This window comes from Rhinolophus sinicus, linkage group LG05, assembly GCF_036562045.2.
Source record: "Rhinolophus sinicus isolate RSC01 linkage group LG05, ASM3656204v1, whole genome shotgun sequence".
Taxonomy (NCBI): Eukaryota; Metazoa; Chordata; class Mammalia; order Chiroptera; family Rhinolophidae; genus Rhinolophus; species Rhinolophus sinicus.
The window spans coordinates 172020059-172138146 of NC_133755.1; the positions used below are offsets into that span (position 1 = coordinate 172020059).

At 36.6% G+C, this 118088-nt stretch overlaps 4 protein-coding genes and 3 long non-coding RNA genes across 7 annotated transcripts; 5 read left to right on the forward strand and 2 right to left on the reverse strand.

Moving 5' to 3' along the window:
* Positions 1-7696: 7696 nt before the first annotated feature.
* On the reverse strand, positions 7697-12158 carry LOC141571725 (uncharacterized). Its single transcript, XR_012496801.1, has 2 exons — positions 11627-12158; positions 7697-9296 (listed from the first exon to the last, which is right to left on the reverse strand). It is a non-coding gene; the product is annotated as an uncharacterized LOC141571725 (long non-coding RNA).
* Positions 12159-17330: 5172 nt separating this feature from the next.
* Positions 17331-21141, forward strand: LOC141571802 (VIP peptides-like). The gene is made up of 5 exons (XM_074333964.1): positions 17331-17434; positions 18257-18346; positions 19308-19412; positions 20157-20282; positions 21114-21141. Exons 1-5 carry the CDS (start codon positions 17331-17333, stop codon positions 21139-21141), a joined length of 453 nt encoding a protein of 150 aa, XP_074190065.1.
* Positions 21142-23795: 2654 nt separating this feature from the next.
* Positions 23796-28039, reverse strand: LOC141571726 (endogenous retrovirus group K member 113 Env polyprotein-like). The gene is made up of 2 exons (XM_074333720.1): positions 27508-28039; positions 23796-25179 (listed from the first exon to the last, which is right to left on the reverse strand). Exon 2 carries the CDS (start codon positions 25176-25178, stop codon positions 24249-24251), a length of 930 nt encoding a protein of 309 aa, XP_074189821.1. The 5' UTR covers position 25179; positions 27508-28039; the 3' UTR covers positions 23796-24248.
* A 5185-nt stretch (positions 28040-33224) lies between these two features.
* Positions 33225-41033, forward strand: LOC109439837 (VIP peptides). The gene is made up of 6 exons (XM_074333965.1): positions 33225-33328; positions 34154-34243; positions 35207-35311; positions 36058-36183; positions 39986-40058; positions 40890-41033. The coding sequence occupies exons 1-6, from the start codon at positions 33225-33227 to the stop codon at positions 41031-41033; spliced, it is 642 nt and encodes a 213-aa protein (XP_074190066.1).
* Positions 41034-53478: 12445 nt separating this feature from the next.
* LOC141571916 (uncharacterized) lies at positions 53479-56157 on the forward strand. Its single transcript, XR_012496960.1, has 3 exons — positions 53479-53608; positions 55180-55285; positions 56066-56157. It is a non-coding gene; the product is annotated as an uncharacterized LOC141571916 (long non-coding RNA).
* Positions 56158-70325: 14168 nt separating this feature from the next.
* Positions 70326-78125, forward strand: LOC141571803 (VIP peptides-like). Its single transcript, XM_074333966.1, has 6 exons — positions 70326-70429; positions 71256-71345; positions 72304-72408; positions 73154-73279; positions 77075-77147; positions 77982-78125. The coding sequence occupies exons 1-6, from the start codon at positions 70326-70328 to the stop codon at positions 78123-78125; spliced, it is 642 nt and encodes a 213-aa protein (XP_074190067.1).
* A 4138-nt stretch (positions 78126-82263) lies between these two features.
* LOC141571917 (uncharacterized) lies at positions 82264-113580 on the forward strand. Its single transcript, XR_012496961.1, has 4 exons — positions 82264-82427; positions 107991-108099; positions 111792-111859; positions 113474-113580. It is a non-coding gene; the product is annotated as an uncharacterized LOC141571917 (long non-coding RNA).
* Positions 113581-118088: the final 4508 nt, after the last annotated feature.

Genomic DNA, 118088 nt, shown 5'->3' on the forward strand with positions numbered 1-118088 from the left:
TGTAGTTGACATTCATTATTCTTCAGCTTCAGCTTCAGGTGTATAGTGCATGATCAGACAAGAACTAATTTAAATATGTTCTATTTCTCACACCAATATATTTCAGAGAAGGTTTACTTTGAAAGATTCTATCAGTGAGCTTTTACAATGAGGTATAACTCTAAAAAAGCTTATACTTTAATTCTAAAACATTTTGGGACAGAAATATGGAAAATGTTTTGATATAAATCACTAAAAAATCTATTTTTTTAGGAGTTTAAGAAATCCTTCTGGACTTAAGTTTTCACAAGAAACTTTCATAATAAGCTGGTGGTTAGTTTCTCTCTTATTCATTGAGCCAAAACAATATGGAGAAAAACATTTTTAAAATAATGGTTATTCTTTCTTCGTTTTTCTAGGAATGCCAGACACACTGACGAAATTTTAACTGGTGACTATGAAAGACTTTTGGGTCAGTTTCCTGGCAAAAGACACGTTGAGTCCTTTATTGGAAAACGAGATAGGTAAAGAGAATTTATTATCTTTACCAAATATGTTATGATTATTTAATCTGCAAATTATCTTTTCACTGTTCACAATTTACTTTCTTTGTTCCAAATTGCTAACTCTTGATAATATTCAATTTAGTTAAAAATAATGTATATTCTTCAATAAAATATACCAGGCCCCTGCATTAGAAAATCGGGCTTTCTAGTAATGTCATACTCACTGGTTCAGATACACTTATTTTTGTAAATAACAATCATTTGTGAATGTGCAATCAAATTGAAGTAGACACTGTAAAATAAGACATAGTATAAACTGAAGCAAATTTTAGGGTCGCTGTAATACTTGTTTTTTAACTTCTTGCTCAAACCAAGCTTTGGAAGAATCTCTTTACCTGGACAATAGCTGAATATTTACTAGATACAATTTAGGAGAAAAGCTTTTTTAAAAGCACTTATTTTTAAAGATATTTCCTCCTAATGGCAGAAAAGAACTTCAAATATTCACCCATTTCTAATAGTTTATTAAGTATTTGATCATGTACTACAGAATGTGATTTAACACATTCCCAGAGAATGCCAAAATGTGTTGGATTATTCCTGGTTCCTCTATTTTTAGGTTTACGTATATTTCCTTTACAATTGTTGTGAAAGAAAACAAGTTTGGTGTTGGAATTCCTTTTTATCTGACACCAAAATATTTGGAACTTTGTTATATTTACCGTTTCTTGTTCAAACTCACTGATTTCTGTTTTCTCACATTTCACAGCGATAACATCTCAGAGGACAAAGTTACAACCAAACGTCATGCAGATGATACGTTCACTGACCGAATTGAACTTATTGAAAAGCAAAAGGCTCTGAGGCCACTCTTGGAGAACATTCGTCGTGCTAGGTAAAAAAAGAGACAACTTGGTAAAACGAGAAATTATAAATGACTTTCAAAATAGAAGCTACATAATGGACACTTATCTGTCTCTCTGCCTCACTATCTATCTACACTCTGTGAGCGGTAATTTTCAACCTTGGCTGCCTTTAGACTCCCTGGAGAATTGTTAAAATACTGATGTCTGGCCAGGAAATTAGTGCCTCTAGTGGTATGGTTCTAGGCATTGGTATTTTCTAGGGCTCCCCAGCTGATTCTACTGTGACTTTAGAGTTAAAAATTATGAGTGTAGAGGTATCTAGTCTGAATTTGGAAACAGGTTTTGTCAAAAGTGCTGACATTTAAACATAGATATTGGAGAACAATAACAGGAAGTGGGGTGATCTCTCTTTTTATTCCAATTATTTTTGTTTAGATGATGAGTACTAAGCACAATCCTGGGTGGGTGAGTTCAGACAAGATGACTGTCTTCCCCCCACCCCCAATTATAATTGTGTCGAACTGTTATAGCTACTTTAAAGTTGAAGAACAATTGATAGATAAAAGCTAACCTCAAAGATCAATATTTAGCCCCCAGAGCACTTGACAGAGCACAGATAATAACATAGGTCACACATTATATCTTCTTTAGATGCTTTGTCTTCTAAGAGCCTTAACATGCACAATGTCTCTTTCTGGTTGGCAGGAATGAGCCAGACTATTCAGAAATGCACAGAAAGATAAATGGAAGAAAGATACATGGAAAAACTCCCCAGGGGTGGGTATATGTGTGTGTTCGTATTTTATTCTTACAGCAATCATTCAGTTATGTAAGTAGGGAAGAATCACTTAGAAAGAAATACTAGAGTTCTCACAATGAGACCTCATGTGAGAAGGATACTTCTGCCTGAAGAGAACCCCAAGCCAGTAGACAGCTTAAAAGGATTCATGCAGGCTGGTGATCACCTAAGAGAGAAAGCTAAGAAGGAGGAAACAGTTTGGTTTTGTTGAGTTTGCATGGATGTATTCCTATCCTTCTGTCAAGTTATAACTCAGAAGACACTGACTCACATTAATGAGAAACCCTTGCTTTCTTTGGGGAATCCAGCCATGCTGTTTTTATTATTGAAGATTTAGTCCCACAATTGACTGCTAGCACCTCACTGAAGTACAGGAAATATGACCAAATTACAGTATGACTCATTATTGTGAAAACACAAAGGTACTCTGGGTCTAATTGTATTCCTGAAATACGGTAAACTTCCTGCAGAAAAGTCCAATTTAGGTTGTTTTACTATAAAGTGAATGAAGGTACTATGACTCCAATAGCAGTTATTGTAAAATGTGTTTTGAGAAGAGAAAACACGAATAGTTCCTTTTTTTTCCATTTCTTAATTGATAAACTTGTTATCAGAGTGGTTTTAAGAGGTACAGGAATACAAGACATATTTCTAACCTGACCTGCTTTAAGGTTGACATTAGCCCATAAAAAAGGTTTACGAGACTTTGTAAGTGCTTAGTCATCACTGTATCAGAGGTTGGCAACACTTTTCTTTAAAGGCTATGCAGTAAATATTTTTGGCTTTGTGGACTATACAGTTTCCATTACAACTACAGAGCTCTGCTGTAACAGCGTGAGAGCTGCCAAAGATAGTACGTAAAATGAAAGGGAATGGGTGGGTTACATAAAAATTTTATTTGTAAAACATGAAGGTAGGCTAGACTCCAACTAGGTCTGACTTGGTCAAAGACATTAAACTGCATGACTGAGACTGAAGACAATTCATGGTCTTTCTTCAGTTCCTGGAGCAAATATCTCAGGTTTTCATGAGAGTGCTCAAGAGTGGACAGGGTGTCTGGAAAGACACCTGCACCATTGGTTGCTTCTGTCCACTGATTACTCAATCACCTCTAACAGAGATACAGGGTGAAGGACTCTGCACCTGCCCTCTCATTATTATAAAAGTATATTACAGAGAATCAAGTACCTTTGCTCAAAATAAAAAAAAGTTAATCTTACATAGCTTCTTGAAAAATTGTTTATAAGCAGAAATCTTCTCCATTAAATTAAGAAACACAATACACACTAAAATATAAAGGAAGATACATCACTCAGGTTTTTTAAAGTTATTTCATCATTTATGAGATTGCATCCTCCATTGTTTCTGTTTCTTTCTGAATGGGTAGCATTGGAGAAATTATTTTGACAGAAAAACTTGTGGGTCAACCATTTGTGAAAAGTACAAATGGGTAACTATTAATGACCAACCTTAGCGTCCCTTCACATTGAAGTTCCGTTTGTGACAAACAGTTTTAGAAGACACCTTTTTGATATTACAGAACACAGTCTCCTGTCACAGGCTATTGACAAGGGGCAAAAAGAAACTGGTGTGTATCGAGTGGAGAATGAATGAAACTAATGCGCTATAAAAAATATTTTTATACTTACATACCAATTCTTTCTTTTTCAGAATTTTTGAAGAAAAATGATTAGGTGAAGTAATGATACTTTGATTTCTACCTAAGTAATTCAAGAAATGCCCTCAAATCATAACAAATAAAGTGCTGTATGATTCATGTTGTGCCTCATTTTATTCCAAGGTGATAACTGTTGCTTACATTGCAAATATTGTTTAAGAGTTCTTAAAATTGACTTTAACTCATGAAAATCCTGGGATTCCAGAGACTGTGTATCTTTTCTAACAAAGATGTACTTAATGACAACTGAACACCAACTTAATTCCAATTATACGAGGCTTTATAGAAGGGTAGTCATAGAGCAACATTGATGTGTTTATTTATAAAGCGTACTTAACTATTCAGGAGTGGAGCACATAATCAGTGTCTCCAAATTTGAATATTAAGCACATGGAACGCTGTGTTAAATGAACCTCAAATTGTCTAAGAGAATATAAAAAAATAAAAACTCTTTCTACAAAAAAGATTTTAAAAAATGTATGCATTCCCATATCAGCAGGCAAACTTTATTTTGAATGGGATTAACAGTCTCTCAAATTTGGATCTCTAACTGCTAAAGGCTCTCTTCTGATGTAGTGTTGCAATGAAAGAGAATGGCCTCTGCTTCTGACACTGGACATTTCATTCATGATATGTTAAGAATGTGTAGAATGTAAACTCCTTGGAGCATTTGTTTTTCAGTAATATTTTGTGTTTTGCCATAATCAGCCAAAGAATGCTTTCAAATTACCATGAATGAAGGTCTATTTGGAGACACAACTGTTTTCCTAAAATGATTCCATGAAATTATATGTAGAAAATAAAGACCTTTGATTGTCATTGCACACACTTTCTATTGTATTCATTAATTTAAGGCTATGAAGGTACCTTGTTTTAGCACTAAAGGTGTAGGCACTAGATAGGTTTTGTAATATGTAAAGTAGGACTATTTGAATGTTTTATTATGTGCTCATTCTAAAAAAGAGAGACGTACATAAGAGAGAAATTGCTCTCTCAAACTGGGCAAAAGATAAAATGTCAAGGGATAGTATGATGGTTCAGTTCCATGAAGTCCTCAGAAATCAAAACCCCTTCCAGGTCACCTTTCATCTCCTAGGGCACGGCCCTTCCCCTCATGATCTAAAGTTGCAGCTGGAGTTCCAGCCATCATATCTGCATTTTTGGAGCAGGTGGAAGAAGACGCAGGGAAAAAAAGATAAGAAGAAGAAAGAAAGGAAGGAGTACATGGCTGCTGTACCGTTTTGGCTGATTGTCTCGTCCTGCGCGATGAGAGTTGTGGGGAGCGAGGAGGGCAGCGCAGGGTTAAGAAAAGGCAGTAGCCATGAATAGAGTTTAAGCTGGGCTAAGCTATGTGCAGCCTCAAGGACTGAGCACAGGCCAGCACTAGCTTTTATTAGTTAGGTGGGGAAGTAAAGGAGATAAAGCTTGTCAGTCTCAAGATCTGTGAATCCCACACATCATAATAGGGAACTGATTCAAGCCAATTATGCTTGCCTGCAGGCAGCTGAACCATAAGTCTCAGGATGTGTGTACTTCCCCAAGGGACAAAACCTACATGCATATGAATAGATGGAGAGCACACAATTGAATCACTTCCTTTGCAGGTTTTGGGAAGGAAAGCAGCCACAGAGGCTGAGGCTTTCCTTAGCCTGGGGAAGGTGGAGGTCTGTGCCCACCTCAGTGATCCCCTGGGGTTCTCCTGTTGGTTGCCACTTGACTGCACCTGGCTTGAGTTGTCCCCCGCCATGGGGAATTTTACTCGTCATTGGCTGACCAGCCATCTTTCTGTGGCCAAACAGGGAGACATAAGGTACAAGCACAAAAGGGATGCAAAGACCCTGAAAGGATCAGTCTCACAGACTCTCCTTTCTTTGGGGGCAGCAGGTACAAGGAGACAGATGGATAGGCTGCTGCATGGCAACACCTGATATCTTATGGTAACATCCCCTTGAGGAGAACAGTTTTATGGTGACAGTCATTTGTAAAGGAGGTTAGGGAATCTTTTGTTTAGTGTTTGTTTTATAGGCCCTGACAAAAATGGTGGTTCTATTAATATAAAAACAACAAAACATATTTTTATGTGGGGGTGTTTTCTTTTCAGAGCTCAAGCTATGCATCTTGAATTCTTACAAAGAAAGCTTAAAGAAATGATAGATTAGTGGGAATCAGAAAGATCCCAACCATTAATGAAGAATCAATATCATCACAAGGCAAAGCATTGCTTCTTTCCTTTTCTACAATTAGAAAAGATGTCTACTTAAGGAGAGTAGAACTACAAGTAATTGCAAAGTGGTGTACACATGTTGAGGTGAAGTAGACTAATAGTTTTTTAAATACCTGATTTATAAAATATTAAACATTTAAGTGAGCTTGCTATACAAAGTGTTGCAGTGAAAATAGAAAACCTCCAGATGTAATTTACACAAAGGAAATTTATAAAGATCCAATGGGGGCAGAGCAGTAGTGCAATTTGAGTGTCCATCTAAACGACTTTATCTGATTGTATTAATGTTAATGCTTTTCAACTTCTTTCCTATACTTTCAAGACCTGTACATTGAATGCCTCTGTAGTGCCATGTAGATATCTGAGAGTTGGGTTCTGGGCAGAGGGAACAGCAAGTTCCGGCAAGGAACGGTCCTGGTGTATCTAGACAGCAAGGAGGGCAGTGCGGCCGGAGCCGTGTGCACTGGAAAGGGCTGAGCAGGAGATGAGGTGACAGAGGTCACAGGACTAGACCTCGTGAGGCCTCAGAGGATATGGAAGGACTCGAGGACTGAGATGAGGAGATGGTACGGAGTTTGGGACAGGCTGTGACACTATCTGAATTCTATTTCATAGGGTCATTCAGGCTGCTACATTGGGAATAGTGTGAAGGGCTGGAGGGGTGCTAGGGATGGAAACACGAGAGGAACGTGGAGGCTACTACCACGAATCATAAAAGGAAATATTGAAAGGAAGACATGTTGATGGCATTCAGGACATCAAGGGTAATAAGATGAAAGCTCTGAAGGCCATTCCAGACAAGAGAGTTCCAAAATTTCTTTGAAGGGTGGACTAGGCTCTGGCAATGGTGCATAGCTTCCCAAGGGGAGTACTTGGAAGGTGACCATAGTGATATTCAGCAATGAGATATATGGCACTTTTACTGGGATGAGTTTGCAAACTTAATTGTCCTACCTCAAATGTCAAAGATCTCATTCTGAGGGAGAAAATCTGCTTTTACGTCCTCTGGAACTGGAATGCTAGTCTTTATCACATTAATATACTGTCTATCTGCACACAGTACTTAACCTGTACTCTGTGTAGTAGCCAGAGTGATCTTTTACAAACAGATACCAGTTCACCTCATGTCCCTGCTTACTGGCTTACCTTTTCCTTTGGATGAGGTCTGTATCAGTTTCTCATTTGGGCCACACCTCCAATGTTTTCTGAAATGATTTTTGTTGTTTTTATTGTTATAGTTTGATGTTCTTCCCTCCTTCCTCCTTTATTATATATTTTTTAAGCCAAAGTTCACCTGTTCAATAGATCTCACCTTGATATACCTTCCTCATGCATACCTCCTCTAGCTATCATAATACGTTGTAGGATTTCCTAAGTCATCTTACCTTGTAATCACTTATTCAAAGCCTGTAGTTTACATTGGTTTTTAGAGCTGAGGCAGTGTTTGGCCTTTAAAATCTGTATTCCTAATGAAATAAGAAATGAAATGAAGATTACATTTCCTCTAAGGTTAGAAGCAACTGGTAACAGTTTTACATTGAATTTGTCCACTGCGACGGGCCAGCCGTCACGAGTCGATGGGTTCCCGAATGGGGGAGTGGGAATGAATAAAAGACACTCTCACATATGATGGCGATCGCGGACTTCAGTGATCCTGAAGACACTAAGTTTATTTTACTGCACCCATATAAGCAGTTTGAGCACGTGCAAGTATGTATTAACATAACAAATGTAAATTCTTTAGCTTTCACATAGAGGATACAAAATTCACCGAAACTCACAAGTAATTATCTTATCAATTGCCCTGATAGGCATCAGCCTTCTGTGTCTGGGAACTGGCCGCTCCCACCAAATTCCTCAGCAGCTTACAAGCTCAAGCTCCCCTCAGGTGCAGGCAGAGACAATTGCCTCAGGGGGAGGAAACAGGTAGCATAAACCGAGCCATTCTGCAAAGCTCAGAGTTTCCTGTAACCATGGCTCCCCACATCTCCCCCTTTTTTATTTTATATGAACAAAATCCATCCAGTCAGGATGGTGAGGTGACGGCGCCTGTCTTAGGCATCCCAGGACGCCTGCCTCAACTTACCCGTCATTGGTACTCATATTTTATCATACAAGCCCTGTCTTAGGTGTTGAAGCGGCTCCCAAGTATTTGCCCGTCCTTGACTAACCCGTCCCTCATAAATGCACAGGGGTGAGAGTCTTAAGACTTGCCTTAAGCTCAAGCTGATGGATGTCTAATGAGGATGGGGAGTAGGCACAGAACCAAAGAGACACAGAAGCCCAATAAACCTACTCAAAGCATACTCAATTTCTTTAAAAACCTGCAAACTTCTTTCAGCATACCAAGGTCTAGAAATATTAACAGGAAGCATAACAAAAGATGGTTGTTTAAGTATCATAACATGAGTTCCTAATGGTACCCAAGAAATACAATTTGCTAAAGAACAATTACTACAGGATACACTAAATTGATTTCCTATAAAGTGTACATTAACATTTCCAATCAACAGTGCATAAGGGGAAGGAACACAAACAGATATATTAACAGTCTTAGCAACAGTCGTCCAATCTCTAGTCCCATCTTTCAAGACACTCACATGACTGCAGGGAGTGCCTGATTTACAGAACTCAACTATTTGAACAACTTCACCCATTACTCCCATAAGTCTCCATAATGAATTTTGCTGATATTGTGTATCAGAAGTCCAAAATCCAGAAGTCAGTTTTCGGGCCCATCCTGACTGGTTACTTCTTGACCAGTTAATGATGTATCTGCCTGTTCCAGGAATGTCATAACGAACAGGATCATTGCCAGGACAGTCTCTCCATGGGACAGTCTCAATATTTAATTTCAATCTTTTATTAAGACGAACAGTCCATCCAACTAAAGAGTCATTAATGTGCATAGTGACAGGAGAACTACGCAAGCACCAAGATGTTGACCTATTATTTGCAATACAAATAGGCAAACCTGTTCCTATACCATTATAAGTAAAATTCTTCTCTAGTTGTTGTTTTATGTGTCCATCAGAGGGCAATCCTAAACGCCTGAGTATCATTAACATAGACTGGAATCTCAGGACCGTCCCACACAGCGAGGTGGAGGATTGGTGGATCAGGTACATAGGCCCAATACGTCTGGTCAGGTTCCGCTTGGCAAAGCATCAGTAGCATCATCAATGGGCTGAGGGTCCACATGTCGCACCAATCTTTCTGGCAGCCACCGAGGGCCTTCTGCATCCTGTGGAAAAACACATACATGTCCTCGTCCCCATATGAGGACTGGATCTGGGCCTTGCCAAGAGCCCGTAAGTGGGTCTTTCCATTTGACCAAAGCCTGTGGGGCAGTAGAAGGATGCCAAAAGCGCTCTGCAGCACTCTTGCCATGGGCATCCAAGGTCAAAAAATTTTGAATAAAGAGAGAATGAGACAAATAATTATGAGGTGTCAGGGGGTATAACTCCCCCTTTTTTATTTTTTGTAAATTGATTTTTAACGTTCCATGAGTACGTTCAACAATCCCTTGTCCTTGGGGATTGTAAGGAATGCCAGTAACATGATTGATCGAAAATTGCTGGCAAAATAGAGCAAATTTTTTGCTGGTATAACCTGAGCCATTATCTGTTTTAAGTTTTTTAGGAGTTCCAATCATGGCAAATGCAGCAAGACAATGTCTAATAACAATAGAATCTGGCTCCTTTTCATAATATTTTCGAGCTTCCAAGCGGCTCTCCTGAATTAAACTGGCCACAAATTCATAATAAGGTGTAAGATTTTTTTGTGCAGCCACATGGAGGTGTATCCATCTAAGTGGCCCTTCTTGCCACAACACTGCTGTGGGTGTATGTTTGGTGTCTAAAACATACACATATAGAGGTTTAGAATAATCTAAAAGAAACATGCTGTTGCTGAATGGCTTAAGAGACCTTAGAAAGAGCCTTCCGTGCAGGCTCAGTAAGAGACCTGGGTGAGGTCGGATCAGAATCTCCTTTTAAAATTTCAAACAGTGGTTTAAGATCTCCAGTAGTTAGTCCCAAAGAAGGCGCAGCCAATTAATATCTCCCAACAGTTTTGAAAATCATTAAGAGATTTAAGATGATCTTTCCTAAGCTCTATTTTTTGTGGAGTGAAATACTGAGGCAAACAACTGAAATCCCAAGTAAGAATAAGGCTCACTTTTCTGTACTTTCTCAGGTGCAATAATAAGACCTGAGGCTAGAAGGTTTTTTTTTTTTATATCTGCAAAGCAAGCTAACAACATTCCTTCTTTCTTACAAGCCAATAAGATGTCATCCATATAATGAATGATATACACAGAAGGAAACTGTTTTCTGGTGTTATCAATTGCTTCACTAACAAACTTTTGACATAAAGTGGGGCTGTTTGCCATGCCTTGGGGAAAGGCAAGCATGAGCAATAAGCTTCCAATCCTCTGGAGGGGTGGCTTCAGTAGACAGACTATCCAAAATTGCCATGGTGAAAGGGGCAATAGGTCCATACTGCACACAAGCCTCTTTCAATTCTTTTATCTGCTTCCACTGGAAAGGCCTCCAATCCCTAACCCTACGTCCTGCCTGATCATATCTTTTAAAAATAGGATATACGCCAAACTGCTCTGTAGATTCCCCTTGCTTGTGAGCCTCTTCACAAGCTATTTGAAGAGGGGATAGTACAACAGAGTCCGACCCTGGCTTAACATAACTTGGCGAAGGCTCTGCAGGCATGTCCCAAACCGGGGACTGCAGCGGAGGTCTCCACCTACAGGACTCCTCAGGAGGTGGTGCAGAGGGATCAACTATGGGGGGATCTTTACCCCGAGGACAATTTCCTCCGTCTACAGCAACTTTAAGTTCTATCAACTGTCCCTGAATCTTTTTTATTTGATCTGCAAGAGAAAGTGCAGTATCTGCAAGTTGCTCGTCCTCCCGAGCCACAGCCACTAAAGGAGGGTTTTTGTCCCTATCATATTTGGCTCCCTCATCTTCTAATTTTTCCTGATCCTGAGGTTTTAAATCTTCCCGGTGCTCGACCGGAGTTTTCTGATAAACAGGCTCTTTATTAACCTTAAGAACTCCCTCTAACAACTTTGCGCTCTCTCCCTCCTCATCACCGGCTTGTTTTACTTTCTCTAATTTGCATTCCTCATGTTTAAGGTTCAAACAGTCTCGGATCAAAGTCCACAGTCCAAATGTTTCAATCGGAACCTGTTGAGGCCCGTGGTCAGTGTAAAAATCCTTTAATTGTTTTCCCACTTTCTGCCAGGTTCCCAGACTGACCGTTCCTTCTTCTGGAAACCACGGACAAACTTCTTTTGTAAATTCTAAAAACTTATCTAACTGTTCTCTGCTCACCCGACAGCCACGGGCGGCAAGCAATTTCTTAAGTCCTCTAACATACAGGTCCTTGCTGCTAGCGTGACCCATTCTTTTCCCTAACTCGGTCCTTCTTTCAAACAAAGAAACAATCAGGTGCCCTTCTGGATTGGGGCCCAATCAAGCTCCGTGACAAAAAGTCGTGGAACTATCAATCATTCACACATTCATTCAACCGAGGGGATCGTGTCTCACTCACCGTGCATCCACTGATTCAGCTCTAATACAAGCCGGGGCCCTTCCACGCGGTGTTCCTCACTGTTACCCCCGTATTCGAGCCCCACGTTGGGCGCCAAGTGTGACGGGCCAGCCGCCACGAGTCGATGGGTTCCCGAATGGGGGAGTGGGAATGAATAAAAGACACTCTCACATATGATGGCGATCGCGGACTTCAGTGATCCTGAAGACACTAAGTTTATTTTACTGCACCCATATAAGCAGTTTGAGCACGTGCAAGTATGTATTAACATAACAAATGTAAATTCTTTAGCTTTCACATAGAGGATACAAAATTCACCGAAACTCACAAGTAATTATCTTATCAATTGCCCTGATAGGCATCAGCCTTCTGTGTCCGGGAACTGGCCGCTCCCACCAAATTCCTCAGCAGCTTACAAGCTCAAGCTCCCCTCAGGTGCAGGCAGAGACAATTGCCTCAGGGGGAGGAAACAGGTAGCATAAACCGAGCCATTCTGCAAAGCTCAGAGTTTCCTGTAACCATGGCTCCCCACAGTCCACTAAATACATGTGATTTTCATTTTATTTATTCACTCATTCTTTACAAAAATATATTTTGAAATGTAAACCGTAAATGAAACACAGTGAGATGGTATTAAAAATTCAAGGGTATTCTGATCTATTTGGCCTCTATTTGAATGCCTCAAAGATGGAGCACATGGAAAAATTTTGAAATGAGAGGGCGGGGAAAGTATTTCAGAGTTACTGTCCAAGAGACAATTTCAGTAAATGCACTACACTGCATAACTAACTTCAGGATTTCTACTCAGAAACAGTAATAGATGTTAAAAAACCTTTTGTTTAATATAGAGCAGACTTTGAAAAGCTTTTCCCATAAAGGCCCAGATAGTATGTATTTGCAGCTTTGAGGATCATTCAGTCTCTGTCATAGTGATTCTACTCTGCCATGCAGCACGAAGCAACCATAGGCAATATTTTAACGATTGTGCATGGCTGAGCTTAAACAGAACTTTATTTATGGACATTAAAACTTAAATTTAATATCATTTTTATATGCCACTATATATACATATATATATGTGTGCCACTATATATACTCTGAAATAATGGTTTTTACAATATAACTGGTTATGTTATATTATATTGTAAAAAGCATTCTAATATTATAAAAACTATTGTTATCTTTCATATATAATATAATATAATATAATATAAAATAATATAATATAATATAATATAATATTATGACCAGTTATATTGTAAAAACCATTCTTATCTTTCAGAATATATGAGACAGATGATAGATTGGATTTGGTTCATGGGTTATAGTTTGCCAGCTGTTGATGCAGTTTAGGTATAACCACAAATTTGATGATATACTTCTCTTCAAAATCTGCAAACACCTTGTCCTATGAGTTCAATAAATACAACTCCAAAGACTTTATAAATTGAAACCAATGACTGGGAGTCTTTTATGTAAGACCATTCCATATTTTTTCTCCTTTTTTTGTTTCAGCCTTAGAAACACAGAAGATGCAACAATAGTATTAAATAATACCAAACGAAAGAAAAATAAAAACCTTTTCATTTTTCCCATACAAATCATTCATTTCATTCTGCTCAGCAAACATTAACAGGGACTTATAATGTACTAGGTGCTGGAGATATAATAATGCATAAGAGTTAGTTCCAGTAGGAGACACAGTTAGATCAATTGATCATTTGATTTCAGTGTAGAAAACACTATGAAAGAAAAATACAGAAAGAGAGCTAGAAACACAAGTTTAGACGGGTGAGAAAAGACATTCTAAAAGAGTGATGAATCATTTACTTTTTAGAAAACATTTCTTTTTCCTTTGTGAAAATATACTTTTACAAGGATCTCACTAGCTTGGACCAATGTTTAATGAGATTAAAATAGTCGCCAATATACTAATCAAACATTAGCCAGGGGATAATGTATGCCCATTATTTCTTTGAGGAACTAAAAAGCAGCTCATTTATTGTTTAGTGAGACTAACTCTAAAAAAAACAAACTATGGACATGGCAGATAATTTTTTTTAAAAGATAAAATTGGTAAAACTTGGAAAAATCATCCTATAAGAAAACTCAGATTTGAAGATTGGAAAGAAGTATTGGACATTACACCAAAAGAATTTTTTAAAAAATGTAGAAAGATTTGATGTCCAAAGCAAATACAGTTGAAAGGAGCACCATCCCAGTCTCATGCACCCACTTACCTAACACAGATCCTGAGCCCCTGGGATGTGTCAGGCACCAATAACATTTATAACAGAATTAGAAAATATAATCCTAAAATTTATATGGAACAATAAAAGACCCCAAATAGCTATGGCAATCTTGAGAACTAGAATAAAGTGGGAGGTACCATGCTACCCTACATCACATCATACTACAAAGGTATAGTAACCCAAAAAGCATGGTATTGACATAAAACCAGACACATAGATGAACGGAAGAGAATGGAGAGCTTAGGAATAAATCCATGCCTATATGGTCATTCAATATATACTAACGAAAGCAAGAACTGATGTGGGGTAAAGACATTCTATTTAATAAATGGTACTGGGAAAATTGGACAGACACAATGAAAAAAAAGAAGCTGGACCACCTTCTTACACCATATACAAAAGTAAGTTCAAAATGGAGTGAACCCTTAAATGGAAGACCTGAAACAATAAAAGTACTAGGAGAAAATATAGGGAGTAAATTTGTAGATATTACCCTTAGTGATATTCTAACTTACATATCCCCTTGACAAGGGAAGCAAAAGAAGAAATATACATGTGGGATTACATCAAACTAAAAAAGTTTTTTCATAGCAAAGGAAACCATCAAAAAAATGAAAAAGACACCAAAAAAACATCGTACAGAATGGGAAAGGATATTTGCCAATGGTACATCTGATAAGAGGTTAATATCAAATATCTATAGAGAAATCATACAACCCAACAATACAAAAACAAACAACCCAATTAAAAAATAGGGTGTGGACGCGAAGATAGATTTCTCTGAAGAGGACATACAGATGGCCTACAGACTTATGAAAAAACGCTCTACCTCACTAATCATTAGAGAAATGCAAATAAAAACCACAGTGGGATACCACCTCACCCTGGTCAGAATGGTCTCATCAATAATTCAACAAACAACCAGTGCTGGCAAGGATGTGGAGAAAAGGGATCCCGCGTGCACTGCTGGTGGGATTGCAGATTGGTGCAGCCACTATGGAATAAGTGTATCATTATTGCTGATTAAAGATTAAAACATTTCACATGAAACTTCGTACCTTTTTTAATTTAAAAAAGAGAAAGTCTCCTCTTTATCTGTTACATCTTAAGTCACTCACCATAAATATATAAATCAGATATAAGGACAATTGAACAAGAACCTCTAGTCCTATTCATCCCGTGGGAGCACAGCTGTGACGTATTTCAGAGAGCTTTGTGATTGCTCAGCCCAAGCACAACCCTATAAAATGAAGGGCCTTGAAATGCTGGTCAGGGTAGAGTGCAAAGCAGCTGCTGGCAATAATACCAACCCTTAGCCAGGACGAGGTTCTGGTTCAGCTCTGAGGGCAGAGAATTGGTGGAGCCAAAGACAATCTTCCCAGGTCAGAGAGTAAGTACAGAAATGTCTCACCCCCCACATGTAAAGGGCTTCTCTGAATTATTTCTGTTGGCAGATGCTTTCCCTGCTTGCTCTTTTACTCAATATTAACTTTTTTTTAAATTACGTTTTCATGTAGGATTTTATTTTTAGTTTTTGTGTGAATATAAATTTTTGACTGAAGGGACCCTTGGGTATACATATTTTTGAAGTTTTCAACTCATTTTTTAAGTTTTCTTCTTTCTATGTCAATTTTTGATTATGTGAACCTAAGGAACATTTATTTTTCACTTCAAGTTGAAATGCCATGATTTTTATAGACACAGAAAGAAACAGCCTTGAACATTTAACTGTCTACCTAGAAACTATTTGGAAATATAATGTACATGTGGATTAGGTTTAAAAACACATTCTATTTTAAATATAGTTGTCATGCAGTGTCATACGGGGCCTCAGCTTCCGCTCCCCACATAAGAAGTTAGGATATGGAGAGGCCAAAAAGGAACACCCTCAGAGCCATAGATAGGGGAGTCATTCCAGTATATTCTCACTGGCGGCTGGGTTGGAGACAGAGGAAGCAGGAGCCACACTATCCGCAACCTGCCATCCACTTCTGTCTGCCAACCAACCTCACTTGCTAGCTGCAATCCTCCATGCTAAATGCAATCGCTCTTGCTAGCTCGACCACCATCTTTTTGCTAGCCCCCATTTGCTGCTAGTGCAGCCATGGCAGTTATATTAGTGGCCAATGGCTCACTAGTTACAGCTGACGGCCAACTAGCCACAGCTGATGGCCATCCAATCACAGTTGATGGCCATTTACTACCCGAGTGAGAACCTTTCCACGTGAGGACACGAGCCTGGAAACTGCACTCCTGGCTCTGTCCCCACAATAGTTTTCTATCTGTGGCAAAAATTATTTCAATGGTAATATGTGGTTCAATGATTTTTTTTTTGGTATTAATATTCACTATTAATTGAGCTAAATTGTTCAAGCCCATATGTAAGGAAATGAGTTTCCAGTAAGATCTACAAAACATTGAAAAAGAAATATATATAAAATACAATTTTTATGCTAATAGACATACCTCACTTTTATATTAATCAGATGCAAAATTTACAGTAGAAGAACAATCCGTTTTTTTGAAACTATTTGAAAAGATACTAAACTTGAATGCCACAACTATGTAATAAGGATAAGTCCCCTGCGGATACTTCTAGCACCATATGAATATGGCATTTAGTATGTACTTGTGCCAACTATGTGCCTGGTGAGACATCACCAGCAGGTGAAAGGGATCCTAATTTTTATTCAAGCCTTTGTCACCGAGAGAAATCTTCTTGATTTTAAAAGGAATCATAATGCGTTTAACTCTTTCTAGCAGATGAAAATTATTTTCTAAACTCTGCAATAAGGTTTAGAAATTTCTGCTAGACACTCAGGATTCCTGTATATCTATCACCCCAAAATTGAAAACACTTATTTATAAATATATATGTACCTGTAATTTCATTGCTGCATTATTAATGGTGGCAAACATATAGAGACAACCTAAGTGTCTTGTGAGAGTTGATTGGATAAAGAAGTACTGGTACATATAAACAGTGGAATACTACTTTGCCATGACAAATGATTAAATATTTCCATTTTCGAGAACACGCACAGATCTTTAGAGTATCATGCTCAGTGAAAAGAGTCAGAGGAAAGGAGAAGAACCATAAGAGTTCACTCATATGTGGGACATAAAACAGAAAGCAATAAATGGACAAGAAAAAAAAAACAAAACAGTCATAGACGTAGGCAACAGTATGGTGGTTACCAGAGGATAAAGGGCATGGGAGGAGGATGAAGATGGGGCAAGGGTATCAAATATATGGTGACAGACTGAGACTAGACTTTGGGTGGTGAGCACAGAATATGTAAATGATGTGTTAGAGAATTGGGCACCTGAAACTAATATAATGTTATTAAAAAATGTTACCTCAATAAATTTAAAATAAAAAAGGAATTACCTGTCTGGGGACATTGTGGTTGGAAAATCTGATGTGACTCTCTCCCTTTCGTGGTGCAGAGATGGAAACCCGAAGGAAGCCCCAGCTCCTTGTGCGCCTGACAGTTTTCAGCGTGCTCTTCTCCCAAATGCTGGCTTGGCCTCTTTTCGAAGCACCTTTTCTGAAGTAAGTTCTCTTCCCATTCAGACAGTTGAAGATTCCATGTTTATCTAACTGAGAATTTTCTTTCTGTTAGTTTGAACAACTCAATTTTGCAAATTTGTATTATTTATTTAAATATTTTGTTGATATGTTTTGCAATATTTTCCCCACCATGTCAAGATGATTGTTCTTTTGTACATCTCTTACTAAAATCATATTAATACGTAAGATTAGAAACCCGAGGACCCCACAAAATTCATTGAACCTGAGTAACTATACAAACATAGAAAGATTCTTTGGACTTGATCAATACAAAGAAATATATCACATCAAAGAGAATTTTGAAGTAACTTTTTGACAATTAGAGGAAGAAAAGGAGTTAATACTCAGCTCTTGAGAAATATTTGAACCAAATGATGGTAAATATCAACAAATATACAAATTACTTCCAGTTTTCATGTTGAATATTAAAAATGCTTCAAAGTTTCTATTTTGCATAAAATCTTTCTTGTTGTGGAATATAACTTTGCAAAGCGAAGACATTACGAAGGAAGTGTACTTTGCTTAATGCTCAGGTAGGGCTGACCTGATTATCTCTTATGCTTAGGACACACGTCTTGTGAAAGTTGTATGGCATCTGTATTATGAGATAAACCTAAGTTTTACTATTAATATTCTCATAAACCATACAAGCCATTGTCAATTATGTTATCCATATTTTGTAAATGGGTATTACTTCCCGAGATTTTGCGTGCCTTACTTCAAATGATTGTAAAATCAAAGTGCCCCTCTGAGAAAGAAATGTATTCTACTTCTATTGTCTTTTCCTAACATACTGGGTGACAGAAAACCATTTGAAGGAGCAAATGTACTTGACCAAGCTATACTAACATTAGACACTGACACCTCGCCCAGCGCATTTGCTGAAAATGACAGGTGAGTTTATTTTATTGAGCTTCATTTTAGAAAATGTATCTCTATGAATCTTTCATTTTTGCGTCTCCATGAAGCTATTCCTGCAGCATAACACTGCAGGTTTCCACATGTCATGGCTTCCTCCAGCCTGACTTACTGCAGCTCTTGCAGCTGTCCATGATGTTCATGTACAGAGGTTGCAACAGGCCAGGATGAACCATCACTCACTTACATTCTGTTGCACAAAATTGAACATCAGAAATTATTCTAATTCTAGTAAAACTTCAGTATTTAGCATTCCATGATAGAGGAAGTTCTAAGGCAAGAGTTCCACATCTATGTAATGAAAAGATACCTAATAATAACAGCTACTCATTCACAGAACCACTTGTCAAAAGCAGCATTAAATTAGACACAGAGTAGCTCTATACTGAAGACAAAAACTGAACGCTGCCTCATTTGGACAGTAAAGTTGGTTAATAGGCCCTAAGATCCTCTCCAGTTTAAGATTTTATTTGCTAATATTTCTGGAGAAGAAAGAGCAAAAGGCATAAGAGTGTTTATCTTAAAATCAGGATAGTTTTTTCTTATATGTCCTTTCTCATGGTACATGAATAAAGCATTAGGAATCAATCAATCAATCAAAGATAAGAATTAATTTGAACATATTCCTTCCACTGATATTTCTCAGAGAAGATTTAGTTTGAAAGATTACATCAGTGAGCATTCATTATGAGGCATAATTCTAAAAGAGCCAGTTTCATTAATTTTTCAACATTTTGGGCTGCCAAAATAGAAAATATCTTTATATATATCACAAGAAAATATCTTTTCTTAGGTTATTAAGAAATCCTTCCGGACTTTAGCTTACACTAGAAACTTTCATAATAAGCTGATTAGTTTCTTTCTTATTCATTGATTCAAAATAATATTTTAGAAAACATTTTTAAAAATAATGGTGGTTCTTTCTTCTTTGTTTTAGGAATGCCAGACATGCTGAAGAAATTTTAACCAGTGACTATAAAAGACTCTTGGGTCAACTTCCCGCCAAAAGACATGTTGAGTCCTTTATTGGAAAACGAGATAGGTAAAGGGAATATATTATTTTTTTCAACAAGTGATATTTATTTAATCTGCAAATTATATTGTGAATGTTTACAATTTATTTCCTTTGTTCTAAATTCATAACTCTTGATAATATACAATTCAAAATTAATTTATATTCTCTAATAAAATATACCAGGCCCATGCATTAGAAAATCAGGCTTTCTTGTAATATCACACTCACTGGTTCAGAGACACCTATTTTAGTAAAAAGCAATCATTTGTGAATGTGCAATCCAACTAAAGCAGATGCACTAAAAATAAGACATAGTTTAAACTGAAGCAAATTTTAGCATTATCCATAGTACCTGTTTTTTAACTTCTTGCTCAAACCAAGCTTTGGAAGTTTCTTCTTTAACTGGACAATAGCTGGATATTTACTAGGTACTATTTAGGTTGAGTAGCTTTTTTAAAAGCACTTAGTTTTAAAGAAACTTCCTCCAAATGGCAGAACAAACTTCAAATATTTACCCAATTATGTTATTTTATATTTTTTTGCTCATTTACTACAGAAAGTGTTTTAACACACTCCCAGAAAATGCCAAAATGTGTTGGATTATTCCTATTCCTCTATTTTAGGTTTAGGTGTATTTTTCTTTCAGCATGTTCATGGAAGATAGATGGGTGTTGGAATTCGTTTTTATCTGACTCCAAAATATTTGGAACTTTGTTCTATTTACCATTTCTTGTTAAAATTCACTGATTTCTGTTTCCTCACATTTCATAGCAATAACATCTCAGAGGACAACGGCACAATGAAACGTCATTCGGATGGAATTTTCACTGACCTATACTCCCGCCACAGAAAAATAATAGCAATGAGAAATTATTTGAAGAAAGTTCTTGGTGATAGGTAAAGAAAGAGAAAACTTGGTAAAATTAGAAATTATAAATGACTTTCAAAAATAGGAGCTCTACATAATGGAGTCTTATCTGTCTCTCGGCCTCACTATCTATCTACACTCTGTAAAGCGGTGATTTTCCACCTTGGCTGCCATTAGGCTCCTTGGAGAAATGTTAAAATACTGATGTCTGGCCTTCCCCAAAACTCATGGCCAGAAGATTAGTGCCTCTAGGTGTATGGCCGTAGACATTGGTATTTTCTGGGTCCCCTCAGCAGATTCTATTGTGCCTCTAGAGTTAAAAATGATGAGTTAGAGGTATGTAGTCTGAATTTGGAAACAGGTTTTTATCAAAGTGCTGACATTTAAAACATGGAGCAAATCAATTAGCAATTTGGTATCACGTGGAACTCCCTTTTTGTGCATATTCAAACCTGATTTTACTAAATTCAGCCTTGAGTTCTTTTGACTGTTCAGATCCTGTAAAACCTGTGTCTCTCTGTGGTGATAGATATTGGAGAACAATAACAGGAAGTGGGGTGATCTCTCTTTTTATTCCAATTATTTTTGTTTAGATGGTGAGTACTAAGCACAATTCTGGTTGGGTGAGTTCAGACAAGATGACTACTTTTGCCTCCTGATTATAATTGTGTAACAATAGTTATAGCTGCTTTAAGGTTGAAGAACAATTCATAGATAATAACTAAAATCAAAGATCATCATTTAGCCCCCAGAGCACTTTACAGAGCACAGATAATACCATAGGTCACACATTATCTCTTCTTTAGATGCTTTGTCATCTAAGAGCCTTAACATGCACAATGTCTCTTTCTGATTGGCAGGTATAAGGAAAAACCTTCAGAGAGATGATGAAAAGTTCTTTGGAGCAAAGCTGATGACAACTCCCCAGTGGTGGGTATACCTGTGTTCTTCTTTTATTCTTACAAAAATCATTCAGTTATTTAAGTAGGTAAGAGTCACTTAATAACATACATCTTAGAGTTCTCACAATAAGACTTCATGTGAGAAGGATACTTCTGCCTGAAGAGAACCCCAAGCCAGTAGACAGCTTAAAAGGATTCCTGCAGGGTGGTGATCACCTAGCAGGGAAAGCTAAGAAGGAGGAAACAGTTTGGTATCTCCTAGTTTGCTCAGACATATTTCTATCCTGTCAAGATACAACACACAGAAGACTGTCTCACACTAATGAGAAACACTGGCTTTCTTTGGAGAATCCAGCCATGCTGCTTTTGCTAATTGAAGGTTTAGTCCCTCAGTCGACTATTAGTACCTCACTGACGTACAGGAAATATGACCATATTACAGCATGACTCGTTATTGTGAAAATAGCAAGGCACTCTGGGTCTAATTGTATTCCTAAATACAGCAAACTTCGTACAGCAAAAGTCCAATTTAGGTTATTTTACCTATAAAGTGAATACAGGTACTATGACTCCAATATCAGTCACTGTAAAATGTATTTTGTGAAGAGAAAACACAAATAGATTTCTTTCTGTTTATTAATTGACAAACTTGTTATCACAGTTGTTTTTATGTGTACATGGATACAAGACATATTTCTAACCTGAGTTACTTTAAGATGACACTATCCCATAAAAAATGTTTATGAGACTTTGCGAGTGCTTAGTCATCACTGTATCAGAGGTTGGCATAATTTTTTTAAAGGTTATCCAGTAAATATTTTTGGTTGTGGCTTATGATTTCCATTGCAACTACTCAGCTCTGCTGTAATATTGTGACAGTTGACACAGATAATATGTAAAATGAAAGGAGTGGGTGTGTGACAATAAAACTTTATTGCAAACATGAAGGTAAGCTAGACTCTACCTCTATCTAGGTCAAAAAGATTAAACTAGATGAGCTGAGGCTGAAGACAATTAATGGTCATTCTTCAGTTCCTGGAGCAAATGTCTAAAGTTTTCATTAGATTCTTCAAGAGTGGACAGGGTGTCTGGGAAGGCACCTGCACCATTGGTTGCTTCTGTCCACTGATTACTCAATCACCTCTAACAGAGATACAGGGTTGGGGGCTCTGCACCTGCCCATTCTTTCTTATAAAAGGATATTTCAGAGAAATGAGTGCCTTTGCTCAAAAAGCTACATAGTCTCACGTAGCTTCTTGAAAAAATGTGTATAAGAGGGAGTCTTCTCCAGTAAATTAAGAAATAAAATACACACTAGAACATTAAGGAAGATAAATCACTGGGTTTATTAGTTGTTTGGTCATTGATGAGATTCCACCCTCTGTTTCTTTTTTGAATGGGTAGCACTGAATAAATTATTTTGACAGAAAAACTTGTGGCTCCACCATTTGTGAAAATTACAAATGGGTGACTGTTAATCACTCACGAGAGAGCCCTTTCTCATTGTAGTTCCATTTGTGACAAACAATGCTTTGGAAGATGCCCTCTTGATAATACAGAACACGATCTCCTCTCACTGGCTGTTGACAGGGGAAAGAGAAACTGATGTGTATCAAGGGAGTGGAAAAGTGAATGAAACTAATACGCTAAAAAATTATATTTTTATACTTACATACCAATTCTTTCTTTTTCAGAATTTTTGAAGAGAAATGACTAGGTGAAGTAATTATACTTTGATTTTTGCATAAATAATTCAATAATCATCTTCAATATCAAAACCAAATAAAATACTGTGCTGGTCATGTTGTGAGTTATTTTATTCCAACATAACAACTGTTGCTTACATTGCAAATATTATTTAAGAGTTCTTAAATTTGTCTTTAACTCATGAAAATTCTCAAATACTCGAGGCTGTGTATCTTTTCTTACAAAATATGTTAATGTTACGTAAACATCAATTTAATTCCAATTATACGAGGCCTAATGGAAGGGTAGAGCAAAACTGACGTATTTATTTATAGAGTATACCATGTTTCCCCGAAAATAAGACCTACCCAGAAATAAGCCTTAGCATGATTTTTTAGGATGACATCCCTTGAACATAAGACCTAATGCATCTTTTGGAGCAAAATTAATAGCAGACCTGGTCTTATTTTTGGGGAAACATGGTGTTTCCCCAAACATGTTCTGCTCAGAAGAGTGGAGCACATAATCATTGTCTCCAAATTTGAATATTAAGCAGATGGAATGCTGTGTTACGTAAACCTCAAATTGTCTAAGAAATGAAATGAAGATTACATTTCCTCTAAGGTTAGAAGCAACTGGTAACAGTTTTACATTGAATTTGTCCACTGCGACGGGCCAGCCGTCACGAGTCGATGGGTTCCCGAATGGGGGAGTGGGAATGAATAAAAGACACTCTCACATATGATGGCGATCGCGGGACTTCAGTGATCCTGAAGACACTAAGTTTATTTTACTGCACCCATATAAGCAGTTTGAGCACGTGCAAGTATGTATTAACATAACAAATGTAAATTCTTTAGCTTTCACATAGAGGATACAAAATTCACCGAAACTCACAAGTAATTATCTTATCAATTGCCCTGATAGGCATCAGCCTTCTGTGTCACTGGCCGCTCCCACCAAATTCCTCAGCAGCTTACAAGCTCAAGCTCCCCTCAGGTGCAGGCAGAGACAATTGCCTCAGGGGGAGGAAACAGGTAGCATAAACCGAGCCATTCTGCAAAGCTCAGAGTTTCCTGTAACCATGGCTCCCCACATCTCCCCCTTTTTTATTTTATATGAACAAAATCCATCCAGTCAGGATGGTGAGGTGGCGGCGCCTGTCTTAGGCATCCCAGGACGCCTGCCTCAACTTACCCGTCATTGGTACTCATATTTTATCATACAAGCCCTGTCTTAGGTGTTGAAGCGGCTCCCAAGTATTTGCCCGTCCTTGACTAACCCGTCCCTCATAAATGCACAGGGGTGAGAGTCTTAAGACTTGCCTTAAGCTCAAGCTGATGGATGTCTAATGAGGATGGGGAGTAGGCACAGAACCAAACAGACACAGAAGCCCAATAAACCTACTCAAAGCATACTCAATTTCTTTAAAACCTGCAAACTTCTTTCAGCATACCAAGGTCCAGAAATATTAACAGGAAGCATAACAAAAGATGGTTGTTTAAGTATCATAACATGAGTTCCTAATGGTACCCAAGAAATACAATTTGCTAAAGAACAATTACTACAGGATACACTAAATTGATTTCCTATAAAGTGTACATTAACATTTCCAATCAACAGTGCATAAGGAGAAGGAACACAAGCAGATATATTAACAGTCTTAGCAACAGTAGTCCAATCTCTAGTCCCATCTTTCAAGACACTCACATGACTGCAGGGAGTGCCTGATTTACAGAACTCAACTATTTGAACAACTTCACCCATTACTCCCATAAGTCTCCATAATGAATTTTGCTGATATTGTGTATCAGAAGTCCAAAATCCAGAAGTCAGTTTTCGGGCCCATCCTGACTGGTTACTTCTTGACCAGTTAATGATGTATCTGCCTGTTCCAGGAATGTCATAACGAACAGGATCATTGCCAGGACAGTCTCTCCATGGGACAGTCTCAATATTTAATTTCAATCTTTTATTAAGACGAACAGTCCATCCAACTAAAGAGTCATTAATGTGCATAGTGACAGGAGAACTACGCAAGCACCAAGATGTTGACCTATTATTTGCAATACAAATAGGCAATCCCAAACCTATGCCATTGTAAGTGAAATTCTTTTCTAGTTGTTGTTTTATGTGTCCATCAGAGGGCAATCCTAAACGCCTGAGTATAATCTCAGGACCATCCCACACAGCGAGGTGGAGGATTGGTGGATCAGGTACATAAGCCCAATACGTCTGGTCAGGTTCCGCTTGGCAAAGCATCAGTAGCATCATCAATGGGCTGAGGGTCCACATGTCGCACCAATCTTTCTGGCAGCCACCGAGGGCCTTCTGCATCCTGTGGAAAAACACATACATGTCCTCGTCCCCATATGAGGACTGGATCTGGGCCTTGCCAAGAGCCCGTAAGTGGGTCTTTCCATTTGACCAAAGCCTGTGGGGCAGTAGAAGGATGCCAAAAGCGCTCTGCAGCACTCTTGCCATGGGCATCCAAGGTCAAAAATTTTGAATAAAGAGAGAATGAGACAAATAATTATGAGGTGTCAGGGGTATAACTCCCCTTTTTTATTTTTGTAAATTGATTTTTAACGTCCATGAGTACGCTCAACAATCCCTTGTCCTTGGGGATTGTAAGGAATGCCAGTAACATGATTGATTGAAAATTGCTGGCAAAATAGAGCAAATTTTTTGCTGGTATAACCTGAGCCATTATCTTTTTTAAGTTTTTTAGGAGTTCCAATCATGGCAAATGCAGCAAGACAATGTCTAATAACAATAGAATCTGGCTCCTTTTCATAATATTTTCGAGCTTCCAAGCGGCTCTCCTGAATTAAACTGGCCACAAATTCATAATAAGGTGTAAGATTTTTTTGTGCAGCCACATGGAGGTGTATCCATCTAAGTGGCCCTTCTTGCCACAACACTGCTGTGGGTGTATGTTTGGTGTCTAAAACATACACATATAGAGGTTTAGAATAATCTAAAAAAGAAACATGCTGTTGCTGAATGGCTTAAGAGACCTTAGAAAGAGCCTTCCGTGCAGGCTCAGTAAGAGACCTGGGTGAGGTCGGATCAGAATCTCCTTTTAAAATTTCAAACAGTGGTTTAAGATCTCCAGTAGTTAGTCCCAAAGAAGGGCGCAGCCAATTAATATCTCCCAACAGTTTTTGAAAATCATTAAGAGATTTAAGATGATCTTTCCTAAGCTCTATTTTTTGTGGAGTGAAATACTGAGGCAAACAACTGAAATCCCAAGTAAGAATAAGGCTCACTTTTCTGTACTTTCTCAGGTGCAATAATAAGACCTGAGGCTAGAAGGTTTTTTTTTTTATATCTGCAAAGCAAGCTAACAACATTCCTTCTTTCTTACAAGCCAATAAGATGTCATCCATATAATGAATGATATACACAGAAGGAAACTGTTTTCTGGTGTTATCAATTGCTTCACTAACAAACTTTTGACATAAAGTGGGGCTGTTTGCCATGCCTTGGGGAAAGGCAAGCATGAGCAATAAGCTTCCAATCCTCTGGAGGGGTGGCTTCAGTAGACAGACTATCCAAAATTGCCATGGTGAAAGGGGCAATAGGTCCATACTGCACACAAGCCTCTTTCAATTCTTTTATCTGCTTCCACTGGAAAGGCCTCCAATCCCTAACCCTACGTCCTGCCTGATCATATCTTTCAAAAATAGGATATACGCCAAACTGCTCTGTAGATTCCCCTTGCTTGTGAGCCTCTTCACAAGCTATTTGAAGAGGGGATAGTACAACAGAGTCCGATCCTGGCTTAACATAACTTGGCGAAGGCTCTGCAGGCATGTCCCAAACCGGGGACTGCAGCGGAGGTCTCCACCTACAGGACTCCTCAGGAGGTGGTGCAGAGGGATCAACTATGGGGGGATCTTTACCCCGAGGACAATTTCCTCCGTCTACAGCAACTTTAAGTTCTATCAACTGTCCCTGAATCTTTTTTATTTGATCTGCAAGAGAAAGTGCAGTATCTGCAAGTTGCTCGTCCTCCCGAGCCACAGCCACTAAAGGAGGGTTTTTGTCCCTATCATATTTGGCTGCCTCATCTTCTAATTTTTCCTGATCCTGAGGTTTTAAATCTTCCCGGTGCTCGACCGGAGTTTCCTGATAAACAGGCTCTTTATTAACCTTAAGAACTCCCTCTAACAACTTTGCGCTCTCTCCCTCCTCATCACCGGCTTGTTTTACTTTCTCTAATTTGCATTCCTCATGTTTAAGGTTCAAACAGTCTCGGATCAAAGTCCACAGTCCAAATGTTTCAATCGGAACCTGTTGAGGCCCGTGGTCAGTGTAAAAATCCTTTAATTGTTTTCCCACTTTCTGCCAGGTTCCCAGACTGACCGTTCCTTCTTCTGGAAACCACGGACAAACTTCTTTTGTAAATTCTAAAAACTTATCTAACTGTTCTCTGCTCACCCGACAGCCACGGGCGGCAAGCAATTTCTTAAGTCCTCTAACATACAGGTCCTTGCTGCTAGCGTGACCCATTCTTTTCCCTAACTCGGTCCTTCTTTCAAACAAAGAAACAATCAGGTGCCCTTCTGGATTGGGGCCCAATCAAGCTCCGTGACAAAAAGTCGTGGAACTATCAATCATTCACACATTCATTCAACCGAGGGGATCGTGTCTCACTCACCGTGCATCCACTGATTCAGCTCTTATACAAGCCGGGGCCCTTTCCACGCGGTGTTCCTCACTGTTACCCCCGTATTCGAGCCCCACGTTGGGCGCCAAGTGCGACGGGCCAGCAGTCACGAGTCGATGGGTTCCCGAATGGGGGAGTGGGAATGAATAAAAGACACTCTCACATATGATGGCGATCGCGGAACTTCAGTGATCCTGAAGACACTAAGTTTATTTTACTGCACCCATATAAGCAGTTTGAGCACGTGCAAGTATGTATTAACATAACAAATGTAAATTCTTTAGCTTTCACATAGAGGATACAAAATTCACCGAAACTCACAAGTAATTATCTTATCAATCGCCCTGATAGGCATCAGCCTTCTGTGTCCGGGAACTGGCCGCTCCCACCAAATTCCTCAGCAGCTTACAAGCTCAAGCTCCCCTCAGGTGCAGGCAGAGACAATTGCCTCAGCGGGAGGAAACAGGTAGCATAAACCGAGCCATTCTGCAAAGCTCAGAGTTTCCTGTAACCATGGCTCCCCACAGTCCACTAAATACATGTGATTTTCATTTTATTTATTCACTCATTCTTTACAAAAAGATATTTTGAAATGTAAACCGTAAATAAAACACAGTGAGATGGTATTAAAAATTCAAGGGTATTCTGATCTATTTGGCCTCTATTTGAATGCCTCAAAGATGGAGCACATGGAAAAATTTTGAAATGAGAGGGCGGGGAAAGTATTTCAGAGTTACTGTCCAAGAGACAATTTCAGTAAATGCACTACACTGCATAACTAACTTCAGGATTTCTACTCAGAAACAGTAATAGATGTTAAAAAACCTTTTGTTTAATATAGAGCAGACTTTGAAAAGCTTTTCCCATAAAGGCCCAGATAGTATGTATTTGCAGCTTTGAGGATCATTCAGTCTCTGTCATAGTGATTCTACTCTGCCATGCAGCACGAAGCAACCATAGGCAATATTTTAACGATTGTGCATGGCTGAGCTTAAACAGAACTTTATTTATGGACATTAAAACTTAAATTTAATATCATTTTTATATGCCACTATATATACATATATATATGTGTGCCACTATATATACTCTGAAATAATGGTTTTTACAATATAACTGGTTATGTTATATTATATTGTAAAAAGCATTCTAATATTATAAAAACTATTGTTATCTTTCATATATAATATAATATAATATAATATAATATAATATAATATAATATAATATAATATAATATATATGTATATATATTATGACCAGTTATATTGTAAAAACCATTCTTATCTTTCAGAATATATGAGACAGATGATAGATTGGATTTGGTTCATGGGTTATAGTTTGCCAGCTGTTGATGCAGTTTAGGTATAACCACAAATTTGATGATATACTTCTCTTCAAAGTCTGCAAACACCTTGTCCTATGAGTTCAATAAATACAACTCCAAAGACTTTATAAATTGAAACCAATGACTGGGAGTCTTTTATGTAAGACCATTCCATATTTTTTCTCCTTTTTTTGTTTCAGCCTTAGAAACACAGAAGATGCAACAATAGTATTAAATAATACCAAACGAAAGAAAAATAAAAACCTTTTCATTTTTCCCATACAAATCATTCATTTCATTCTGCTCAGCAAACATTAACAGGGACTTATAATGTACTAGGTGCTGGAGATATAATAATGCATAAGAGTTAGTTCCAGTAGGAGACACAGTTAGATCAATTGATCATTTCATTTCAGTGTAGAAAATACTATGAAAGAAAAATACAGAAAGAGAGCTAGAAACGCAAGTCTAGACGGGTGAGAAAAGACATTCTAAAAGAGTGATGAATCATTTACTTTTTAGAAAACATTTCTTTTTCCTTTGTGAAAATATACTTTTACAAGGATTTCACTAGCTTGGACCAATGTTTAATGAGATTAAAATAGTCGCCAATATACTAATCAAACATTAGCCAGGGGATAATGTATGCCCATTATTTCTTTGAGGAACTAAAAAGCAGTTCATTTATTGTTTAGTGAGACTAACTCTAAAAAAAACAAACTATGGACATGGCAGATAATTTTTTTAAAAAGATAAAATTGGTAAAACTTGGAAAAATCATCCTATAAGAAAACTCAGATTTGAAGATTGGAAAGAAGTATTGGACATTACACCAAAAGAATTTTTTAAAAAATGTAGAAAGATTTGATGTCCAAAGCAAATACAGTTGAAAGGAGCACCATCCCAGTCTCATGCACCCACTTACCTAACACAGATCCTGAGCCCCTGGGATGTGTCAGGCACCAATAACATTTATAACAGAATTAGAAAATATAATCCTAAAATTTATATGGAACAATAAAAGACCCCAAATAGCTATGGCAATCTTGAGAACTAGAATAAAGTGGGAGGTACCATGCTACCCTACATCACATCATACTACAAAGGAATAGTAACCCAAAAAGCATGGTATTGACATAAAACCAGACACATAGATCAACGGAAGAGAATGGAGAGCTTAGGAATAAATCCATGCCTATATGGTCATTCAATATATACTAACGAAAGCAAGAACTGATGTGGGGTAAAGACATTCTATTTAATAAATGGTACTGGGAAAATTGGACAGACACAATGAAAAAAAAGAAGCTGGACCACCTTCTTACACCATATACAAAAGTAAGTTCAAAATGGAGTGAACCCTTAAATGGAAGACCTGAAACAATAAAAGTACTAGGAGAAAATATAGGGAGTAAATTTGTAGATATTACCCTTAGTGATATTCTAACTTACATATCCCCTTGACAAGGGAAGCAAAAGAAGAAATATACATGTGGGATTACATCAAACTAAAAAAGTTTTTTCATAGCAAAGGAAACCATCAAAAAAATGAAAAAGACACCAAAAAAACATGGTACAGAATGGGAAAGGATATTTGCCAATGGTACATCTGATAAGAGGTTAATATCAAATATCTATAGAGAAATCATACAACCCAACAATACAAAAACAAACAACCCAATTAAAAAATAGGGTGTGGACGTGAAGATAGATTTCTCTGAAGAGGACATACAGATGGCCTACAGACTTATGAAAAAACGCTCTACCTCACTAATAATTAGAGAAATGCAAATAAAAACCACAGTGGGATACCACCTCACCCTGGTCAGAATGGTATCATCAATAATTCAACAAACAACCAGTGCTGGCAAGGATGTAGAGAAAAGGGATCCCGCATGCACTGCTGGTGGGATTGCAGATTGGTGCAGCCACTATGGAATAAGTGTATCATTATTGCTGATTAAAGATTAAAACATTTCACATGAAACTTCGTACCTTTTTTAATTTAAAAAAGAGAAAGTCTCCTCTTTATCTGTTACATCTTAAGTCACTCACCATAAATATATAAATCAGATATAAGGACAATTGAACAAGAACCTCTAGTCCTATTCATCCCGTGGGAGCACAGCTGTGACGTATTTCAGAGAGCTTTGTGATTGCTCAGCCCAAGCACAACCCTATAAAATGAAGGGCCTTGAAATGCTGGTCAGGGTAGAGTGCAAAGCAGCTGCTGGCAATAATACCAACCCTTAGCCAGGACGAGGTTCTGGTTCAGCTTTGAGGGCAGAGAACTGGTGGAGCCAAAGACAAGCTTCCCAGGTCAGAGAGTAAGTACAGAAATGTCTCACACTCCACATGTGAAGGGCTTCTCTGAATTATTTGTGTTGGCAGATGCTTTCCCTGCTTGCTCTTTTACTCAATACTAACTTTTTTTTAAATTACGTTTTCATGTAGGATTTTATTTTTAGTTTTTGTGTGAATATAAATTTTTGACTGAAGGGACCCTTGGGTATACATATTTTTGAAGTTTTCAACTCATTTTTTAAGTTTTCTTCTTTCTATGTCAATTTTTGATTATGTGAACCTAAGGAACATTTATTTTTCACTTCAAGTTGAAATGCCATGATTTTTATAGACACAGAAAGAAACAGCCTTGAACATTTAACTGTCTACCTAGAAACTATTTGGAAATATAATGTACATGTGGATTAGGTTTAAAAACACATTCTATTTTAAATATAGTTGTCATGCAGTGTCATACGGGGCCTCAGCTTCCGCTCCCCACATAAGAAGTTAGGATATGGAGAGGCCAAAAAAGGAACACACTCAGAGCCATAGATAGGGGAGTCATTCCAGTATATTCTCGCTGGCGGCTGGGTTGGAGACAGAGGAAGCAGGAGCCACACTATCCGCAACCTGCCATCCACTTCTGTCTGCCAACCAACCTCACTTGCTAGCTGCAATCCTCCGTGCTAAATGCAATCGCTCTTGCTAGCTCGACCACCATCTTTTTGCTAGCCCCCATTTGCTGCTAGTGCAGCCATGGCAGTTATATTAGTGGCCAATGGCTCACTAGTTACAGCTGACGGCCAACTAGCCACAGCTGATGGCCATCCAATCACAGTTGATGGCCATTTACTACCCGAGTGAGAACCTTTCCACGTGAGGACACGAGCCTGGAAACTGCACTCCTGGCTCTGTCCCCACAATAGTTTTCTATCTGTGGCAAAAATTATTTCAATGGTAATATGTGGTTCAATGATTTTTTTTTTGGTATTAATATTCACTATTAATTGAGCTAAATTGTTCAAGCCCATATGTAAGGAAATGAGTTTCCAGTAAGATCTACAAAACATTGAAAAAGAAATATATATAAAATACAATTTTTATGCTAATAGACATACCTCAGTTTTATATTAATCAGATGCAAAATTTACAGTAGAAGAACAATCCGTTTTTTTGAAACTATTTGAAAAGATACTAAACTTGAATGCCACAACTATGTAATAAGGATAAGTCCCCTGCGGATACTTCTAGCACCATATGAATATGGCATTTAGTATGTACTTGTGCCAACTATGTGCCTGGTGAGACATCACCAGCAGGTGAAAGGGATCCTAATTTTTATTCAAGCCTTTGTCACCGAGAGAAATCTTCTTGATTTTAAAAGGAATCATAATGCGTTTAACTCTTTCTAGCAGATGAAAATTATTTTCTAAACTCTGCAATAAAGTTTAGAAATTTCTGCTAGACACTCAGGATTCCTGTATATCTATCACCCCAAACTTGAAAACACTTATTTATAAATATATATGTACCTGTAATTTCATTGCTGCATTATTAATGGTGGCAAACATATAGAGACAACCTAAGTGTCTTGTGAGAGTTGATTGGATAAAGAAGCTGTGGTACATAGGTAAAATGGAATACTACTCTGTCATTAAAAATCATTCAATATTGCCATTTTCAAAAACATGGACAGATCTTTCGAGTATCATGCTCAGTGAAAAGAGTCAGAGAGGAAAGGACCAGAACCATAAGATTTCACTCATATGTGGGACATAAAACAGAAAGCAACAAATGGACAAGAATAAAAGGAAAGTCATAGACGTAGGCAACAGTATGGTGGTTACCAGAGACTAAAGGACATGGGGGAGGAAGAAGAAGGGTAAAGGGGTGAAATATATAGTGACAGACTGAGACTAGACTTTGGGTGGTGAGCACAGAATATGTAAATGATGTGTTAGAGAATTGGACACCTGAAACTCGCATAATGTTATTAGCAAATGTTACCTCAATAAATTTTAAAAAAAGAATGACCTGTCTGGAGACATAGTGGTTGAAAAATCTGATGTGACTCTCTCCCTTTCGTGGTGCAGAGATGGAAACCCAAAGGAAGCCCCAGCTCCTTGTGCACATGACTCTTTTCAGCGTGCTCTTCTCACAAATGCTGGCTTGGCCTCTTTTCGAAGCACCTTTTCTGAAGTAAGTTCTCTTTCAATTCAGACAGTTGACAATTGCATGTTTATCCACCTGAGAATTTCCTTTCTGTTAGTTTGAACAACTCAATTTTGCAAATTTGTATTATTTATTTAAATATTTTGTTGATATGTTTTGCAATATTTTCCCCACCATGTCAAGATGATTGTTCTTTTGTACATCTCTTACTAAAATCATATTAATACGTAAGATTAGAAACCCGAGGACCCCACAAAATTCATTGAACCTGAGTAACTATACAAACATAGAAAGATTCTTTGGACTTGATCAATACAAAGAAATATATCACATCAAAGAGAATTTTGAAGTAACTTTTTGACAATTAGAGGAAGAAAAGGAGTTAATACTCAGCTCTTGAGAAATATTTGAACCAAATGATGGTACATATCAACAAATATACAAATTACTTCCAGTTTTCATGTTGAATATTAAAAATGCTTCAAAGTTTCTATTTTGCATAAAATCTTTCTTGTTGTGGAATATAACTTTGCAAAGCGAAGACATTACGAAGGAAGTGTACTTTGCTTAATGCTCAGGTAGGGCTGACCTGATTATCTCTTATGCTTAGGACACACATCTTGTGAAAGTTGTATGGTATGTATATTATGGGAGTAACCAAAATTTTACTATTAATACTCTCATAAACCATACAAGCCATTGTCAATTATGCTATCCATATTTTTTAAATGGGTGATACTTCCCAAGATTTTGAGTGTTTTATTTCTAATGCTTGTAAAATCGAAAGTGCCCCCTCTGAGAAAGAAATGTATTCTACTTCTATTGTCTTTTTCCTAACATACTGGGTGACAGAAAACCATTTGAAGGAGCAAATGTACTTGACCAAGCTATACTAACATTAGACACTGACACCTCGCCCAGCGCATTTGCTGAAAATGACAGGTGAGTTTATTTTTATTGAGCTTCATTTTAGAAAATGTATCTCTATGAATCTTTCATTTCTGGGTCTCTATGAAGCTATTCCTGCAGCATAACACTGCAGGTTTCCACGTGTCATGGCTTCCTCCAGCCTGACTCACTGCAGCTCTTGCAGCTGTCCATGATGTTCATGTGCAGAGGTAGCAACAGGCCAGGATGAGCCAATCACTCACTTACATTCTGTTGCACAAAATTGAACATCAGAAATTATTCTAATTCTAGTAAAACTTCAGTATTTAGCATTCCATGATAGAGGAAGTTCTAAGGCAAGAGTTCCACATCTATGTAATGAAAAGATACCTAATAATAACAGCTACTCATTCACAGAACCACTTGTCAAAAGCAGCATTAAATTAGACACAGAGTAGCTCTATACTGAAGACAAAAACTGAACGCTGCCTCATTAGGACAGAAAAGTTGGTTAATAGGCCCTAAGATCCTCTCCAGTTTAAGATTTTATTTGCTAATATTTCTGGAGAAGAAAGAGCAAACGGCATAAGAGTGTTTATCTTAAAATCAGGATAGTTTTTTCTTATATGTCCTTTCTCATGGTACATGAATAAAGCATTAGGAATCAATCAATCAATCAAAGATAAGAATTAATTTGAACATATTCCTTCCACTGATATTTCTCAGAGAAGATTTAGTTTGAAAGATTACATCAGTGAGCATTCATTATGAGGCATAATTCTAAAAGAGCCAGTTTCATTAATTTTTCAACATTTTGGGCTGCCAAAATAGAAAATATCTTTATATATATCACAAGAAAATATCTTTTCTTAGGTTATTAAGAAATCCTTCCGGACTTTAGCTTACACTAGAAACTTTCATAATAAGCTGATTAGTTTCTTTCTTATTCATTGATTCAAAATAATATTTTAGAAAACATTTTTTAAAATAATGGTGGTTCTTTCTTCTTTGTTTTAGGAATGCCAGACATGCTGAAGAAATTTTAACCAGTGACTATAAAAGACTCTTGGGTCCACTTCCCGCCAAAAGACATGTTGAGTCCTTTATTGGAAAACGAGATAGGTAAAGGGAATATATTATTTTTTCCAACAAGTGATATTTATTTAATCTGCAAATTATATTGTGAATGTTTACAATTTATTTCCTTTGTTCTAAATTCATAACTCTTGATAATATACAATTCAAAATTAATTTATATTCTCTAATAAAATATACCAGGCCCATGCATTAGAAAATCAGGCTTTCTTGTAATATCACACTCACTGGTTCAGAGACACCTATTTTAGTAAAAAGCAATCATTTGTGAATGTGCAATCCAACTAAAGCAGATGCACTAAAAATAAGACATAGTTTAAACTGAAGCAAATTTTAGCATTATCCATAGTACCTGTTTTTTATCTTCTTGCTCAAACCAAACATGGGAAGATTCTTTCTTTAACTGGACAATCGCTGAATATTTACTAGGTACTGTTTAGGAAGAATAGCTTTTTAAACAGCACTTATTTTTAAGAAATTTCTTCCTAAAGGCAGAGCACAACTTCAAATATTCACCCATTTATGTTATTTTGTAAAGTATTTGCTCATTTACTACAGAAAGTGTTTTAACACACTCCCAGAAAATGCCAAAATGTGTTGGATTATTCCTATTCCTCTATTTTAGGTTTAGGTGTATTTTTCTTTCAGCATGTTCATGGAAGATAGATGGGTGTTGGAATTCGTTTTTATCTGACTCCAAAATATTTGGAACTTTGTTCTATTTACCATTTCTTGTTAAAATTCACTGATTTCTGTTTCCTCACATTTCATAGCAATAACATCTCAGAGGACAACGGCACAACGAAACGTCATTCGGATGGAATTTTCACTGACCTATACTCCCGCCATAGAAAAATAATAGCAATGAGAAATTATTTGAAGAAAGTTCTTGGTGATAGGTAAAGAAAGAGAAAACTTGGTAAAATTAGAAAGTATAAATGACTTTCAAAAATAGGAGCTCTACATAATGGAGTCTTATCTGTCTCTCGGCCTCACTATCTATCTACACTCTGTAAAGCGGTGATTTTCCACCTTGGCTGCCATTAGGCTCCTTGGAGAAATGTTAAAATACTGATGTCTGGCCTTCCCCAAAACTCATGGCCAGAAGATTAGTGCCTCTAGGTGTATGGCCGTAGACATTGGTATTTTCTGGGTCCCTCAGCAGATTCTATTGTGCCTCTAGAGTTAAAAATGATGAGTTAGAGGTATGTAGTCTGAATTTGGAAACAGGTTTTTATCAAAGTGCTGACATTTAAAACATGGAGCAAATCAATTAGCAATTAGGTATCACATGGAACTCCCTTTATGTGCATAGTCAAACCTGATTTTACTAAATTCAGCCTTGAGTTCTTTTGACTGTTCAGATCCTGTAAAACCTGTGTCTCTCTGTGGTGATAGATATTGGAGAACAATAACAGGAAGTGGGGTGATCTCTCTTTTTATTCCAATTATTTTTGTTTAGATGGTGAGTACTAAGCACAATCCTGGTTGGGTGAGTTCAGACAAGATGAGTCACTTTCCCCCCCCGATTATATTGGGTAAGAACAGTTATAGCTGCTTTAAGGTTGAAGAACAATTCATAGATGATAACTAACCTAGAACATAATTATTTAGCCCTCAGAACACTTTGCAGAACACAGATAATAGAGTAGGTTGCACACTATCTCTTCTTTAGATGCTTTCTCATCGAAGAGCCTTAACATGCATAATGTCTCTTTCTGATTGGCAGGTATAAGGAAAAACCTTCAGAGAGATGATGAAAAGTTCTTTGGAGCAAAGCTGATGACAACTCCCCAGTGGTGGGTATACCTGTGTTCTTATTTTATTCTTACAGCAATCATTCAGTTATTTAAGTAGGTAAGAGTTACTTAATGAGATACATCTTAGAGTTCTCACAATGAGACCGCACCTAAGAAAGATACTTCTACCTGAACAACTCAAGCCAGTAGACAGCTTAAACCAATTCATGCAGATTGGTGATCACCTAACAGAGAAAGCTAAGAAGAATTAAACAGTTTAGTATCTCCTCGTTTGCTCAGTCATATTCCCATCATTCTGTCAACATGTAACACAGTGGAGACTGACACACACTAATGAGAAACACTGGCTTTCTTTGGAGAATCCAGCCATGCTGCTTTTGTTAATTGAAGATTTAGTCCCACAATCGACGGCTAGCACCTCGCTGAAGTACAGGAAACACAAACAAATTACAGCGTGACTCGTTATTGTGAAAATACCAAGGCACTCTGGGTCTAATTTTATTCCTAAATACAGCAAACTTCCTGCTGCAAAAGTCCAATTTAGGTTATTTTACCGATAAAGTGAATGTAGGTACTATGACTCCAATGACAGTCACTGTAAAATGTGTTTTGAGTTGTGAAAACACAAATAGGTTTTTTCGTTTGTTAACTGATTAAGTTGTTATCACAGTTGTTATATGTGTACATGGATACAAAACATATTTGTAACCTGAGTTACTTTAAGGTTGACATTAGCCCATAAAACATGTTTATGAGACTTCACAAGTTTTTAGTCATCACTGTATTAGAGGCTGTATTAAATTTCTTTAAAGGCTATGCAGTAAATATTTTTGGTTGTGGCTTATGGTTTCCATTGCAACTACTCAGCTCTGCTGTAATATTGTGACAGTTGACACAGACAGTATGTAAAATGAAAGGGAATGGGTGTGTTACAATAAAACTTTATTTGTAAAACCTGAAGGTAGGGTAGACTCCAACCTCTGACTAGGTCAGATAGATTAAACTGGATGAGCTTTGACTGAAGAAAATTCATGGTCTTTCTTCAGTTCCTGGAGCAAATATCTTAGGTTTTCATTAGATTCCTCAAGAGTGGACAGGGTGTCTGGGAAGACACCTGCGCCATTGGTTGTTTCTGCCCACTGATTACCATTCTCCTCTAGCAGAGATACAGGGTTGGGGGCTCTGCACCTGCCCATTCTTTCTTATAAAAGGATATTTCAGAGAAATGAGTGCCTTTGCTCAAAAAGCTACATAGTCTCACGTAGCTTCTTGAAAAAATGTGTATAAGAGGGAGTCTTCTCCAGTAAATTAAGAAATAAAATACACACTAGAACATTAAGGAAGATAAATCACTCGGGTTTATTAGTTGTTTGGTCATTGATGAGATTCCACCCTCTGTTTCTTTTTTGAATGGGTAGCACTGAATAAATTATTTTGACAGAAAAACTTGTGGCTCCACCATTTGTGAAAATTACAAATGGGTGACTGTTAATCACTCACGAGAGAGCCCTTTCTCATTGTAGTTCCATTTGTGACAAACAATGCTTTGGAAGATGCCCTCTTGATAATACAGAACACGATCTCCTCTCACTGGCTGTTGACAGGGGAAAGAGAAACTGATGTGTATCAAGGGAGTGGAAAAGTGAATGAAACTAATACGCTAAAAAATTATATTTTTATACTTACATACCAATTCTTTCTTTTTCAGAATTTTTGAAGAGAAATGACTAGGTGAAGTAATTATACTTTGATTTTTGCATAAATAATTCAATAATCATCTTCAATATCAAAACCAAATAAAATACTGTGCTGGTCATGTTGTGAGTTATTTTATTCCAACATAACAACTGTTGCTTACATTGCAAATATTATTTAAGAGTTCTTAAATTTGTCTTTAACTCATGAAAATTCTCAAATACTCGAGGCTGTGTATCTTTTCTTACAAAATATGTTAATGTTACGCAAACATCAATTTAATTCCAATTATACGAGGCCTAATGGAAGGGTAGTAAGAGAGCAAAACTGACGTATTTATTTATAGAGTATACCATGTTTCCCCGAAAATAAGACCTACCCAGAAATAAGCCTTAGCATGATTTTTTAGGATGACATCCCTTGAACATAAGCCCTAATGCATCTTTTGGAGCAAAAATTAATAGCAGACCTGGTCTTATTTTTGGGGAAACATGGTGTTTCCCCAAACATGTTCTGCTCAGAAGAGTGGAGCACATAATCATTGTCTCCAAATTTGAATATTAAGCAGATGGAATGCTGTGTTACGTAAACCTCAAATTGTCTAAGAGAATATGAACAAAATAAAAATTCTTCCTTCAAAAAAGATTTTCAAAAAATGTTATGCATTCCCACATCAGCAGGCAAACTTTACTTTGAATGGGATTAACAGTCTCTTGAATTTGGATCTCTAACTGCCAAAGGCTCTCTTCTGATGTAGTGTTGCAATGAAAGAGAATGGCCTCTGCTTCTGACTGGACTTTTCTTTTATACTTGTGTTAAGTATGTGTAGGATGTAAACTGAGTAGAGCATTTGTTTCTCAGTAATATTTTTTCACGTAATCACTCAAAAATGTTTGCTCATATCAGCCTCCATCAATGAAAGTACATTTGGAGACACAACTATTTTCCGAAAATGATTCCATGAAATTATATATAGCAAATAAAGACCATTGATTGTCATTGCAAATAATTTCTATTGTTTTGATTAATTTAAAGGAAATAGCAGTGCCTTGTTTTAGCACTAAAATTGTATGCACTAGATAGGTCTTTTTGATATGTAAGGTAGGACTATCTGAATGTTTTATTATGTGTGAGTCCTAAAATAACAGTGACTTAAATAAGAGAGAACTTCCTAATGCACATATTTTTATGTGAAGATGTTTTCTTTTTAAAATTCAAGCTATAAATTTAAATTCTTACTAAATAGGCTTATAGAAATGAAAGAGCAAGTGGGAATCAGACAGATCCCAACCATTAATGAAGAATCAATATCATCACAGGCAAAGCTTCGCTCATTTTCCTTTCCTACAATTAGAAAGGATGGCTACATAAGGAGAGTGCAGAACTACAAGTAATTGCTAAGTGGTTGCCACAAGTTGAGGTGAAGTAGACTAATTATATCATTTTTAATATCTAATTTCAACATTATAAAATATTTAAGTGAATTTTGTATACAAAACACTGCAGGGAGAACAAAAAACTTCGAGATGCTATTTACACAAAAGAAATTTATAAAGATGCAATGGGGACTTAGTAGTAGTGGCATTTGACTGTCAATGTAAGCAATTTTATTTTATTAATGTAAATGGTGTTCAACTTCTTTCCTATACTTTCAAGAACTGTACATTGACTGCCTCTGATGTGCCATGTAGATATCTGAGAGTTGGGTTGTGGGCAGAGGGAACAGCAAGTTCCAGTGAGAAAGGGTCCCAGCGTATCTGGACAGCAAGGAGGGCAGTGCGGCCGGACCCGTGTGCACTGGAAAGGGCTGAGCAGGAGATGAGGTGAGAGAGGTCACCAAGGACCAGACCTCGTGGGGCCTCACAGGCTATGGAAGGACTTGAGGACTGAGATGAGGAGATGGTACGGAGTTTGGGACAAGAATGTGACATTATCTGAATTCCATTTTATCAGAGTCATTCAGGCTGCTACATTGGGAATAGGGTGAAGGCCTGGAGGGGTGCTAGGGATGGAAACACGGAGACAAACGAGGAGGCTACTGCCACGAATCAGGTGAAACACGACGGTGGCTACCAGGGCACAGACAGTGCAGGTGGGGAGCAGTGGAGTCTGAATACGTCTTGAGAGTGAGTCACATTATTTGCTTATAGATTGAGGATATGAAAGAGCAAAGTCCAGAATGTTTCCAGGTAAATCACCTGAGCAACTTGAAGGATGGACAAGATGGGAGGAAGGAGCTTCCAGCACAGGATGAGGAGCTCAGATTTGGACATTTCAAAGCTGATGCTGAATAGAGTTGGAGACACACCTGAGGAGTCCTGAGGAGATGCTGTGCTGAAGACAAGCAGTTAGGAGGCTTCAGTATATACATGAGATTTAAAGGCACAAGTCATTAGATCTCCAAGGGACCAAATGTAGCTGACAAAGCATCTCAACACAAGATCCCTGGGTAGGTTCATTCACTCGGCTGCCACAACAAAGGACCACAGAATGGGGGCTTAAACATCAGAAGTTATTTTCTCTCAGTTCAGAAGCAGATGTCCAATATCAGTGTGCTGCCCTTCTGACGACTGAGAAGGACTATCTGACCCATGCCCTTCCCTGGCTTCTGGTACTTTGCTGGCAATTCTTGACCTGTGGAAGCATCACCACACTCTGCCTTAAACTTCACATGTTGTTATCTCTGTTTGTGTGTGTGTGTGCTAGTGTGAACATGTGTTTGTCTCCAATTTCCCCTTTTCAGGAGGACACTTGGCATAATGGATCAGGGCCCATGCTAATGACCATTTCAATTCAGTTTCCCCTGTAAAAAAACACCTATCTCCAAATAAGGCCACATTCTGAGGTACTCAATTTTAGGAGTTCACCAATTGAATTTGGGGGGACACAGTTCAGCCAATCACACTGAGGTTCTCCATCATTAATAGGCTGGGATATTAAGGTAAAATGGGGTAAAAAGGAATGAAAGAAAGAGCTAGTGAAAGGATAAAAATAAGAAAGTGTGCAGTTTTGTAATACAAGTAAAAAAAGTCTTCCAAGGAAGAAGTCTTCATTCACAAATTTATAAGCTGGGGCTGTGAAAAATAAAAATCACATACTGGTTTTTTAAACAAGTATTTATAAGGAAACTACTATGTGCTCAGCACTGTTCTATATTCTGGTGATACAACACTGAACAAAACACATGCAAAATTCTGTCTGCATAGAGCTTACATTGCATTGAAGGAAACAGATGAGAAGAAAATAGTTACAGAAAATACATATTCTGTTGGAAAATAATGAGTTCTGAGGACAAAAATTATTGCACAGAAAGAAGATATTAAGTGTTAAAAAACAAAAGGTTTCAAATTTAAGATGGATGTCCAAGAGTAGGCCTCACCATAGGGTGTACTTGAAAACAAAAGCCCAGAAAGAATGACCTTCGAGTATCCATGGGAAGATCATTCTAGACAGAAGGAATTCCACATGCAAAAACCCTGAGCTTGGGGCTTACCTAATATTATAAGGAACAGAGAGGAGGTCAATTTGACTGAATGGAGAATTATTAAAGTACATTGTAAGAGAGAACATCAGAGAAGTTTTAAGGAACGGGACTGCATGTTAAATCACAGGTCAGAGCAAAGCTTTGCTTCTCTTTGCGAATGAGATGGGAAGCCATCGTTACAATGGCTCCCTCCCAGCACAGCCTAAAAAGAAAACGACCACCAATAATGTCTACACCTAGTGACCTCAGACATTCTAGTTTCTCTTTTCTGTTTTCTTTTCCTTCTTTCCTCCTTTCCTTCCTTTTTTCCATCCTTCCTTTTTTCTCTTCTTTCTTTTATAAATTTTCCAAACAGACCAAAGTTAATGGTTGCAGGTACTATTAGAAATATTGAATATGAGTGAACAATCAAGGATCTCCAGGTATTTGAGGAAAACTTGAAGAAAGGGCCAACTTTTAAAAAAAATGAATCTGGCTGAAAAAGAAATGGCAAAGAACAAAAACAAAGTCTTAAAGATAATCTGAAAATATTGCATAAGTAAAACACGGACTTGATGCAGGAACAGTAAAGAAAATGCTCTTGGACTGTAAAATTGCCTAAGTGAAAATAAAATTTAACAGAAGTGTTGTATTAAAATCAAACAAATTACCTACAGTATTAGAGATAATTTAAAAATAAAAAATGAGTCATGGCTCATCAAAACAAGAAGACTTCTATCTGATAAACAGAAGTTTGAGAGTAAGAGAAAGGAGAACCTCAATGGGAGAACATAATCAAAGAAATATCAGAAAAGTCATTGTTACTTTTCCTACATTATACTTCTTGTGAGATCTGGCTACATGCCTATTTCAGTCCTCAATAAATGCATATTCTACAGCATCTGAACTGTTCTAGAATATCTAATTATTAATAATTTGTTGAATTTGTCAGTTTGAGACCATATTCTTTTGTGAAAGGCACAAAACGCTCCTTGATAATCAGTTACTAACATGGCAAACTAACTCTTAAAATATTTCCTGATAGCCTAACCAATTTTATATTTACAGCTTTTGGGGGTGATAAATTCCAATACTTAGTTTTGTAACATCTTTGTAAGAATTAAATTGAATCTATCCAATCTAATATGCAGTTACATATTTTCTTCTGTGTTTATGTAGGTAACAACTATATATTAACATACATTGTCTTAATATTAAATGAACACACACCACACTGTTTCTGGTTTTCAGATACAGAAACTCTCTTCTACAGGCTATCTCAAAGATAAGAGACTAACAATTCTATACTAATATCTGTGAATTCCTGAGCCCTTGTAGCCACACATTTTAGTAGATATAGATTTTAGAAAACTACACTCCAATTATGTATTTGCCTATTCTTGTTTCAGGCTCCATCTCTAATGGTATCTTGTCTGGTTAACTGAGAGCAGGTGCACTTGTTTGAAAGGACAGAGAGGGGAAAAGACACATGAAAAGAATCTGTCTTTTCATAATCCTCTGCTGACAGCTTTCTCACCTCCATTATTAGAGAGAAAACATTTCCTTGTTGCTTCTCTTTTGCCTCATGTAATGTAAGTCTCCAGCCAGACGAGTCTCCTTTCATACTTTAACTTTTCTCATTTTGCCCCACACAATGTGCTTTTTTTTTCTCTCTCTCTTTCTTCGACACTCGCTCTGGTTTCATAATTTTGCTTCTTTCTCTTGGGTTCTTCTGTTGCCTATAGACTTGTGGCTTCACACACCAGGGCATATCTCTCTGCTTCTTGTCTTACCCACATGTTAATCTCATTTGTTCTAGTGACAGAAAATTCATATACACATTTATTTCCCAAGATTTCTTTTTTGTCTCTTTGATTTTCTTTCCGTTAGGCCTTCGACACACAGGTCAAACTTTTTAAGCTATATTTCTTAATTGACATTTTAATTACATTTATGGTAACAAAACCTAGACTCTTTGAGCTATAAGTTCCCATTGCATATATTATAACTTAACTTCTAAGGAAATACATGTGCCATTACTCGCAGTTTACAAGGTCTGACAATTAAGGTCGCGAACTCATCCTAGAAAAGTGCTACACACCTCATTGCTGAATATCACTATGTTCACCTTCAAAGTACTCCCCTTGGGAAGCTGTGCCCGACACCAGCACCTAGTCTGGACTTTAAAGCAATTTTGGAGCTCTTTTTCTGGAATGGGCTCAGATCTGATGTCGAACTACCCTTGATGTCCTGAATGTCATCAAAATGGTTTCCGCTCAGTATTTCCTTTATTTTCGGGTAAAGAAACAAGTCATTGGAAGTCAGATCAGGTGAGTAAGGAGGGAGTTCCAATACAGTTACTTGTGTACTGTCTATAAAACCTTTCACAGACAGTGTCACATGAGCTGGTGCATTGTCGTGATGAAAGAGATCCTTTGGGACCATTTTTGCACACAGCTTTCTCATGCCAAGATTTTCAGTAAGATTTTCCTAACTGTTTCTCCATGGATGTTTCCTTGGTCTGCTATGTTTATCACAATCACCCGATGGTTTTGAAGCACAATTCCAAGAACTTTTGCAATGTTTTGATCAGTTCTGCCTGTTACTGGGCACCCTGACCTGTCTTCATCAGTGACGTATGCTCTCCCCTTAGAAAACCGTTTAATCCATTTGTACACTGTCGTTTTCTTCATGGAGTTATTCCCATAAACTTGGACTTACATGTTCCTGATTTCACTTCCACTCTTGCCAAGTTTAACAATAAATTTAACGTTTGTTCTTTGCTCTAATTCAAGCTCAGATTTTCTCACAATGGCACACAAAGCACATAACAAAAATGAACATCACTCAGCAAGACACCACCACCATAAATACAAACAGCAGTGAGACATTGATATGCCAACGTTATGAAACCTGACCAAGTGGTTTGTACAGTGCTGCCAATGCAAGGGCACGCTGACAAGTACAAGAATTTAAGTGTCAGACCTCGTATACTCCACAGACATTTTCTTCTTACCTAAATATACAGATAAAGAAACTTCAGTCATATTCTTGTAAAGTTGAGTAGAGATGAATGAGATAGAGGTTTGGAGCAGCAGGCACGTGTCAAAAACAAGAATTTATCAAAGAAGGATAAGTCTGAAAATGTGTGCATGTTGTGAAGAGTAATGGAATAGAACTGAGAACATTCCCATTTCCACTTTATGTAGCTAATTAGAGGAGTGTTAACTTGAAAATATACCTTCAGAGTTAAACAAAATGGTCAATTATAATTGATAGCATAAGCTGGTTCCATGCAGGGGCAATTATAGTAATGTTATTTTAAAACATTAAGATGAAACACTATAATTTAAAAAAATGAAAAATAAACATTTTATTTCTTAAGTTGTTTGTGTTTTACCAAATTGTGGGATGTGACTGCCAAGTTGTTTCTAACTAGAAAAATATTTGGAAACTGAATAACAATATGACAAGTTTGTGTTGATATAATCTTTTCTGGATCATATTAATTCAGAGAATTGTAGGTGTAAATGTAAATACCACTTTTTGAGAAGGTTCACACTTTCTGTGGGGTGTGTGTGTGTGTGTGTTGTGTATCTGTGGTGTTTCAGAAATAGTGGTTATATTTTGAAAATTAACCCCTTTCAGATATATAGTTTGCAAAATTTTCTCTTCTTCTGAGTACACATTTTAGCTAAAAGGTTAAAATTTAAAGTTAAGGATAAAAATGTAGAAACTTTGTTCTTAATTCCAGTGAAGGCTTTGGGTTTTTTGGTGTAATCCTAGTTAATGTGCTTTTGCAAGCAAAGGTCAGTTCCAGAAAATATAATGATAGATGACAAAGCTGTGCTTGAGTGATTGAAAGGTAGTATCCCTGTGTTCTGCAGGAATCAGGAGACTGGCCGAATGTAAAGATAACAGGAAGGAAGAACCTCAGGCTCCAAGAAGTCTACACTCACAGGAGATGCCTTCTTAGATGCCAAGGCAACTCAGAAGTGACTCAGGAATCCTGGGGACCTGCCCTCCACCTCAAATCTCTCACTTCCCCTATCAGATTTAGAATCAATAGCTCTCCCTTTGCACGTGAATTTGCCCTTCGAACCCCTTAAACCCCATATCTTTCTTGTTTTGGGAAGACTAGATTTGAGTTTTCCTCCTGTCTCCTCATTTTGATGACTCTGGAACTCAACTCTTTTCTTTGTTGCATACCCCTTGCTTCAGTGATGGTTTTGTTGTTTGCTGGGAATATAAACTTGGATTTGGTTACAATTCTATAGGTTGCTTTTCCATCTGCTAATCTGAAAAAGCTTTTTAGTTTGATGGAGTCCCACTTCTCTATTAATGCTTTTGATGCCTATGATTTTTGTGTTATATTCGGAAAATCATTGCCATCTCATGTCAAGAATGTCTTCCCCTATATAATCTTCCTGGGATTTTACACTTCGAAGACTTATTTAAGTCTATAATCCATTTTGAGCAGATTTTTTGTATGGTGTAAATAGGTATTCCAATATCATTTCTAAACTTTGCATGTGGATATTCAATTTTCCCAACACCATTAGTTCAAGAGATGATCTGTTGCCATCGTTACCTTTTTCAATCATCACTTAACTGCGTACTTATTATTTGTGGGATCTCTATTTTTTTCTATTGGTCTATTGATCTATCTTTATGCTAGTACCATTCTGTTTTAATTACTGTAACTTTGTAATTTATTTTGAAATCAGGGCGTGTAATGACTCCAGCTTTGTTGTTTTATAAGATCACTTTGGCTTTATTGGTCTTTCGTGGTTCTACATGAATTTTAAGATTTTTTTCTATTTTTGCAAAATGTGAAAATTCTACCACTCATTATCAAAAATTCTCAAATAGCCCAATTTATAAAAACGGGGAAAAGACAATTTTATCTGCAAATTCTTAAGAGTGTGTCTTTAAGACATAGATATTTATCTATGTCTTAAAGATATAACTATAACCACAATACTATTAACACACCTAAAGACAACAATTTTGTAATATCAAATTTGTCTAGATGGTATTTAAACGTATCTATTGATATCATCAATGTATTATTTAATTTGTCTTGTTTACACCCTGATACAAAGTTGGTACATTGCATGTAGTTCATATATGTTTAAGTGCCTGTTAATCTATGCTTTCCACTCCCCATTTCTTCTTGCCAGTTAATAGTTGCAATTCACCACAAGCAGGGTAGCAATCCCATGGCATTGTTTAAATATGTTCTTTTACTTCATGAATTTCCTATGAACTGGGAAGTTAGATCTCGAGGCGTCACCACATTCTTTTTGGGGAGAATATTTCCTAGGAGTTTGCGTGCCCTTCCTACTGCGTCACATCAGGCGTTACATACTGTCTGGTTGTTTCCATCTCTCTGTGATGTTAGGATTCATCTGTGAGGTTATGTATGATCCACCTGATACATCCACTCTAAGGTTCCCTATCAGCCTTTCATGTGACGATTTTAACAACCATTGATAAATGTTTCCTAGAGGTATATTTCATCAGGGAAAATATTACGTATAATTTCTTTCTTTTTGCATTTCTTTGAAGTATTTCAGAAAGAAGAAATTTCTCTTTATCAACTATTAGGTTATCCTCACATGCCTTTTACACAGAAAGGCAGAATAAATATTTGATTCCCAAGTTATTCCTAATAAATGAGTACCATTTATATATATAAGAGTGTTTCAGTATACCAACAAATAGACAAAAGTTTTAGTTTTATTGTATTTCTTTATTTTAGGATGAGAAAATATTATTTTGGGTTGATTTCTTTAGTCTTCATTGTGTTGTGTGTAGTTACAGTGTTTGTAATCCTTTTGTGGAAGGTATGATTAACCATCTAGAAGTTATCTCTAATGCAAAAATGCTATCATTCAGGATGGTGACAGCAAAGAGCTGATAAACTAGAGAGGAAGAAGAAAGAACGTGAAAAACTTCTCTTTTGTAAAAAGGTTTGAAATGAGATGGAAACATGGAGAAAAGAGAATGGAGTAGAGTAGCAAGGGGTAATACTTTTGTTGGTACGCAATCTGGAATTGTTTGAAATATCACATAGATCTCCCAAGAGTTCTTTTTGTCTCTTAGATTTTCTTTCTATTAGGCCTTAGATACACAGGTCACACTTGTTAAGCTATATATCTTAATTAACATTTAATTATCTTTCTGGTTATAAAACCTAGAATCTTTGAGCTAGAAGTTGCTATTGCATGTAAGGTTATAAGTTACTGCAAGAGAAATATCTATGTCATTCTTCTTTTTTTTTTTTAATCCAAAGACAATTTCTCCTTTCTCCTTAAGTAATAGTTTGCTTAAGATTAAAACAATTGGGGTTTGTGATATTCAGTTTAATTAATGAGCTTGAGAAGATATATGGTTTGGATGTTACACCTTATCATCTCTAGAAGAGAATTGAAAGTAGAATAAAGAAAAATATTAATACACAATTGTAGCATTAGAAAAAAAAGGTGATTGAACTAATCATTATAAAATAAAAATAAAAATGTCTTATAGTTTTCAGCATATAGGTCTTTCACATCCTTGGTTAAGTTTATTCCTAGGTATTTTATTCTTTTTGTTGCAATTGCAAAAGGAATTGTTTTTTGTATTTCTTTTTCTGAGATTTCATTGTTGGTATATAGGAAGGCAAAGGACTTTTGTGCGTTGATTTTGTAGCCAGCAACTTTACTGTATTCATTGATTGTTTCTAATAGCTTTTTGGTGGAGTCTTTAGGGTTTTCTATATATAGCATCATGTCATCTGCAAAGAGTGATAATTTAACTTCTTCATTCCCAATTTGGATGCCTTTTATTTCTTTCTCTTGCCTGATTGCTCTGGCAAGGACTTCCAACACGATGTTGAAAAGCAGAGGTGATAGGGGACATCCCTGTCGTGTTCCTGAACGTAGAGCAAAGGGCTTCAGTTTTTCTCCATTAATTATGAGATTAGCAGAGGGCTTGTCATATATGGCCTTTATTATGTTAAGGTGTTTTCCTTCTATACCTATTTTATTAAGTGTTTTAATCATAAATGGATGTTGTATCTTGTCAAATGCTTTTTCTGCATCAATTGATATAATCATATGATTTTTGTCCTTTATTTTGTTTATGTGATGTATCACATTGATGGATGCGGATGTTGAACCATCCTTGTGACACAGGGATGAACCCCACTTGGTCGTGATGAATAATCTTTTTAATGCATTGTTGTATTCGATTTGCTAGAATTTTATTTAGGATTTTTGCATCGGTATTCATCAGAGATATTGGTCTGTAGTTTTCTTTTTTTGTGCTGTCCTTACCAGGTTTTGGTATCAGGGTAATGTTGGCCTCATAAAATGAGTTGGGGAGTACTGTTTCTTCTTCAATTTTTTGGAAGAGTTTGTGCAGAATTGGTATTAGATCCTCTTTGAAGGTTTGGTAGAATTCACTAGTGAAGCCATCTGGTCCCGGACTTTTGCTTTTGGGAAGGTTTTGGATGACTGATTCAATTTTGTTACTGGTGATCGGTCTGCTTAGATTTTCCAGTTCTTCATGGTTCAGCCTTGGAAGGCTATATTTTTCTAAGAACTTATCCATTTCTTCTAGGTTGTTGAATTTGGTGGCATATACTCCTTCATAGTATTCTTGGATGATCCTTTGTATTTTTGTGGTGTCTGTGATAACTTCCCCTTTTACGTTTCTGATTTTGTTAATCAGTGTCTTCTCTCATTTTATCTTAGTAAGTCTAGCCAAGGGTTTGTCAATTTTGTTAATCTTCTCAAAGAACCAGCTCTTTGTCACATTAATTTTTTCTATTGTCTTTTTGTTCTCTATTTCATTTATTTCTGCTCTAATTTTTGTTATTTCCTTTCTTCTGCTGACCTTGGGTTTTACTTGTTCTTCTTTTTCTAGTTCTTTAAGGTGTAACATGAGGTTATTTATTTGGGAGTTTTCTTGTTTCTTGAGATAGGCCTGTAATGAGATAAATTTCCCTCTTAAAACTGCTTTCGCTGCATCCCAAAAATTTTGGTAGGATGTATTTTCATTGTCATTTGTTTCTATGTATCTTTTGATCTCTCCTCTAATTTCTTCTTTGACCCAGTCTTTCTTTAAAAGTATGTTGTTTAATCTCCATGTATTTGTGTTTTTTCTCGCTTTCTTTTTACAGTTGATATCCAATTTCAAAGCCTTGTGATCAGAGAATATGCATGGTATGATTTCAATCTTTTTAAATTTGTTGAGACTGATTTTATGTCCCAATATATGGTCTATCCTTGAGAATGTTCCATGTACACTAGAAAAGAATGTATAGTCTGATGTTTTAGGATGAAGTGCTCTATAAATGTCAATTATGTCCATTTCATCTAATGTGTCATTTAGGGCTACTATTTCGTTATTTATTTTCTGTTTGGATGATCTATCCATAGCTGTCAATGATGTATTTAAGTCCCCAAGTATAATTGTGTTTTGGTCAATTTCTCCCTTAAGTTCTGTTAGTAGTTGCTTGGTGTATTTCGGTGTTCCCTGATTGGGGGCATAAATATTGATGACATGGAAACAACCAAAATGTCCTTCGATAGATGAATGGATGAAGAAGTTGTGGTATATATACACAATGGAATACTATTCGGCGGTAAGAAAAGATGATATAGGAACATTTGTGACAACATGGATAGATCTTGAGAGTGTAATGCTGAGCAAAATAAGTCAGACAGAAAAAGCAGAGAACCATGTGATTTCACTGATATGTGGTATATAAACCAAAAGCAACAAAAGAACAAGACAAACAAATGAGAAACAGAAACTCATAGACACAGACAATGGTTTGGTGGTTGCCAGAGGGTAAGGGGGGTGGGGGGTGGGAGGTGGGAGATGAGGGTAAGGGGGATCGAATGTATGGTGATGGAAGGAGAACTGACTCTGGGTGATGAACACACAATGGGATTTATAGATGATGTAATACAGAATTGTACACCTGAAATCTATGTAATTTTACTAATAATTGTCACCCCAATAAATTTAATAAAAAAAAAGAAAAATAAATGAACATAGTAAAATCAATGCTCAAAATTACGAAGAAGAAGGTTTAAATAAAGAGGCAACCAACTGAATGGGAGGAGATTTTTGCAAACAGTACCTGTGATAAGGGGCTAATATCCAAAATATACAAGGAACTCATTCAACTCAAAAAAAAACAAAGAAACAACCCAATTGAATAATGGACAGGGGACCTGAAGAGACATATCTCCAAAGAGGACATACAAATGGCAAATACACATATGAAAAAATGCTCAACGTCACTAATCATCAGAGAAATGCAAATAAAAACCACAATGAGGTATCACCTCACCCCAGTTAGAATGGTAATCATCAACAAGACAAATACGTTTATTGCAGTGCTATTCACAACAGCCAAGATATATAAACAACTGAAATACCCATTGATACAGGATTGGTAAAGAAATCGTGGTATACTTATACAATGGAGTATTACTCGGCCATAAAGAAGAATGAAGTATTACCATTTGCAATGACTTGGATGGACCTAGAGAATATTATGCTAAATGAAATAAGTCTGACAGAGAAAGAGAAATACTATATGTTCTCACTTTATGTGGAATCTAAAGAACAGAATGAATGAACACACAAACTAGAAATAGACTCATAGATATAGGGGGAAAAACCTGAGGGTTGCTAAGTCGGGGGTGAGGGGGTGGGGATGGCTGGAGAACATAAAGGGATCTAAAGTACAAATTAGTAATCACAGTACAGGCATGGGGATATGAAAGACAGTTTGGGGAATATAATCAATAATATTATAAAAATTTGTAGGGGGTCCGATGGGCATTTGTCTTATTAGGGAGACCACTTCACGGAGTGTGTAGATGTCTGAGCACTGCACTGCATACCTGAAGCTGAAGCTTAATAACAAGGAGTATCATCTATAATTAAATACACACACACACACACACACACACACACACACACACAAGGTGCCAAAAAATGTATAGACATATGAAGAAAGGAAAAGGAAACCTGTATTAAAATTATTCATATTATATAACGATAACAAAAGATGAATACAAGTTATGTGTATACCTTTTTTTGGCACCCTTGGTATATTGTCATGGGATGTAGAGTACAGCATAGGGAATACAGTCAATGGAATTGTAACGGCTATATCAGAGGGGTAGTAGATTGGGGGAGGGGGGGTTATAAATGTGTGAGTGCTGTAAAAGTCTACCTATGACATTGTTTTTCACACATGAAACTAATAAAAAAATAAAGAAAAATAAAACATGCCAAAGTGAAAAAAAAAACAAAGTCTACCAGTAGAAATTAGGTATTTATCAAAGCTCAGTACTCTATACTGAGCTTTGATAAATACCTAATTTCTATAAATGCTTTCCAACTAGTTCTTTGTGACCACGTGTCAGGTGATTGAGCTGGAAACGTTCAAAATTGCTGTAGTTGTGGGCGTGTGTTCTGCAGTGGGGGAGAAACTAAATCACTGCGCAGTACAAGGACTTACAACAATGATGGGTATAAACTCTAAATAGGAATATGCTTCGAATCCCCTTGAGGTAGAAGTCTGGCAATTTCCTTTTGAGTCACGGAGATTGTGCGTGTGACTGTGTATTGGGAAAGGTGATATTCTAACTCGTGCTCCTCCTGCTTTTGACATCCGCGTGCATGTTGCACGAGCTCCGAGACTCTTTGAAACTCATACTGGGTTATTTCCACATAGAGGAATTAAGGACAGAAGGATGGAAAAATCCTTCTAGAGGATTTTAAAATTAGGATAGGTCTCAAGAACGATGACATGAATCAGGATCTAAACGAACAGCATATAAATAAAAAAGGCATAAGGATAATTCATGTTTCATAATAAAGAAGAATTCTATACTTGTAAGCATCATGGACATAAGTGTTTGTTGCTTTCTAAATCTATTCCTTTACATAACATTCTTATTTTCTGAAAGAAGCCCAGTGTTGTGGCTATAACATTATTCATTCTCCTGTATCATTATTGCTGATTAAAGATTAAAACATTTCACATGAAACTTAGTACCTTTTGTTATTTAAAGAAGAGAAACTCTCCTTTTTATCTGTTACATCTTAAGTCACTCACTATAAATATATAAATCAGATATAAGGACAATTGAACAAGAACCTCTAGTCCTATTCATCCCGTGGGAGCACAGCTGTGACGTATTTCAGAGAGCTTTGTGATTGCTCAGCCCTAAGCACAACCCTATAAAATGAAGGGCCTTGAAATGCTGGTCAGGGTAGAGTGCAAAGCAACTGCTGGCAATAATACCAACCCTTAGCCAGGACGAGGTTCTGGTTCAGCTGTGAGGGCAGAGAACTGGTGGAGCCAAAGACAAGCTTTCAGGTTGGCTGGTAAGTACAGAAATGTCTCACGCCCAACATGTGAAGGGGTTTCCTGAATTATTTGTGTTGGCAGATACTAACCCTGCTTGCTCTTTTAGTCAATGCTGACTTTTTTTTTTTAAGTAATACACTCAAGTATATATATTTTTTCTTTTTGCTTGAATATAAATTTTTGACTAAAGAGATCCTTGCGTACATTTACTTTAGAAGTTTACACTCGTTTTTTAAGTGCTGTTCTTTCTAAGTCTTTGTTGTTTATATAAATCTAGAGAACGTTTATTTTTCACTTGAGTTGAAATGCCATGATTTTTATAGACTGAGCATGAATTTTTAAGTTTATACCTATAAATTATTTGGAAATATAATATGTATGTGGGTTAGATGTATAAAGTATATTCTATTTTAAATATATTTTACTTTTGGTGACAAAAATTATTTCAATGGTAATATGTGGGTCAGTGATTTCTTGGTATTGATTTTCACTACTAATTTAGTAAAATTGTTCAAACCCATATGTAAGGAAATAGGTTCCCAGTCATAGCTACAATTAAAAGCAGAAAAGAAATGTATATAAAATACAATTTTTATGCTAATAGACAAACCCCAGTTTTATATTATCAGATGCAAAACTTAAAGGAGAAGTACAATCTGTTTTTCGAAACTGTTAGAAAACGTACGAAACTTGAATGCGATGACTCTGCAATCAGGATATGTTCCATTGTATTCCTCCTAGTTCCATATGAATGTGGCATTCAGTATGTACTTGAGCCAACTATGTGCCTGGTGAGAGATCGGCAACTGTTGAAAAAAATCCTAATCTTTATTCAAGCACTTGTCACCAAGAGAAATCCAATTGATTTAAAAAGGAATCATACTGCCTTTAACTGTTCCTGTAAGATGAAATAAATCTTGCAAATTATTTCTTAAACTTGCAAGAAGCTTTAGAAACTTCTGCTAGACCCTCAGGATTCCTGTGTATCTACCCCGAAAAATTGACAACACTTATTTGTACAGATATATGTACCCATAAGTTCATTGCAGCATTACTAATGGTGGCCAACACATAGAAACGATCTGTCTTTCAAGAGTTGATTGGATAAAGAAGTAGCGGTACATATAAACAGTGGAAAACTACTCTGCCATAAAAAATGATGAAATAGTGCCATTTTGGACAACATGGTTAGATCTTGCGAGTATCATGCTCAGTGAAAAGATTCAGAGAGGAAAGGACAAGAACCATAAGATTTTACTCATATGTGGGACATAAAACAGAAGCAACAAATGGACGAGAATAAAAGGAAAGTCATAGACGTAGGCAGCAGTATGGTGGTTACCAGAGGATAAAGGACGTGGGGGAGGAAGAAGAGGGGTAAAGGGGTGAAATATATGGTGACAGACTGAGACTAGACTTTGGGTGGTGAGCACAGAATATATAAATGATGTGTTAGAGAATTTGACACCTGAAACTCACATAATGTTATCAAATGTTACCTCAATAAATTAAAAAAAAAAAAGAATTACCTGTCTGGAGACATTGTGGTTGAAAAATCTGATGTGACTCTCTCCCTTCTGCGGTGCAGAGATGGAAACCCGAAGGAAGCCCCAGCTCCTTGTGCGCCTGACTCTTTTCAGCGTGCTCTTCTCACAAATGCTGGCCTGGCCTCTTTTCGAAGCACCTTTTCTGAAGTAAGTTCTCTTTCAATTCAGTTGAACATTCCATATTTATCTAAAAGACAATTTCCTTTCTGTTATATTGAACAACTCACTTTTTAAAATATTTGTGTTATTTATTTATATATTTGGTTGATATGTTATGTAAATTTTCCCCATCATGTCAAGATGATTCTTAATGCATACGATTAGAAACCTGAAGGCTCACGAAATTCATTGAACCTGCATAACTATTTAAAGATGGATTCTTTGGAGTTGATCAATACAAAGAAATGTATAACACCAAGTTGAATTTTGAGGTAAATTTCAGAAATTTAGAGAAATAAAAGCAGTTAATATCCAGCTCTCAAGAAATGTTTGAGCCAAATGATACTAAACATCAAGAAATATGCAAATTGCTTGCAGTTTTCACATGGAATAGTAAAAATGTTTCAAAGTTTCTATATTGTATAAAATCTTTCTTCTTACAGGATTTAACTTTGCAAAGCAAAGACATCACGGAGGACGTGTATTTGCTGAATGCTCAGATAGGGTTGAACTGAGTAGCTCTTATGCGTAGGACACACAGCTTGTAAAAGTTGTATGACATCTATATTAAGGAATAAACCAAAATTTTACTATTAATACTCTCATAAACCATAGAAGCCATTGTCAATTATTCTAGCCACAATTTTTAATGGGTGGTACTTCACAAGATTTTCAGTGTCTGTTTCAAATGATTGCAAAATCAGATGTCTTCTGAGAAAGGGATGTGTTCTACTTCTATTGTCTTTTAATTAACATGTTGGGTTACAGCACACCATTTGAAGGAGCAATTGATCATGATGAACCTTTACTAACACTAAGAAAAACTCACATCTTGCCAAATACTTTTGCTGGAAATGAAAGGTGAGTTCATTTTATTGAGTTTCATTTTAGAAAATACATCTCTGAAGTAAAAATTTTTATTTTTGTGTCTCCATGGAGCTATTCCTACAGCGTAACACTGCAGGTTTCCACGTGTCATAGCTTCCTCCAGCCTGACTTACTTCAGCTCTTGCAGCTGTCCATGATGTTCATGTTCAGAGGTTGCAACAAGCCAGGATGACCCATCACTCACTTACTTTCTGTTGCACAAATTGTCAACATCAAAAATTGTACTAATTCTAGTAAAACTTCAATATTTAGGATTCCATGCTAGGGGAAGTTCTAAGGCAAGAGTTTATCTCTATGTAAAGAAAAGATGCCTAATAATAAACGCTACTCACTCAGAGAACCACTTGTAAAAAGCAGCATTTAACAGGAGACACAGAAGGTCTATACTGAAGACAAAAAATTAAAGTTTCCTCATTATGGCTGAAAAGAAGGTTGCTAGATCCTAAGATCCTCTCCAATTTAAGAGATTTTATTTCCAAATAGTTTTTGAGAAGAAAACACAAGAGTCATTAGAGTGTGCTAAAATCAGGATAGTTTTTTCTTATATGTCCTTATTTATGGTACATGAATAAAGGGTTAGGAATCAATCAATCAATCAATCAATCAAAGAATCAAAAATAGGAAATAATTTAATTATTTTCTATTTTTTTTTTACTTTTTTATTAGTTTCAGGTGTACAATACAATGTAATAGTTAAACATTTATCATTTATATCCCTCACACAGTGATAACCCCCCTCCACCCATCTACTACCCCTCTGAGATCGCACACAGCCGTTACGTTTCCACTGCCTCTATTCCTAGTGCTGTACTTCACTTCTTCTAAATATATATATGTATATAAAATTGTACTTGACATTCATTATTCTTCAGCTTAGCTTCAGGAGTAAAGCGCATGATCAGGCAAGAACTAATATAAATATATTCTATTTCTCCCACCAATATATACCAGAGAAGGTTTAGTTTGAAAGATTCTATCAGTGAGCTTTTACAATGAGGTATAACTCTAAAAAAGCTTATTACTTTAATTCTTCAACATTTTGGGACAGAAATATGGAAAATGTTTTGATATAAAGCACAAAAAATCTATTTTTTTAGGATTTTAAGAAATCCTTCTGGACTTAAGTTTCCACAAGAAACTTTCATAATAAGCTGGTGGTTAGTTTCTTTCTTATTCATTGAGCCAAAACAATATGTAGAAAAACCTTTTTAAAATAATGGTTATACTTTCTTCCTTGTTTTAGGAATGCCAGACACACTGAAGAAATTTTAACCAGTGACTATAAAAGACTCTTGGGACAACTTCCTGCCAAAAGAAACGCTGAATCCTTTATTGGAAAAGGAGATAGGTAAAGAGAATTTATTGCTTTTTCCAAACATGTTATGATTATTTAATCTCAAATTATATTTGCACTGATCACACTTTATTTCCTTTGTTCTAAATTGATAACTCTTGATAATATTCAATTTAGGTAAAAATTAATGCATATTCTTCAATGAAATATACAAGGCCCATGCATTATAAAATCAGGCTTTCTTGTAATATACTCACTGGTTCAGACAAACTTATTTTTGTAAGGAGCAATCATTTGTGAATGTGCAATCAAATTGAAGTAGACACAGTAATAATAAGACATAGTATAAACTGAAGCAAATTTTAGGGTTAACCATAGTACTTGTTTTTTAAATTCTTGCTCAAACCAAGCTTTGGAAGAATCTCTTTAACTGGACAATAGCTGAATATTTACTAGATACAATTTAGGTGAAAAGCTTTTTTAAAAGCACTTATTTTTAAAGAAATTTCCTCCTAATGGCAGAAAACAACTTCAAATATTCACTCATTTCTAATATTGTATTAAGTATGTGATCATTTACTACAGAATGTGGTTTAACACATTCCCAGAGAATGCCATATTGTGTTGGATTATTCCTAGTTCCTCTATTTTTAGGTTTAGGTATATTTTTCTTTTAGAATTGTTGTGAAAGAAAATGAGTTTGGTGTTAGAATTCCTTTTTATCTGACACCAAAATATTTGGAACTTTGTTATATTTACCGTTTCTTGTTCAAACTCACTGATTTCTGTTTTCTCACATTTCACAGCGATAACATCTCAGAGGACAAAGTTACAACCAAACGTCACGCAGATGATACGTTCACTGACCGAATTGAACTTATTGAAAAGCAAAAGGCTCTGAGGCCACTCTTGGAGAACATTCGTCGTGCTAGGTAAAAAAAGAGACAACTTGGTAAAACGAGAAATTATAAATGACTTTCAAAATAGAAGCTACATAATGGACACTTATCTATCTCTCTGCCTCACTATCTATCTACACGCTGTGAGCGGTAATTTTCAACCTTGGCTGCCTTTAGACTCCCTGGAGAATTGTTAAAATACTGATGTCTGGCCAGGAAATTAGTGCCTCTAGTGGTATGGTTCTAGGCGTTGGTATTTTCTAGGGCTCCCCAGCTGATTCTACTGTGACTTTAGAGTTAAAAATTATGAGTGTAGAGGTATCTATTCTGAATTTGGAAACAGGTTTTGTCAAAAGTGCTGACATTTAAACATAGATATTGGAGAACAATAACAGGAAGTGGGGTGATCTCTCTTTTTATTCCAATTATTTTTGTTTAGATGATGAGTAATAAGCACAATCCTGGGTGGGTGAGTTCAGACAAGATGACTGTGTCCCCCTCCCCCCCAATTATAGTTGTGTAAGAACAGTTATAGCTACTTTAAAGTTGAAGAACAATTGATAGATAAAAGCTAACCTCAAAGATCAATATTTAGCCCCCAGAGCACTTTACAGAGCCCAGATAATAACATAGGTCACACATTATATCTTCTTTAGATGCTTTATCATCTAAGAGCCTTAACATGCACAATGTCGCTTTCTGGTTGGCAGGAATGAGCCAGACTCTTCAGAATTGTACCGAAGGATGTATGGAAAAAAGATGTGGAAACCTCCTCAGTGGTGGGTATATGTGTGTGTTCGTATTTTATTCTTACAGCAATCATTCAGTTATGTAAGTAGGTAAGAGTCACTTAGGAAGAAATACTAGAGTTCTCACAATGAGACCTCATGTGAGAAGGATACTTCTGCCTGAAGAGAACCCCAAGCCAGTAGACAGCTTAAAAGGATTCATGCAGGCTGGTGATCACCTAAGAGAGAAAGCTAAGAAGGAGGAAACAGTTTGGTTTTGTTGAGTTTGCATGGATGTATTCCTATCCTTCTGTCAAGTTATAACTCAGAAGACACTGACTCACATTAATGAGAAACCCTTGCTTTCTTTGGGGAATCCAGCCATGCTGTTTTTATTATTGAAGATTTAGTCCCACAATTGACTGCTAGCACCTCACTGAAGTACAGGAAATATGACCAAATTACAGTATGACTCATTATTGTGAAAATACAAAGGTACTCTGGGTCTAATAGTATTCCTGAAATACGGTAAACTTCCTGCAGAAAAGTCCAATTTAGGTTGTTTTACTATAAAGTGAATGAAGGTACTATGACTCCAATAGCAGTTATTGTAAAATGTGTTTTGAGAAGAGAAAACACAAATATTTTTTTTTCCATTTCTTAATTGATAAACTTGTTATCAGAGTGGTTTTAAGAGGTACAGGAATACAAGACATATTTCTAACCTGACCTGCTTTAAGGTTGACATTAGCCCATAAAAAAGGTTTACGAGACTTTGCAAGTGCTTAGTCATCACTGTATCAGAGGTTGGCAACACTTTTCTTTAAAGGCTATGCAGTAAATATTTTTGGCTTTGTGGCCTATACAGTTTCCGTTACAACTACAGAGCTCTGCTGTAACAGCGTGAGAGCTGCCAAAGATAGTACGTAAAATGAAAGGCAATGGGTGGGCTATATAAAAATTTTATTTGTAAAACATGAAGGTAGGCTAGACTCCAACTAGGTCTGACTTGGTCAAAGAGATTAATCTGCATGAGCTGAGACTGAAGACAATTAATTAATGGTCTTTCTTCAGTTCCTGGAGCAAATATCTCAGGTTTTCATGAGAGTGCTCAAGAGTGGACAGGGTGTCTGGAAAGACACCTGCACCATTGGTTGCTTCTGTCCACTGATTACTCAATCACTTCTAACAGAGACACAGGGTGAAGGACTCTGCACCTGTCCTCTCATTATTATAAAAGTATATTACAGAGAATTATGTACCTTTGCTCAAAATAAAAAAAGTTAATCTCACATAGCTTCTTGAAAAATTGTTTATAAGCAGAAATCTTCTCCATTAGATTAAGAAACACAATACACACTAAAATATAAAGGAAGATACATCACTCAGGTTTTTTAAAGTTATTTCATCATTTATGAGATTGCATCCTCCATTGTTTCTGTTTCTTTCTGAATGGGTAGCATTGGAGAAATTATTTTGACAGAAAAACTTGTGGGTCAACCATTTGTGAAAAGTACAAATGGGTAACTATTAATGACCAACCTTAGAGTCCCTTCACATTGCAGTTCCGTTTGTGACAAACAGTCTTTTAGAAGACACCTTTTCAATATTACAGAACACAGTCTCCTGTCACAGGCTATTGACAAGGAGCAAAAAGAAACTGGTGTGTATCAAGTGAGTGGAGAATGAATGAAACTAATGCGCTATAAAAAAATATTTTTATACTTACATACCAATTCTTTCTTTTTCAGAATTTTTGAAGAAAAATGATTAGGTGAAGTAATGATACTTTGATTTCTACCTAAGTAATTCAAGAAATGCCTTCAAATCATAACAAATAAAGTGCTGTATGTTTCATGTTGTGCCTCATTTTATTCCAAGGTGATAACTGTTGCTTACATTGCAAATATTGTTTAAGAGTTCTTAAAATTGCCTTTAACTCATGAAAATCCTGGGATTCCAGAGGCTGTGTATCTTTTCTAACAAAGATGTACTTAATGACAAGTGAACACCAAGTTCATTCCAATTGTACAACGCTTCATGGAAGGGTAGTCATAGAGCAACATTGATGTGTTTATTTATAAAGCGTACTTAACTATTCAGGAGAGTGGAGCACATAATCAGTGTCTCCAAATTTGAATATTAAGCACATGGAACGCTGTGTTAAATGAACCTCAAATTGTCTAAGAGAATATAAAGAAAATAAAAATTCTTTCTCCAAAAAAGATTTTAAAAAATGTATGCATTCCCATATCAGCAGGCAAACTATTTTGAATGGGATTAACAGTCTCTCAAATTTGGATCTCTAACTGCCAAAGGCTCTCTTCTGATGTAGTGTTGCAATGAAAGAGAATGGCCTCTGCTTCTGACACTGGACATTTCTTTCATGATATGTTAAGAATGTGTAGAATGTAAACTCCTTGGAGCATTTGTTTTTCAGTAATATTTTGTGTTTTGCCATAATCAGCCAAAGAAAGCTTTCAAATTACCATCAACGAAGGTCTATTTGGAGACACAACTGTTTTCCTAAAATGATTCCATGAAAGTATATGTAGAAAATAAAGACCTTTGATTGTCATTGCACACACTTTCTATTGTATTCATTAATTTAAGGCTATGAAGGTACCTTGTTTTAGCACTAATGGTGTAGGCACTAGATAGGTTTTGTAATATGTAAAGTAGGACTATTTGAATGTGTTATTATGTGCTCATTCTAAAAAAGAGAGACTTACATAAGAGAGAAATTGCTCTCTCAAACTGGGCAAAAGATAAAACGTCAAGGGATAGTGTGATGGTTCAGTTCCATGAAGTCCTCAGAAATCAAAACCCCTTGCAGGTCACCTTTCATCTCCTAGGGCACGGCCCTTCCCCTCATGATCTAAAGTTGCAGCTGGAGTTCCAGCCATCATATCTTCATTTTTGGAGCAGGTGGAAGAAGAGGCAGGGAAAAAAAAGATAAGAAGAAGAAAGAAAGGAAGGAGTACATGGCTGATGTACCGTTTGGCTGATTGTCTCGTCCTGCGCGATGAGAATTGTGGGGAGTGAGGAGGGCAGCGCAGGGTTAAGAAAAGGCAGTAGCCATGAATAAAGTTTAAGCTGGGCTAAGGTATGTGCAGCCTCAAGGACTGAGCACAGGCCAGCACTAGCTTTTATTAGTCAGGTGGGGAAGTAAAGGAGATAAAGCTTGTCAGTCTCAAGATCTGTGAATCCCACACAACATAATAGGAAACTGATTCAAGCCAATCACACTTGCCTGCAGGCAGCTGAACATAAGTCTCAGGATGTGTGTACTTCCCCAAGGGACAAAACCTATATGTATATGAATAGATGGAGAGCACATCATTGAATCTCTTCCCTTGCAGGTTTTGGGAAGGAATGCAGCCACAGAGGCTGAGGTTTTCCTTAGCCTGGGGAAGGTGGAGGTCTGTGCCTTCAATGATCCCCTGGGGTTCTCCTGTTGGTCCCACTTGACTGCGCCTGGCTTGAGTTGTCCCCCGCCATGGGGAATTTTACTCGTCATTGGCTGACCAGCCATCTTTCTGTGGCCAAACGGGGAGACATAAGGTACAAGCACAAAAGGGATGCAAAGACCCTGAAAGGATCCGTCTCACAGACTCTCCTTTCTTTGGGGGCAGGTACAAGGAGACAGATGGATAGGCTGCTGCGTGGCAACACCTGATATCTTATGGTAACATCCGCTTGAGGAGAACAGTTTTATGGTGACAGCCATTTGTAAAGGAGGCCAGGGAATCTTTTGTTTAGTGTTTGTTTTATGTGCCCTGACAAAAATGGTGGTTCTATTAATATAAAACCAACAAAACATATTTTTATGTGGGGGTGTTTTCTTTTCAGAGCTCAAGCTATGCATCTTGAATTCTTACAAAGAAAGCTTAAAGAAATGATAGATTAGTGGGAATCAGAAAGATCCCAACCATTAATGAAGAATCAATATCATCACAAAGCAAAGCATTGCTTCTTTCCTTTTCTACAATTAGAAAAGATGTCTACTTAAGGAGAGAGGAACTACAAGTAATTGCAAAGTGGTTTACACATGTTGAGGTGAAGTAGACTAATAGTTTTTTACATACCTGATTTATAAAATATTAAACATTTAAGTGAGCTTGCTATACAAAGTGTTGCAGTGAAAATAGAAAACCTCCAGATGTAATTTACACAAAGGAAATTTATAAAGATCGAATGGGGCCATAGCAGTAGTGCCATTTGATTGTGATCTAAAGAATTTTATTTTATTTCATTAACTTAAATGCTTTTCAACTTCTTTCCTATTCTTTCAAGAAATATGTATTGAATGCCTCTGATGTGCGATGTAGATATCTGAGAGCTGGGTTCTGGGCAGAGGGAACAGCAAGTTCCGGCAAGGAACGGTCCTGGTGTATCTAGACAGCAAGGAGGGCAGTGCGGCCGGAGCCGTGTGCACTGGAAAGGGCTGAGCAGGAGATGAGGTGAGAGAGGTCACAGGACTAGACCTCGTGGGGCCTCACAGGCTATGGAAGGACTCGAGGACTGAGATGAGGAGATGGTACGGAGTTTGGGACAGGCTGTGACATTATCTGAATTCTATTTCATAGGGTCATTCAGGCTGCTACATTGGGAATAGGGTGAAGGGCTGGAGGGGTGCTAGGGATGGAAACACGGAGAGAAACGTGGAGGCTACTGCCATGAATCATAAAAGGAAATATTGAAAGGAAGACATGTTGATGGCATTCAGGACATCAAGGGTAATAAGATGAAAGCTCTGAAGGCCATTCCAGACAAGAGAGTTCCAAAATTTCTTTTAAGGGTGGACTAGGCTCTGGCAATGGTGCATAGCTTCCCAAGGGGAGTACTTGGAAGGTGACCATAGTGATATTCAGCAATGAGATATATGGCACTTTTACTGGGATGAGTTTGCAAACTTAATTGTCCTACCTCAAATGTCAAAGATCTCATTCTGAGGGAGAAAATCTGCTTTTACGTCCTCTGGAACTGGAATGCTAGTCTTTATCACATTAATATACTGTCTATCTGCACACAGTACTTAACCTGTACTCTGTGTAGTAGCCAGAGTGATCTTTTACAAACAGATACCAGTTCACCTCATGTCCCTGCTTACTGGCTTACCCTTTCCTTTGGATGAGGCCTGTATCAGTTTCTCATTTGGGCCACACCTCCAGGTTTTCTGAAATGATTTTTGTTGTTGTTATTGTTATAGTTTGATGTTCTTCCCTCCTTCCTCCTTTATTATATATTTTTTAAGCCAAAGTTCACCTGTTCAATAGATCTCACCTTGATATACCTTCCTCATGCATACCTCCTCTAGCTATCATAATACGTTGTAGGATTTCCTAAGTCATCTTACCTTGTAATCACTTATTCAAAGCCTGTAGTTTACATTGGTTTTGAGAGCTGAGGCAGTGTTTGGCCTTTAAAATCTGTATTCCTAATGAAATAAGAAATGAAATGAAGATTACATTTCCTCTAAGGTTAGAAGCAACTGGTAACAGTTTTACATTGAATTTGTCCACTAAATACATGTGATTTTCATTTTATTTATTCACTCATTCTTTACAAAAAGATATTTTGAAATGTAAACCGTAAATGAAACACAGTTAGATGGTATTAAAAATTCAAGTATACTCTGCTCAATTTGGCCTCTCTTTGAATGCCTCAGAGATGGAGCACATGGAAAAATTTTGAAGTGAGAGGGCGGGGAAAGTATTTCAGAGTTACTGTCCAAGAGACAATTTCAGTAAATGCAGTACACTGAATAACTAACTTCAGGATTTCTACTGAAAAAAAAGTAATAGATGTTAAAAAACCTTTAGTTTAATATAGAGCAGACTTTGAAAAGCTTTTCCCATAAAGGCCCAGATAGTATGTATTTGCAGCTTTGAGGATCATTCAGTCTCTGTCATAGTGATTCTACTCTGCCATGCAGCACGAAGCAACCATAGGCAACATTTTAACGATTATGCATGGCTGAGCTTAAACAGAACTTTATTTATGGACATTAAAACTTAAATTTAATATCATTTGTATATGCCACTATATATACATATATATATGTGTGCCACTATATATACCCTGAAATAATGGTTTTTACAATATAACTGGTTATGTTATATTATATTGTAAAAAGCATTCTAATATTATAAAAACTATTGTTATCTTTCATATATAATATAATATAATATAATATAAAATAATACAATATAATATATATGTATATATATTATGACCAGTTATATTGTAAAAACCATTCTTATCTTTCAGAATAGATGAGACAGATGATAGATTGGATTTGGTTCATGGGTTATAGTTTGCCAGCTGTTGATGCAGTTTAGGTATAACCACAAATTTGATGATATACTTCTCTTCAAAGTCTGCAAACACCTTGTCCTATGAGTTCAATAAATACAACTCCAAAGACTTTATAAATTGAAACCAATGACTGGGAGTTTTTTATGTAAGACCATTCCATATTTTTTCTCCTTCTTTTGTTTCAGCCTCAGAAACACAGAAGATTCAACAATAGTATTAAATAATACCAAACGAAAGAAAAATAAAAACCTTTTCATTTTTCCCATACAAATCATTCATTTCATTCTGCTCAGCAAACATTAACAGGGACTTATAATGTACTAGGTGCTGGAGATATAATAATGCATAAGAGTTAGTTCCAGTAGGAGACACACTTAGATCAATTGATCATTTGATTTCAGTGTAGAAAATACTATGAAAGAAAAATACAGAAAGAGAGCTAGAAACACAAGTTTAGACGGGTGAGAAAAGACATTCTAAAAGAGTGATGAATCATTTACTTTTTAGAAAACATTTCTTTTTCCTTTGTGAAAATATACTTTTACAAGGATTTCACTAGCTTGGACCAATGTTTAATGAGGTTAAAATAGTCACCAATATACTAATCAAACATTAGCCAGGGGATAATGTATGCCCATTATTTCTTTGAGGAACTAAAAAGCAGCTCATTTATTGTTTAGTGAGACTAACTCTAAAAAAAACAAACTATGGACATGGCAGATAATTTTTTTTAAAAGATAAAATTGGTAAAACTTGGAAAAATCATCCTATAAGAAAACTCAGATTTGAAGATTGGAAAGAAGTATTGGACATTACACCAAAAGAATTTTTTAAAAAATGTAGAAAGATTTGATGTCCAAAGCAAATACAGTTGAAAGGAGCACCATCCCAGTCTCCCAGTTACATAACACAGATCCTGAGCCCCTGGGATGTGTCAGGCACCAATAACATTTATAACAGAATTAGAAAATATAATCCTAAAATTTATATGGAACAATAAAAGACCCCAAATAGCTATGGCAATCTTGAGAACTAGAATAAAGTGGGAGGTACCATGCTACCCTACATCACATCATACTACAAAGGAATAGTAACCCAAAAAGCATGGTATTGACATAAAACCAGACACATAGATCAACGGAAGAGAATGGAGAGCTTAGGAATAAATCCATGCCTATATGGTCATTCAATATATACTAACGAAAGCAAGAACTGATGTGGGGTAAAGACATTCTATTTAATAAATGGTACTGGGAAAATTGGACAGACACAATGAAAAAAAAGAAGCTGGACCACCTTCTTACACCATATACAAAAGTAAGTTCAAAATGGATTGAACCCTTAAATGGAAGACCTGAAACAATAAAAGTACTAGGAGAAAATATAGGGAGTAAATTTGTAGATATTACCCTTAGTGATATTCTAACTTACATATCCCCTTGACAAGGGAAGCAAAAGAAGAAATATACATGTGGGATTACATCAAACTAAAAAAGTTTTTTCATAGCAAAGGAAACCATCAAAAAAAAAAAAAAAAAAAGAAAAAGACACCAAAAAAACATGGTACAGAATGGGAAAGGATATTTGCCAATGGTACATCTGATAAGAGGTTAATATCAAATATCTATAGAGAAATCATACAACTCAACAATACAAAAACAAACAACCCAATTAAAAAATAGGGTGTGGATGCGAAGATAGATTTCTCTGAAGAGGACATACAGATGGCCTACAGACTTATGAAAAAATGCTCTACCTCACTAATCATTAGAGAAATGCAAATAAAAACCACAGTGGGATACCACCTCACCCTGGTCAGAATGGTCTCATCAATAATTCAACAAACAACCAGTGCTGGCAAGGATGTGGAGAAAAGGGATCCCGCGTGCACTGCTGGTAAGGATGTGGAGAAAAGGGATCCCGCGTGCACTGCTGGTGGGATTGCAGATTGGTGCAGCCACTATGGAATAAGGATGGAGGTATCTCAAAAATTTAAAAATAGAACTACCTTATGACCCAGTAATTCAACTCCTGGGTATCTATCCAAAGAAATCCAAAACTAATTTGAAAATGTATATGCACCCCTATGTTTCGTGCAGAGCTATTCACAACAGCCAAGATATGTAAACAACTGAAATACCCATCGATAGATGGTTGGTAAAGAATTTGTGGCATATTTATACAACAGAGTATTACTTGGCCATAAAGAAGATTGAAACATCACCATTTGCAATGACTTGGAGGGACCTAGAGAATATCATATTAAGTGAAATAAGTCAGACAGAAAAAGACAGAAACAAATGGCATTAGGATATTTCATGTTTTATAACAAAAGAGAATTACATATTTCCTAGCATCACAGTCATAAGTGTTTTTTGCTTTCTAATCTATTCCTTTACATAACGTTCTTATTTTCTGAATGAAGCCCAGTGTCCTGGCTATAACACTATTCATTCTCCTGTATCATTATTGCTGATTAAAGATTAAAACATTTCACATGAAACTTAGTACCTTTTTTAATTTAAAGAAAAGAAACTCTCTGCTTTATCTGTTACATCTTAAGTCACTCACCATAAATATATAAATCAGATATAAGGACAATTGAACAAGAACCTCTAGTCCTATTCATCCCGTGGGAGCACAGCTGTGACGTATTTCAGAGAGCTTTGTGATTGCTCAGCCCTAAGCACAACCCTATAAAATGAGGGGCCTTGAAATGCTGGTCAGGGTAGAGTGCAAAGCAACTGCTGGCAATAATACAAACCCTTAGCCAGGACGAGGTTCTGGTTCAGTTCTGAGGGCAGAGAACTGGTGGAGCCAAAGACAATCTTCCCAGGTCAGAGAGTAAGTACAGAAATGTCTCACCCCCCCACACGTAAAGGGCTTCTCTGAATTATTTGTGTTGGCAGATGCTTTCCCTGTTTGCTCTTTTACTCAATATTAACTTTTTTTTAAAGTATGTTTTCATGTAGGATTTTATTTTCGTTTTTTGTGTGAATATAAATTTTTGACTGAAGGGACCCTTGGGTATACATATTTTTGAAGTTTTCAACTCATTTTTTAAGTTTTCTTCTTTCTATGTCAATTTTTGATTATGTGAACCTAATGAACATTTATGTTTCACTTTAAGTTGAAATGCCATGATTTTTATAGACACAGAAAGAAACAGCCTTGAACATTTAACTGTCTACCTAGAAACTATTTGGAAATATAATGTACATGTGGATTAGGTTTAAAAACACATTCTATTTTAAATATAGTTGTCATGCAGTGTCATACGGGGCCTCAGCTCCTGCTCCCCACATAAGAAGTTAGGATATGGAGAGGCCAAAAGGAACACCCACGGAGCCATAGATAGGGGAGTCATTCTACTATATTCTCGTTGGCGGCTGGGTTGGAGACAGAGGAAGCAGGAGCCACACTATCCGCAACCTGCCATCCACTTCTGTCTGCCAACCAACCTCACTTGCTAGCTGCAATCCTCCGTGCTAAATGCAATCGCTCTTGCTATCTCGGCCACCATCTTTTTGCTAGCCCCCATTTGCTGCTAGTGCAGCCATGGCAGTTATATTAGTGGCCAATGGCTCACTGGTTACAGCTGACGGCCAACTAGCCACAGCTGATGGCCATCCAATCATAGTTGATGGCCATTTACTACCCGAGTGAGAACCTTTCCACGTGAGGACACGAGCCTGGAAACTGCACTCCTGGCTCTGTCCCCACAATAGTTTTCTATCTGTGGCAAAAATTATTTCAATGGTAATATGTGGTTCAATGATTTTTTTTTTGGTATTAATATTCACTATTAATTGAGCTAAATTGTTCAAGCCCACATGTAAGGAAATGAGTTTCCAGTAAGATCTACAAAACATTGAAAAAGAAATATATATAAAATACAATTTTTATGCTAATAGACATACCTCAGTTTTATATTAATCAGATGCAAAATTTACAGTAGAACAACAATCAGTTTTTTTGAAACTATTTGAAAAGATACTAAACTTGAATGCCACAACTATGTAATAAGGATAAGTCCCCTGCGGGTACTTCTAGCACCATATGAATATGGCATTTAGGATGTACTTGTGCCAACTATGTGCCTGGTGAGACATAACCAGCAGGTGAAAGGGATCCTAATTTTTATTCAAGCCCTTGTCACCGAGAGAAATCTTCTTGATTTTAAAAGGAATCATAATGCGTTTAACTCTTTCTAGCAGATGAAAATTATTTTCTAAACTCTGCAATAAGGTTTAGAAATTTCTGCTAGACACTCAGGATTCCTGTATATCTATCACCCCAAAATTGAAAACACTTATTTATAAATATATATGTACCTGTAATTTCATTGCTGCATTATTAATGGTGGCAAACATATAGAGACAACCTAAGTGTCCTGTGAGAGTTGATTGGATAAAGAAGCTGTGGTACATAGGTCAAATGGAATACTACTCTGTCATTAAAAATCATTAAATATTGCCCTTTTTAAAAACATGGACAGATCTTTAGAGTATCATGCTCAGTGAAAAGAGTCAGAGAGGAAAGGACCAGAACCATAAGATTTCACTCATATGTGGGACATAAAACAGAAAGCAACAAATGGACAAGAATAAAAGAAAAGTCATAGACGTAGGCAACAGTATGGTGGTTACCAGAGGCTAAAGGACATGGGGGAGGAAGAAGAGGGGTAAAGGGGTGAAATATATGGTGACAGACTGAGACTAGACTTTGGGTAGTGAGCACAGAATATATAAATGATGTGTTAGAGAACTGGACACCTGAAATTCACATAATGTTATTATCAAATGTTACCTCAATAAATTTTTTTTAAAAAAATTACCTGTCTGGAGACATTGTGGTTGAAAAATCTGATGTGACTCTCTCCCTTCGGCGGTGCAGAGATGGAAACCCGAAGGAAGCCCCAGCTCCTTGTGCGCCTGACAGTTTTCAGCGTGCTCTTCTCACAAATGCTGGCTTGGCCTCTTTTCGAAGCACCTTTTCTGAAGTAAGTTCTCTTTCAATTCAGACAGTTGACAATTCCATGTTTATCTACCTGAGAATTTCCTTTCTGTTAGTTTGAACAACTCAATTTTTGCAAATTTGTATTATTTATTTAAATATTTGGTTGCTATGTTTTGCAATATTTTCCCCACCATGTCAAGATGATTGTTCTTTTGTACATCTCTTACTAAAATCATATTAATACGTAAGATTAGAAACCCGAAGACCCCACAAAATTTATTGAACCTGAGTAACTATACAAACATAGAAAGATTCTTTGGACTTGATCAATACAAAGAAATATATCACATGAAATAGAATTTTGAAGTAACTTTTTGACAATTAGTGGAAGAAAAGGAGTTAATACTCAGCTCTTGAGAAATATTTGAACCAAATGATGGTAAATATCAACAAATATACAAATTACTTCCAGTTCTCATATTGAATATTAAAAATGCTTCAAAGTTTCTATTTTGCATAAAATCTTTCTTGTTGTGGAATATAACTTTGCAAAGCGAAGACATTACGAAGGAAGTGTACTTTGCTTAATGCTCAGGTAGGGCTGACCTGATTATCTCTTATGCTTAGGACACACATCTTGTGAAAGTTGTATGGTATGTATATTATGGGAGTAACCAAAATTTTACTATTAATACTCTCATAAACCATACAAGCCATTGTCAATTATGCTATCCATATTTTTTAAATGGGTGATACTTCCCAAGATTTTGAGTGTTTTATTTCTAATGCTTGTAAAATCGAAAGTGCCCCCTCTGAGAAAGAAATGTATTCTACTTCTATTGTCTTTTTCCTAACATACTGGGTGACAGAAAACCATTTGAAGGAGCAAATGTACTTGACCAAGCTATACTAACATTAGACACTGACACCTCGCCCAGCGCATTTGCTGAAAATGACAGGTGAGTTTATTTTTATTGAGCTTCATTTTAGAAAATGTATCTCTATGAATCTTTCATTTCTGGGTCTCCATGAAGCTATTCCTGCTGCATAACACTGCAGGTTTCCACGTGTCATGGCTTCCTCCAGCCTGACTCACTGCAGCTCTTGCAGCTGTCCATGATGTTCATGTGCAGAGGTAGCAACAGGCCAGGATGAGCCAATCACTCACTTACATTCTGTTGCACAAAATTGAACATCAGAAATTATTCTAATTCTAGTAAAACTTCAGTATTTAGCATTCCATGATAGAGGAAGTTCTAAGGCAAGAGTTCCACATCTATGTAATGAAAAGATACCTAATAATAACAGCTACTCATTCACAGAACCACTTGTGAAAAGCAGCATTAAATTAGACACAGAGTAGCTCTATACTGAAGACAAAAATTGAACGCTGCCTCATTAGGACAGTAAAGTTGGTTAATAGGCCCTAAGATCCTCTCCAGTTTAAGATTTTATTTGCTAATATTTCTGGAGAAGAAAGAGCAAAAGGCATAAGAGTGTTTATCTTAAAATCAGGATAGTTTTTTCTTATATGTCCTTTCTCATGGTACATGAATAAAGCATTAGGAATCAATCAATCAAAGATAAGAATTAATTTAAACATATTCCTCCCACTGATATTTCTCAGAGAAGATTTAGTTTGAAAGATTACATCAGTGAGCATTCATTATGAGGCATAATTCTAAAAGAGCCAGTTTCATTAATTTTTCAACATTTTGGGCTGCCAAAATAGAAAATATCTTTATATATATCACAAGAAAATATCTTTTCTTAGGTTATAAGAAATCCTTCCGGACTTTAGCTTACACTAGAAACTTTCATAATAAGCTGATTAGTTTCTTTCTTATTCATTGAGTCAAAATAATATTTTAGAAAACATTTTTAAAAATAATGGTGGTTCTTTCTTCTTTGTTTTAGGAATGCCAGACATGCTGAAGAAATTTTAACCAGTGACTATAAAAGACTCTTGGGTCCACTTCCCGCCAAAAGACATGTTGAGTCCTTTATTGGAAAACGAGATAGGTAAAGGGAATATATTATTTTTTTAAACAAGTGATATTTAGTTAATCTGCAAATTATATTGTGAATGTTTACAATTTATTTCCTTTGTTCTAAATTCATAACTCTTGATAATATACAATTCAAAATTAATTTATATTCTCTAATAAAATATACCAGGCCCATGCATTAGAAAATCAGGCTTTCTTGTAATATCACACTCACTGGTTCAGAGACACCTATTTTAGTAAAGAGCAATCATTTGTGAATGTGCAATCCAACTAAAGCAGATGCACTAAAAATAAGACATAGTTTAAACTGAAGCAAATTTTAGCATTATCCATAGTACCTGTTTTTTATCTTCTTGCTCAAACCAAACATGGGAAGATTCTTTCTTTAACTGGACAATCGCTGAATATTTACTAGGTACTGTTTAGGAAGAATAGCTTTTTAAACAGCACTTATTTTTAAGAAATTTCTTCCTAAAGGCAGAGCACAACTTCAAATATTCACCCATTTATGTTATTTTGTAAAGTATTTGCTCATTTACTACAGAAAGTGTTTTAACACACTCCCAGAAAATGCCAAAATGTGTTGGATTATTCCTATTCCTCTATTTTAGGTTTAGGTGTATTTTTCTTTCAGCATGTTCATGGAAGATAGATGGGTGTTGGAATTCTTTTTATCTGACTCCAAAATATTTGGAACTTTGTTCTATTTACCATTTCTTGTTAAAATTCACTGATTTCTGTTTCCTCACATTTCATAGCAATAACATCTCAGAGGACAACGGCACAACGAAACGTCATTCGGATGGAATTTTCACTGACCTATACTCCCGCCACAGAAAAATAATAGCAATGAGAAATTATTTGAAGAAAGTTCTTGGTGATAGGTAAAGAAAGAGAAAACTTGGTAAAATTAGAAATTATAAATGACTTTCAAAAATAGGAGCTCTACATAATGGAGTCTTATCTGTCTCTCGGCCTCACTATCTATCTACACTCTGTAAAGCGGTGATTTTCCACCTTGGCTGCCATTAGGCTCCCTGGAGAAATGTTAAAATACTGATGTCTGGCCTTCCCCAAAACTCATGGCTAGAATATTAGTGCCTCTAGGTGTATGGCCGTAGACATTGGTATTTTCTGGGTCCCCTCAGCAGATTCTATTGTGCCTCTAGAGTTAAAAATGATGAGTTAGAGGTATGTAGTCTGAATTTGGAAACAGGTTTTTATCAAAGTGCTGACATTTAAAACATGGAGCAAATCAATTAGCAATTAGGTATATCATGGAACTCCCTTTATGTGCATAGTCAAACCTGATTTTACTAAATTCAGCCTTGAGTTCTTTTGACTGTTCAGATCCTGTAAAACCTGTGTCTCTCTGTGGTGATAGATATTGGAGAACAATAACAGGAAGTGGGGTGATCTCTCTTTTTATTCCAATTATTTTTGTTTAGATGGTGAGTACTAAGCACAATCCTGGTTGGGTGAGTTCAGACAAGATGAGTCACGTTTCCCCCCGATTATATTGGGTAAGAACAGTTATAGCTGCTTTAAGGTTGAAGAACAATTCATAGATGATAACTAACCAAGAACATAATTATTTAGCCCTCAGAACACTTTGCAGAACACAGATAATAGAGTAGGTTACACACTATCTCTTCTTTAGATGCTTTCTCATCGAAGAGCCTTAACATGCATAATGTCTCTTTCTGATTGGCAGGTATAAGGAAAAACCTTCAGAGAGATGATGAAAAGTTCTTTGGAGCAAAGCTGATGACAACTCCCCAGTGGTGGGTATACCTGTGTTCTTATTTTATTCTTACAGCAATCATTCAGTTATTTAAGTAGGTAAGAGTTACTTAAGGAGATACATCTTAGAGTTCTCACAATGAGAACTCACCTAAGAAAGATACTTCTACCTGAACAACTCCAAGCCAGTAGACAGCTTAAACCAATTCATGCAGGGTGGTGATCACCTAACAGAGAAAGCTAAGAAGAATTAAACAGTTTAGTATCTCCTAGTTTGCTCAGTCATATTTCTATCCTGTCAAGATACAACACACAGAAGACTGTCTCACACTAATGAGAAACACTGGCTTTCTTTGGAGAATCCAGCCATGCTGCTTTTGTTAATTGAAGATTTAGTCCCTCAGTCGACTATTAGCACCTCACTGAAGTACAGGAAATATGACCATATTACAGCGTGACTCGTTATTGTGAAAATACCAAGGCACTCTGGGTCTAATTTTATTCCTAAATACAGCAAACTTCCTGCTGCAAAAGTCCAATTTAGGTTATTTTACCGATAAAGTGAATGTAGGTACTATGACTCCAATGACAGTCACTGTAAAATGTGTTTTGAGTTGTGAAAACACAAATAGGTTTTTTCGTTTGTTAACTGATTAAGTTGTTATCACAGTTGTTATATGTGTACATGGATACAAAACATATTTGTAACCTGAGTTACTTTAAGGTTGACATTAGCCCATAAAACATGTTTATGAGACTTCACAAGTTTTTAGTCATCACTGTATTAGAGGCTGTATTAAATTTTTTTAAAGGTTATCCAGTAAATATTTTTGGTTTTGTTGCCTATATGGTTTCCATTGCAACTACTTGGCTCTGCTGTAGTTGTGTGAGTGTTGCCACAGATAATATGTAAAATGAAAGGAGTGGGTGTGTGACAATAAAACTTTATTGCAAACATGAAGGTAAGCTAGACTCTACCTCTATCTAGGTCAAAAAGATTAAACTAGATGAGCTGAGGCTGAAGACAATTAATGGTCATTCTTCAGTTCCTGGAGCAAATGTCTAAAGTTTTCGTTAGATTCTTCAAGAGTGGACAAGGTGTCTGGGAAGGCACCTGCACCATTGGTTGCTTCTGTCCACTGATTACCACTTCTCCTCTAGCAGAGATATAGGGTTGGGGGCTCTGCACCTGCCCATTCTTTCTTATAAAAGGATATTTCAGAGAAATGAGTGCCTTTGCTCAAAAAGCTACATAGTCTCACGTAGCTTCTTGAAAAAATGTGTATAAGAGGGAGTCTTCTCCAGTAAAATAAGAAATAAAATACACACTAGAACATTAAGGAAGATAAATCACTCGGGTTTATTAGTTGTTTGGTCATTGATGAGATTCCACCCTCTGTTTCTTTTTTGAATGGGTAGCACTGAATAAATTATTTTGACAGAAAAACTTGTGGCTCCACCATTTGTGAAAATTACAAATGGGTGACTGTTAATCACTCACGAGAGAGCCCTTTCTCATTGTAGTTCCATTTGTGACAAACAATGCTTTGGAAGATGCCCTCTTGATAATACAGAACACAGTCTCCTCTCACTGGCTGTTGACAGGGGAAAGAGAAACTAATGTGTATCAAGGGAGTGGAAAAGTGAATGAAACTAAGATGCTGTAAATAAAAATATTTTTACAATTATATATCAATTTATTCTTTTTCAGAATTTTTGAAGAAAAATGACTAGGTGAAGTAGTTATACTTCGGTTTCTACTTAACTAATTCAAGAAACATCTTCAATATAAAAAACAAATAAAATACTGTGCTGGTCATGTTGTGAGTTATTTTATTCCAACATAAGAACTGTTGCTTACATTGCAAATATTATTTAAGAGTTCTTAAAATTGCCTTCAACTCATGAAAATTCTCAAATACTCGAGGCTGTGTATCTTTTCTTACAAAATATGTTAATGTTACGTAAACATCAATTTAATTCCAATTATACGAGGCCTAATGGAAGGGTAGAGCAAAACTGACGTATTTATTTATAGAGTATACCATGTTTCCCCGAAAATAAGACCTACCCAGAAATAAGCCTTAGCATGATTTTTTAGGATGACATCCCTTGAACATAAGCCCTAATGCATCTTTTGGAGCAAAAATTAACAGCAGACCTGGTCTTATTTTTGGGGAAACATGGTGTTTCCCCAAACATGTTCTGCTCAGAAGAGTGGAGCACATAATCATTGTCTCCAAATTTGAATATTAAGCAGATGGAATGCTGTGTTAAATAAACCTCAAATTGTCTAAGAGAATACCTACAAAATAAAATTTTTTTTCCAAAAAGATTTTCAAAAAATGTTGTGCATTCCCACATCAGAAGGCAAAGTTTATTTTGAATGAGCGTAATAGTGTCTGAAATTTGGATCTCTAATTGCCAAAGGCTCTCTTCTGATGTAGTGTTGCAATGAAAGAGAATGGCCTCTGCTTCTGACTGGACTTCTCTTTTATACTTGTGTTAAGTATGTGTAGGATGTAAACTGAGTAGAGCATTTGTTTTTCAGTAATATTTTTTCACGTAATCACTCAAAAATGTTTGCTCATATCAGCCTTCATCAATGAAAGTACATTTGGAGACACAACTATTTTCCTAAAATGATTCCATGAAATTATATATAGAAAATAAAGACCGTTGATTGTCATTGCAAATAATTTCTATTGTTTTGGTTAATTTAAAGGAAATAGCAGTGCCTTGTTTTAGCACTAAAGTTGTATGCACTAGATAGGTCTTTTTGATATGTAAGGTAGGACTATCTGAATGTTTTATTATGTGTGAGTCCTAAAATAACAGTGACTTAAATAAGAGAGAACTTCCTAACGCACATATTTTTATGTGAAGATGTTTTCTTTTTAAAATTCAAGCTATAAATTTAAATTCTTACTAAATAGGCTTATAGAAATGAAAGAGCAAGTGGGAATCAGACAGATCCCAACCATTAATGAAGAATCAATATCATCACAGGCAAAGCTTCGCTCATTTTCCTTTCCTACAATTAGAAAGGATGGCTACATAAGGAGAGTGCAGAACTACAAGTAATTGCTAAGTGGTTGCCACAAGTTGAGGTGAAGTAGACTAATTATATCATTTTTAATATCTAATTTCAACATTATAAAATATTTAAGTGAATTTTGTATACAAAACACTGCAGGGAGAACAAAAAACTTCGAGATGCTATTTACACAAAAGAAATTTATAAAGATGCAATGGGGGCTTAGTAGTAAGTAGTGGCATTTGACTGTCAATGTAAGCAATTTTATTTTATTAATGTAAATGGTGTTCAACTTCTTTCCTATACTTTCAAGAACTGTATATTGAATGCCTCTGATATGCAATGTAGATATCTAAGAGTTGGGTTGTGGGCAGAGGGAACAGCAAGTTCTGGCGAGGAACGGTCCTGGCGTATCTGGACAGCAAGGAGGGCAGTGCGGCCGGACCCGTGTGCACTGGAAAGGGCTGAGCAGGAGATGAGGTGAGAGAGGTCACCAAGTGCCAGACCTCGTGGGGCCTCACAGGCTATGGAAGGACTTGAGGACTGAGATGAGGAGATGGTATGGAGTTTGGGACAAGGATGTGACATTATCTGAATTCCATTTTATCAGGATCATTCAGGCTGCTACATTGGGAATAGGTGAAGGGCTGAAGGGGTGCTAGGGATGGAAACACAGAGACAAACGAGGAGGCTACTGCCATGAATCAGGTGAAACACCATGGTGGCTACCAGGGCACAGACAGTGCAGGTGGGGAGCAGTGGAGTCTGAATACGTCTTGAGAGTGAGTCACATTATTTGCTTATAGATTGAGGATATGAAAGAGCAAAGTCCAGAATGTTTCCAGGTAAATCATCTGAGTAACTTGAAGAATGGACAAGATGGGAGGAAGGAGCTTCCAGCACAGGATGAGGACTTCAGATTTGGACATTTCAAAGCTGATGCTGAATAGAGTTGGGGACACACATGAGGAGTCCTGAGGAGATGCTGTGCTGAAGACAAGCACTTGGGAGACTTCAGTATATAGATGAGATTAAAAGGCACAAGTCATGAGATCACCAAGAGACCTAATGTGGCTGAAAAAGCATCTCAACACATGATCCGTGTATGTTCGTATACTTGGACTGCCTCAACAAAGGACCACAGAATGGGGGCTTAAACATCAGAAGCTTTTTTTCACAGTTTTGGAACAGATGTCCAAAATCAGGGCGCTGCCCTTCTGAGGACTGTGAAGGACAATCTCACCCATGCCTCTCACTGGCTTCTGGTACTTTTCTGGCAATTCTTGACCTGTGGAAGCATCACCACACTCTGCCTTAAACTTCACATGTTGTTGTCTCTGTTTGTGTGTGTGTGTGCATGTATGTATGTGTGTCTGTCTCCAGTTTCCCCTTTTCAGGAGGACACTTGGCATAATGGATCAGGGCCCATGCTAATGACCATTTCCATTCGGTTTTCCCTGTAAAAAAGCACCTAGTTCCAAATAAGGGCACATCCTGAGGTACTTGGTTTTAAGAGTTCACCACTTGAATTTGAGGGAACATATTTCAGCCCATCACAATGAGGTTCTCCTTCATTAATAGGCTGGGAAGTTGAGGGAAAAAATGCGGTAAAAAGAATGAAGGAATGAGCTAGTGAAAGGAGAAAAATAAGAAAGTGTGCAGTTTTGTGAAACAGGTAAAAAAGCAAAAGTTTTCCTAGGAAGACTTTTATATGCTGCTGCTGTGAAAAATAAGAATCACTTACTGGTTTATTAGACAAGTATTTATAAGGAACCTACTATGTGCTCAGGCCTGTTCGATGTTATGATGTTACAACAGTGTATAAAACACGCAAATTTTGTCTGCATAGGACTTACATTGTATTGAGGGAAACGGATGAGGAAAATAAAGAGTTAAGAAAAATAGATATTCTGGTAGAAAGTGATAAGTTCTGAGGAGAAAAATTAATGTACAGAAAGAGAATATTAAGTGTTAGAAAAAGAAAAGATTTCAAATTTAAGATGAAGGTCCAAGAGTAGGGCTCACAATAAGGTGAATTTGAAAACAAAAGCCCAGAAAGAATGACCTTCAAGTATCCATGGGAAGATCATTCTAGACAGAAGGAATGTCACATGCGAAAGCTCTGAGGTTGGGGCTTACCTAATATTATAAGGAACAGAGAGGAGACCAATTTGACTGAAGGGAAAATGGTTAAGGTAGAGGAAAAGAGAGAAAGTCAGAGAAGATTTAAGGAATGAGGCTGCATATTAAATCACAGGTCATAGCAAAGCTTTGCTTTTCTTTGCGAATGAGATGGGAAGCCATCGTTACAATGCTCCCTTCCAGCACAGCCTAAAAAGAAAACGACCACCAATAACTGTCTACAGACAGTGACCTCAGACATTCTAGTTTCTCTTTTCTTTGTTTTCTTTTCCTTCTTTCCTCCTTTTCTTCCTTTTTTCCATCCTTCCTTTTTTTTTCTTCTTTCTTTTATAAATTTTCCAAACAGACCAGAGTTAATGGTTGCAGGTACTATTAGAAATATTGAATATGAGTGAACAATCAAGGATCTCCAGGTATTTGAGGAAAACTTGAAGAAAGAGCCAAGTTTTTAAAAAAATGAATATGGCTGAATAAGAAATGGCAAAGAACAAAAACAAAGTCTTAAAGATAATCTGAAAATATTGCATAAGTAAAACACGGACTTGATGCAGGAACAGTAAAGAAAATGCTCTTGGACTGTAAAATTGCCTAAGTGAAAATGAAATTTAACAGAAGTGTTGTATGTAAAATCAAGCAAATTACCTACAGTATTAGAGATAATTTAAAAATAAAAAATGAGTCACAAACAATCAAAACAAGAAGTTTGTAATCTGATAAGCAGAACTTTTAGAGTAATCGAAAGGAGAACCTCGATGGAGGAACACAAGTAAAGAAATATCAGAAAAGTCATTTTTTACTTTCCCTACATTGTACTTCTCATGAGATTCGACCACGTGCCTATTTCATGGCTTAATAAATGCATATTCTACAGAATATGAACTTTTCCTGTATATTTAATTATGAATAATTTGTTGAATTTGTCACTTTGAGACCATATTCTTTTGTGAAAGGCACAAAACGCTCCTTGATAATCAGTTACTAACATGGCAAATTAACTCTTAAAATGTTTCCTGATAGCCTAACCAATTTTATATTTACAGCTTTTGGGGGTGATAAATTCCAATACTTAGTTTTGTAACATCTTTGTAAGAATTAAATTAAATCTATCCAATCTAATAAGCAGAGTTACATAATTTCTTCTGTGTTTAAGTAAATAACAACTATGTATTACATATATTGTCTTAATATTAAACACACACACACCACACTGTTTCTGGTTTTCAGATACAGAAACTCTATTCTACAGGCTATCTCAAAGATAAGAGACAGACAATTCTATAATAATATCTGTGAATTCCTGAGACTCTTGGAGCCGCACATTTTAGTAGATCTACATTTTAGAGAAATGCACTCCAATTATGTATTTGCCTATTCTTGTTTAGGGCTCCAAACTCACATGGTATCTTCTCTGGTTCACTGATAGCACGTGCACTTGTTTGAAAAGACAGAGAGGAAAAGACACATGAAAAGAATCTGTCTTTTCATAATCCTCTGCTGACAGCTTTCTCTCCTCCATTATTAGAGAGAAAACATTTCCTTGTTGCTTCTCTTTTGCCTTTTGTAACATAAGTCTCCAGCCAGATGAATCTCCTTTCGTACTTTAACTTTTCTCATTTTGCCCCACACAATGTGCTTTTTTTTTTCTTTCTTTCTCTTTCTTGGAAACTCGCTCTGGTTTCATAATTTTGCTTCTTTCTCTCTGGCTCTTCTGTTGCCTATAGACTTGTGGCTTCACGCACCAGGGCATGTCTCTCTGCTTCTTGTCTTACCCACATGTTAATCTCATTTGTTCCAGTGACAGAAAATTCATATACGCGTTTATTTCCCAAGATTTCTTTTTATCTCTTTGATTTTCTTTCCATTAGGCCTTCGACACCCAGGTCACACTTGTTAAGCTATATTTCTTAATTGACATTTTAATTACATTTATGGTAACAAAGCCTAGACAATTTGAGCTAGAAGTTCCCATTGCATATATTATAACTTAACTTCTAAATAAATACATGTGCCATTACTCGCAGTTTACAAGGTCTGACAATTAAGGTCGCGAACTCATCCTAGAAAAGTGCTACACACCTCATTGCTGAATATCACTATGTTCACCTTCAAAGTACTCCCCTTGGGAAGCTGTGCCCCGACACCAGCACCTAGTCCGGACTTTAAAGCAATTTTGGAGCTCTTTTTCTGGAATGGGCTCAGATCTGATGTCGAACTACCCTTGATGTCCTGAATGTCATCAAATTGGTTTCCGCTCAATATTTCCTTTATCTTCGGGTAAAGAAACAAGTCATTGGAAGTCAGATCAGGTGAGTAGGGAGGGAGTTCCAATACAGTTACTTGTGTACTGTCTATAAAATCTCTCACAGACAGTGTCACATGAGCTGGTGCGTTGTCGTGATGAAAGAGATCCTTTGGGACCATTTTTGCACACAGCTTTCTCATGCCAAGATTTTCAGTTAAGATTTTCCTAACTGTTTCTCCATGGATGTTTCCTTGGTCTGCTATGTTTATCACAATCACCCGATGGTTTCAAAGCACAATTCCAAGAACTTTTGCAATGTTTTCGTCAGTTCTGCCTGTTACTGGGCACCCTGACCTGTCTTCATCAGTGACGTATGCTCTCCCCTTAGAAAACCGTTTAATCCATTTGTGCACTGTCGTTTTCTTCATGGAGTTATTCCCATAAACTTGGACTTACATGTTCCTGATTTCACTTCCACTCTTGCCAAGTTTAACAATAAATTTAACGTTTGTTCTTTGCTCTAATTCAAGCTCAGAAGTTCTCACAATGGCACACAAAGCACATAACAATAATGAACATCACTCAGCAAGACACCACCACCCATAAATACAAACAGCTGTGAGACATTGATATGCCAACGTTATGAAACCTGACCAAGTGGTTTGTACAGTGCTGCCAATGCAAGGGCATGCTGACAAGTACAAGAATTTAAGTGTCAGACCTCGTATACTCCACAGACATTTTCTTCTTACCTAAATATACAGATAAAGAAACTTCAGTCATATTTTTGTAAAGTTGAGTAGAGATGAATGAGATAGAGGTTTGGAGCAGCAGGCATGTGTCTAAAATGAGAATTTATCAAAGAAGGGTAAGCCTGAAATTGTGTGCAGGTACTGAAGAGTAATGGAATAGAACTGAGAAAAATTTAATTTTCAATTCATGTTGCTGATTAGAGGAGTGTTAGCTTGAAAATGTACCTCCAGAGTAAAAGCAAATGGTAAATATAATTGATAGCATAAGTTGGTTACATGCAGGGGCAATTATAGTCATGTTATTTTAAAACATTAAGATGAAACACTATAATTTAAAAAAATGAAAAATAAACATTTTATTTCTTAAATTGTTTGTGTTTTACCAAATTGTGGGATGTGACTGCCAAGTTATTTCTAACTAGAAAAATATTTGGAAACTGAATAACAATATGACAAATTTGTGTTGATATAACCATATATGGATCATATTAACTCAGAGAATTTTAGGTATAAATGTAAATCCCACTTTTTGAGAAGGTTCACACTTACTGTGGGGTGTGTGTCTATGTGTGTGTGTGTGTGTGTGTGTGTGTGTGTGTGTGATGTTTCAGAAACAGTGGTTATATTTTGGAAATTAATCCCTTTTCAGATATGTAGTTCACAAAATTTTCTCTCCTTCTGAGAACGTAGTTTAGCTAAAAGGTTAAAATTTAAAGTTAAGCATAAAAATGTAGAAACTTTGTTCTTAATTCCAGTGAAGGCTTTGGGTTTTTGGTATAATCCTAGTTAATGTGCTTTTGCAAGCAAAGGTCAGTTCCAGAAAACATAATGATAGATAACAAAGCTGTGCTTGAGTGATTGAAAGGTAGTATCCCTGTGTTCTGCAGGAATCAGGAGACTGGCCGAATGTAAAGATAACAGGAAGGAAGAACCTCAGGCTCCAAGAAGTCTACACTCACAAGAGATGACTTCTTAGATGCCAAGGCAACTCAGAAGTGACTCAGGAATCCTGGGGACCTGCCCTCCACCTCAAATCATTCACTTCCCTTATCAGATTTTGAATCAATAGCTCTCCCTTTGCACGTGAATTTCCCTGTTGAACCCCTTAAACCCTCCTGCTTTCCTCTTTGAGGAGACAGATTTGAGTTTTCCTCCTGTCTCCTCATTTTGCTGCCTCTGGAACTCAACTCTTTTCTTTGTTGCATACCCCTTGCTTCAGTGATGGTTTTGTTGTTCACTGTGCATATAAACTTGGATTTGGTTACAATTCTGTAGGCTGCTTTTCCATCCGTTGCTCTTAAAAAACCTTTTTATTTGATGGAGTCCCACTTCTCTATTATTGCTTTTGATGTTGTGATTTTTGTGTTATATTCAGAAATTCATTGCCGACTCATATGTCAAGCATGTCTTTCCCTATGTAACCTTCCAGGGATTTTACAGTTTCAGGTCTTATATTTAAGTCTTTCATCCATTTTGAGCTGATATTTGTGTATGGTGTAAAGTAGGGGTCAATGTCATTTTTGTGTTTTGCATGTGGATATTCAGTTCTCCCAACACCATTAGTTCAAGAGACGATCTGTCCCCTATTGTTACCTTTCTCAACCATCAGTTAACTGCATACTTATGGGCTTATTCCGGGGATCTCTATTCTTTTCCATTGGTCTATATCTATCTTTATGCTAGTACCATACTGTTTTAATTACTGTAACTTTGTAATTTATTCTGAAGTCTGGGAGTGTGATGCCTCCAGCTTACTTCTTTTATAAGATCACTTTGGCTATTATTGGTCTTTTGTGGTTCTACATGAATTGTAAGATTTTTTTTTTTCAATTTTGGTAAATTGTCAAACTTCTACAACTCATCAAAAATTCTCAACTAGCCCAATTTATAAAAATGGACAAAAGACTGTTTCATATATAAATTCTTAAGAGTGTGTCTTTAAGACGTAGCGATTTATCAATAAATATAACCACAAAACTATTATCACACCTAAAGAGAAAATTTTGTACTATTAAATTTTGTGTAGATAGTATTCAAACATCTCTGTTTATATCATCAGTGTATTATTTAATTTGTTTTGTTCATATCATGATACAAAGTTTATACATTACGTGTGATTGATATAGCTTTCAGTCCCTGCTAATCTATGATTTTCCTTCCCCATTTATTCTTTCCAGGTATTAGTTGCAATTCCCCACAAGCTGGGTAGCAATCCCATGGCATTGTTTAAATATGTTCTTTTACTTCATGAATTTCCCATGAACTGGGAAGTTAGATCTCGAGGCGTCACCACATTCTTTTTGGCAAGAACATTTCCTAGGAGTTTGCGTGTCCTTCCTACTGCATCACATCAGATGGTACATACTGTCTGGTTGTTTCCATCTCTCTGTGATGTTAGGATTCATCTGTGAGGTTATGTGTGATCCACCTGATACATCCACTCTAAGGTTCCCTATCAGCCTTTCATGTGACGATTTTAACAACCATTGATGAATGTTTCCTAGAGGTATATTTCATCAGGGAAATTATTACATATAATCTCTTTCTTTCTGCATTTCTTAGTATTTCAAAAAGAAGAAATTTCTCTTTATCAACTATTATGTTATCCTTACATGCATTTTGCACAGAAAGGCAGAATAAATATTTGATTCCTAAATTATTCCTAATAAATCACTACCATTTATGTATCTTTAAGAGCTTTTCATTATATCAAGAAATAGACAAAAGTTTTAGTTTTATTGTATTTCCTTTTTTAGAGTGAAAGAAAATTATTTTGAGTTGATTTCTTTAGTTGTCATTGGGTTGTGTGTAGTTACAGCGTGTAATCCTTTTGCAGGAGATATGATTGAGTATCTAGAAGTCATTTCTAATGCAGAAATACTATCATTCAAGGTGGTGACACTGAAGAGCAGGTAAGAGCAGGTAAACTAGAGAGGAAGTAGAAAGAACGTGAAAAACTTGTCTTTTATAAGGAGGTTTGACAGGAGATGGAAACATGGAGAAAAAAGAATGGAGTAGAGTAACAGGGTGTAATATTTTTGTTGGTATGCTATCTGGTATTGTTTTGAAATATCATATAGATTCCCCCTAGATTTCTTTTTGTCTGTTAGATTTTCTTTCTATTAGGCCTTAGACACGCAGGTCACACTTGATAAGCTATATTTCTTAACTGACATTTTACTTTTCTTCGTGTTAAAAAACCTAGAATCTTTGAGCTAGAAGTTGCCATTGCATGTAAGGTTATAAGTTACTGCAAGGGAAATGTCTATGCCACTATTGTTATTTGTCATTCCAAAGTCATTTTATCCTTTCTCCTTAAGCAATAGTTTGCTTAAGATTAAAATAATTGGGGTTTCTGAGCTGGAATTTAATTAATGAGCTACGGGAAGACATATCGTTTTGATGTTATACCTTATCATCTCTAGAAGAGAATTGAAAGCAGAATAAAAAATATTAAATCATAATTGTAGCATTAGGAAAAAATAAAGGGTGATTGAATTAATCATTGCAAAAGACAAACAAATGAACACATTAAAATCAATGATTCAAAATTACTAAGAAGAAGGTTTAAAAGAAGCATTGAAAAGTGTATAAAGTAAGTTTAATTATTTACACTAACTTGAGAGCTATTTTAAAACTATGGAAACATGGAAACATATATGTAATACGGTGTTTAGTAAGAGTGCAATTTGGCAAGTTGTATGTCCCTTATATATACATGTGGATAAACCAGCAAAGGAAAAACCAAAAGCTGAAATAGGCATAGCATATGTAACATCATGGGTAATTGCTTTACTTATTCAGAGCACTTCAAAACAAGTTTTAAAAATGTTTTTTAAAACTGAAAAACAATACTCTTCATTATTGCTAAATTATATTAAAGCATGATTTAAAACTCTTAAATATGTTAAAATTCAGTTTTAAGACTCAGTATGCACCCTGACAATTCTGGCAGAATAATTTGGCTGCACAGATAAACATTGGCTTCTTTAACAATATTGAAAGGATATAAAGAATTATTAACCCACTCTCTTATCATATCACTTAGAAGATAGAAAAGTATTTGGTGAGTTGATAAAACCCACGTATTAACTAAAGATATTTTTTCGCTAGTGTAAATAGATCGTTTAACGGTTGCAGAGATTTTCAACTAAATCTAAGAGATCTAACTAAATATACACTATGTGCAAGTTATAGAAGTAAAAACAATGATCTGTGTGTGACATTTACAGATGCTAAAAATGATACATAGAAATACAATTTCCCCATTTGGGCATGTAGGCTTGATGCTAAGATACGAATAGTGCTTTCAGAATTTTCTTCTGAACTCTAGGCAAACCTCCATGGTTAGTCTGCATTCTCCAAAATCAGATATATCACTGAATTTCAGACAAGCCGAATTGCAAATCATTGGTCCTCACAGTATCAGTGATCATGGAAAAATTTAACACTCAGGAAAATGAAAGTACAGATATAGCAGAAGTCTACAAATTATGATGATGTTTACTCTTTCATTTTATGCATGACCTTAATTTAAAAAAAAAAAATCAATCTTGCATCCCCCTCTATTTTTCTCATCTTTCTTGCATTCCAACCAGACTGTCCTACTCCCTGTAACCCAAACAAATCAACTAGTGTAGCATCTACACTTTTTTTGCACTGTCTTTCCCTCTTTCATCTCCCATTCCTGCACCCATCAACACTGCAGTAATCCTACGAAGCTCGCACAACCCCCGACCCTCATGGAGGGACCCCAGTGATCCCTCTTCTCTCAGCTGCTACATTGTTTAATGCAGCAAACTCTAAACTGCTCTACACTGTTTGCCATCTTTTGATGTTCCTCAGCTTTTTGCTACTGTCTTCTGAGTGTAGGAATCATAACTCTGCCTTCTCTGTATCCCCAAGCACAAAGAACTTTGCTATACAAGCTGATATTCTACTAACATTGAAGGGATGATTTGGGAGAATGTTTTAACTTACAGTTCAAGCATAGTGAGAAACAAACAAAAAGGCATCTTTGGAACATTTGAACACAGTACATTCATCAATAAAGATTTTGAAGTTTACAAAACTTACAGTCCTATGTGAAAGATTATTTAAATCCAGAAGTAAAAGATCACGTGAGGTTCACTCAGAGAAGTGCCTTCCTTGCTAATCATTTTTAGTTTAAAAATTATTCTTAAATATGCATTGTACCTCCAGTCAAAACTATGGAGCATAGGTAAGGTTTTTTTCCCTGTTGAAAAACCCTTTATTGACTTTCATTTCAAAAAATTACCTCAGCATACGGTGTAGTCCTCTTTCTTCACTCTTCCTGTGGAGCTGTTTGTTATTGTGCATGTGTTTCCTTGGCTTTTATTTCCACTCGGATGTCTCCTTTCTGATTTCAGTGGTATTAATCGAAAGCATAGCACTGGGTGGGCTGTGCATTCTCTTAGACAAATAAAATGGATGCTGGATGTGTACCATTGTGTGTCTGAGACTGCATACATCCTGAAATAAGGTGAGGGGCATGGATTTGTAAAGAGGCTTCACATTTCCTGATTTCAAGACCCACTTCTAATCATTAAGGCAATTGGAATTCTCTTTCTGGTCCTTTCAAAGGCTATTATAAACTATTACTATCTCCCTGCTTTTCAGACTTACAGCGCTTCAAGGTTTCACCTTTATCTTTGAAAGGAGGCAAACATCTCTATTATCACAATGGGACTCCACACAGCATGATGGGGTGGCCAGGTTTCCTTCTGGAAGTACTGCTTTCTCACTTGATCTGCCCGAGATGTGGGATACGATGTTTGTAATCTGAACTTCCAGGAGCTCGCAAGTACAATTAAATAATTCTGATAAAGTGAGTCACGGAGATGTGAGCTATGACTATTAGTCCATCTTTTCATTATATAGAGAAACAAATATTAATGGAAGAAGTTAAACTTTTACCCATAGAAACATGCAGCTGTGGAAACTATCTTCACATTTCCGGCACATCACAGCTTCATTTTCCCTCTGTCTTCGCTTGGTCATTTCTCTCCCACTAACCTGGAAATCACAGAGAGCCTTGGGGTTCGGTTCTGATCCCGCTTCCACGTCTCTCTCTGCACTTTCTCCTTAAGAAATATTAATAGAACCTAGTCCTGAGGTTTCCGTTACCTTATGCAGGTAGATGAATGTGATGTATCTCCCACTCAAACCTTTTTCTTAACTCCCAATCCACACGTCCCACCATCTACTCTCCATTTATACCACGTGACTTACAACTCCTTCAACTCAACATGCTCAAGACTTGATTTATCATCCTCATTCTCTCACGTAATTCACCAAGAATCAATCAGTTTCTTCTCCAGCATTTCCTATTCTACTGGAGGCCACCAGCACGCAGACGGTTCAAGCTAGAAATCTGAGAAACCTCCTGGGTTCTCTTCTGTCTCCTCTATTTCCAGTCATGACGTAACCCATCCAGTGCCACCACCTTACAAAAGCCTCCATGACGTTCTCACCTGCACCACCGGCTAACTGGTTGCTCTGAGAGGGGTTACTGGGAAAACTACCCAGTGGCCTAGGCCCCCTTAGGCAACTCCCATCCGCACAGACGCACTGCCACCGAACACTGTTGCCTTCAAATTTTCTGTCAGTGTTTCATAAAACTGTTCAGTAAAGTATTTAAATCTACTGTCTATCACTGAGTGTCTGTCACCCTTAGGTCAATCTGGCCACTGTGACCACTGACTGCCCCTCACCCTCAGGTCAATGAGCTGCCCCGCCCCTCATGCCTTGCCACCTGGAAAAGAGTAAGAGACCCTCCCAGCTGGTTGTGGGAAAAGGAGCAGAGAATGGCTAACTGTCCAGCACACACAGGCCTAGGCAGAGCCTGTGCACCTGGTAAGGAAAGTTCTGTACGAGACAAAGGACCCAGCTCTCTGGGGTGAGAGGGTGCAGGAGCACGCCCACCACTCAGCCCAGTGACTATCCCCTTAGCCCACACTGAACTCAGCCTGAACTGAGTCCCCTTTCTGACTGAAGCATCTCCCCTTGTACTCCTACTGTGCACTGGGAGGCAGCATCAAGTTTGCTTGTATTTTCCTTGCATTATGTGAATCGTAGTGTACAAGGTCTGACAATTAAGTTCGCGAACTTGTTGCACCCATGTTGCTTACTTTTTTGATATCAGAGGGATTATTCATTATGAGATCGTACCAACTAGACAAACACTTAACCAAGTTAACTATTTTGAAGTGCTGAAAAGACAGCTTGAAAAAATTATACGAAAACGACCTGAACTTTCACCAACAAGTCATAGCTTTTGCATCACGACAATGCACCAGCTCACAGGACACTGTCTGTGCGGGTTGTTTTAGCCAGTAAACAAAAATCTCCATTGGAACACACTCCCTACTCACCTGATCTGGCCGCCAGTGACTTCTTTCTTTAAACAAAGATAAAGGGAATATTGAGTGGAAGACATTTTGATGACATTCAGGACATCAAGGGTAATACGACTACAGCTCTAATGGCCATTTCAGAAAAAAAGTTCCAAAATTACTTTGAAGGGTGGACTAGGTGTTGGTGTCGGTCCATAGCTTCCCAAGGGGAGTACTTTGAAGGTGACTGTAGTGAAATTCAGCAGTGAGGTATGCAGCAATTTTTCTAGGATGAGTTCGCAAACCTAATTGTCCCACCTCATATGTCAAAGATCTCATCCTGATGGAGAAAATCTACTTTTACGTCCTCTGGACCTGGAATGCTAGTCTTTATCACTAATATACAGTCCTTTTCCATGCAGTACCTGACTTGTACTCTGTATAGCAGACAGAGTGGTCTTTTAAAAACAGATACCAGCTCGCCTCATGTCCCTGCTTACTGGCTTTCTCTTTCCTTAGGATGAGGCCCTGTGTCAATTCACCATTTATGCCACACCTCCAGGTTCTCTGAAACTATTTTTGTTTTTATTGTTATAATAATTTCCTCCTTTACTCTATTTTTTAGCCGAAGTTCACCTGTTCAATAAAACTCAGTTTGATATACCTTCCTCATAAATACCTCCTCTAGCTATCATAATACATTGTAGTACTTCCCACATTAAATTACTTATTGAAAGCCTGTAGTTTTCATTGGTTTTTAGAGCTGAGACAAGGTTTGGCCTTCCAAATCTGTATTCATAATGAAATAAAAAATGTCATGAAAGAATTACATTTCCTCTAAGGTTAGAAGCAACAGGTAATAGTTTTATATTGAATTTGTGTACCAAATAGATGTGATTTTCATTTTATTTATTTGCTCATTCTTAGGAAAAGATATTTTGAAATGCAAACCATTAATGAAACAAAGTTGGATGGTATTAAAAATTCAAGGGTTTTCTGATCAATTTGGCCTCTCTTTGAATGCCTCAAAGATGGAACACATGGAAAAATTTTGAAGTGAGAGGGTGGGAAAAGTATTTCAGAGTTACTGTCCAAGAGACAATTTCAGTAAATGTAGTACACTGAATAACTTCAGGTTTTCTCCTGGAAAACAGTAATAGATGTTAAAAACCTTTTGGTTGATATAGAGCAGCTTTGACAAGCTTTTCTTATAAAGGCCCAGATTGTACGTATTTGCGGCTTTGAGGATCATTGCGTCTCTGTCACAGTGATTCTACTCTGCCATGCAGCACAAGAGCAACCATAGGCAATGTTTAAATGATTAGGCATGGCTGACTTTCAACAGAACTTTATTTACCAAAATTTAAATTTAATATGAGTTTTGTGTGCCACAAAATATTTTTCTTTTGTTTTTGTATGACCATATAAATTGTAAAAAACATTCTTATCTTTCAGAACATAAAAGGCAGGTGATAAACTAGATTTGTTCACAGAGTATAGTGTGGCAACCACTGATACAGATTTGAAGTATAACCACAAAATCGAAGAGTTAGTTCTCTTCAAAGTCTGCAAATGCCTTTTCAGAATTCAATAAATACAATTCCAAAGGCTTTGTAAATTGAAACCAAATATTGGGACTCTTTTATGTAAGACCATTCCAGATTTTTTTTTTCTTTTTTGCTTCAGCCTTAGAAACACAGGAGATTCAATACAAAGATGAAATAATATCAAATGAAAGAAAAATAAAAACTTTTCCACTTTTCTTATATAAATTACTCATTTCATTCTGATCAACAAGCATTAAGAGGAACTTATAATATACCAGGTGTTGGGAATATAATGATGCATAAGACTCAGTTCCAGTAAGAGCAGTGAAGTGAGTACAGATACAGGATATTAGAAAGATGACTAAGAAAAAAAAAAACAGAGCTTATCAAATAGCCACAGCTCCTGCTTCCTAGAAAATGAGGTTTTCTTTTCTGAGAATGCGGCACCAGGAGACCAGGAGAGGTGGAGGCCATGGTTGCCCAGCTCTCCTTCCCCAGGTCCGTTCTGCTACTCCCTGCAAAGACCCCTGTCAGGATTTGATGTTTGGCTTCTGGCAGCACGTTGACCTTTCTGCCTGCCATGTGTTAGCAGTGAATCCAGCCTCTTTTCCTGGGGGGACTTGAGTGGCATCAAGGGACTGAATGGGCTTCCAATATATGTGTGTTTCAGCCAAACTCTTCAAATACCAATTGCTCACCCTCTGACAGACCTGCTCAAGGCTAGAGTGACCTTCCTCCAAGTTTCCACATTGATTATTCTAAGGAATCTCCCAACTTGAATTCAAAGTACTAAACCTTTAGAAAGGAGCAGCCCTTCTAAAGCTATTGAATCTTAAAATTAAATGTCTCCAGATATTCTTAGAATGTGAGGTCTTGTGGAGTAGTGGGAGTGCTCCAGGTAGGGACTCAGAAGGACACAAATATCTCCCCAAAAGTTAATGAAGGGGAGTTTAATAAAGATGTTAAGAACCAATGAGGTGGTAAAGGACCCAGGGACAAGCCTCAGCAGGAAGCTATTGGAAACTCTAGGGCTGCAGTTGACAAGCCAACTACAGAATCTGGGTCTTGGAGGAGGAATGTAGCATCTTCCAAACCATGGTTCATGGAAGTAAATATGAGAACTCTGTTTCCTCTAATCTTCAGGCCCTTAAAATTCCTACCAGTCTTTCCTTTGCCTAAGTCCAAACAGAAGCCAGGGGACCACAGGGCATGATGGATCTGGAGGTCAGCATGTAGGGAACATAAAGCAGAGTGAAGAAGAGCAAAGCGAAGATCCAAAGAGGCATCTAGGGGATATTTAAGAGAGGAGGGCTCCTGGGTGTGCAACCTGTGGGTTCAGGTCTGTCCTGAGAGCAAGTCAAAAGTTGTACTGGGAGGTCATAGAGGACTGAGTCCAAACAAAACAAACAGGCTGAGAGCCTGAAGGCCAAGCAATGGGCTGAGAAAGCCTAAGGAGGAAACCAGATGCCAAATGGGGACCATCTACACGACTGAAGGCAAAGTAGTTGGAGGAAAACATAGCGCAAGTCATTCTAAGATGGGTCTCCAAGTTACAGGCCTCTATCTCATAGTCACTTATAAATTCAATCTAGTACTAAGTAGAATACACGGTCCTGCAAAGACTCCTCCTAGGCAAAGTATGAGCACAGGAAACTCAAGGTCATTTGTAGAGCGATAGCAAGAACTGACTTTCACAACCACATAGCATGATGTACAATAATTTTAGTTTTAAAACTTTAACTCAACTTCTATCTGGATCCTCCATTCCACAGAAAATATATTCCTAGTCATTCCTGGGTAAACACAATAATGCTTCAATTCTGTCACTTCAGGATTTGCTGCCCCCCTCTTTTCCTCAGAGCAGCATCTAAGCTTCTTAAAGTGTATATAACAACATGATACCTGGGAGGCTGCCTGTGGGTCCTCAGGAGATGCTCTGGGCCATGCTGTCATCCACTGAGATGTGCAGTTTCCTCTGGTCCAGGGCAAGGTCTGGCCCTTGGTTAAAGATAGGAACGCTCTTTCTATTCTTTACTCCCTGGAGGGCATTTAGGGTCTTACCAAGGAAGGTGATGGGGGATGTCTGTCCTTCAGGTTTATCTACTTCCTCCTTTACCAGGGCTAAGACTGTTTGTTTATTGTTGGCTGTTGGAAATCAGATGAGAAATATGACAAGGTAGCCTTTACTGTTTAGTCCCCAAGATTACTAGGGTAAGGCTCTGCCATCATCCCTTCAGCCCTACCATAAACTCCCACTAACTTAGGGGCAGACGGTTGCCTCCCCATCTAATAACTTCTTCTCTTCCCCATCTCAGTGGTTCTTCCCTTTCCAGGGAGAATGGACTCAGTGGGGCAGCAGACATGAGAACTCACTCAGTAAACATTCTTGCCAAATCTTTCACTCTCACATCTACACTTCTGCATTCTTCAAGGTAAGAACCAGGGACTAGATATCATTGTTTTCCATTTTCTCTATTGATACTTCTCCATCTTCTTGTTGAGGTGATGTATTCTAATCCCAAGTAGAGGGCGTCACCTGGTTAGAACCTAGCAACATTGAATGTGCGTATGGTGTGTGTGTGTGTGTGTGTGTGTGTGTCGGGCACGTGTATGAAGCTCATAAAATTTGTTCTTAAATACTTAACTTGTTATTTCAATTTTATTTTATTTTTTATTATTTAGTTACTCTTTTCAGTTACATTTGATATTCAGTACTATTTTATATTAGCTTCAGGTGTACAATAAAGTGGTTAGACACATACAATTTATGCAATGACCCCCCCCCCCCAATTATTTTGGTATGTACCTGGTACTATCCATCGTTATTATCATATTATTAACTATATTGTCTATGCTGTACTTTAATTGCTGTGAGTATTTTGTAACTACCCATTTGTATTTCTTAATCCTTTCACTGTTTTCACCCAGATTTCCAACCCTTCTCCCATCTAGGAAACATCAGTTTTTCTGTATCTATGAGTCTTTCTGTTTGTTCTTTTATTTTGTTCTTTAGATTCCACATATATATGAGATAATAGGGTATTTGTCTTTCTCACTCTGACTTATTCCACTTAGCATACTACCCTCTAGGTTCATCCATGGTGTCACAAATGGTAAGATTTCATTTCTTTTTATGGCCACATAATATTCCATTTTATATATATCACCTCTTCTTTATCCAATCATCTACTGACGGGCAGTTGGGTTTCTTCCATATCTTGACTATTGTAAATAATGCTGCAAGAAACATAGAGTTGCATATATCTTTTCGAATTAGTGTTTTAGATTCCTTACGATAATTAGCCATAAGTGGGATTGCTGGGCCATAACGTAGTTCTATTTTAAATTTTTGGAGGAATCTCTAAACCGTTTTCCAAAGTAGCTGCACCAATTTGCAATCCCACCAACAGGGTATGAGAGTTAGCTTTTATTCACATCTTTGCCAATACTTGTTGTTTTTGAATTATTGATGGTGGCCATTCTGACAGATGTATAGTTATATTGCATTGTGGTTTTATTTGTATTCCCCTGAGGATTAGTGACATTGTGCATCTTCTCCTATGTCTATTGGCCAGCTGTATACCCTCTTTGGAGAAATGTCTATTCAGATCTTCTACCCATTCTCGAATTGAATTGTGTTTGATTTTTTGGTGTTGAGTTGAATTAGTTTTTTTATAAATCTTGGATATTAACCTCTTATGGAATGTATCATTGGCAGATATCTTCTCCCATTCAGTAGGCTGTCTTTGTTTTGTTGATAGTTTCCTTTGCTGTGCAAAAACTTTTTAGTTTGATGTCATCTCATTTGTTTAATTTTTCTTTTGTTTCCCTTCCCAAGGAGACATATAAGAAAAAATATCACTACAAGATGTCAGAGGGTTTATTTGACATCTTTTTACCTATTTTTTTGGTAGGAGTTTTATGGTTTTCGATCTTACATTAAAGTCTTTAATCCAGTTTCAGTTTATTATTGTACATGATGTAAGAAGGTGGTCTAGTTTCATCGTTTTAATTTTTTTCCCATGTATCGGCCCAGTTTTCCCAACACCATTTATTGAATAGTCTGTCTTTACCACACTGCATGTTTTTGGCTCCTTTCCCAGGGATTAAATAATCGTAGAGTGTGGGATTATTTCTGGGCTTTCTATTCTGTCCCATTGGTCTACCTGCCTGTTTTATGCCATTACCATGCTTTTGATAACTGTAACCTTGCAGTATAGTATAACAATGCTATTTTCAAACTCTTGTATCTCAGCAATATATGTTCTTTAGATTTCTCTTAAACCTTCCTTCCAAAATCTATTTTTATAAAATTATCTGACAAATACAACCCTATGATAATGTATAAATGATTCATACAATTTAATACATTATTCTTTGTACATGTATGCTGGTTTAAAACAAGAAAATTCTGAAACAAAGTAATAATTTTCTATTAAATTTGGGCATTATTAAGTGAGATAAGCAATGTGGTTCTAGAACTAAAGGAGAAATTGTTTTCTGTTAATTCATTTAAATAATTATGTGTCCAATTGCTTAATATTCATTGCCATATTTTCCGAGTGTAGAATGAATTTTAGTAGGTAACTTCAAAGGGAACATTGAATTAGTTATACTATTATTTTCATCAAATCTTTGATATGAGAATACAAGAATCCTGGACAGAAACCCAAATTTTCTGACTTAAAGAGATTAAAAATATAACAAATTACAATATATATGCTTTTAATTAATCTTTATATACAATACAAATATGATATAGATGCAATCATAAGTATACATATACTTTCCATAGTAAAAGTATATATACATTGGGTATGTTACAAATATATACTTATACTGTATCATTTATACACAGCGTGTGTTAAAATGTATATAAACATGCATATTATTCCTAATACAAGTTTCTGAAAGCTATAGAACTTAAGAATATTAGGGTAAACATGACTTCTTAAGTACCTTCCCAGTTGGGAGGCTCCTGACCAGACACTGACAAACCATTTCTCTGAGGGGCCAACTAGTAAAGGAAGCATTTTAGGCTTTGTGGACTGTAATCCCTGTGCAACTACTCAATTTGGCCATTGCAGCACAAAAGCAGCCATACCCAATACATATCTAATAAGCATTTCCTTGTTTCAATTAAACTTTACCTATGGACACTGACAATTAACTTTCATATCATTTTCACATGTCACAAAATATTAGTTCTCTTCTAATGTTTTTCAGTCTTTAAAAAAATACAGACCTCATTCTTAGCTTGAGAGATGTGAAAACCAGAGAGTTGAGCCGGTTATGGTTTAAGCCAGCAGTTTGCAGACCTTTGATCTACACCTACCCCCTCAGGATGAGCCTGGCAGAGAGAGGATAGGCTGAGTAAAGTGACAATGCTGTCACACTAGGAGGCAAGAGAGCATCTCTGCAGCATTTCATCTATAATAGCGATAGGGACCCTCTCTTAGCTCTTAGCACTGAAGAAAACAGGGTGAATCTGAATTTCTGCCTGTCTCCTGAGCTCAAAACCCCTTCCATCTGATTTCCCTATATTCAGTATGCTTTAGTCTAGAATTCCAGTTTTCTTTCTCTTCCGCTGGCCCAGATGGTAAGAAAGGGAGAGGAGAGGTGCTAGAATTTTATGCACTTTTGTTTTCCTTATATGATCTGTTAGCGTCAACAATGGTGATATCAACACTTACAGAATGTCACCAGTTCTTAATGGAAAGAAAGCTAACCTAAGATCAGAAAACCTAACTTTCAATGCAACAATACAATACAATAATATTTGTAATTAACCACCAGCGTGACCTTGCAAACATTCCATCAACTCTCTGAACATCGACTAACTTATCTGTACAAGAAGGTTCTTAGAGATTTGTTCTAACTGTATCAACGTTGATAGTTCTTATAAACATCACGTCATTGAGAGACTTAGGGAGAAGATAAGTTTTGCTAAAGATGTGGAAAATATTGAACGCTATGTCAAAGTAGGAAAACAGATTTAAACAAGAAATTCACACTTGTATTTTTGTATTTAATGAGTTTTATACTAAAGCATTCAGGATCAATTTAGCTACAGTATTTTTTCCCTTGTTTGTTTTGCTGGAACCATCCCTACTTTATCTGATTAAAGGACTTCTGATTTGCATCCATTTCCTTGAAAGAAAAAAAGAAACATTTTTTTTTTTTAAACTGTGAATTAAGACTATGAGAATTCAGATGGTGCTATGATCCCATTTCTAATGCAGTTTTGCTTTACAGTTTAAGTTCATAGGAAAAAATACAGTACTTTAGTTTATTTTTCAATTAATTCATAAGAAATGAATTATTTTCCTTCACTTTTGTGCTTTACCGTTATTATGGGAGAAACTGTCATTACCAATGGAAAAATCTACCAGAGTTAGTTTTTGAGTACGCTAACTGCTTCTTTACACCAAATAATAATCAGCTTTTACGTCTTTTTTTCCTTTGGGTAGTTCTGCTTATTATATAGCATCCATTTCCTGTGATTCTCAATCAACTCATTTTGCTGTTGTTATTTTTTAAGAAAATGGCTTCACTTAGAATTGGGTGACAAAGAGCTAAGGATAAAGAAATTCCATATGACAACCATTTCAACCTCTATTTTGTAATATTTAGGTTAAATAAATAAATAAATAAAAAGTTCCTGGCATTAAGCCACAGCAACTGTGGTTTAAGTCAGAGCTGTCAATTGGAATACAAATTTCCAGGTGTTTTGAAATTTAATTCATTTAATTTTTCTTGTAACAGGATTAGAAAATATGATTAAACCTGGTAGGATGTGCTTTTACTGGATCAGTCTGACTTTGAATGAACCAAATAGATACTAAAATCTCAATGTAGAAGAAAGAAAAGGGCTTTAGAGCCATTGTCCCTTAAGGAACTTACAAAACAATTAGAAATTTAAAAAATAAACAGTTAGCTGGCGTTTGACTTTGTTATTTATAGAGTTTTCCATATGGCTGCATTTGCAGTTCAAACTCTAGATGAATGCATGCTAAGTAAGCTATTTTGAATTAAAAACCCACCAATACATGTATACAAATGCAACTGATTTTCGAATATTAATTTTGTATCCTGCTACTTTGCTAAATTCATTTATCAGTTCTAATAGTTTATTTTCTTTTTTTAAGATTTTTTATTTGGGGACGGAACAGTGTGTACTTCCAGGACTTTTTTTTTTTTTTCCCAAGTCAAATTGTTGTCCTTTCAGTCTTAGTTGTGGAGGGTGCAGCTCAGCTCCAGGTCCAGTTGCCGTTGCTAAGTGCAGGGGGCGCAGCCCACCATCCCTTGTGGGAGTCGAACCAGACAACCTCATGGTTGTAGGATGCACTCCAACCAACTGAGCCATCCGGGAGGTAGCTCAGCTCAAGGTGCCACGTTCAATCTTAGTTGCAGGGGGCAGAGCCCAGCATCTCTTGCGGGACTCGAGGAATTGAACTGGCAACCTTGTTGCTGAGAGCCCACTGGCCCATGTGGGAATCGAACCAGCAGCCTTCAGAGTTAGGAGCATAGAGCTCTAACCACCTGAGCCACCAGGCCAGCCCCAGTTCTAATAGTTTTTTGGTGGAGTCTTTGGGATTCTCTACATATAGTATCATGTAATCTGCTTATAATCACAGTTTTACTTCCTCCTTTCCAATTCGGATGACTTTTATTCCTTTCTCTTGTCTGTGGCTAGAACTTCCATAACTATGTAGAGTAAAAGTGGTAAAAATGGGCAACATTATCTTGACTATGATGCCAGCTATGGATTTATCATATATGGCCTTTATTATGTTGAGATATGATCTCTCTATTCCCACTTTGATCAGAATTTCTATAAAAAAATGAATGCTGGAGTTTGTCAAATGCTTTTTCTGCACCTATTGAAATGACCACAGGATTTTTATTTTTCATTTTGTTAATGTGGTGTATCACATTAATTGACTTGCAGATATTAAACCAAACTTGCATACCAGGACTGAATCCCACTTGGTCGCGTTGTCTGAAGAGAAAAATCAAAGAAGATACAAATAAATAGAAACAGATACCATGCTCACAGAGAGGAGGAATTAATACTGTATTTCCCCAAAAATAAAACTGGGTCTTATATTAATTTTTGCTCCAAAAGATGCATTAAGGGTTATTTTCAGGGGATGTCTTATTTTTTCATATACTATAATCTACAGTTATTCATGTACAACAATCTACATTTATTCATTTATTCATGCACAAAAATCTACATGTATTCAAATACAATCATGTCATCTTCTTCAGGAACATTGTCATAATTCTCCAAACCCCAAATTCTGGCTTGAATTTCTTGTGACTCCATTTCCTGTAGAACCATTGGCCCCAATCTCTCATGTCCAGCAACAGAGCTCTCCTTAAATGAGCACCTCTTGTCCATGTAGCCTGCTCGTAGTGCATTGGCAACACAGCTGTCAGTGATTTTATCCCACAAATTCTTCACCCAAGTCACAACCTCTTGCAGGCCAGGCTTCACAAAGTTTCCACGCTGATTTCTCTCCATTCTATTTCCAATGTAGTCATTGATTTCCTTGAGCAAATGGCCCTTGACTGGCTTGTTTATTGCAATATCAAGAGTCTGGGGATAGGCAGTCATTCCTGCAGGAACCATTATTTCATCTATTCTTCTCTCTGCAAGGAAGTTGTTTATGTCAGCGTGGTGAGTGCTGGCTGAATCCCAGACTAGCAGACCTCTTTGGCCACCTTGCAAAACAATTGGCAGCATTAAATCTACCCGCTTCCTTATAACTGCTTGTTTATACCAGGCTTTTTTGGTTTCAAGAACATAAATGCCTGAAACACATTCAACCTTATGTTTCTTGCCTGTACTGATGACTGGAGGTGGGGCTTTCTTTCCATCCGGATGAATTGCCAAAATACAGGTAACATGCACTTTTGTAACCAGTGGAAGGAATGTACATTGATGAGGCACCCCACTGATCAATTTTCAGTTGAGATCCTTGGCCCATAAACACTGCAGTTTCATCCATAGCAATCATGTAGGAGAGTTGGTATTTAGAAAAGTTGATGCCATCAACAAAGGACTTGAATGCAAGTACATGTTTAATAACTTCAGTATCTTCCAGCTTGAACAGTGTTGTTGATCTTTGAGACAGTTCATATCACTGAAGGAAGCCATCCAGTCAGTGATGCGATGTTTTGAATTCTTCTGAGGATATTTCTAACTGTGGTGCCATTGCAAGGGCAAATGCTTGAATGAATATCAGCCCTGAGCACAACCAATGCCTTTGCTCTCCTGTCAGCAATCCATTCACAGATGATGTCTTCCAGCTCAGGAAATAATGGTTGCCAACCTGATCCACACTTGGCTTCTTAGCATTTCCCTCATCCACCTGTTAACTGAGGTTATCATACCCTGCTCACCATTTTTTGACCATTCAGAGATCCAACTTCTTCTCTTTGCAATAAGCCATAAGATTCTTGCCCTGGGAGTCCTCCACAATTCCTTTCTTGTACTAGACAGAATAGCTCTTTCTTTTTGCACTCATCTTGTCAGGAGGTCAAAATATTACTCCTTTGAGATCTACCATTAAGCCATGCGCAAAAGAATGAGACTGGACTGTTATCTGTCACCATGTACCAAAATTAGTTAAAAATGAAAAAAGACTTAAGCATAAGACCTGAAACAATAAACTGCATAGAGGAATACATAGGTACTAAACTTATGGACCTTGGGTTCAAAGAGCATTTTATGAATTTGACTCCAAAGGCAATGGAAGTAAAAGATAAAATGAATGAATGGGACTATATCAAACCTAAAAGCTTCTGCACAGCAAATGAAACCATCAACAAAATAAAGAGGCAACCAACTGAATGGGAGAAGATTTTTGCAAACAGCGCCTCCAATAAGGGGCAAAGATCCAAAATACACAAGGAATTCATAAAACTTGACAACAAAAAAACAACCCAGTAGAAAAATGGGCAGAGGACCTGAAGAGACATTTCTCCAAAGAGGACATACAAATGGCAAATACACAGATGAAAAAATGCTCAACATCACTAATCATCAGAAAAATGCAAATAAAAACCACAATGAGATATCACCTCACCCCAGTCAGAATGGCTATCATCAACAAGACAAATAGTGACAAGTGTTGGAGAGGCTGTGGAGAAAAAGGAACCCTCATACACTGTTGGCGGGAATGCAGACTGGTGCAGCCGCTATGGAAGGCAGTGTGGAGGTTCCTCAAAAAATTACGAATAGAATTACCGTGTGACCCAGCAATCTCTCTCCTGGGTGTCTACCCCAAAATTTGAAAACATTTATCCATAAAGACAATTGTGCTCCAATGTTCATTGCAGCTGCATTTATGGTGGCCAAGAAATGGAAACAACCAAAATGTCCTTTGATAGACAAATAGATAAAGAAGTTGTGGTATATATACACAATGGAATACTATCCGGCCATAAGAAAAGATGAAATAGGACCATTTGTGATAACATGGATGGACCTTGAGATTATAATGCTTAGCTAAATAAGTCAGACAGAAAAAGTAGAGAACCATAGGATTTCACTGGTATGTTGTATATAAACCGAGAACAACAAAAGAACAAGACAAACAACTGAAAGAACAAAAGAACTCATACACTTAGACAGTAGTTTAGGGAATACTAGAGGGTAAAGGGGTAGGGGAGAGAGGGGCTCTAGAAGAGGGTAAATGGGGTCTAATATATGGTGATGGAAAGAGAACTGACTCTGGGTGGTGAACATACAATGTGAGATATAGATAATGTATTACAGAATTATACACCTGAAATCCATGTAACTTTACTAACAATTGTCACACCAATAAACTTTAATTAAAAAAAAATGTCACCAGTTAAGGGTTATTCGTAATTGGATAAGAAATAGATAGAGGTATATAATGTCATGTTTGGCATACAAAAACCACCTCAGTTATAGAGACATTGCCTGCAAATAATTGAATGAAAGCAAGTACTTAACAGAGAAATCGTGACTGTAATCTACATTACACTGTGTTCTATATGAATTCTAGATGTGAGTTTTGTCTGTATGCCACCAATAAATTTAATCCAATAATAAAAAATAATAAATCTACCCTTAAATCAAGTGTTAATTGAAGACTTATGAGACAGGCGTGACAACAAAAATGATGACAGTTTAGAATGATGGTCCACACAAAAGTGACGAAAAATTGCAGGCACCAAAATTCAGAAAACGTTTCTTTGTTTCACACGAGTGCATTAAGTACGTCTGTTACAACACACGATGTATTGAATTATGAAGATTCATATTAGATAGGACCACGTCCGTTCTTTATCAAGTATGCAGATTATTTGTGTGTTGCGTCTGTACTCCGATTGGTCATTCTGCAGAAAGTCTCCAGTTCATCTGTTTACATAGGTGTTTACCTCTCATCCAAAGGTGCCTGCTTGGGTATTTACATTATATAATTACATTATAATTTATATTATCATTTATTTTAAGCATTAATGTTAATAATATTATTTATTTATATTTAATTATATATTAATATTATTATTTTATAATGCAATATGTCCATCATGTGTTGCAACAGACATACCAAATGCATCGTCTGGCTGAAGATCTTAACTGGGGCTTATTTTGGGGTAGGGCTTATACTACCAGCATCCTTAAAAATCATGCTGGGTCTTATTTTCCTGTTAGGTCTTATTTTGGGGGAAATATTACATAATTAAAATCTCCATTATACCCAAGTCAGTATATAAAGATTCAATGAAACCCTTATCAAATTACCAATGACATTTTTCACAGAATTAGAAAATCTAACCCTAAAATGTATATGGAACCATAAAGACCCAAAATAGCTATGGTAATCTTGAGAAATAAGACCAAAGTGAGAGGCATCATGCTACCTGACATCAAATCATAGTACAAAGCCATGGTAATCAAAACAGCATGGTATTGACATAGAAACAGACACTAGATCAATGGAACAGAACAGAGAGCCCAGAAATAAATCCATACCTATAGGGTCATTTAATTTTGATCATGGAAGGAAGAATTTACGTTGGGTTAAAGACATTCTATTTAATAAATGGTGCTCAGAAAATTGGACGGACACAAGGAAAATAATGAAGCAGGACCACCTTCTTGCAACATATAAAACAATAAATTCAAAATGGATCAAAGACTTAAATATAAGACAAACAAGCATGAAACTCCTAGAGGAAACATAGGAAGTAAATTTGCAGACATTACCTTTAGCAATATTTTTACTTACATATCCCCTTGGGCAAGGGAAGCAAAAGAAAAAACTAAATATATGGGATTACACCAAACTAAAAAAGATTTTTAATAACGAAAATAATCATTAATAAAACAAAAAGGAATCATAAGGAGTGGGAGAACATATTTGCCAAAGACACATCTGATAAGGGGTAAATATCTAATATCTATAAAGAACTCATACAACTCAACACTACAAAAACCAACAACCCAATTAAAAAATGGGCAGAGGACGCGAAGAGACATTTCTCCAAAGAGGACATACAGCTGGCCAACAGACATATGAAAAAATGTTCAATGTCACTAATCATTAAAGAAATGCAAATAAAAAACACAGTGAGATACCACCTCACCCCAGTCAGAATGGCTATCATCAATAAATGAACAAAAAACAAGTGTTGGCAAGGATGTGGGGAAAAGGGATCCCTCGTGCAATGCTGCAGGGATTGCTGACTGGTGCAGCCACTATGAAAAACTGTATTGAGGTATCTCAAAAAATTGAAAATAGAACTACCTTATAACCCAGCTATTCCACTCCTGGGTATCTATCCAAAAAATTCAAAAACACTAATTTGAAAAAGTATATATACCCCTATGTTTATTGCAGAGCTATTCACAACAGCCAAGATATGTAAATAACTGAAACAACCATCGATAGATGATTGGTAAAGAAATTGTGATATACATTTATACAACGGAGTATTACTTGGCCATGAAGAAGAATGAAATATTACCATTAGCAGTGATTTGGGTGGACCTAGAGAATATTATGCTAAGTGAAATAAGTCAGACAGAGAAAGACAAATACCATATGTTCTCCCTTATATGTGGATCTAAAGAACAGAATAAATGAACAAACAAAACAGAAGTAGACTCAGAGATATAGGGGAAAAAGACACCTGAGAGTTGCTAGGTGGGAAGGGGGTGGGATGGATGGAGAACATAAAGGGATTACAAAGTACAAATTAATAATCTAATCACAATATAGACATGGGAATATGAAAGACAGTTTGGGGAATATAATCAATAATGTTGTAAAGATTTTGTAGGGGGTCAGATGGACACTTGTCTTGTTAGGGAGACCACTTCATGGAGTGTGTAGATGTCTGAGCACTGCACTATACACCTGAAGCTGAAGCTGAGTAATATTGAATGTCACATATAATTAAAACACACGCACACACACACACACACACACACACACACACACACAGAATCCCAAAAAATGTATACACATACTAAGAAAGGAAAATAAATTGTATTGAAATTGTAATTTTCAATATATACTGATAAGAAAAGATGAATACAAGTCATGTTTACACATTTTTTTGGCACCCTGGGTATATTGTCTTGGGATGTAGAGTACAGCATAGGGAATACAGTCAATCGAATTGTAACAGCTACATACTATGTCAAGGGTTAATACACTGGGAGAGGAGGGTTATCAATTTGTGAAAGTTGTAAAAGTCTAACTATGACCGTGTTTTCCACACCTGCAACTAATAAAAGAAATAAAGAAACATAAAACAAGCTAAGGCAAAAACAATAAAAAGCCCACCAGTAGAAATTAAGTATTTATCAAAGCTCAGTACTTATACTGAGGTTTGATAAATATTTCATTTCTATAAATGCTTTCCAACTAGTTCTTTTCGACCACGTGTCAGCTGACTGAGCTGGAACCTTTCAAAGTTGCTGTAGTTGTGGGTGTGGGCGTGTGTTCTGCAGTGGGGGAGAAACTAAATCACTGCGCAGTACAAGGACTTACAACAATGATGGGTATAAACTCTAAATAGGAATACGCTTTGAATCCCCTTGAGGTAGAAGTCTGGCAATTTCCTTTTGCATCACGGAGATTGTGCGTGTGACTGTGTATCGGGAAAGGTGATATTCTAACTCGTGCTCCTCCTGCTTTTGACATCCGCGTGCATGTTGCACGAGCTCCGAGCCTCTTTGAAACTCATACTGGGTTATTTCCACATAGAGGAATTAAGGACAGAAAGATGGAAAATTCCTTCTAGATGCTTCTAAAATTAGGATAGGTCTCAAGAACGATGACATGAATCAGGGTCTAAACGAACGGCATATAAATAAAAAAGGCATAAGGATAATTCATGTTTCATAATAAAGAAGAATTCTATACTTGTAAGCATCATGGACATAAGTGTTTGTTGCTTTCTAAATCTATTCCTTTACATAACATTCTTATTTTCTGAAGGAAGCCCAGTGTCCTGGCTATAACACTATTCATTCTCCTGTATCATTATTGCTGATTAAAGATTAAAACATTTCACATGAAACTTAGTACCTTTTGTTATTTAAAGAAGAGAAACTCTCTGCTTTATCTGTTACATCGTAAGTCACTCACCATAAATACATAAATCAGATATAAGGACAATTGAACAAGAACCTCTAGTCCTATTCATCCCGTGGGAGCACAGCTGTGACGTATTTCAGAGAGCTTTGTGATTGCTCAGCCCTAAGCACAACCCTATAAAATGAGGGGCCTTGAAATGCTGGTCAGGGTAGAGTGCAAAGCAACTGCTGGCAATAATATGAACCCTTAGCCAGGACGAGGTTCTGGTTCAGCTCTGAGGGCAGAGAACTGGTGGAGCCAAAGACAAGCTTCCCAGGTCAGAGAGTAAGTACAGAAATGTCTCACACCCCAAATGTGAAGGGGTTTCCTGAATTATTTTTGTTGACAGATTATTTCCCTGCTTGCTTTTTTACTCAATACTACTTTAAAAAATAATAATAATAATGCATTCGTTTAGATTTTTTTTTTTCTTTTTTTGCTTGAATATAAATTTTTGACTGAAGGGATACTTGGGTACATTTATTTTGGAAATTCACAACTCGTTTTTTAAGTGCTGTTCTTTCTACGTCTAATGTTGATCATGTGAACCTAGGAAACATTTATTTTTCACTTTATTTTAAGTTTAAACGCCATGATTTTTATAGACACAGAGAGAATGAGACCTTGAACTTTTAAGTGTCAACTGAGAAACTATTTTGAAATATAACATATATGTGGATTAGGTGTAAAAAAGACATTCTATTTTAAATATGGATTTTTGTGTGGCAAGAATTATGTCAATGGTAATATGTGGTTCAATGATTTCTTTTATATTAACTTTCACTATAAATTGAGTAATATTGTTGAAACCCACACATAAGGAAATAAGTTCCCAGTGATATCTACAAACAAGCAGAAAAAGAAATATATATATATATATATATTACAATTTTTATGCTAATTGGCATAGCCCAATTTTATATTAATCAGATGCAAAACTAAAGTAGAAGAACAATCAGTTTTTTGAAACTGTCAGAAAACATACTAAATTTGAATGCCACAACTGTGTAATAAGGAGATGTTCCCCGGGGATACTTCTAGCACCATATGAATATGGCCTTCAGTACATACTTGAGCCAACTACGTGCCTGGTGGGAGATCGGCAGCAGTTGAAAAGGATCCTAACTTTTATTCAAGCCCTTGTCACGGAGAGAAATCCTCTTGATGTAAAATGGAACCATAATGCGTGTAACTCTTTCTATCAGACGAAGTTTATTTTCCAAACTCTGCAAGAAGCATTAGAAACTTCTGCTGGATACTATGGATCCCTGTGTATCTACCCCAAAAAACTGAAAACACTTATTTGTAAAATATATGTACCCATAAGTTCATTGCACCATTATTAACTGTAGCCAAGACAGAAACCACCTAAGTGTCCTCCAACTGTTGTTTGGATAAAGAAGTAGTGGTACATACCCCATTTCCCTGAAAATAAGACATAGCCAGACAATCAGATCTAAAGCGTCTTTTGAAGCAAAAATTAATATAAGAACCAGTATTATATTATATTATATTATATTATATTATATTATATTATATTATATTATATTATACTATGTTATATTATATTAAAATCCTGGTCTTATAGTAAACTAAGACTGTGTCTTATGTTAATTTTGCTCCAAAAGACTCATAAGAGCTGACTGTCCAGCTAGGTCTTATTTTCGGGGAAAATGAATAGGTACAATGGAGTACTACGCTGCCATAAATAATGATGAAATAGTGCCATTTTGGACAACATGTTTGGATCCTGAGAGTATCATGCTCAGTGAAAAGAGTCAGAGAGGAAAGGATCAGAACCATAAATTTCACTCATGTGTGGGGTACAAAACAGAAAGCAACAAATGGACATGCAAAACAAAGTTATAGACATAGGGAGCAGTACGTGGTTACCAGAGGCCAAAGTGCGTGAGGGGAGGATGGAGAGGACCAAGGGTGTCACATATATGATAACAGACTGAGACTAGATTTTAGGTTGTGAGCACACAATGCAATACAAACATGATGTATCAGAGATTTGGATACCTGAAACTTATATAATTTAATTAACAAATACCTCAATAAATGAAGAAAAAAAAGAATTACCTGTCTGGAGACATTGTTGTTGGAATATCTGATGTGACTCTCTCCCTTTCGTGGTGCAGAGATGGAAACACGAAGGAAGAAGCCCCAGCTCCTTGTGCGCCTGACACTTTTCAGTGTGCTCTTCTCACAAACGCTGGCTTGGCCTCTTTCCGAAGCTCCTGTTCTGAAGTAAGTTCTCTTCCAATTCAGACAGTTGAAGAGTCCATCTTTATCTAAATGAGAATTTCCTTTCCGTTATATAGAACAACTCATTTTTTAAATTTTCATATTATTTATTTAAATATTTGGTTGATATGTTTTGCAAACTTTTCCCCACCATGTCAAAATGACTGTTCTTTTGTATATCTCTTACTAAACTTATATTAATACATAAGATTAGAAACCTGAAGGCCCCACAAAATTCATTGAACTTGAGTAACTATTCAGAGATAGAAAGATTCTTTGGACTTGATCAATACAAAGAAATATATCACACCAAGGTGAATTTTGAACTAACTTTTAGAAACTTAAAGGAAAGCAGTTATTACCCAGCTATCAATAAATGCTATTTGTTAAACATTATCAAATAAACAAATTGCTTCCAGTTTTCATATTGAATATTAAAAGTGCTTCAAAGTTTCTGTATTGTATAAAATCTTTCTTCTGTGTAGTTTAACTTTGCAAAGTGAAGACATTACAAAGGACGCATACTTTGCTTAATGCTCAGATAGGATTGAACTGAGTAGCTCTTATGCTTAGGACATAGAGCTTGTGAAAGTTGTATGGCATCTATATTATGAGATAAACACAAATTTTACTATTAATAATCTCATAAACCATAGGAGCCATGGTCAATTATGCTATCCATATTTTGTAAATGCGTGATACTTCCCAAGATTTTGAATGTGCATTTTTCAAACAACTGTAAGATCAGAAGTGATGTCTTCTGAGTAAGGAATGTGTTCTACTTCTATTGACTTTTTCCTGACATGTTGGGTGACAGAATACCATGTGAAGGAGCAAATGAACTTGATTCAGCTTTACTAACACCAGCCACTGACATCTTGCCCAGCGCATTTCCTAAAAATGACAGGGGAGTTCTTTTTGATTGAGTTTCATTTTAGAGAACGTATCTCTGAAGTATAAATTTTAAATTTTGCGTCTCCATGGAGCTATTCCTACAGCATAGCACTGCAGGTTTCCACATGTCATGGCTTCCTCCAGCCTGACTTACTGCAGCTCTTGCAGCTATCCATGATGTTCATGTGCAGAGGTTGCAACAGGCCAGGATGAGCCCATCACTCACTTACTTTCTGTTGCACAAATTGTCAACATCAAGATTGTACCGATTCTAGTAAAACCTCAGTATTTAGGATTCCATGATAGAGGAAGTTCTAAGGCAAGAGTTTATCTCTTGGTAAAGAAAATATGCCTATTAATAAAAGCTACATATTCACAGAACCACTTGTCAAAAACCCCATTAAATTAGAGACCGAGAAGCTCTATACTGAAGACAGAAAATAAAAGCTTCCCCCTTAGGACCGAAAAGTTGGTGGATAGGCCCTCAGATCCTCTCCAATTTAAGAGATTTTGTTCCCAAATAGTTTTGGAGAAGAAAAAGTAGAAGGCATAAGAGTGTTTGTGCTAAAATCAAGATAGTTTTTTCTTATATATCCTTCTGGTACATGAACAAACCATTAGGAATCATTCAATCAATATATCAATCAAAAATAGGACCTAGTTTAAATATATTTCTCCCACCAATATGTCTTAGAGGAGATTTAGTTTGAAAGCTTCCATCAGTGAGCATGTATGTTGTGCTATAACTCTAAAAGAGCTAATTTCTTTAATTTTTCAACATTTTGGGCTGGAAATATAAAAAGGTTTTGATATAGATCACAAGAAAATATCTTTAATTAGGTTATTAAGAAATCCTTCTGGACTTAAGTGAGCACAAGAAACTGTCATAATAAGCTGATTAGTTCGTTTCTTTCTTGTTCACTGAGCCAAAATAATATTTAAAAAAACATTTAAAAAAATGGTTATTATTTCTTCCTTGTTTTAATAATGCCAGAGACGCTGGAGAAATTTTAACCAGCAACTATGAAAGACCCTTGCGTCAACTTCCTGCCAAAAGACACGTTGAGTCCTCTCTTAGACAACCAGATAGGTAAAGAGAATTTATTATTTTTACCAAAAATGATATGATTATCTAATCTGCAAATTATATTTTTGCTGTTCACAATTTAGTTCCTTTGTTCCAAATTGATAACTCTTGATAATATTCAATTTAGTTAAAAAATAACGTATATTCTTCAATAAAGTATACCAGTCCCATGCATTATAAAATAAGGCTTTCTAGTAATATCATACACACTGGTTCAGACAAATTATTTTTGTAAATAGCAATTATTTGTGATTTTGCAATGAAATTGAACCACAGGCAGTAAGAATCAGACATAGTACAAACTGAAGCAAATTTTAGCATTAACCATAGTACTTGTTTTTTAACTCTTGCTCAAACCAAGTATTGGAAGATTATTTCTTTAACTTGAACATACCTGAAAATTTACTAGGTACTATTTACGTCAAATAGCTTTTTTCAAAGCACTTATTTTTAAAGTAATTTCCTCCTAATGGCAGAACACAACTTCAAACATATCCCCGTTTGTATTATTTTATAAGTTGTTTTCTCATTTACTACATAATGTATCTTAAGACACTCCCAGAAAATGCCAAAATGTGTTGGATTATTCCGAACACCCCTATGTTTAGGTTTAGGTATATTTTCCTTTTACACCTGTGAAAGAAAATGAGTTGGGTATTGAAATTCTTTTTTATCTGACAACAAAATATTTGGAACTTTGTTATATATACCATTTCTTGTTAAACCTCTCTGATTTCTATTTCCTCATATTTCATAGCAATAATATCTCACAGGACAAGGGTACAAACAGAAATCCCTCGGCTACATGGTTCACTGAAAAATTGACCCATCTTGATAACGAACAAGCTCTGATAATATACTTGGAGGATCTCCTTGGTGTTAGGTAAAGAAACAGAAAACTTGGTAAATGAGAAATTATAAATGACTTTCAAAATAGAAGCTACGTAATGGAAAATTCTCTATCTCTCTGCCTCACTATCCATCTACACTCTGTGAAGTGGCGATTCTCAACCTGGTTGCCATTAGACTCCACTGGAGAATTGTTAAAATACTGATGTCTGGCCTTACCCCAAACTCATGGCCAGGTGTTTAGTGCCTCCAGAGGTATGGTTCTAGACGTCCGTATTTGCTAGGGCTCCCCAGTTTATTCCATTGTGCCTCTAGGGTTCAAAATGCTGAGTGTAGAGGTATCTAGTCTTCATCTGTAAACAGGTTTTTAGCCAAAGTGCTGACATTTAAAACACATGAAGCCCATCAATTAGCAACTAGGTATCACATGGAACTCCCTTTATGTGAATAGTCAAAACTTATTTTACTAAATTCAGCCTTGAGTTCTTTTGACTGCTCAAATCCTGTAAAACCTGTGTCTCTCTGTGGTGATAGATATTGGAGAACAATAACAGGAAGTGGGGTGATCTCTCTTTTTATTCCAATTATTTTTGTTTAGATGGTGAGTACTAAGCACAATCCTGGTTGGGTGAGTTCAGACAAGATGACTGTCTTTGACCCAAGATTATAATCGTGTAAGAATAATTATAGCTACTTAAGTGTCAAACAATAATTCATAAATAATAACTAACTTCAAAGATCATTCTTTAGCCCCCAGAGCACTTTACAGAGCACAGAAAATAGCGTAGGTTACACGTTATACTTTCTTTAGATGCTTTCTCATCTAAGAGCCTTCACATGCAAAATGTCTTCTTCTGATTGCTAGAGATGCGGAAGTCACTTCAGAAATGAGGAAAAAGCTCTTTGGAACAAGCTGATGAAAGCTCCCCAGTGGTGTGTATACCTGTGTTCTTATTTTATTCTTACAGCAATCATTTAGTTATTTAAGTAGGTCAGAGTCACTTAATAAGAAATATCTTTGACTTCTCACAATGAGACCTCATCTAAGAAGGATACTTATGCCTGAAGAGAACCCCACGCCATATCTGTTGAGATATAACACAGAGGTGGCTGATTCCCAGTAATGAGAAACACTGGCTTTCTTTGGAGAATCCAGCCATGCTGCTTTTGTTAATTGAAGATTAAGTCCCACAAGTGACTGCTAGCAACTCACTGAAGTATAGGAATTACGAACAAATTACAGCATGACTCGTTATCGTGAAAAATACCAAGGCATTCTGGGTCTAATTGTATTCCTGAATACAGCAAACTTCCTGTAGCAAAAGTCCAATTTAGGTTATTTTACCTACAAAGTGAATGTAGGTAGTATACCTCCAATAACAATCATTGTAAATTACGTTTTGAGTAGAGAAATTTCAAATAAGGTTTTTGTTTGTTAACTGATAAATTTGTTATCGTAGTTGTTTTTATGTGTACATGGATACAAGACATGTTTCTAACCTGAGTTACTTTAAGGTTGACATTAGCCCATAAAAAACGTTTATGAAACTTTGCAAGTTCTTAGTCATCACTGTATCAGTGGTTGGCATGATTTTTCTTTAGTGGCAATGCAGTAAATATTTTTGGCTTTGCTGCCTATATGATTTCCATTACAACTTTGAGCTCTGCTGTAATAGCATGAGAGCTGCCACAGATTATACATAAAATAAGAGGGAGTGGGTGTGTCACAATAAAACATTATTTGTAAAAAATAATGTTTTACAAACATCATTTTACAGGTTGTTGGCTAGACTACAGACTAGGCCTAACCTCAGACTAGGTCCAAGAGATTAAACTGGATGAGCTCAGACTGATGAAAATTGATGGTGTTTCTTCAGTTCCTGGAGTTAATATCTCAGGTTTTCATTAGAGTCTTCAAGAGTGGACAGGGTGTCTGGGAGGACACGTGCACCATTGGTTGCTTCTGTCCACTGATTACCCCTTCACCTCTAACAGAGATACAAAGTCAGGCACTCTGGATCTGCTCATTCTATACTATAAAAGGATATTTCAGAGAAACATGTCCCATTGCTCAAAAAAGTTACGTAATCCCACGTAGCTTCTTGAAAAAGTGTTTTTTAAGAAGTCCCTCTCCATTAAATTAAGAAATACAATGGACACTAAAACATAAAAGAGGATAAATCACTCAGGTTTTTCAGTTGTTCAATCATTGTTGGATTCCATTCTTAATCCTTTCTGTTTCATTTTCGACTGGGTAGCACTTTATAAATTATTTCGACAGAAAATCTTGGGGTTCAACCATTTGTGAAAAATTACAAATGGGTGATTGTTAGTGACTAACCAGAGAGCCCCTTCACATTGTAGTTCCATTTGTGACAAACAGTTCTTTGGAAGATGCCCTCCTGATATCCCACAACACAATCTATCACAGGTTGTTGACAGGGGCAAAGAAAACTGATGTAGATCAAGTGAGTGGATAGTGAATGAAACAAAGATGCGGTAAATCAAAACATTTTTACAGTCATATACCAATTCTTTCTTTTTCAGAATTTTTGAAGAAAAATGATTGTGTGGAGTAATTATATTCTGAGGTCTACATATATAATTCAAGAAACTTCTTCAATATCAAACCGAATAAATCACTGTGATGTCCATGTCGTGACTTATTTTATTCCAACATAATAACTGTTGCTTACATTGCAAATATTGTTTAAGAGTTCTTAAAATGGTCTTGAACTCATGAAAATCCTGGAATTCCAGAGGCTGTGTATATTTTCTAACAGATATATTTAATGTCACGTAAACACCAAGTTCATTCCAATTATACGAGGCTTTAAGCAATGGTAGTAATAGAGCATAATTGATGTGTGTATTTATAGAGCACACTTAACTATTCAGAGGAGTGGAGTCAATAATCAGTGTGTTCAAATTTGTGTGTTAGATAGATGGAATGCTGTATTAAATAAACCTCAAAATGTCTAAGAGAATACCAAAAAATAAAAATTATTTCTTGAAAAAAGATTTTCAAAAAATGTTATGCATTCCCACATCAGCAGGCAAACTTTATTTTGAATGAGATTAATAATCTCTCAAATTTCGATTTCTAATTGTCAAAGCATCTCTTCTGATGTAGTGTTTCAACGAAGGAGAATGGCCTCTGCTTCTGACACTGGACCTTTCTTTTATGCTCATGTTAAGTATGTGTAGAATGTAAACTGAGTGGAGCATTTGTTTTTCAGTGATATGTATTTTTCCATACCACTGAAAGAATGCTTTGATCATACCAGCCTCCATCAATGAAAATACATTTGGAGACACAACTATTTTCCTAAAATGATTGCATAAAATTACGTATAGAAAATAAAGAGCTTTGATAGTCATTGCAAACAATGTCTATTGTTTTGATTAATTTAAAGGAATTGGCATTACCTTGTTTTAGCAATAAAGTTGTATGCACTAGATAGGTCTTTTTGATATGTAAGGTAGGACTATCTGAATGCTTTATTATGTGTGAGTCCTAAAATAGCAATGACTTAAATAAGAGAGAACTTTCTTACTCACACTAGGCCAAAAATAAAATGTCAAGGGATAGTATGATGGTTCAGTTCCATGAAGTCCTCAGAAATCTAAACCCCTTCCAGGTCACCTTTCATCTCCTAGGGCACGACACTTCTCCTCATGATCCAAAGTTGCACCTGGATTTCCAGCCATCATACCGGCTTTCTTGCAGCAGGTGGAAAAAGAGGCTCTAGGAAAAAATTTTTTTAAAAAAGAAGAAAGCAAAAGTACATGCTTATTCACCTGGTATCTTATACTAATATTCCCTTGCAGAGAACAAAGTTTTATGGCGACAATCATCTGGAAACAAAGCTGGGGAATGTTTTCTTTAGTTGTTTTCTATGTGCCCCACCAAAAACTGGGGTACTATTAATATAAAACAAAGAAAACATATTTTTATTTGGAGATACTTTCTTTTTAAATCTCAGACTATGTATAAAAAATAGTTAAGGAAAATAAATATTCTGTTAGAAAGGGACAAGTTCTGAGGAGAAAAATTAATGTATAGAAATAAGATATTAAGGGTAAAAAAGAAAAGAAAAGAACAAAAGATTAAATTTAGGATGAGGTTCCCAGAGGAGGCCTCACAATAAAGTGAATTTTAAAACAAAAGCCCAGAAAGATTGAGCTCTGGGTCTCTATGGGAAGATCATGCTAGACAGAAGGAATTCCAGATGCAAAAGCCCTGAGCTTGGGGCTTACCTACTATTATAACGAACAGAGTGGAGGCCGATTTGACTGAAGGGAGAATGATTAAGGTACATCGTAAGAGAGAAAGTCAGAGAAGTTTTAAGGAACCAGGCTGCATGTTAATTCACAGGTTATAGCAAAACTTTGTTTTTCATTTCGAATGAGATGGGAAGCCATGGATACAATGGCTGCCCCCTGCACAGCCTAAAAAGAAACGGCCACCGGTAACTTTCTCCACAGAGTTACCTCAGATTTTCCAGCTTCTCTTTTCTTTGTTTTCATTTCCTTCCTCCCTCCCTCCTTCCCTCCCTCCTTCCCTCCCTCCCTCCCTCCCTCCCTCCCTCCCTCCCTTCCTTCCTTCCTTCCTTCCTTCCTTCCTTCCTTTTATAAATTTTCCAAACAGACCCCAGTTAATGGTTGCAGGCCAATTATAAATATTGAATATAAGTGAAGAACCAAGGACCTCCAGGTGTTTGAGGAAAACCTGAAGAAGGAAAGGGCCAACTTGGAAAAAAAGAAATGAATATGGCTGAAAAGAAATGTCAGACAATAAAAAACAAAGTCTAGAAGGTAATATAAAAATATTGTATAAATAAAACAAGACTTGATGCAGGAACTGAGATGAAAATTCTCTGAGACTGTAAAATTGCCTAAATTAAAATAAAATTTAACGGAAGTGTTGTATATCAAATCAAGCAAATTGCCTATAATATTAGAGATTAATTAGAAAAAAAATGAGTCACAGATAATCAAAAACAGAAGTCTTCTCTCTTGTAAACGGAAGTTTTAGAATAAAAGAAAGGAGAACCTTGGTGGGAGAACATAAAGAAGTATCAGAAAAGTCATTTTTACCTTCCCTACATTATACTTCTCGTGACATCCGACTACATGCCTATTTCACTCCCCAATAAATGCACATTCTACAGTATATGAACTGTCCCAGAATATCTAATTAGTTTGTTGAATTTGTCAGTTTGAGACAACATTCTTTTGTGAAAGGCACAAAATGTTCCGTGACAATTGGTTGCAAAAGTGGCAAACTAACTCTTAAAATGTCTCTAGACATCCTAACCATTTTCATATTTACAGCTTCTGGGGGTGATAAATTCCAACACTTAGTTTTCTAACATCTCTGCAAGAATTAAATTGAATCTATGCAATCTAATAAGCAGAGTTACATATTTTCTTCTGTGTTTATGTAAATAAAAACTATACATGACCATACGTTGCCTTAATATTAAACGAACACACACCACACTGTTTCCAGTTTTCAGATACAGAAACTATTTTACAGGATATCACAAACATAGAAAATAACAATTGTACAATAATATCTGTGAATTCCTGAGACCCTTGGAGCCACACATTTTGTTAGATCTAGACTTTAGAAAAATACACTCTAATTATTTACTTGCCTGTTCTTGTTTAGGGCTCCATCTCATACTGTACCCTTTCTGGTTAACAGAGCAGATTAAATTGTTTGAAAAGACAGAGAGGGGAAAAGACACATGAAAAGCATCTGCCTTTTCACAACCCTCTGTTGACAGATTTCTCTCCTCCACTATCAGAGAGAAAACACTTCCTTATTCCTTCTCTTTTGCCTCATGTAATGTAAGTCTCCAGCGAGATGCATCTCCTTTCAGACTTCAACTTTTCTCATTTTTACCCCACACAAATGTGCTCTTTCTTTTTGTTTTTCTTGGACACTCGCTTTGGTGTCACAATTTTGCTTCTTTCTCTCTGGCTCTTCTGTTGCCTATAGACTTGTGGCTTCACACACCAGGGCATGTCTCTCTGCCCCTTTTCTTACCCACATGTTAACCTCATTTGTTCCAGTGACAGAAAATTCCTATACGTGTCTGTGTCCTCAGATTTCTTTTTGTCTCTTCAATTTTCTTCTATTAGGTCTGAGCTTGAATTAGAGCAAAGGACAAAGATTAAATTTCTTGTTAACTTTGGCAAGAGTAGAGGTGAAATCAAGCACTTGTTAGCCCAAGTTAATGGGGATAATGCCATGAAGAAAACGGCAGTGTACAAATGGATTAAATGTTTTTCTGAGGGGAGAGAACGGGTCACCGATGAAGAGAGGTCAGGGCGGCCAGTAATGAGCCAACCTGACGAAAACATTGCAAAACTTCATCGGACTGTGCTTCAAAACTGTCAGCTGACTGTGAGAAGCACAGTAGACCAAGTAAACATCGATAGAGAAACAGGGAAATTTTAACTGAAAATTTTGGCGTGAGAACGATGTGTGCAAAAATGGTCCTGAAAGAGCTCACAGATGAACAAGAGCAAAGGAGAGTTCAAGTTTGCCAAGACCTTTTGGAGAGGTAAGATGAGGTTTGGGGCCGTTTATCACTGGTGATGAAACATGGGTGTACCAATACAACCCTGAAACAAAATGTCAAAGTGCACAATGGAAGTCAGTCAATTCTCCATGACCAAAAAAGTTCCATCCGTGCAAATCAAGAGTCAAAACAATGTTACTAAGCTTTGTTAATATCAGAGGGATTATTCATTATGAATTTGTTCCAACTGGACAAACAGTTAACCAAGTTTGCTACTTGGAAGTGCTGGAAAGGCTGCGTGAAAAAGACGAAATCAACCTGCACTTTGCGCCAACAATTCATGATTCTTGCATCACAACAATGCACCAGCTCACACGGCACTGTTAGTGAGGGAGTTTTAGCAGTAAACAAATCACTATGTTGGAACACCCTCCCTACTCACCTGCTCTGGCTCCCAATTACTTCTTTCTTTACTGAAAGATAATGAAAATATTGAAAGAAAGACATTTTGACAACATTCAGGACATGAAGGGTAATAAGAAGACAGCTCTGATGGCCATTCCAGAAAAAGAGCTCCAAAATTTCTTTGAAGGGTGGACTAGGAGCTGGCAATGGTGCATGGCTTC

Excerpts from the sequence above, each read along its gene's own strand:
- LOC109439837 (XM_074333965.1), top strand. The coding sequence starts at position 33,225 with ATGGAAACCCAAAGGAAGCCCCAGCTCCTTGTGCACATGACTCTTTTC. Across the intron at positions 36,184-39,985 it reads AAGAAAGTTCTTGGTGATAG|GCTTATAGAAATGAAAGAGC; the intron begins GTAAAGAAAGAG and ends CTTACTAAATAG. Across the intron at positions 40,059-40,889 it reads AAGAATCAATATCATCACAG|ATTGAGGATATGAAAGAGCA; the intron begins GCAAAGCTTCGC and ends ATTTGCTTATAG.
- LOC141571726 (XM_074333720.1), bottom strand. The coding sequence starts at position 25,178 with ATGCAGAAGGCCCTCGGTGGCTGCCAGAAAGATTGGTGCGACATGTGG.
- LOC141571803 (XM_074333966.1), top strand. The coding sequence starts at position 70,326 with ATGGAAACCCGAAGGAAGCCCCAGCTCCTTGTGCGCCTGACAGTTTTC. Across the intron at positions 70,430-71,255 it reads TTCGAAGCACCTTTTCTGAA|AAAACCATTTGAAGGAGCAA; the intron begins GTAAGTTCTCTT and ends ACTGGGTGACAG. Across the intron at positions 72,409-73,153 it reads TTTATTGGAAAACGAGATAG|CAATAACATCTCAGAGGACA; the intron begins GTAAAGGGAATA and ends CACATTTCATAG.
- LOC141571802 (XM_074333964.1), top strand. The coding sequence starts at position 17,331 with ATGGAAACCCGAAGGAAGCCCCAGCTCCTTGTGCGCCTGACAGTTTTC. Across the intron at positions 17,435-18,256 it reads TTCGAAGCACCTTTTCTGAA|AAAACCATTTGAAGGAGCAA; the intron begins GTAAGTTCTCTT and ends ACTGGGTGACAG. Across the intron at positions 19,413-20,156 it reads TTTATTGGAAAACGAGATAG|CAATAACATCTCAGAGGACA; the intron begins GTAAAGGGAATA and ends CACATTTCATAG.